The sequence below is a fragment of the Capricornis sumatraensis genome, chromosome 16, assembly GCF_032405125.1.
Source record: "Capricornis sumatraensis isolate serow.1 chromosome 16, serow.2, whole genome shotgun sequence".
In the NCBI taxonomy this organism is placed as follows: Eukaryota; Metazoa; Chordata; class Mammalia; order Artiodactyla; family Bovidae; genus Capricornis; species Capricornis sumatraensis.
Genome location: NC_091084.1, coordinates 24,376,373 through 24,485,772, shown reverse-complemented (window position 1 = coordinate 24,485,772; position 109,400 = coordinate 24,376,373). Strand labels below are relative to the sequence as shown.

Genomic DNA, 109,400 nt, shown 5'->3' with positions numbered 1-109,400 from the left:
AGATTACAACATAATGAATTATGACAAATGGATATGACTCATTGCCCTGAACTCTCTCCATCTTCTTTCTTACATGTCTATATCGACACAAACTCTTCTTTTACCTGGGCCACACCTCTTCAAGGTGAAACTACACAACACGTTATAACTCATTTATTAACCTTTTTTGCTATAATGAAAACTCCTAATTCTATAAAAACAGACAATGGCCCTGTCTATATTTCTAAACACTTCAAAAAACTTTTACAATCATTTTCTAGTAAACATATTACAGGTATTCCTTATAACCCACAAACACAAGATATAGTCAAACAACCACATCATCCACTAAAACTACAAAAAAAGAATTTTTTTTAAAGGGAGAATACACAGGAACACTACTATCTTCCTTATCTAAAACAGACTTTACTAGATTCCAACATAAGCTATTCTCTAAACCGATAACTGGTTCCAAATAGGAAAAGGAGTACGTCAAGGCTGTATATTGTCACCCTGCTTATTTAACTTATACTCAGAGTACATAATGAGAAACGCCGGGCTGGAAGAAGCACAAGTTGGAATCAAGATTGCCAGGAGAAATATCAATAACCTCATTTATGCAGATGACACCACCCTTATGGCAGAAAGTGAAGAGGAACTCAAAAGTCTCTTGATGAAAGTAAAAGAGGAGAGTGGAAAATTTGGCTTAAAGCTCAACATTCAGAAACTGAACATCATGGCATCTGGTCCCATCACTTCATGGCAAATAGATGGGGAAAAAGTGGAAACAGTATCAGACTTTATTTTTCTGGGCTCCAAAATCACTGTAGATGGTGGTTATGACCAACCTAGATAGCATATTGAAAAGCAGAGACATTACTTTGCCAACAAAAGTCCATCTAGTCAAGGCTGTGGTTTTTCCAGTAGTCATGTATGGATGTGAGAGTTGGACTGTGAAGAAGGCTGAGCACTGAAAAATTGATGCTTTTGAACTGTGGTGTTGGAGAAGACTCTTGAGAGTTCCTTGGACTGCAAGGAGATCCAACCAGTCCATTCTAAAGGAGATCAGTCCTGGGTGTTCTTTGGAAGGAATGATGCTGAAGCTGAAGCTCCAGTACTTTGGCCACCTCATGCGAAGAGTTGACTCATTGGAAAAGACTCTGATGCTGTGAGGGATTGGGGGCAGGAGGAGAAGGGGACGACCGAGGATGAGATGGCTGGGTGGCATCACTGACTCGATGGATGTGAGCCTGAGTGAACTCTGGGAGTTGGTGATGGACAGGGAGGCCTGGTGTGCTGCAATTCATGGCGTCGCAAAGAGTCGGACATGACTGAGTGACTGAACTGAACTGAACTGAAACCTATAACCATTGTTAATACAGCTTTATTTGTTTTAAATTTTTTAAATTTACCACAAGGAAATATCTCAACAAGACCAGAACATTTCGAGGAATCACAGGATGCCTCTCTTCCTCTGCCCATTTGGTATCAAAACAGGCTAACCAAACAATGGAAGTCTAGGAAACTAATCTTACAGAGAAAGGGGTATACTTGTATTTCTCCAGATGGATCCTACTGAGTCAGCTGGCTCCCTCTTTGGAAGATCCACCCCACCCCCACCCTACCCCCCCAGGGAACCACTGGCATTCAAGATAGAGAGGAAAAGGCGAAATTCCTGGAAAGAGGAAGTTCCGATACAAGCCATGGCAGCTTTAGAGATTTCCAAATAAAGCCACGCTCAACATCATCGACCTCATGATCTCCCTACTTGGAGACAGATAAAAACCCTTACTAATCAAGCTGAAAATCTGTTTTCTCAACAGGAAATGCCTCAAAATCCAGAAAATATTTTTGTCGCTATGCTTGCTTTGCTTGCTTTTGCTTCCCCCACTCAAGCTGACTTGATTAATTATACTTACTGGGCTTATATACCTAACCCCCCTTTTATTGCAGGTTATAATATGGACAGACATAAGACCAATCGTATCCACTAATGACTCAGTACATATGCCTCCTCCTTAGAGCCTGGAGGGGCCCTAATGCCCTGAGGAAGAAGGGAGACTAATTAATATTTCTGTAGGTTATGAAATCCTTCCTTTATGAATGGGCCCAGCAGAATTATGCATAAACGTTAGCCAACAAACTTGGGCTTTCATCCTGCCTCCAAAAAAGACTTTTGGACATTGCTTGGATTATTTACTGCCCTTTCTTTTTATGTGAACCATATCAACACTACTGAAACTCTAGGAAAAGGACAAGAAACATTATGCAAAGGGTTTATTTATAAGGATATTAAATATACTCCTGTTTGTTGAGACAGATGTCAAGCCAAATCAGGAAAATTAATGTTTGTGGCCAGTTATACCATTGTCAATTAGGGACCCCATGGTATATGGTTATCTGACTGTTCAGATGATATTAATAGTACTGTATGTGATTGTACTACTCAAGTAACATGGAAGACTACCAATACTACGGTGGACTTCTTGGCTGGCTTGACAATGGAATGGCACCTCATAGCCCTCGAATCGTCTTCAATAAATGGATTGGACCTGAACAATGGGACATTTGGAAATTTGCCATGAACACCAAAGAACTTGTAACTTGGACTGGATATTTCACAGGGACTAGTCATGGTTTTAGTCATTATTCCTTTCATTATAATCATTCATATTTCATACAAGCTTGTGTTCCCTTTCCTTTTGTTATAGCTATAGGGAACTTGTAATTTAATAAGATTTTATGTTCTGTGACTCGTATAGATTGCAAATTGTATACCTGTCTTAATTCCTCTGTTTCTTTGAAAAATGAATCCTTTTTGATTCTTTGATATCGATATAGTCTATGACTGCCAATAGATCTCCAACAACCCTGAGAAGAGGGTCCCCTGGCAGGACTTGCCTTCCAGTTACTTACTAAATTACTTCGGTGATCTAAACAATTCATTGGATATCTAATTCTTCACATTTTGGGATTAATCGCCATTTACACCACTGCTGCTGTTGCCAGCACTGCTCTACAAACCTCAATTCAAATACATAATTTTATCCAAAATTGGACCAAAGATGCTCATACTATGTGGACCACTCAGGCTCAGATAAATGAGAAAGTTCTAGATGAAATACAGGAAATAAAAATAGCCATCCAATGGGTTGGAGATCAATTAATAGATTAAAAAAAAAAAAGACTTTGCTAAAATGTGATTGGAATTCTACTCAGTTTTATATTACCCCTGTTTAGTTCAACTATAGTGCCTACAATTGGGAACAAATCAAATTTCATTTACAAGACTTACATGATAATGCTTCCTTAAATGTACTATCAGCCTTCTCTAAGAGTTTACCTTCTTCCAACTATCTGAAAACCTTAGCTGATCAGTTATCCGGGCTGGACCCTCAAAGATGGTTTCAAAACATTATACATAATATTGGATCTGGAGCTGTAACACTGATAATTATCCTGGTGGTTATATTTGCAGTATACCATGCCTTTCAACTAAAATTGTTCAAACTAAACAAACTCATTTGGTCAAGACCTTTTCCACTAAAGTATCTACAGTGACCCCCAATTATGAAAAAATAAAAAAGGGGGAATTGTCAAGGGATGTTCAATGCTAAGGAATCCAATTTGTTGCACTTTTCTTCCTTTGTGTGCCATTTCTCAAGGATTCTCTGTTCCTTATCAGTTCCTATTCTGGGAACAAGTAGAGCTGCATGCAGTTATCAGGACTGAGATCATGGGAAAGGGTACCTGCTTGGATTCCTTTCAGTAACTCCCTTCAGTGACTCTTTTCAGGGTCAGTGACCTTGTATGTATTAGACTATCCATTTTGTTGCAATTGATGGAATTTCATTCTTTGTAATAGCTGAGTAATCATTTTACTAAAGATATATAAGCCCACATTTCTGCTAATAAAATACCCTTGCTCCACTAGAGACCTGGGTCCCCCACATCCTTCTTTCTGTCTTCATTCTCTTCAGAGCATGGAAGCCTGCCGAGCTCACTTTCTCGCCCAGGCTTTCAAGACCTCCTTGAGAGGAAGCCCTGTGTCTTCGTGAGTGGTACAAGTCTTGTGCATGGGCTTTATTGGTTTTCCACATAACCTGAGAGATACTGCTGTCTCTCTCTCTCTCCTGTTCCCTCTTTCTTTTCATTGATTACGGTCCACCAGGCCCCAGTCTGTAAAGAAGACCACAATCCACCTCACTAGAACTGATTCAAATGTATTCTTTTTAATGGCTGAGTAATACTCCATTGTGTATATGTACCACAGCTTTCTTATCCATTCATCTGCTGATGGACATCTAGGTTGCTTCCTTGTCCTGGCTATTATAAACAGTGCTGAGATGAATATTGGGGTACACGTATCTCTTTCAGTTCTGGTTTCCTCAATGTGTATGCCCAGCAGCAGGATTGCTGGATCATATGGCAGTTCTATTTCCAGTTTTTTAAGGAATCTCCACACTGTTCTCCATAGTGGCTGTACTAGTTTGCATTCCCACCAATAGTGTAAGAGGGTTCCCTTTTCTCCACACCCTCTCCAGCATTTATTGCTTGTAGACTTTTGGATAGCAGCCATTCTGACTGGCATGAAATGGTACCTCATTGTGGTTTTGATTTGCATTTCTCTGATAATGAGTGATGTTAAGCACCTTTTCATATGTTTGTTAGTCATCTGTGTGTCTTCTTTGGAGAAATGTCTATTTAGTTCTTTGGCCCACTTTTTGATTGGGTCGTTTATTTTTCTGGAATTGAGCTGCAGGAGTTGCTTGTATATTTTTGAGATTAATTCTTTGTCCATTGCTTCATTTGCTATTATTTTCTCCCATTCTGAATGTGTCTTTTCACCTTGCTTGTAGTTCCCTTTGTTGTGCAGAAGCTTTTAATTTTAATTAGGTCACATTTGTTTATTTTTGCTTTTATTTCCAATATTCTGGGAGGTGGGTCATAGAGGATCCTGCTGTGATTTATGTCAGAGAGGGTTTGGCCTATGTTCTCCTCTAGTAGTTTTATAGTTTCTTGTTTTACATTTAGATCTTTAATCCATTTTCAGTTTATTTTTGTGTATGGTGTTAGAAAGTGTTCTAGTTTCATTCTTTTACAAGTGGTTGACCAGTTTTCCCAGCAACACTTGTTAAAGAGATTGTCTTTTCTCCATTATATATTCTTGCCTCCTTTGTTGAAGATAAGGTGTCCATAGGTGCGTGCATTTATCTCTGGGCTTTCTATTTTGTTCCATTGATCTATATTTCTGTCTTTGTGCCAGTACCATACTGTCTTGATGACTGTGGCTTTGTAGTAGAGACTGAAGTCAGGCAGGTTGATTCCTCCAGTTCCATTCTTCTTTCTCAAAATTGCTTTGGCTATTCGAGGTTTTTTGTATTTCCATACAAACTGTGAAATTATTTGTTCTAGTTCTGTGAAAAATACCGTTGCTAGCTTGATAGGTATTGCATTGAATCTATAGATTGATTTGGGTAGTATACTCATTTTCACTATATTGATTCTACCAATCCATGAAAATGGTATATTTCTCCATCTATTTGTGTCCATTCTAAAGGAGGTCAGTCCTGGGTGTTCTTTGGAAGGAATGATGCTAAAGCTGAAACTCCAGTACTTTGGCCACGTTATGTGAAGAGTTGACTCATTGGAAAAGACTCTGATGCTGTGAGGGATTGGGGGCAGGAGGAGAAGGGGACGACAGAGGATGAGATGGCTGGATGGCATCACCAACTCGATGGACGTGAGTTTGAGTAAACTCTGGTAGTTGGTGGTGGACAGGGAGGCCTGGCGTGCTGCAGTTCTTGGGCTCACAAAGGGTCAAACACGACTGAGCGACTGAACTGAAATTGTTTCTTGAGGTAAGCCTGTATTGCTATGAACCTTCCCCTTAGCACTGCTTTTACAGTGTACCATAGGTTTGGGGTTGTTGTGTTTTCAGTTCATTTCTCCGTCCATAGTTCATCAGGCACTCTATCTATCAGATCTAGTCCCTCAAATCTATTTCTCACTTCCACTGTATAATCATAAGGAATTTGAACCTTATTCCAGAAGTTTTCCTCTTAGCAATTGCTAACTACCCATTGGGGAGTTTTAAAACACTGATACCCAATTGTGATATAAGTGATCTGGGGTTGGCCCTGGGCGTTGAGATTTTTTAAAGTTCTCCAGGTGATTCAGTATCCAGCCTAGCTTGAGAACCACTGCTCTATGTTTTCCCTAGTTTAGCAACTAGGGTCTAGCCACCTTCTGAGGCAGTGGCTCCCAAACTCGAATGTACATAAGAAACACCTGTGAATATTGTTCAGTGTGGGATTCTGATTCAGGTGGTCTGGGAGGGCCTGGGGTTCTGTATTTCCAACAGTCTTCCAGGAGATGCTGCTGGTCCTGAAACCACACTTTGAATAGCAAGGTAATCTGACCAGCATACCTCCCACGTGGTGCTGAGTGTCCTTCAACCCAGGTTCCCCGCTGTGCTCAAGTGGCCAGGCAGATGCGCTGCCCACCCTACCCCTCCAACCATGTTGGTGTGTGACTCCATCCATTTGTGTGATACCTGAGAACCTAAACCTGAGCGACTTAGACCTGGGAAGTGCAAACAAGCCAGGGCCAGCCTCAGACAGTTCCCAGCAGAGCAACCTAGAGCCTGAGAAGTGTAGACCATGAAAGCACACACGCTGTGAGTGGGGGCAAACCCAGTGCAGCTGAAACACTGCGACCCTCCTGGTGGATGTCAACCATCCACAACCTCAAGAACTCTTGGATAGCAACGAAACCTGCTTGCAGTTTGGTAGAGGATGCCTCTCTGGGGCCACGATTGCCCCCTTCCGGCTCTGGTTGCCTCTGCCTGCCTGTCTCCGGCAGGGGATGCTCCTGTCCACAGCCGGCTAGCTCTGCTCAGTCCTTTGTTCTGTGAGTGGGCCTGGCAGTGTCTTAGGTTAGGGCTTTTCATGGGATCAGTTCAGTTCAGTTCAGTTGCTCAGTCGTGTCTGACTCTTTGCAACCCCATGAATTGAAGCACACCAGGCCTCCCTGTCCATCACCAACTCCCGGAGTTCACTCAAACTCACGTCCATCGTATCAGTGATGCCATCCAGCCATCTCATCCTCTGTTGTCCCTTTTTCCTCCTGCCCCCAATCCCTCCCAGCATCAGAGTTTTTCCAATGAGTCAACTCTTCACATGAGGTGGCCAAAGTACTGGAGTTTCAGCTTTAGCATCATTCCTTCCAAAGAACACCCAGGACTGATCTCCTTTAGAATGGACTGGTTGGATCCCCTTGCAGTCCAAGGGACTCTCAAGAGTCTTCTCCAACACCACAGTTCAAAAGCATCAATTCTTCGGTGCTCAGCTTTCTTCACAGTCCAACTCTCACATCCATACATGAGTACTGGAAAAACCATAGCCTTGACTAGACAGACCTTTGTTGGCAAAGTAATGTCTCTGCTTTTCAATATGCTATCTAGGTTGGTCATAACTTTCCTTCCAAGGAGTAAATGTCTTTTAATTTCATGGGTGCAATCACCATCTGCAGTGATTCTGGAGCCCAAAATAAAGTCTGACACTGTTTCCACTGTTTCCCCATCTATTTGCCATGAAGTGATGGGACCAGATGCCATGATCTTCGTTTTCTGAATGTTGAGCTTTAAGCCAACTTTTTCACTCTCCACTTTCACTTTCATAAAGAGGCTTTTGAGTTCCTCTTCACTTTCTGCCATAAGGGTGGTGTCATCTGCATATCTGAGGTTATTGATATTTCTCCCAGCAATCTTGATTCCAGCTTGTGCTTCTTCCAGCCCAGCGTTTCTCATGATGTACTCTGCATATAAGTTAAATAAGCAGGGTGACAATATACAGCCTTGACGTACTCCTTTTCCTATTTGGAACCAGTCTGTTGTTCCATGTCCAGTTCTAACTGTTGCTTCCTGATCTGCATACAGATTTCTCAAGAGGCAGGTGAGGTGGTCTGGTATTCCCATCTCTTTCAGAATTTTCCACAGTTTATTGTGATCCACACAGTCAAAGGCTTTGGCATAGTCAATAAAGCAGAAAGAGTTTTCTCTTTCTCTCTCTCTCTCTGGCTATCCCACAGTCTGGGTTGCTATCTCAGGTTAGTTCCCTCAGATTGCCCTCGGGGCATTCAGGCCCAGTCCTATCCTAAGCAATGCAGCCCACACCTCCCTGTCCAGCCCCTGCTTGCTAGTGATGGATGCAAGCGTCTAGGCTGCTTCTCTGCTTTACAAAGGCACATAATCTGTGGGTTTTATTTATTTATTTATTTACTTTTCCTCTGGGTTATGTTGCCCTCTGAGATTCAAATACTTGCCACAGACCCGCTGATGAGATTGATTCCTGGTATTTGGAAACTTCTCTCTTTTTTAAGACTCCCTTTGTGGGACAGATCTCCATCCCTACCTCTTTTGTCTCTCTTTTTATCTTTTATATTTTGTCCTACCTCCTTTCAAAAGAAATGGGCTGCCTTTCTGGGTGCCTGATGTCCTCTGCCAGCATTCAGAAGTTGTTTCGTGGAATTTGCTCAGTGTTCAAATGTTCTTTTGATGAATTTGTATGGTAGAAAGTGGTCTCCTTTTCCTATTCCTCTGTCATCTTAGGACAGCCCTCCACAGGATATAATTTAAAGGACAAAGGAAAAAAACCCACAACCAAGATTACTCCATCCAGCAAGATTCTCATTCAGATTCAAAGGAAAAATTAAAAGCTTTACAGACAAGCAAAGTTAAAGAGAATCCAGCTTTACAAAAAATACTAAAGGAAATTCTCTAGACAAGAAACACAAGAGAACAAAAAGGCCTACAAAAACAAGTCGAAAACAATAAAGTAAATGAACAACCAATCACAAGCACAGTAATCAAAACTGCAATTTAAAAAAAACCTCCCTGGGGGGGTTCAGGATTAGGAACTCATGTACACCTGTGGCGGATTCATGTCAATGTATGGCAAAACCAATACAGTATTGTAAAGTAAAATAAAGTAAAATTAAAAAAAAAAAAAAAAAAAAAACCTCCCAACAAACAAAAGCCCAGGGCCAGATGGCTTCACAGGCAAATTTTACCAAAAGTTTACAGAAGAGCTAACACCTACCTTACTCAAACTCTTTCAGAAAAGTGCAGGGGAAGGAAAACTCCCAAATGCATTCTATGCAGCTACCATCATCCTGATACCAAAACCAGAAAAAGATGCCACAAAAGAAAATTACATGCCAATATCACTGATGGAGAAGGAAATGGCAACCCACTCCAGTATTCTTGCCTGGAGAATCCTGTGGACAGAGGAGCCTGGTGGGCTGCTGTCCATGGGGTCGCACAGAGTCGAACATGACTGAAGCAACTTAGCATTCATGCATGTGAGCATTGGAGAAGGAAATGGCAACCCACTCCAGTATTCTTGCCCGGAGAATCCCAGGGACAGAGGAGCCTGGTGGGCTGCCGTCTATGGGGTCACACAGAGTCGGACATGACTGAAGCGACTTAGCAGCAGCATCACTGATGGACACAGATGCAAAAATCTTCAAAAAATTCTAGCAAACAGAATCCAACAACACATTAAAAGGATCATACAGAGGCAGTCCTAAGATGGCGGAGGACTAGGCCAGGGAGACCACTTTCTCCCCCACAAATTCATTGAAAGAACATTTGAACGCCAAGCAAATTCCACAAAACAACTTCTGAATGCTGGCAGAAGACATCAGGCACCCAGAAAGGCAGCCCATTGTCTTCGAAAGGAGGTAGGACAAAATATAAAAGATAAAAAGAGAGACAAAAGAAGTAGGGACAGAGATCCATCCCAGGAAGGGAGTCTTAAAAAAGGAGAAGTTTCCAAACACCAGGAAACACTCTCTCCAGCAGGTCTGCAGCGAGCCTTGGAATCTCAGAGGGCAAAATAACTGGAAGGAAAAAAATAAATAAATAAAACTCACAGATTATGTGCCTAACAGCAACTCCCAACAGAGCAGCAGCCCAGACACTCGCATCCCCCACTGGCTAGTGGGGGCAGGACAAGGAGGCGCGGGCTGCATTGCTTAGGGTAAGGACTGGGCCTGAATGCCCCGAGGGCAATCTGAGGGAACTAGCTTGAGATAGCAACCCAGACTGTGGAATAGCTATCCCGCGAGAAGCCCTAACCTAAGACACCTCCACTCTCACTCACAGAACAAAGGGCTGAGCAGAGCTACCTGGCTGTGGACCAGCCCATCCCCTGCCGGAGACAGGCAGGCAAGGGGAGCCAGAGCCAGAAGTGGGCAATCATGGCCCCAGAGAGGCATCCTACACCAAACTGCAAGCAAACTTTGTTGCTAACCAAGACTTCTTGGGATTCTCGATGGTCGACATCCACCGGAAGGGTCGCAGCCAGAGATCAGCTCCCCAAAAGAGACACATGGCACACCTGAGAAGGCGTGCCCATTGTACACCCAGAAAACCAAGCGGCTTGGACTGGGGAGGCGGTAAGTCGCAGACTTCAACTGAGGGCCACTGTGCTCCGACCTGGGATGGGCACAAAACACAGGCCCAACCAAGTCTGCGCCTTTGTGGAGTATCTGAGAACCTGAGCATGGGACTTAGACCTGGGAAGTGAATACAACCCAGGGCCTGCCTCAGACAGTTCCCAGCAGAGCAACCTAGAGCCTGAGAAGTGTAGACCATGAAAGCACACACACTGTGAGTGGGGGCAAACCCAGTGCAGCTGGAACACTGCAAGCACTTCCCAAACACGCCAGTGATATTTGTTTGCAGTCTTCCTCCCTCCCCACAGGACGAATGAACAAGTGAGCCTTAAAAAGTGACCACCATCGCCCCCTTGTGTCAGGGCAGAAATTAGACACTGAAGAGACTAGCAAACAGAAGAAGCTAAAATAAACAAGAGGGAACCGCTTTGGAAGTAACAGGTGCAACAGATGAAAACCCTGTAGTTAGCACTGACTAAATAGGAAGGGGCCTATAGGTCTTGAGAAGTACAAGCCAGATCAAGGAACTATCTATAAATGAACTGACCTGACACTCTGCAACAGATCCAGAGAAAATCCTAGATGTATTTTTACTATTATCATTTTTTTAATTTAAAAATTTTTTTATTTTTAAGTCCTGTATTACTCCTTTAATTTTCATTTTTATAATCTACTATTACCTTGAAAAAAAAAAGACCCTATTTTTAAAGCAAACTTCATATATATATATTTTTTTTTTTTAATTTGTGACTTTTTCTTTTTTTTTCAAATATTGTATTTTTGAGAATCTAACCTCTACTCTAGATTTTTAATATTTGCTTTTTGGTATTTGTTATCAACTTTGTACCTTTAAGAACCCAATCTTCAGTACCCATTTTTACTTGGGAGTGAGATCACTGGCCTGATTGCTCTCCCCCTTTTGACTCTCCTTTTTCTCCACCAGGTCACCTCTATCTCTCCCTTCCCCCTTTTCTTCTCTACTGAACTCTGAATCTCTTTGTGTGTTCCAGACTGTGGACAACACTTAGGGAACTGATTACTGACTGGATCTGTCTCTCTCCTTTTGATTTCCCCCTTAATTCTCCTGGTCACCTCTGTCTCCTTCCTCCTCTTCTCTTCTCTGTGTAACTCCGTGAACATCTCTGAGGGATGCAAAGTGTGGAGAGCACATAGGGAAGTGATTACTGGCTAGCTTGCTCTCTCCCCTTTTGATTCCTCCTCTTCTCCTCCTGGTCACCTCTATCTCCCTCCTCCCTCTTCTCTTCTCCATGTAACTCTGTGAACCTCTCTGGGTGTCCCTTACTGTGGAGAAACTTTTCATCATTAACCTAGATGTTTTATCATCAGTGCTGTATAGATGGAGAAGTCTTGAGGCTACTGTAAGAATAAGACTGAAAACCAGAGGCAGGAGGCTTAAGTCCAAATCCTGAGAACACCAGAGAACTCCTGACTCCAGGGAACATTAATTGATAAGAGCTCATGAAAAGCCTCCATACCTACACTGAAACCACTCAAGAGCCAACAAGTACCACCCAAGGGCCACCCAAGTACCACCCAAGAGCCAACAAGTTCTGGAGCAAGACATACCATGCAAATTCTCCAGCAACACAGGAACATAGCCCTGAGCTTCAATATACAGGCTGCCAAAGTCACACCAAACCCACTGACATTTCAAAACTCGCTACTGAACACTTCATTGCACTCCAGAGAGAAGAAATAGACCTCCAACCACCAGAACACCGACACAAGCTTCCCTAACCAGGAAACCTTGAAAAACCACTCGTCCAGCCCCAGCCACAGCGAGGAACCTCCACAATAAAGAGGAACCACAAACTGCCAGAATACGGAAAGGCCACCTCAAACACAGCAATATAAACAAGATAAAAAGGCAGAGAAATACTCAGCAGGTAAAGGAACAGGATAAATGGCCACCAAACCAAACAAAAGAGGAAGAGATAAGGAATCTACCTGATAAAGAATTCCAAATAATGATAGTGAAATAATCCCAAATCTTGAAAATAAATTGGAGTTACAGATAAATAGCCTGGAGACAAGGATCGAGACAATGCAAGAAAGGTTTAACAAGGACTTAGAAGAAATAAAAAAGAGTCGATATATAGTGAATAATGCAATAAATGAGATAAAAACACTCTGGAGGGAACCAACAGTAGAATAATGGAGGCAGAAGATAGGATAAGTGAGGTAGAAGATATAATTGTAGAAATAAATGAATCAGAGAGGAAAAAAGAAAAAGAAATGAAAGAAATGAGGACAACCTCAGAGACCTCTGGGTCAATGTTAAACACCCCAAAATTCGAATCATAGGAGTCCCAGAAGAAGATGACAAAAAGAAAGACCATGAGAAAATACTTGAGGAGATAATAGTTGAAAACTTACCTCAAATGGGAAAGGAAATAATCACCAAGTCCAAGAAACCCAGAGAGTCCCAAACAGGATAAACCCAAGGTGAAACACCCCAAGACACATATTAATCAAATTAACAAAGATCAAACACAAAGAACAAATATTAAAGGCAGAAGCGAAAAACAACAAATAATACACAAGGGGATTCCCATAAGGATAACAGCTGATCTTCCAATAGAAACTCTTCAGGCCAGAAGGGAATGGCAGAACATACTTAAAGTGATGAATGAGAAAAACCTACAGCCCAAATTACTGTACCCAGCAAGGATCTCATCCAAATATGAAGGAGAAATCAAAAGCTTTACAGACAAGCAAAAGCCGAGAGAATTCAGCACAACCAAACCAGCTCTCCAACAAATGCTAAAGGATCTTCTTTAGACAAGAAACACAGAAAGGGTATATAAACTCAAACCCAAAACAATAAAGTAAATGGCAATGGGATCATACTTATCAATAATTACCTTAAATGTAAATGGGCTGAATGCCCCAACCAAAAGACAAAGACTGGCTGAATGGATACAAAAACAAGATTCCTATATATGTTGTCTACAAGAGACCCACCTCAAAACAAGGGACACATAACAGACTGAAAGTGAAGGGCTGGAAAAAGATATTCCACACAAATAGAGACCAAAAGAAAGCAGGAGTAGAAATACTCATATCAGATAAAATAGACTTTAAAACAGACTGTGAAAAGAGACAAAGAAGGACACTACATAATGATCAAAGGATCAATCCAAGAAGAAGATGTAACAATTATAAATATATATGCACCCAACATAGGAGCACTGCAATATGTAAGGCAAATGCTAACAAGTATGAAAGGGGAAATTAACAATAACAAAGTAATAGTGGGAGACTTTACTACCCCACTCACACCTACGGATAGATCAACTAAACAGAAAATTAACAAGGAAACACAAACTTTAAATGATACATTTAGACCTAATTGATATCTATAGGACATTTCACCACAAAACAATGAATTTCGCCTTTTTCTCAAGCACACACAGAACCTTCTACAGGATAGATCATAGCCTGGGCCATAAATCTAGCCTTGATAAATTCAAAACAACTGAAATCATTCCAAGCATCTTTTCTGATCACAATGCAGTAAGATTAGATGTCAATTACAGGAGAAAAACTAAAAAAATTCCAACATATGGAGGCTGAACAACACGCCGCTGAATAACCAACAAATCACAGCAGAAATCAAAAAAGAAATCAAAATATGCACAGAAATGAATGAACATGAAAACACAACAACCCCAAACCTATGGCACACTGTAAAAGCAGTGCTGAGGTTCATAGCAATACAGGCATACCTCAAGAAACAAGAAAAAAGTCAAATAAATAACCTAACTCTACAACTAAAGCAACTAGAAAAGGAAGAAATGAAGAACCCCAGGGTTAGTAGAAGGAAAGAAATCTTAAAAATTAGGGCAGAAATAAATACAAAAGAAACAAAAGAGACCATAGCAAAAATCAATAAAGCCAAAAGCTGGTTCTTTGAGAAGATAAATAAAATTGACAAACCATTAGCCAGACTCATCAAAAAACAAGGGGAGAAAAACCAAATCAACAAAATTAGAAATCACAACAGACAACACAGAAATACAAAGGATCATGAGAGACTACTATCAGTAACTATATGCCAATAAAATGGACAACTTGGAAGAAATGGACAAATTCTTTGAAAAGTAAAACTTTCCAAAACTGAACCAGGAAGAAATAGAAAAACAGACCCATCACAAGCACGGAAATGGAAACTGAAATCAGAAATCAGAAAGCCTAGGACCAGACGGCTTCACAGCTGAATTCTACTGAAAATTTAGAGAAGAGCTAACACCTATCCTACTCAAACTCTTCCAGAAAATTGCAGAGGAAGGTAAACTTCCAAAATCATTCTATGAGGCCACCATCACCCTAATACCAAAACCTGACAAAGATACCACAAAAAAAGAAAACTACAGGCCAATATCACTGATGAACATAGATGCAAAAATCCTTAACAAAAGTCTAGCAAACAGAATCAACAACATATTCAAAAGATCATACATCATGACCAAGTGGGATTTATGCCAGGCATGCAAGGATTCTTCAATATCCACAAATCAATCAATGTAATACACCACATTAACAAATTGAAAGATAAAAACCATATGATTATCTCAATAGATGCAGAGAAAACCTTTGACAAAATTCAACATCCATTTATGATAAAAACCATTCCAGAAAGCAGGAATAGAAGGAACATACCTCAACATAATAAAAGCTATATATGACAAACCCACAGCAAACATTATCCTCAATAGTGAAAAACTGAAAGCATTTCCCCTGAAGTCAAGAACAAGACAAAGGGTGCCCACTCTCACCACTACTATTCAACATAGTTTTGGAAGTTTTGGCCACTGCCATCTGAGCAGAAAAAGAAATAAAAGGAATCCAGATTGGAAAGAAGTAAAACTGTCACTGTTTGCAGAAAACATGATCTTCTACGTAGAAAATCCTAAAGACTCCACCATAAAATTACTAGAGCTAATCAATGAATATAGTAAAGTTGCAGGATATAACATCAACACACAGAAATCCCTTGCATTCCTATACACTAACAATGAGAAAACAGAAAGAGAAATTAAGGAAACAATCCATTCACCATTGCAATGAAAGGAATAAAATACTTAGGAATATATCTACCTAAAGAAACAAAAGACCTATATATACAAAACTAGAAAAAACTGGTGAAAGAAATCAAATAGGACATAAATAGATGGCAAAATATACCATGTTCATAGATTTGAACAATCAATATAGTGAAAATGAATATACTACCCAAAGCAATCTATAGATTCAATGCAATACCTATCAAGCTAGCAACAGTATTTTTCACAGAACTAGAACAAATAATTTCACAATTTGTATGGAAATACAAAAAGAACCCAAATAGCCAAAGCAATTTTGAGAAAGAAGAATGGAACTGGAGGAATCAACCTGCCTGACTTCAGTCTCTACTACAAAGCCACAGTCATCAAGACAGCATGGCACAAAGACAGAAATATAGATCAATGGAACAAAATAGAAAGCCCAGAGATAAATCCACGCACCTATGGACACCTTATCTTCAACAAAGGAGGCAAGAATATATAATGGAGAAAAGACAATCTCTTTAACAAGTGTTGCTGGGAAAACTGGTCAACCACTTGTAAAAGAATGAAACTAGAACACTTTCTAACACCATACACAAAAATAAACTGAAAATGGATTAAAGATCTAAATGTAAAACAAGAAACTATAAAACTACTAGAGGAGAACATAGGCCAAACCCTCTCCGACATAAATCACAGCAGGATCCTCTATGACCCACCTCCCAGAATATTGGAAATAAAAGCAAAAATAAACAAATGTGACCTAATTAAAATTAAAAGCTTCTGCACAACAAAGAGAACTACAAGAAAGGTGAAAAGACAGCATTCAGAATGGAAGAAAATAATAGCAAATGAAGCAATGGACAAAGAATTAATCTCAAAAGTATACAAGCAACTCCTGCAGCTCAATTCCAGAAAAATAAACGACCCAATCAAAAAGTGGGCCAAAAAACTAAACAGACATTCTCCATAGAAGACATAAAGATAGCTAACAAACACATGAAAAGATGCTCAACATCACTCATTATCAGAGAAATGCAAATCAAGACCACAATGAGGTACCATTTCACGCCAGTCAGAATGGCTGCTATCCAAAAGTCTACAAGCAATAAATGCTTGAGAGGGTGTGAAGAAAAGGGAACCCTCTTACACTGTTGGTGGGAATGCAAACTAGTACAGCCACTATGGAGAACAGTGTGGAGATTCCTTAAAAAACTGGAAATAGAACTGCCTTATGACCCAGCAATCCCGCTGCTGGGCATACACACCAAAGAAACCAGAATTGAAAGAGACACATGTACCCCAATGTTCATCACAGCACTGTTTATAATAGCCAGGACATGGAAGCAACCTAGATGTCCATCAGCAGATGAATGGATAAGAAAGCTGTGGTACATATACACAATGGAGTATTACTCAGCCATTAAAAAGAATACATTTGAATCAGTTCTAATGAGGTGGATGAAATTGGAGCCTATTATACAGAGTGAAGTAAGTCAGAAAGAAAAACGCCAATACAGTACACTAACGCATATATATGGAATTTAGAAAGATGGTAATGATAACCCTGTATGCAAGACAGCAAAAGAGACACAGATGTATAGAACAGTCTTTTGGAATCTGTGGGAAAGGGCAAGGGCAGGATGATATGGGAGAATGGCATTGAAACATGTAAATTATCATATGTGAAATGTATCGCCCGTCTAGGTTTGCTGCATGATACAGAGTGCTCGGGGCTGGTGTACTGGGATTACCCAGAGGGATGGGATGGGGAGGGAGATAGGAGGGGGGTTCAGGATGGGGAACACATGTGCAACCATGGCAAATTCATGTCAATGTATGGCAAAACCAATACAATATTGTAAATTAAAAATAAATAAATAAAACTGAAAAAATAATAAAAGGATCATACATCATGATCAAGTGGGCTTAATCCCAGGGATGCAAGGATTCTTCAATATATGCAAATCAATCAATGTGATACACCATATTAACATATTGAAAGATAAAAATCATATGATCTTCTCAATAGAAGTAGAGAAAGTTTTTGAAAAAAATGCAACATCCATTAATGATAAAAACTCTCCAGAAAGTATGCATAATGCCACATATGACTAATGCACAGCAAACACTATTCTCAACTGTGAAACACTGAAAGCACGTCTCTAAGATCAAGAACAAGGCAAGGATGCCCACTCTCACCACTATTATTCAACACAGTTTTGGAAGTCCTAGCCACAGCAGCCCGAGAAGAAAAAGAAATAAAAGGAATCCAGATAGGAAAAGAAGTAAAACTCTGTTTGCTGATGATATGATACTATACATAGAAAACCCTAAAGATGCCACCAGAAAATTACTAGAACTAATCAATGAATATAGTAAAGTCACAGGATATAAAATTGATGCACAAAAATCCCTTGTACTCTTATACATTAACAATGAAAAACCAGAAAGAGATATTAAGGAATCAATCCCATTCACTATTGCAACAAAAACAAAACACTTAGGAATAATCCTACCTAAGGAGACATATGGATGTAAGAGTTGGACTGTGAAGAAAGCTGAGTGCCAAAGAATTGATGCTTTTGAACTGTGGTGCTGGAGAAGACTCTTGAGAGTCCCTTGAACTGAAAGGAGGTCCAACCAGTCCATCCTAAAAGATATCAGTCCTGGGTGTTCATTGGAAGGACTGATGCTAAAACTGAAACTCCAATACTTTGGCTACCTCATGCGAAGAGTTGACTTATTGGAAAGACCCTGATGCTGGGAGGGATTGGGGGGAGGAGAAGGGGAAGACAGAGGATGAGATGGCTGGACAGCATCACCGACTTGATGGACATGAGTTTGAGTGAACTCTGGGAGTTGGTGATGGACAGGGAGGCCTGGCATGCTGCAATTCACGGGGTCGCTAACAGTCAGACACGACTGAGTGACTGAACTGAACTGAAGGAGACAAAAGAGCTGTATATAAAAAACTATAAGACACTAATGAAAGAATTCAAAGATGACATAAACAGATGGAGAGGTATATCATGTTCTTGGATTGGAAGAATCAATAACATGAAAGTGACTATACTACCCAAAGCAATCTACAGATTCAATGCAATCGCTATCAAATTACCAATGATATTTTTTACAGAACTAGAACAAAAAAAAAAAATTCACAATCTGTATGGAAACACAAAAGATGCAAAATAGCCAAACTAATCCTGAGAAGGAAGAATGGAGCTGGTGGAATCAATCTTCCTGACTTCAGACTATGATACAAAGCTACAGTCATCAAGACAGCATGGTACTGACACAAAAAATTGAAATACAGACCAGTGGAACAAGACAGAAAGCCCAGAGATAAATCCACATACTTATGAGCAGCTTATCTTTGACACAGGAGGCAAGAATATACAATGGAGAAAAGACAGTCTCTTCAATAAGTAGTGCTGGGAAAACTTTGCAGGTATGAGTAAAAGAATGAGATTAGAACATTTCCTAACAACCATACACAAAAATAAACTCAACTGATTAAAGACCTAAATTGAAGGTCAGAAACTATAATGATATTAGAGGAAAACATAGACTGAACAATCTTTGACATAGATCACAAGATCCTCTATGATCCAACCCCTAGAGCAATGGAAATAAATACAAAAATTAACAAATTGGACCTAATGAAACTTAAAAGCTTTTGCACAGCAAAGGAAACTATAAACAAGGTGAAAAGACACCCTCAGAATGGGAGAAAATAATAGCAAATGAAACAACTGTCAAAGAGTTAATCTCCAAAATATGCAAACAAGCAGCTCATGCAGCTCAATACCGGAAAAACAAACAATCCAATCAAAGGGTGGGCAGAAGACCTAAACAGACATCTCTCTAGAAAAGACATACAGATGGCTAACAAACACATGAAAAGATGCTCAATATCACTCATTATTAGAGAAATGCAAATCAAAACTGCAATGAGGTATCACCTTATACAGATCAGAATGGTCATCATCAAAAAACTCACAAACAATTAATATTGAAGAGGACATAGAGAAAAGGGAACCCTCCTACACTGTTGGTACCCTTTCAGTGTTTTTCCCCTTTTCTCAGGTCTAAACCATCTAAATCTACACTGTTGGTCGGAATGCAAATTGATAAAGCCACTATGGAGAATAGTATGGAGATTCCTTAAAAAAAAAACTAGGAATAAGACTACCATATGACCTAATAATCCCATTACTGGGCATATACCCTGAGGAAACCATAACTGAAAAAGACACATGTACCCCAATGTTCATTGCAGTACTACTTACAATAGCTAGGACATGGAAGCAACCTAGATGTCCACTGACAGGTGAATGGATAAAATTGTGGTACCTATATACAATAGAATATTACTTTGCCATAAAAAGGAATGCTTTGGTCATCTGATGCAAAGAACCGACTCACTGGAAAAGACCCTGATGCTAGGAGCTAGAGAGTAGAAGGGGGCAACAGAGGATGAGATGGTTGGATGGCATCACAAACTCAATGGACATGAGTTTGAGCAAACTCTAGGAGATACTGAAGGAAAAGGAAGCCTGGTTTGCTGCAGTCCATGGGGTCACAAAGAGTCAGACATGACTTACTGAACTGAACAACATAAAAGTAAACAAATTTGAGTCAGTTCTAATGAGGTGGATGAACCTAGAGACTATTATACAGAGTGAAATAAGTCAGAAAGAGAAAAACAAACATTGCATATTAACACACATATATGGAATCTAGAAAGATGGTACTAATGAATCTATTTACAGGGCAGAAATGGAGAAGCATACATACAGAACAGACTTGTGGACACAGTGAGGGGAGAAGGTGTGACAAATTGAGAGAGTAGCATTGAAATGTACACATTACTATATGTAAAATTAGAGAGCCAGTGGGAATTTGCTCAATGATACAGGGAGCTCAAATTCTGCGTTCTGTGACAACCTAGAGAGGTGGGATGTGGGAGGGAGGTTCAAGAGGGAGGGGATATACGTATACCTATGGCTGATTCATGTTGATATACGGCAGAAGCCAACACAATATCATGAAACAATTTTCCTCCAATTAAAAATAAAAATTTTTAATTTAAAATTTGTAAAAATATTTATTACTCTATTCACTATATAACAAATACATTTAGCACATGGTCACATTGGTAACCACACTTACAAAATTTTACCCTTTCAGTGTTTTTCCCCTTTTCTCAGGTCTAAACCATTCCCCCTCCCTGTCCCATCACTTTAAGCAGCATTCAGGACTAACCTCCTCCACTAAGCTTTTCCAAACCTCACACCCCACAACAATCTTTCCCCATCTCTAAATTAATACCCATTTCATATTTGAAATCATTGAGATATAAAATCTAAGATGAGGCAGGAGCAACTTCAGAAAACATCTGTCCAACATTCATTTTGGAAAACTAAGGCTCTGAGGTGAAAGGGACAAAGCTGCATGATAACAGCACTCAGACTAGGACTCAAGGCTCAACATTTTCACATCACTCAATTCTGAAAATATTTACCGTATGTCCACTATGTATATGATATTGTAAAATTTCAGCAGTTTCTACCAAACACCATTCATTTAATCAACAAAAACTACTGTGTACTATTTACCAGATATTCTGCTTAATTTTGCCCACAAGTTATCAGGGTAGTGAAAAAAACAAAACAGTAAAGCTTCCCAGAACACACCTGCAATGCAGGAGACGGAGACATAGGCTTGAGCCCTAGATTGGGAAGACCCCTTGGAGAAGGAAGTGGCAACCCACTCCAGTAACTTTGCCTGGGAAATACCATGGACAGAGGAGCCTGGAGAGCTACAGCCATGGGGTCGCAGAGTCGGACATGACTTAGTAACTAGAGAACAAAGCAATAATTACAATATACTTTGATAAGGTCTCTGATAGCAGTTGTAGGGAGACTTAAAAAAATCTATATCCCATCTTTGAACATTCACTCATCTAGTCACTCACTCATTTACTAGACAGATAGAAGAGCAAGTAGGAGAAAAATGTTCTCTAGAAGCAACTCATGAACACAAAAACCTGGAGCGACGCTGTTACCAAAAGAAAGTTTTTTTAACATGATATCAAATCTGTATAATGTGGTATCAAAAAAGTATTGAAATGTATACACTATCTTTTTTTTTAAGTCTGTGCTTCAGTCAGACTGAGCATCAAACACTCAGTTTACTACTTATTTTGCTGAGTTAGTTTAGGCAAGTAGCTTAAAACTAATTCGTCTCAATTTTCTCATCTGTAAAATGGGAATAATGTAAAATGGGAATGGAATTTTTAAGAATTAAAAAATAAATTGCATTACCAAATTATTGTTACCCTGCCTGTCAAGTAATCTAAATGAAATATATGTAAGTAACATAAAAATTGTGCTGATAACTAAAAGACGTTCAAATTTGATCAAGTGGGCATCATATTACTGTCAAAGTTTATTGTAAAATTCATGCAGTTAAATTCTCCAAAATAAAAGTATACTACTTTGAAATTTTTTTTAGTGTACTAATCATGGCACAAGTCCTTTTACTCTTTTCAGGCAGCAACATTCTAAGAATCCATTGTGTACTAGTTGCTATGTGGAGAGAAAAATGAACCCTATATTTAAGGAACTTGGTTTTAAAATACAAATGAGAACACAAGTGAGAACTGTTCTTTGTGGGAAGAAAGCAAATATATTCTTGTAGATTTTGGCATGAAGAAAGATACCAGAGATGAATGCCACAAAAGCAGCTCAACTTGAAGCAGGTAAATTTAGTGATCAGAACAAAACAAGCTAGGAAGAACTTTCGTAAAGAGATGCTGTACAAAGTAACATATCCTTTTCATGCTGATTATCTTAACAAGGTCTAATACATGTTATTATTTTTCAGCCTTCTGAGTTTAAATTGTTCAGGTAGCCATAAGGTCTGAAAACAGACAAATATACATAAGCAGTTTATTTATCTTCTATGACATGATCAGTGTTCCTCACTAGCAGTTCATGGTTCAATAAGCAAATTTGCAATGAACACCATGCACTACCAAAAGGCACTGGCATCAGTCCCTGTACATTCATTTATAATGCATTGTCCCAGATGATTCAGGTCTAATTTTCACTGAATAAGCTTGCACCTTTTCTCCTTTGCCTTTTGCTTCTCTTCTTTTCTCAGCTATTTATAAGGCCTCCTCACACAACCATTTTGCCTTCTTGCATTTCTTTTCCTTGGGGATGGTTTTGATTATCACCTCCTGTGCAATGTCACAAACCTGTGTCCATAGTTCTTCAGGCACTCTATCAGATCTAATCCATCGAATCTATTTGTCACTGCCACCGTATAATCATAAGGGATTTGATTTAGGTCATACCTGAATGGCCTAGTGGTTTTCCCTACTTTCTGAATTTTGCAATAAGGAGTTCATGATCTGAGCCACAGTCAGCTTCTGGTCTTGTTTTGCTGACTGTATAGAGCTTCTCCACCTTTGCCTGCAAAAAATATAATCAATCTAATTTCAGTATTGACCATCTGGCCCTATCCATGTGTAGGGTCATCTCTTGTGTTGTTGGAAAAGGGTGTTCATTATAACTGGTGCATTCTCTTGGCAAAACTCTGTTAGCCTTTGCCCTGCTTCATTTTGTACCCCAAAGCCTAACTTGTCTATTATTCCAGGTATCTTGTAACCTCCTACTTTTGCACTCCAGTCCCCTATGATGAAAAGGACATCTTTTTTTGGTGTTAGTTTTAGAAGGTCTTCATGGAACCATTCAACTTCAGCTTCTTCAGCATTAGTGGTTGGGGCGTAGACTTGGATTATTGATATTGTAATGAATTTTGATATTGAATGGTTTGCCTTGGAAACGAACAGAGATCATTTTGTCATTTTTGAGACTGCACCCAAGTACTGTATTTCAGGCTCTTTTGTTGACTATGAGAGCTACTTCATTTCTTCTAAGGGATTCTTGTCCACAGTAGTAGATATAATGGTCATCTGAATTAAATTAGCCCACTAAAGTCCATTTTAGTTCACTGGATTCCTAAAATGCGATGTTCACTCTTGCCTGTCACTCTGTCACTCCTGTTTGACCACTTCTAATTTACTTTGATTCATGGACCTAACATTCCAGGTTCCTATGCAATACTGTTCTTTACAGCATTGGACTTTACTTTCACCACCAGACACATCTACAGCTGGGTATTGTTTCTGCTTTGGCTCAGCCTCTTCATTCCTTCTGGAGCTATTTCTCCACTCTTCTCCAGTAGCATACTGGGCACCCACCGAACTGGGGATTTCATCTTTCTGTGTCATATCTTTTTGCCTTTTCATACTGTTCATAGGGTTCTCAGGCAAGAATGCTGAAGTGGTTTGCCATTCCCTTTTCCAGTGGACCACGTTTAGCATATCCTAGAAGAAGTAATCAAGGCAGCTCAATCTACTAGAAATATTATGTAGTCTCTGTTTCCAGATTTTGTGGTCACTGGTATTTTTTTATAAGATTCACCTACTGTCAGTCTTAGAAACATTTTTGCCATTTATATTATACCAAGAAAAAAATGAATACTAAAAATGAGATAATGAAAAAAAAAAGATTTCTTTTGCTTCCAAATGATTCTACATCAGAACATTTTGCTGAAGTGATTTTCATCTACAGATGAAAGACTCTTTAAATGATACTCAGAATACATTACAAACTCGGTTTTAAATTAGATTTGAGTCTAGAACAGGACTCACTCACAATGATTCCAGAACACAAGGTGGAAGTACAGCAGTTAGGTGACGACTTCTTAACTGTTCAAGGGGATAAAGATCTTCTTCAAACATGGATGGAAATTAATCTCTGAGAGTTATTCTCCTTTATAGACTACAATATTATTGTCGGTTTCATATACTTTTACTTTATAAAGAACTCCCACAGGAAGAAATTTCTGGAGGTTTTCCCAGATATATACAGCTACATTTTCTGTTGTGCTGGAGAAGAAAAGGAAAGAAGATCAAAAGACAAAAAAGCGAAACTTCATGTTTAATATTTACAGAGAATAAAAATTCTAGTTTTAAAAGATATCATTACACTAAAAAAAAAGTCACACAATAATCAAGTAAAATGTTAAAATAAATTCTTCTTTCCTACTGTTGATATAAAGTAAAACAGTCACCCACCTTACAATGTCTGCAAAATATGGCACATCTAGATCCAGATTCTTATGATCAAGGGGCTTCATAATCGCTTCCTATGGACAAAACAAAGGAAAAATATCACTGATTCCATTTATCAATCATACTTCAAAGTGTCCTACCTTTGCCTCTAAATCTTCTTACCTTATCATCTCATCACTAGCTCAGTACTTGCAAGAACTTTGTGTCTTACAAAACAATCTCAGAAAGTTTAAAATAAACTTTATAAAATAAAAAAAGGCCTAGCTCTCCATAATGGCTGGATATCCTCATTACTGAATGCAGAGGTAAAAAAACAAAAAATAGAGAATTCACTGGTTCTTTCTCATAACAAGCCTCTGTGATTCAGAATTTAGTTTAACACTTCTTGAATTCTGTCCAAAATGTTACCACAAATACTTTTCTCTAACAGTCTCACCTTCAGCACAATGCCACAATATAGTTAGGACACATCTTCAATAAGTACTATATTTTATAAAGCAGATTAAGACTGAAATTATGTAAGGTGTTCTGAGTTTCTGCCATAAGGAATAATTTAACAATGATCCTAGGCTCTTAGAAAGAAAACTAAAAACATGTAAAGACTGGCTTCTTAATACTTATATATATTATACACAGCATTTTTCTTTGTCAATGGCAAGAATTGTAATTGCCTTATTCTTTGTAAACTTTCCCTGGTGGCTTGGATGGTAAAAGCGTCTGCTTGCAATGTGGGAAAACCTGGGTTCAATCCCTGGGTCAGGAAGATCTCCTGGAGAAGCAAATGGCAACCCACTCCAGTACTCTTGCCTGGAAAATTCCATGGATCGAGGAGCCTGGTAGGCTACAGTCCATGGGGTCGCAAAGAATTGGACACAACTGAGTGACTTCTTTCACTTCACTTTTTGTATTACTTTTAGCTATTGTAAAAAACCTAAGTAATCTTAAAAAATTAATAAACTAGTGAATATAACAAAAAAATAGACTCACAGATGAAGAAAACTAGTGGTTACCAGTGGGGAGAGAGAAGGGAGGAAGGGTATAAAAGGGTAGAGGATTAAGAGGTATGAACTATTACATATAAAATAAGCTGTAAGGACATACTGTACAACATGAGGAATACAGCCAATATTTTATAATGACTATCAATGGAGTATAACCTTTAAAAATTGTCAACCACTATACTATACACCCATAACATATAATATTATACATCAACTGTACTTCAATTAAAAAAAAAGATTTGTGGAACAATCTAAATTTCCATATGGTATGGTTCTAAGAAAGGTACCTTAATAATAACAATAACAATCATCTTCTGAGAAAAATCAGAATCATATAAAAAGAGTAAGTCCTAAACCAAACAAACTTTAAAATAAATGATATCCGCATGGATATCAAGAAAATAAATCCTTGTTTAATCTTTGTTTCAGCTGAAACCTGTTCAGATCCCAACTTTTCCACTGAGACCTCTTCTACAGGCCTCTTTCTAATTTGTCTCTGTATGTCATAAGCCACTTTTACTAACGCAAAAGTAAAGTATGTGGTATGCAGCATCCTTCAGGTACAGAAAGATGGGAAAAAAGTGCAGAGAATTTCTCCTCTGGTATTTCGCTGTATGCCTGCCTAGGGTGTTTCTTATAAACCTTCATGTATATATATTTATGTCACTAGTGTTTGCAAGAACTTTGTCTTTATAGCTTTCCTAAAGTACTTTGAGCACAGCACTGTTTGCTCACCCATTCATTCTCCCATTCATTTATTCAACCAACACTCATTTAACACTTAGTGTTCTTTACCTGCTATAAAGTCATGTGAGCACACGGTGGCTAAGAGTTATGTCTCATTCATCATTGGATTCCTAGTGCTCAGCTCAAAGACTGATGCAAAGCAGGCAAACTTGTTAAATATATGGAAGATAAGCAACATGACAGAAGTAATAATTACTCATAATAACATTTTTAATTAAACAAATGTCCAATTTTAAAATAAAAGTAAGGAGCAAAGTTAAAGCAAAACAAACAGGTGAAATGATGGTATAATAAAAACAAAGCTGGATGAAATCTAATTCTCAACTTTGCAAAGGATTAATTACAGGACTGAGGGCAAGTAGGGGAGGTTAACTATTCAGTATCTCTCGACCTCAGTCAAAGGAAGGAAGAAGCTGGCATGGATAACCTCTGTAGTCTCTTACAATCCAAGAATTCTGTAACGATATAAGCAGTAAGTCTTTTACTGAAAACCTTCTTTTTTGTTATCCCTAACATCAACTGCCCCAGTGAGTTTATAATAAAGCTAGAGTGAATAAAACAGGATAGTATTAAAATCTGTGATTAAAGATGTAAGGAAAATTCACCGATTTCAGGAATAGAAAGCTTCAAGGATAAGGCTGTGTCCTGAAAGCAGGGAAGAATTTGTTAAACAGAGGAAATCAGGATATATCAACAAAGAAGACAAGATGAGCACACCACATTCATTCCTATCATTGTAATACAACCATGACTAATTTCCATTCAGTCATCCCAACACCTTTAGAGAACACTGAGAGAAGCTCCTCCAACTATTAATACTATCCCATTCCCACACCCAATTCCACTTGCCAGGTCACAGAACCTCTGATGATACTTGGCTGGGGAAGTGAAAAGGGGGCCATCAAATATTACATTCAGAAGACAGCACAAAATAGCATCCAGCATGCCATTACCTCCATATACTCTTTGAGGTCAGTCAAATTCATGACCATTCCTGTAACAGGATCAACCTAAAGAATAAACAAAGGTGAGTATTACTATAGTACGCTCTTCATATTTTAATCTCTGGTAAATTATTAAAGACTGCAACATGTGCAGAAACTGGTCCCACATTGCCTTCATCCCCGAGACAATTCATCTCAGCATGGAAACACCAAGTACTCGAGGCTCCCTTTCCACTGCACTGCCCTTCTACCTGTCCACATACAGCACATGACGGATGATGCTTTGGGAGAGGAAAGGCCAGAAATGGCAGCAGCTCACCGTACACAAAGACCAACAGTGAAGCAACACAAATCTTAACAGAATTTTTCAACACAGAATCCATCACTTTGGCTGACAGAGGGCCCAGCAATCTGCACAAACCACAGACATGTTCAGCACGTACCTCTCCATGTACTGTCACCACAACTATGGGGAAGAAAACAAAATCAAAAACCAACATGACTTTCAACAGATTAACATCCAAACACAAGTTAGCAACATAAATTAGGTGTTAGATCTCTGCTCTACAAAGCTGTATTTCCCCACCCCTGGCCCCGGCCACAATGTCTGTTCTTTTGGTTAAGATCTTTTTATCAACTAATGCAATTCGACCATGGCAGAGGAACGTAAGGATGCTTAGCCAAGGCCAAACAGGGTATAAATTTTGCTTATGATGTACTTGGAAGGAATCTCTACTTCAAGATGATGCTTAATCACTGCCTATAAAAGTAGAAAATGTACAGGAAGAAATCCAGCTACACACTGAGCTGCTCCTACCTTCTTGAGCAAGCAAACTATTACCGGGCCTAAAATTATTCTCTCTCTACTTATAGAAATGTAAACACAGTATATAGCAATGATTTGTAGATTAACAAGTACTTTTGAAAAAATGTATACCTGTGGCCAATTCATATTGATGTAGGGCAAAAACCATCATAACGTTGGAAAGTAATTCTTCTCCCATTAAAATTAATTAATTTTTAAAAAGTGAAATGTCTGAAAGATCTTGATGATGAGAATGCTTTGCAAATTAATGACTTTTTACATATTTCTTTCAGCTTCATAGAAACACCATTAGGTATAAGTGAGCAAACAGAATGAGAGATACAGATCAAGTAAGAGACAGTAACTACACGTGAAAGCCCAATATTCTGACATCTTTTCTGGTCTTTTTACTCCACCATATCATTTGCTGTGATACTCTATGGCTTACACAGCTATTTTTTTTATATCATCTGTATTTCAATAAACAAGTCTCTTGTCCTTGCATAAATTAATTACCTCCTTAGAACGCTGCTGGCAAAGTTTTAGACCCAACTTATTTTCCTGTCATACAGCACATCTTGAGCCAATACTCTCTTTTTGTCAGTCATTACTTACACAGTGAATACAATCTAATTTTATCATTGACCTCAGCAATACCTAATTAGAAGAAAACATGGTGCCAAAGGAATGTCATGTACTTGAAGGCCAAGGAAAAAAATTTTTAAACCATTCTGTTTTCAACTGTAACTTAAGATACATCCAACTAAAGCAACAGATCTTTTCATTTTGAACTTTCATTTACTTTCGCATTCAAGACTCAAAGCGTTCATGCTCTGTCCATAAAGTTTCATATTCATTAAGACCATAGTTGCTCAACAGTCATTCATTATTATTGAAAGGGCTAAAATTACACCAGTTTTTCTCTCACCTTTGTAATTGTGCCCATGGCCATTTGGGTTGTTGCACTTCCCAAATAATTTCAAGTTTTCTTCATTACTAAGAACTTTGCTGACCAAAAAAAAAAAAAAAAATCAACATGACACAAGTTTTGATACCTTCTCTGTTCCCTACACTTAGTTTTCTCTAGCCTTTGAAAAACTTCACAACTTATTATTCTTTAGCTCATCATATAGAGTCATAAATCCATTTGATTTCATTACTTAATTTTATGTCAGGAACCACAATGTGTCCCCTAATTAGACAAACATACCATACAAATTAGCATAAATAAATTCAACATCCTTGTTCCACAGGAAGACTTCAAAAGCTGATCTGCTGAAGACCCTTCCATTTTTCAACTCAACATTTACTGAATACAGTAAGTCCCCTACATATAAAGAGTACCAGTTTGAGAATGTGTTCGTAAGCCCAAAGTTTGCTAAGGTACCCAACTAACATAAATCAGCTATATAGTTCTGTACTGTAATAGGTTTAGAAGACTTTTCATACAAATAATATATAAAAAACAAACAAAAAGTAAAACATCTGTAATCTTACAGTACAATACCTTGAAAAGTACAGTAGTGTAGTACAACAGCTGGCATATAGGGTCTAGCATCAAGTAAACAGGCAAAAAGTGCTAGTGACTGGAGGAGGTCAGTCGTGTCTGACTCTGTGACCCCATGGACTGCAGCACACCAGGCCTCCCTGTCCCTCACCAACTCTCGGAGTTTACTCAAACTCATGCCCATGGAGTTGGTGATGCCATCCAACCATCTCATCCTCTGTCGTCCCCTTCTCCTCCTGCCTTCAATCTTTCCTAGCATTAGGGTCTTTTCAAATGAGTTAGTTCTTCGCATCAGGTGGCCAAAGTACTGGAGTTTCAGCTTCAGCATCAGTCCTTCCAATGAATATTCAGGACTGATTTCCTTAGAGGAGGTGGAAAATGGTAGAGCTGAAGGATCGTCAACAATAGGAGACAAAGAGCAAGCTGCAACTTCACTCATGCCCGATATTGATGGCACAGGTTCTGGTTCCTTGCTGGAACCAGATGTGTGTTCGCACCTTTGAAAAGTACACTCCTTGAATGTTTGTATAATGGGGACTTACTGCACCTACTACATGGGATGTAGTAGGGATGGGATGGGATGAATGAAGCAATGGTACACAGTAACTTAAATAAAAAAGAAGATGGTTATCCTCAAGTAGCTTGAAATCTTATTCCTCCTGGTTTGGGGGCAAATGGATATACATGTATGTATGGCTGAATCCCTTCACTGTTCACCTGAAACTACAACACTGTTAATCAACTATAACCCAACAGAAAATAAGTTTTTCAAAAATCTGAATAAAAAACTCATTCCTCCTAAAAAACAATTACATGACCAAGTACATCTCTTTAAAATCTTACTTTACTTCTCCTCAACTATTGCCTACTGATAACCCCACCAATCCATTGAGGGGTATTCAAACCCGGGTAAACTTTAAAATTACAATACTCAGGTATTGTTCCAGGCAGAGAACCATTTTCTTAATAGATTTTTGTGCCTAACCTGTCCAGTCAACCGTGCACCTTCAATGAGGCCTTACCACTCTCATACGTTTGAGCTTCCTAATAACCCCTTTCTTTTTGAGATTCTATTACTTTCCTTTCTCCTGCTCACCTACTTCTTAGAGTGCTACTGTTCACAAAGTTTTTGCACAAAATTATCTCACTGTACCTGCCACAAAACTGACCAGTTTGTACATTCCAAACAGAAAACTGTGACAGGTCTTAGTCAGTGCTGCATCCCTGTTGCCTGGCACCAAGATCTAATAACAAATACCGGTCCAGTGGATTAATGGATGGGTGAATCCTGTTAGGTAGAAATTATTATCTTCATCTTGCTGCTAAGTCACTTCAGTCGTGACCGACTCTGTGCGACCCCATAGACGGCAGCCCACCAGGCTCCCCTGTCCCTGGGATTCTCCAGGCAAGAACACTGGAGTGGGTTGCCATTTCCTTCTCCAGTGCATGAAAGTGAAGTCGCTCAGTCGTGTCCGACTCTTAGCGACCCCATGGTATACACCAAGAAACACATGCTCAGACAGCTGAGCTTGCTAATGAGTGGCAACACCCTCCACAAAATCAACTCTCTTGAGTGCAGTCTAGCAGTCTGAGTACTCTGCGTTCAAAACCCCAACTGTGCTTCTCACTCTCGGGAAAGTGAACATCCAGGTTCATTTTCTGTTCAGTAACAAGTGAACAAATCTCGCCCTGCAGTAGCGATATTAGCGAGGAAAGATGCCGCTTTTGATACATTATAGTAGCTAACATGTATCGAGTGTTTCGGGCTTCCCAGGTGGTACTAGTGGTAAAGAATCTCCTGCCAATACAGCAGACCCAGGTTCAAGCCCTGCCTGGGTCGGGAAGATCCCCTGGAGACGGGCAACGCAACCCACTCTAGTACTCTTGCCTGGAAAATCCCCATGGACAGAGGAGCCTGGCGGGCTACAGTCCATGGGATCGCAGAGTCGGACACGACGGAAGCGACTTAGCACGCTCTGCCTGTTTACGATGTGCCTGGCACTGAGTAACCTGAGCGAATTTAACTCTTTTGAACATCAGAGACACCGGGAACCGGGTCAACTCCAGTCGCCACTGCTGTGACGCCAACAACAAAGCCTGGCGGCCGAAAGAGGCCGCGGCGCGCACCCAGCCTTTCATCCGCCGCAGCCCCGCTCCTCCCACACCCGGGCCCTCGCCCCGGGGCTCCACGGCCCTGTCCCCACCACCTGTGGAGGGCGAACCCCACCTGTGGAGGCGGTGGGTCGCGCTGAAGGAGACGAGGCGGGACACTCGCGCCCGCCGGCGAGGGCCCGACCCTGCCCCGTTCATGGCTCTGCAAGCCCACGGCCCGCCGGGCGTCCCCAACCCTCGGCCCGCCGCCAGCCTGGGATGGGCGGAGCCCCCCTCCGCGGCGGCGCAACGCGGCGGGCGCCCGGCAGACGCTCTCTCTGCCTCTCGCTGAGGCTGGGCTCCCTCTGCCGGCCGGAGGCCGTTAATAGACGTCCCTTGTGCGTGCCAAGTCCCTTCAGTCTGGTCCGACTCTGCGACACCGTGGACCTTAGCTTGCCAGGCTCCTCTGTCCATGGGATTCTCCAGGCAAGGATACTGGAGTGGGTTGCCATGCCCTCTTCCGGGGGATCTTCCTCACTCAGGGATCAAACCGGCCTCTTTTATGTCTCCTGCATTGACAAATGGGTTCTTTACCATTTTACCACTAGCGCCACCTGGGAAGCCCTAACCGAGGTCCCTTACCATCCTCATCTCTTGGAAGAGCAAGCACTCAGAGAGGTGGGAGTGCCTCAGAGCGATAGAATAAGGTGGTTGGGGGCTTAGTGTCCTTCTTTGTTACTTCTGCTCAATGAGGTCCTTCCCAATCTCTTCTAGAAAGCCCTGGGTTACAGTAGAAACCGCCAGTTGCTGCTTATTCTGAGATGAGTCCCAGGGCCAGCCTAAATATAGTTTAAAGGGAGCAAAATTTGAAAGTGGGGTATCACGCGGCTTTCAGAAATACTAGCTTTGGACTATTTGTAACTATTGTCTCATAAAGGAGACCGCTCAAGCTGTCTCTATCATCCACATGCATGCATGGAGACACTTATCACTCTAGGTTGCCACAATGCAAGCACATTCGCTTGAGAAACACGCACACATTAGCAATTCTCTGTCCATTGTAGACATCTCCAGAGTGAAAAGATGTTGCTTTCTTGCGTTTAAAAGATCTTGTTTCCTTGCATCTGCTCAAACTACTTACAGGTCCCAGTATGCACCAGGTCATGTCTTTCCTCCATTCTTTCGTTAAATAGTTACCAATGGTACCCTACTCCAGTACTCTTGCCTGGAAAATCCCATGGACGGAGGAGCCTGGTGGGCTGCCGTCCATGGACGGTAGGCTGCAGTCCATGGGGTCGCTGAGAGTTGGACATGACTGAGCGACTTTACTTTCACTTTTCACTTTCATGCATTGGAGAAGGAAATGGCAACCCACTCCAGTGTTCTTGCCTGGAGAATCCCAGGGACAGCGGAGCCTGGTGGGCTGCCGTCTATGGGGTCGCACAGAGTTGGACACAACTGAAGCGACTTAGCAGCAGCAGCAGCATTAAATAGTTATATACTGTGAATGGCACTGTCCCAGGCACTGGAAAGGATGGATAAAATCATGGACGTGGCAGAAATTAAAGCCCCAGTGATGGTTTCTCTCAAATGCCTCCTGACTCCAGCTATATATGCTTTGTTCTGTATTAAAGTATTAATATGCAGCAAATATTCCTCACACATTTTCAAATATTTTTCTCCTTTCCCCCATTGGGTTGGAAATAAAATAACTTTAAATAATTAAAACCAGAGATTTTTGAGATAGAGATTCACATTCTAGTTCAGTCCTCTCACTTTACAAATAAGAAAACACAGACCCGGATAAGTGAATTATTTATCCAAGATCACTTATAATATAAATGTTTCCCAGGCATTGACTGCATGGGAGATAAACACTCTAACCTCTAGCACTTCACTTGTTCTGAATACAGTTTAAGGAATCAAAACAAAAGGTAAAACGGTAGAAAGAATTTCTGAGAAGTTGCTTTACTTATTTGCTTTAGTAAAATATGTCACGGTATTTGCAGAGTTCTTGCTCTATTTTATCAAAGCTAATTCTATATGAAGACACTCACCAGATTCACCCTCAAATTCACAAGCCCCTGTGGTGAATTTCTACTGTATTCAAATACAATAATGAATTTGTATTCATCCTGTTACAAATCGAATTGTGTCCTCTTCAAAGTTAAATGTGTTGACGTTTCAACCCTCAGTACCTCAGAATATAGCTTTATTTGAAAATAGTCTGCAGAAGCAAAAAGGCCACTAGGGTGCACCCTAATCCCTTTTCCCTTCACTTGGATACCACATACTTCTTTCCCTGAGTCTTTGGACACTGGCCAGTTACAAGTTGAGCTTATGGAAAGGAAGAGGCCAGCCTAGGCTTTGAGCCTCAGTCATGCCCTTCTGTGCTTAGTCACTGCAGCCCGCCAGGCTCCTCTGTCCATAGGATTTTCCAGGCAAGAATACTGGAATGGGTTGCCATGCCCTCCTCCAGAGGATCTTCCCAACCCAGGGTTAAACCCAGGTCTCCCGCACTGCAGACAAATTCTTTACCATCTGAGACACCAGGGAAGCCCAAGAATACTGGAGCAGGTAGCCTATCCCTTCTCCAGGGGATCTTCCTGACCAAGGAATCGAATCGGGGTCTCCTGCCTTGCAGGTGGATGCTTCTCCAGCTAAGCTACCAGGAAAGCCCCAAGACTAAGTCATATACTCATTCAATTTCCAAAACTTTGTGCACTGGTTTACCAGCCATACACACGTAGATTGTAAAATGTTGTTGATCCTGTTTTGTCTTCTCCTTTGAGAAATGTGCTGATGGCAGGGCCAAGGCAGAATCCAGGCATCTTTGGATCAAAGCCTTATTTTTATACTGCTAATCTTCATATGTTTGATATTCACTCTTTGTGTAGTAGGACAGAATAAAGGTTTATAAACAGAAGAAAGGCATGATCAGATATATCTATGTATCTCCCAGATGTCAGCTGTGGTCTTCTTCACCCTTCAGATCCAAATAAGATCTAGATAAAACTTCCATGTTTTGTCTGGGGGGATACAACACCTTTTCAAAGACTCCTATGAATAGCCAGGGGTTTATGTTCTTTTGGTTATCTCGGCCCCTACGCTCCCACACCTGTTGTATTAAGTTCTGTTTGGGCATCTTCTTGCCATTCTCTACCTACTGCTGTCTTCCTGTATCTCACCAATCCAGACACGAAACTCCAACATGTGGCATTTGTATCTATGCAACTCTCTGCTAAAGTGAATAGGGTTTGTGATGTTTATAATAACCCTCAAGGAAAACTGAGATGAAACTATGTTGGTCCAGGACTGTACAGTGAGCCTAATGAGTTCACACTGCCCCAGACTACATGTTTGCGGGAGAGCGGGGTTTCCTCCAGCAACAGTCAGTATGCACAAGGAGCATGCGCAGTTTAACTGGCCTGGGCTTGGAGTATAACTGAAGGAAAAAAGAACAAGGCATTTGAGCCTATGGTTTAAGTGACAGATCTAGACTGATCTGGGCTGTTGGTAAAAACTGCTGGGGTTTAGAAATGCAAAGATTATACGGTCTCTAGTGCCACCTGTTGCCCAACTAAATGAAGAACTATTCCGTTCAGTTCAGTCGCTCGGTTGTGTCCCAGACTCTTTGCGACCTCATGAATCGCAGCACGCCAGGCCTCCCTGTCCATCACCAACTCCCGGAGTTCATTCAGACTCACGTCCATCGAGTCAGTGATACCATCCAGCCATCTCATCCTCTGTCGTCCCCTTCTCCTCCTGCCCCCAATCCCTCCCAACATCAGACTCTTTTCCAATGAGTCAACTCTTCGCATGAGGTGTCTAAGTACTGGAGTTTCAGCTTCAGCATCATTCCTACCAAAGAAATCCCAGGGCTGATCTCCTTCAGAATGGACTGGTTGGATCTCCTTGCAGTCCAAGGGACTCTCAAGAGTCTTCTCCAACACCACAGTTCAAAAGCATCAATTCTTCGGCGCTCAGCTTTCTTCACAGTCCAACTCTTACATCCATATATGACCACTGGAAAAACCATAGCCTTGACTAGACGAAACTTTGTTGGCAAAGTAATGTTTCTGCTTTTAAATATGCTATCTAGATTGGTCATAACTTTCCTTCCAAGGAGTAAGCGTCTTTTAATTTCATGGCTGCAATCACCATCTGCAGTGATTTTGGAGCCCCCAAAAATAAAGTCTGACGCTGTTTCCACTGTCTCCCCATCTATTTGCCATGAAGTGATGGGACCGGATGCCATGATCTTCATTTTCTTAATGTGGAGCTTTAAGCCAACTTTTTCACTCTCCACTTTCACTTTCATCAAGAGGCTTTTGAGTTCCTCTTCACTTTCTGCGATAAGGGTGGTGTCATCTGTATATCTGAGGTTATTGATATTTCTCCCAGCACTCTTGATTCCAGCTTGTGCTTCTCCAGCCCAGCGTTTCTCATGATGTACTCTGCATAGAAGTTAAATAAGCAGGGTGACAGTATACAGCCTTGACGTACTCCTTTTCCTATTTGGAACCAGTTTGTTGTTCCATGTCCAGTTCTAACTGTTGCTTCCTGACCTGCATACAGGTTTCTCAAGAGGCAGGTCAGGTGGTCTGGTATTCCCATCTCTTTCAGAATTTTCCACAGTTGATTGTGATCCACACAGTCAAAGGCTTTGGCATAGTCAATAGAGCAGAAATAGATGTTTTTCTGGAACTCTCTTGCTTTTTCAATGATCCAGCGGATGTTGGCAATTTGATCTCTGGTTCCTCTGCCTTTTCTAAAACCAGCTTGAACATCTGGAAGTAAGAACTATTAGGTTGGTACAAAAGTAATTGAGGTTTTGCACTGGCTGAACTTTGCCTTTTGATATTGGAATACATTCTTGAATAAATGTGGTCTATGTTATGTATCATTTTAATGCACATTTCTTGCTTTATTGTTTTTGCTTATGACTTATTACTTGTTTATTTTATATGTATTTTAGACTAGGGAAATGATGTTACACAAAAGGTAAATTCAAATGAATTTTTTATTCAAGTTCAAAATGGGCAGTGAAGCAGCAGTGATAACTTGCAACATCAATAACACATTTGGCCCTGGAACTGCTAACGAACATACAGTGCAGTGGCAGTTCAAGAAGTTTTGCAATGGAGACAAGAGACTCAAAGATGAGGAGCATAGTAGCTGGCCATCGGAAGTTGACGATAACAACTTGAGAGCAATCAACAAAGCTGATCCTCTTGAAACTACACGAGAAGTTGCTGAAGACCTCAGTGTCGACCATTCTACAGTTGTTTGGCATTTGAAGCAAATTGGAAAGGTGAAAAAGCTCAATAAGTGGGTGCCTCATGAGCTGACCAGAAATTTTTTAAAATTTCATTTTGAAGTATAGTCTTCTCTTATTCTGTGCAACAAGAAACCATTTCTTTTTTTTTTTTTTTATTAAATTTTAAAATCTTTAATTCTTACATGTGTTCCCAAACATGAAACCCCCTCCCACCTCCCTCCCCATAACATCTCAGTGGGTGATCCCCATGCACCAGCCCCAATCATGCTGTATCCTGCGTCAGACATAGACTGGCTATTCAATTCTGACATGATAGTATACATGATAGAATGCCATTCTCCCAAATCATCCCGCCCTCTCCCTCTCTCTCTGAGTCCAAAAGTCCGTTATACACAGCTGTGTCTTTTTTCCTGTCTTGCATACAGGGTCATCATTGCCATCTTTCTAAATTCCATATATATGTGTTAGTATACTGTATTGGTGTTTTTCTTTCTGGCTTACTTCACTCTGTATAATCGGCTCCAGTTTCATCCATCTCATCAGAACTGATTCAAATGAATTCTTTTTAACGGCTGAGTAATACTCCATCGTGTATATGTACCAAAGCTTCCTTATCCATTCATCTGCTGATGGACATCTAGGTTGTTTCCATGTCCTGGCTATTATAAACAGTGCTGCGATGAACATTGGGGTACATGTGTCTCTTTCAATTCTGGTTTCCTCGGTGTGTATACCCAGCAGTGGGATTGCTGGGTCATAAGGTAGTTCTATTTGCAATTTTTTAAGGAATCTCCACACTGTTCTCCATAGTGGCTGTACTAGTTTGCATTCCCACCAACAGTGTAGGAGGGTTCCCTTTTCTCCACACCCTCTCCAGCATTTGTTGCTTGCAGATTTTTGGATCGCAGCCATTCTGACTGGTGTGAAGTGGTACCTCATTGTGGTTTTGATTTGCATTTCTCTGATAATGAGTGATGTTGAGCATCTTTTCATGTGTTTGTTAGCCATCCGTATGTCTTCTTTGGAGAAATGTCTATTTAGTTCTTTGGCCCTGGGCCATAAATCTAAACTTGATAAATTCAAAAAAATCGAAATCATTCCAAGCATCTTTTCTGACCATAATGCATTAAGATTAGATCTCAATTACAGGAGAAAAACTACTAAAAATTCCAACATATGGAGGTTGAACAACACACTTCTGAATAACCAACAAATCACAGAAGAAATCAAAAAAGAAATCAAAATATGCATAGAAACTAATGAAAATGAAAACACAACAACCCAAAACCTGTGGGACACTATAAAAGCAGTGCTAAGAGGAAAGTTCATAGCAATACAGGCATACCTCAAGAAACAAGAAAAAAGTCAAATAAATAACCTAACTCTACAACTAAAGCAACTAGAAAAGGAAGAATTGGAGAACCCCAGAGTTAGTAGAAGGAAAGAAATCTTAAAAATTAGGGCAGAAATAAATGCTAAAGAAACAAAAGAGACCATAGCAAAAATCAACAAGGCCAAAAGCTGGTTCTTTGAAAGGATAAATAAAATTGACAAACCACTAGCCAGACTCATCAAGAAGCAAAGAGAGAAAAATCAAATCAATAAAATTAGAAATGAAAATGGAGAGATCACAACAGACGACACAGAAATACAAAAGATCATAAGAGACTACTATCAGCAGTTGTATGCCAATAAAATGGACAATGTGGAAGAAATGGACAAATTCTTAGAAAAGTACAATTTTCCAAAACTGAACCAGGAAGAAATAGAAAATCTTAACAGACCCATCACCAGCACGGAAATTGAAACTGTAATCAGAAATCTTCCAGCAAACAAAAGCCCAGGTCCAGACGGCTTCACAGCTGAATTCTACCAAAAATTTCGAGAAGAGCTAACACCTATCCTACTCAAACTCTTCCAGAAAATTGCAGAGGAAGGTAAACTTCCAAACTCATTCTATGAGGCCACCATCACCCTAATACCAAAACCTGACAAAGATGTCACAAAAAAAGAAAACTACAGGCCAATATCACTGATGAACATAGATGCAAAAATCCTCAACAAAATTCTAGCAATCAGAATCCAACAACATATTAAAAAGATCATACACCATGACCAAGTGGGCTTTATCCCAGGGATGCAAGGATTCTTCAATATCCGCAAATCAATCAATGTAATTCACCACATTAACAAATTGAAAAATAAAAACCATATGATTATCTCAATAGATGCAGAGAAGGCCTTTGACAAAATTCAACATCCATTTATGATAAAAACTCTCCAGAAAGCAGGAATAGAAGGAACATACCTCAACATAATAAAAGCTATATATGACAAACCCACAGCAAACATTATCCTTAATGGTGAAAAATTGAAAGCATTTCCCCTAAAGTCAGGAACAAGACAAGGGTGTCCACTTTCACCGCTACTATTCAACATAGTTCTGGAAGTTTTGGCCACAGCAATCAGAGCAGAAAAAGAAATAAAAGGAATCCAAATTGGAAAAGAAGAAGTAAAACTCTCACTGTTTGCAGATGACATGATCCTCTACATGGAAAACCCTAAAGACTCCACCAGAAAATTACTAGAGCTCATCAATGAATATAGTAAAGTTGCAGGATATAAAATCAACACACAGAAATCCCTTGCATTCCTATACACTAATAATGAGAAAGTAGAAAAAGAAATTAAGGAAACAATTCCATTCACCATTGCAACAAAAAGAATAAAATACTTAGGAATATATCTACCCAAAGAAACTAAAGACCTATATATAGAAAACTATAAAACACTGATGAAAGAAATCAAAGAGGACACTAATAGATGGAGAAATATACCATGTTCATGGATTGGAAGAATCAATATAGTGAAAATGAGTATACTACCCAAAGCAATTTACAAATTCAACGCAATCCCTATCAAGCTCCCAGCCATATTTTTCACAGAACTAGAACAAATAATTTCAAGATTTGTATGGAAATACAAAAAACCTCGAATAGCCAAAGCAATCTTGAGAAAGAAGAATGGAACTGGAGGAATCAACTTGCCTGACTTCAGGCTCTACTACAAAGCCACAGTCATCAAAACAGTATGGTACTGGCACAAAGACAGACATATAGATCAATGGAACAAAATAGAAAGCCCAGAGATAAATCCACACACATATGGACACCTTATCTTTGACAAAGGAGGCAAGAATATACAATGGAGTAAAGACAATCTCTTTAACAAGTGGTGCTGGGAAAACTGGTCAACCACTTGTAAAAGAATGAAACTAGATCACTTTCTAACACCACACACAAAAATAAACTCAAAATGGATTAAAGATCTAAATGTAAGACCAGAAACTATAAAACTCCTAGAGGAGAATATAGGCAAAACACTCTCCGACATAAATCACAGCAGGATCCTCTATGATCCACCTCCCAGAATTCTGGAAATAAAAGCAAAAATAAACAAATGGGATCTAATTAAAATTAAAAGCTTCTGCACAACAAAGGAAACTATAAGCAAGGTGAAAAGACAGCCTTCTGAATGGGAGAAAATAATAGCAAATGAAGCAACTGACAAACAACTAATCTCAAAAATATGCAAGCAACTTATGCAGCTCAATTCCAGAAAAATAAACGACCCAATCAAAAAATGGGCCAAAGAACTAAAAGAAACCATTTCTCAATCAGATAGTGACTTGCAATGAAAAGTGGATTTTATACAACAATACACGGTGACCAGCTCAGTGGCTGGACCAAGAAGAAACTCCAAAGCACTTCCCAAAGCCAAGTTCAGTCAGTTCAGTTCAGTTGCTCAGTCGTGTTCGACTCTTTGCGACCCCATGAACCGCAGCACGCCAGGCCTCCCTGTCCATCACCAACTCCCAGAGTCAACCCAAACCCATGTCCATCTAACCCAAACCCAAACTTGCACCAGAAAAAGGTCATGGTCACTGTTTGATGGTCTGCTGCCTGTCTGACCCACTACAGCTTTCTGAATCCCAGTGAAACCATTACATCTGAGAGTATGCTCAGCAAATCAATGAGTTGCATTGAAAACTGCAAGGTCTGCAGCCAGTATCAGTCAACAGGAAGGGCCGAATTCTCTGTGACAACGCCAGACCGCAGGTCACAAAACCAATGCTTCAAAAGTTGAATGAATTGGGCTTTGAAGTTTTGCCTTATCCACCATATTCATCCGACCTCTTGCCAATCAACTACCACTTCTTCAAGCATTTCGACAACTTTTTCCAAGGAAAACACTTCTACAACCAGCAGGAGGCAGAAAATGATTTCCAAGAATTCACTGAATCCTGCAGCATGGATTTTAACACTTATTTCTCATTGGTAAAAATGTGTTAATTGTAATGGTTCCTATTTTGATTAATAAAGATGTGTTGAGCCTAGTTATAATGATTTAAAATTTATGGTCTGACACTGCAATTACTTTTGTACCAACCTAAGACCAACTTTTCATGAATCTCTGAAGAACCAGACACCTGAAGATTAGGGAAAATGCCTGATTTTAACAACATCTCTCAAAACAACAGCCTCCCAAGCCTGAGCTGGGGGCAGGATAGGAGGTGGTAGTGGGTGGTTCAACTGCAGTGGCATCTGCTGTGGGCAGCAGAAAAGTAGGTATTTTAGAAGGAGCATGCAAGCATGACATCCTCTGTGACTACTTAGAAGCAACAGGTAAACTGTGATGGAAAAAAAGGCAGAGATTTTTCAGATCTATATTCACATTTTACTAGCTATATTTATTTTTATTTCTTCTTCCAAGTATGAGAACCTCTGTTACCCATCTATCTGGTGGTGGCAATTTTTAGTTTTTGATCCAGGTCTAGTTTTTCTTTCGTGTATCTTTATTACCCATAAGATATTTCCAGTAAATATAAATTTAAAACTCTCTTCAAAAGTTGTATCAATGCTTAAGGTTTTCAAAGAAGATCCCTTGTTGGGGTCCTTTAATGGACTGGGACCTGGTGGTCCGGAGGCAACGATAAGAAAGTGAAAGAGAGAAAAAGGCTGATACTCCCTGGTTTACGCAGAAAACCAATAAAGTCCTTGACACAGGACTTGCGTCTCTCACAAAGGCACCGGGCACCCTCTCGAGGAGGGGTGAAGGCATAGGGTGCCTTCTTGAGAGAGTCTCAGAAGCCTGGGAAGGAGAGTGAGCAAGACGGGTCTCTGTGCTCCAAGGAATCAGCCGGAGAGAGAGAGAGAAAGAAAGAAAGAAAGAAAGACATAGGGACCCAATCTCTAATGGAGCAAAGGTGCTTTAATGATTTTTCTTTGAGTATATATAGTCTGTAGTACAAGAAATTTCTTTAGTCAATGATAAAGATCAGAAAACCAAATGTACAGTAACCGTTACCAAGGGACAATGATGGTCACAAGGTCAGGAGACAGTCCATATCTCAAGAAAGGGGATTGAGACTGAGCGGTTTTGTTGTAAAGAGAATGTTTACTAAAGATTTAAACCTGTATCACACAATGACCCCAATTCCTGGGAGCAGTGTGCTGTTCTGCTTAAAAAGAAACGAAGGACTTGTGAGAAACAGCACGTAGGAATCCTTCTGTTAAACATTCCCTGACAATCCCTAAGAAAATATAACACCATAATTATCTCATGAATTCAATTTTTAACAGAAATTTTAAAAGTAGATGTCTACTATTTGGAAGGTAAGGTACACTTTTGCTCTCTCTTACATAGCAAGCACATTCGTTCATGCGTAGTTCACAGAGCTTGTGGCCATTCCATCAGATGGTCACGAAGGTGCCGTGGAACCCATACGGCATTTGCACAGGCACTTCGGCTCGGCCCAGTTCTTCAAAGTTCTTGGCATCCAAGACAAGGAGAAAATTTCTTTCATTCTAGAAAAGGAAAGACAATACTGAAAATTCTCTTTGTTCCTATCAGAAATCTGTTTCCTCTAGTGGGCTGTAAAATTCCTAAGGGAGAGACCATCTTTCTCATCTTTATATCTATTCCCAGCACTGGGCACAGTGGCTTGCTGATTCATTCACTAAGTGTTTGCAGAATGATGAACTGAACAAAAAAAAAGGAAATTACAGCTGAAGAAGTTCATATCTAGAGCAAAGAAATTACATTTATATCTATCACCTTCATTGAATCTCTTTGGGTTTAAGGATCTTCCTACCTGCCCCTCTTCCATCTCCTACGAGATATAAAAATTCTTTCTCCCAAAATAAAATGTCTCCATTTTGTGTTATTCTGGAGCTGTTCAAAAGGTAGCATTGCAAGGCAGATTGAGATTTGCCCTGGTCTAATTACAGGAGTGGCAAATATACTGCATGAAGACTAAGTTCTAAGCCCATGGCTGACATCACTAACTGATCACACTTTTCTCACCAAAACCTTAAAAAGCATCACAATCCTATACCTCAGTTCAGTTCAGTTCAGTTCAGTTGCTCAGTCGTGTCCGACTCTTTGTGACCCCATGAATCGCAGCAAGCCAGGCCTCCCTGTCCATCACCAACTCCCAGAGTTCACTCAGACTCACGTCCATCGAGTCACTGATGCCATCCAGCCATCTCATCCTCTGTCATCCCCTTATCCTCCTGCCCCCAATCCCTCCCAGCATCAGAGTCTTTTCCAATGAGTCAACTCTTCACATGAGGTGGCCAAAGTACTGGAGTTTCAGCTTTAGCATCATTCCTTCCAAAGAAATCCCAGGGCTGATCTCCTTCAGAATGGATTGGTTGGATCGCCTTGCAGTCCAAGGGACTCTCAAGAGTCTTCTCCAACACCACAGTTCAAAAGCATCAGTTCTTCGGTGCTCAGCCTTCTTCACAGTCCAACTCTCACATCCATACATGACCACAGGAAAAACCATAGCCTTGACTAGACGGACCTTAGTCGGCAAAGTAATGTCTCTGCTTTTGATCCTATACCTAGGCAGCTACTTATAAATGATCAAAGTTGGAACTCAGAGTGAATCTATCAGCCACAAGGCTTCTCTAGACAAGAAATTAGATATCAAGATTATTGAGACATTAAGTCGGAGGCTATCACATTAGATTTTGGGGTCTCTCAATTAAAACTGGCAGCACAGAGGGTGGTATAAAATATTGAACTAGAATTCAGAAGATTGGGATTTCAATACTGGCTTTACAACTATAAGATTTGATGCAAGTCTCTTTCAACTTCCTTAAGTTACAAATTCAACATGTGTAAAATGATACCCACAAAGCTGTTTTGATGACTAAATAAGATAATATGTATGAAAGTAGTTTGTAAATAAATTCCTATCCAAATGTAAATTATTATGATTCTACAAGTAGAATTTTAAAACTGTAATACAGTACTAAATATGATAAAAGGGTATCTAAATAATAAAGAGAGAAACGGGAGAAGGTGTCAAACTGGAATAAAAATGAATGATCAACAGCATCACTAAATATAACCCTCAAAAGGCCCAGTGCTACTTTTCTTTCTGTCTAGTGGTGGAAACACATTTACCTGGTTAGGGGTGATCACCACAGAAAGAATGACCCCATCATCTTCTTTATTGGCTCCCGGTACTGGAACAAAAACAGGTTCTGAGGGATAAAAGCCATCTTCTCTCCAAACCTGTAAGTCCCCAAAAAAGTATTTGATAGAAGACTGGTTATGAGCTGGAAGTGTTCGATAGCTTTTGTCAGCCCCAGCATGAATTTGGCTGCCAATACAACAGTCCAACAGTGGAAGAATCAGGCTTACTGAACTGAATGTAGGAGAGGGAGCCTTTGCAGTGGCAAATTCCATCATCATCAAACACAATTTGTATAGTTATAATTTCCCATCAACCGGAAATAGATGTGTCCCATGATTTCTCTCAAAATACCATCAAGCGTAGAATTATTTTTCTGGGCTTGTGGTTCATTTAGATTCCCTAGAGGGAACATACCCCTAATCCCATGGTTCTCAGATTTAACAGAAGTAAGTGGCTGCCCATTTGAGCAACATGGATGGACCTAGAGATTGTCATACTGAGTGCAGTAAGTCAGAGAGAGGAGAAATATCATTTGACATTCCTTGTATGTGGAATCTAAAAAGAAATTATACAAATGAACTTATTTATGAAGCAGAAACAGACTCACAGACTTAGAGAACAAACATGATTGCTAGGAAAAGAATATGGGGAAAGGATAGTCAGGATGTTTGGGATTGACAGGTGCACACTGCTACAATTAAAATGGACAACCAACAAGGTCCTAATGTTAGTACAAGAAACTCTGCTCAATGTTAGGTGGCAGGCTGGATGGGAGGGGAACTTAAGAGAGAATGGATACATGTATATGTATGGCTGAGTCCCCTTGCTGTCCTCCTGAAACTATCACAACATTGTTAATGGGCTATATTCCAATATAAAATAAAAAGTCTTTTTTTTAAAAAAAGTAAGTAGCTGCTTAACTATTTTAAAATCTCAAGATCTACCTTAAACAAAACAGGAATTAATTCAAAGGGCAGAACAGGTCTTTAAAGAGTTCAGAAAAGGAAGCGGAATTTCATTACCGTCAGCGTCTTGTTCACCACGTCAACCTTGATCAGAGAATCACCCACCAAATGCTGAAAGCCACAGCCATAGAAGAACTGATACTTTTTGCCACTGAATTGGCCATAGTTGATCTGGGGAAATTCAATACCTCCTTCCTCTTCTAGGGCCTCAGGACATAGATTTTCATAAGAGCACCAAATCTAAGAGAGGGCACAAAAGAACTGATTGCTTAATTCTTACTTTCTTCAGGTCAGTGTGGGGGCTAACACTATATAAAAGTTTATGACAGGGCTTGAGAACTGAGGTTCTACATCATTTTTTAAAATATTGTTTCTCTTTTCATCATACGTAAGAACACATAAAAGATTATTGGGTTTTGTGACTAAGTTGTCAAATGGCATAGGAGGTGGACATGGGCTTTTATTTTACTAGAGCTGAGACACTGATAGCTATATAGTGATATGTAAGCACAAACCCTCTAAAATGTGGGGATGGTCAGTGCCAATCTTAAATACTTAGACAAGGCACGACACTTTGAAAGCTGTATAAACCTTTTTCAAAACACAAAAGGGATAGGAAAACACAAAAGTGAAGTGAAGTTGCTCAGTTGTGTCCGACTCTTAGCAACCCCATGGACTGCAGCCCACCAGGCTCCTCCATCCATGGGATTTTCCAGGCAAGAGTACTGGAGTGGGGAAAACACAAAAGGGATAGGTAAACACAGTGCTCACTCCCACCTAGAATTCTGCAGCTCTTTTGCAAGCCATGCTCCATGATCCTACCCTGCTCAGCTGAATGTTATGAAACTTACTAGGCACCAAACATTGTGGAGAACAGCCACACTACAAAGCCACACTACTTTATTAGTGAATAAAGAAACACTGCTGAGGGTCAAAGTCTTAGGCTAATATCCATTCATAGCATACCTTTCCATCAGCCTGTTTCACAGCACTGGCTGAAGAATAGCGCAACGGGCTGAGGTTCTCTCCCTCAGGGGCATTCAAATTGACATGTAAGGGCAAAACAAACCTTCGAGGGGAAAATCTGGCTATTGAATTATAGACCTGTTTAGGAGAGAGAAGTAAACAGATGAGAAAACTGTCATGCATAGAATAACAGCACATCCCAATAATTGAGATCCAGCCAACATTATTGGCATTTCTAAGTAACTGCATAAACAATCATTTTCATTCATTCATTTACTCATCAAATATCAGTTGAGTACCTTCTCTAGACCAAGCATTGTTTTAGACACTGGGAATACAAAACAGTTTCTGGACTTATATTCTAGTGGAGGAAGAATGGTAATAGATAAGAAATAAAATATATGCTACTTATGTAGTATCAAATAAATAATGATTACACAGCTGAAGTCAGATAATGATAAGCACCATTAAGAAACACACTGAAGGGTGAGGGACTAGAGAGTAAAATGGGTGCTTCCTTCCTCAGGTTTGGTCTTTCTCTATGGGGCTCTGGAACTTCAGTGATTGATATTACTCATGTAGGGCTATATGCATATGTGCTGATCCCCAACACTCTGGGCAACCAGCTTGGGTGTTCTTCCCTGGCAGGCAGCATTTCACACATGTCACAATCAGTTGCTGGAGCAATTAGGCAAGTCCTAGGAGAGGGCTCTTGGAAGCATGCCCCTGGTTTCCTCTAAACTTCATCCCATATATCTTTCCTTTCTGTTGATTTTTCTGGGACCTATGAGCCCTCCTAATGAATCATCAAAACAAAGAATGGTTTTGGGGACCCCTCAACACAGCCGCTCTGCAGAGATGATGTTTAAGCAGGAGACCCTGATAAAATAAGTGTCTTTTCTGACAGTAAGAATGGTTTAAGCACATCTTCCTCTCTGGAAATACTCTAAGATGGGGAATAAACTGTATCATTTTATCCTATATACCTAGTCCATATTATCTCCGTATCATGCAGAACTGTTTTCAATACTCCTACTAAGTAAAGCTTTAGTGTTGTTTTTAGGCTTCATAAAGAATTAGCTTTGAGGACTCTCCTGGTGGTCCAGTGGCTAGTAATCCATGCTCCCAAAGCAAGAGTTCCAGGTTTGATACCTGGTCAGGGAACTATAGCCCACATGCCACACTAAGAGTTCACATGCCACAACTAAAGATCATGCATGCTACAATGAAGATCAAAGACCCCACATGCCACAACTAAGACCTAGTGCTGCCAAATAAATAATTTTAAAAAGAATTAGCTTAAAAAATTTACTTTTAAATTTATTTTAACTTGTTTGGTCTTTTGCAAAACCAAAGGTGAACAAAAAGAGAGTTCCAATAGTGGTGAGTTAGGCAGCATGGATCAACCATTTCATTGATAACAGATAGAAAAGCTGGACAAATTGTTTAAAACAGCTGTTTGAAGGTACTGGTGAGCTAAAAAGCCAACAAAAAACAATAGAGCATAGATTTGAAAAGAAAAGGAAACTCACAGATAGAAACTACATATTGGGGGCAAATTTCCACTAAGGACATCAGCTACTTTTAAGAAGAGGCAGTTGAAAGGCTAAGAAAAAAGAAACATATTCTTATTAAACTTTTTCATTTTGAGATTATTGCAGACCCATATGCAGCTGTAAGAAACAATACAGATAAACAATTGATTTTAAAATGGGCAAAGGACATTTCACCTAGACATTTCACCAAGATATACAAATGGTGAATAAATATAGGAAAAGATGCTGAACACTATTAGTCATTGGGAAATGCAAATCAAAATGGCAATGAGATAATACTTCACACTCATTAGGATGGTTATTATCAAGAAAAAAAAAAAGAGAAACCACAAGTGTTTGTGGTTTGAGAATGTAAGAAAGTGGAACATTTGTACATTGCTGGTGGGAATGTAAAATGGTGCATTTGCTATTAAAAACAATTTGGCAGTTCCTCAAACAGTTAGATATAGAATTATCATATGATCCAGCAATTCCCTTCTAGGTATATGCCAAAAAGAATTGAAAACAAGGACTCACACACATACTTGTACAGCAATGTTCATAACAGCATTATTCATAATAGCCGAAAGCTGAAAACAACCCACACATCCCTGAACAGATGAATAAACAAAATGAGTATATACATACAAGGAATATTATTAAACCTCTTAAAGGAATGAGATTCTGATACATGCTACAGCATGAGTGACCCATGAAAAGATTATGATAAATTAAGTAAGCCAGACCCAAAAGAAGAAATAGTATATGATTCCATTTATATGAGGTACATAAAATAGACAAATTTATAGAAACAGAAAGTAGGGTAAAGGCTACCACAACCTTGGGAGACGGAGGCTATAGGGAGCTGTTATTTAATGGGTACAGAGCCTCTACCTAGGATCAAGAAAAAGTTCTGAAAATGAACACCAATGCTGGTTGCACAACATTGTTACTACATTTAATGTCACTGAATTATACACATAAAATTGTCAAATGGTAAATTTTGTGTTATGTATATTTTACCACACAAAAAAGAAACGATGAAGAGAGGTCTCACATATCCTTCATGAAATCTCAACAATGATTTCTTTCATAACTACACTACAATATCACAACGAGGAAACTTACATGGATATAATCCACCAACATTATTCAGATTTTATTCATTTAACATGCATTCACTTATGTGTGCTTGTGTGTGTAAATTTTATCATATGTAAACTTATATGATCACCACCACACTCAAGATACAGAACAGTTCTATCACTACCAGGGTCCTTCATGTTTCGCTTTTATAAGGATATTGCCAAAACAACTCCCTCATCACTTGACCCTAATGAGAAGAGATTTTGATAGTTTTGAAAAGCTAGAGGGACAAGAAGGGAATGTCTTGATAAACCTCTAGCTCTTTTGGTCAGGACCCCTTAAGCTGTACCTAGAAGTAAGAATAAACAAAAAGAGTCCAGCTCTTGCAGCAACTGTGTCATGTTTCAAAGTATCTCAATCTTTATAACTAGATTAAGAATATCTGCAATTGATAATGTACCTTAGCCATCTGCCAGAAACAAATGAAAATCTTCTCTGAAGGAAGATAACAGAATATTCTCCAAATATTCCTCCTAAAATTTTTCAAACACAATATTCTGTGTATAATAAAACTTAGTCAGCACTTAAGAAGACAGCAAAGTATAATTTAAAAAAAAAAGATAAGCAACAGATTATAGAAATGCAGGGGATCCATATAATAGAGTTATCAAACTTTAACTATTCTGAATACATTGGAGGAAATTATTTTAAATTGGGGTTATAGCAGAGAATCATGAATTATAAAAGAGAAGGTAATCAAAGTTCTAGAAGTGTAAAAAGCAATGAGTTTAAGACCATAGTGCCTAGTTTTAAGAGCAGGATACATACAGCTGAAGAAAGAAAGTTTGAATGGTAAGATAAGAAGAAAATATCCAAAGCAAGATACTTAGAGAGAGCAAAGGATGGAAGATACTAAAAAAGAACATAAGCAACAGAGAGCTAGAGTAAAAAGGGGTATCATACGTGTACTCTAGTCCCAGAAAGAAAAGAGAGAAAAGATTTATTAGATGCGATATTTGAAAAAATAATGGGTGAAATTTTTCAAAGCTAATGAAAGACATCAAACCATAGATTCAAAAATACTTAAGAAAATAAAGCAAAAGGAAATCATATTGAAAAATATCCTAGTACTAACTTCAGAAAATCAGAGAAAATCTTTGGGGGGTAATGGATCAACTTCAAAGGAGCAAAGCTTTTAACTGACAACTGATTTCTCAACAGAAATCAGAAGACAATAAAATATCTTTACAGTGTTGAAAGAAAATAAAAACCTAGATTCTTTATCCAATGAAAACATCTTTCAAGAAAGAAAGTATAGTAAAGACATTTTTCTGACAAACAGAAATAGAGATTTCATCACCATATCAGCATATCAAACTAAAGAAGATAGTAAAAGATGTTCTTCAGTCAGAAAGACAATGATACCACATGGACACTCAGAGAGGCAAGAAGGAATTAAGAGCAAGAGAAGGTACTGATATAGGTAAATGGGTATTTTGGTAATTACGTTTACATAAAACAACATTGATAATAATGCTTTACAGGGGTTAATATAAAGAGAGAATTAAAATATATAATGAACAGTAACATATAAATCAGGAATGTAATAAATGGAGTTAAAGTGTTCCAGACTCCCTCCATTGTCTGGAAAGAATTAAAAGAACAAATTTATCAATATAATATACTGTGCTAAATCAGCAAAGAAAACTATACACAAGGTCAAAAGACAACCCTCAGAATGGGAGAAAATAATAGCAAATGAAACAATTAACAAAGGCTTAATCTCCAAGATACACAAGCAGTTCATGCAACTCAATACCAAAAAAACAAACAACTCAATCAAAAAATGGGCAAAAGACCTAAACAGGCATTTCTCAAAAGCAAACAGATGGCGAATAACACATGAAAAGATGCTCAACATCATTCATTATTAGAGAAATGCAAATCAAAACTACAATGAGATATCACTTCACACCAGAGGGCAGAGAGAAGAAGCGAGAAGAACCAAAATCCCACAGCAGCTAGAATCACAGCAGAATCACAGCAGCTAGAATGAAAACCACATTATACAAAGTTAATCAAAATAAAAAAGCAGAGGGTTATGTCCCAGATGAATGGACAAGATAAAACCCCACAGAAACAACTAAATGAAGTGGAGATGGGCAAACTTTCAGAAAAAAAAATTCAGAATAATGCTAGTTAAAATGATCCAGGATCTCAGAAAAAGAACAGAGAAGATGCAAGAAATGTTTACCAAAGACCTAGAGGAACTAAAGATCAAACAAACAGAGATGAACAATACACTAGAAGAAATCAATAGCAGAATAACTGAAACAGAAGAAAGGATAAGTGACCTGGAAGACAGAATGGTGGAAATCACTGCCACAAAACAGAAAATTGAAAAAAAGAAGACAGCCTAAGAGACCTCTAGGACATTAAATGCACTAACATTTGAGTTAGAGGGGTACCAGAAAGAGAAAAGAGAGAGAAAGGACTCAAGAAAATATTTGAAGAGATAAAAGCTGAGAACTTCCCTTACATGGGAAAGGAAGTAGTCAACCAAGTCCAGAAAGTACAGAGAGTTCCAGGCAGGATAACCCTCAGGAGGAATTCACTGAGACACACAGTAATTGAACTGACAAAAAAGACAAAGATAAAATGTTAAAGGCAACAAAGGAAGAACGACAAATAACATACAAGGGCACTCCCATCAGGTTATCAACTGATTTCTCAAATCTGGCTTGTGGAAAGAAATTCTACAAGCCAGAAGGAGATGGCATGGTATATCGAGAGTGATGAAAGCGAAGAACCTACAACCAAGTGTACTCTAGCCAGCAAGACTCTCACTCAGATTTGATGTAGAAATGACAAGCAAAAGTTAAGAGAATTCAGCACCACCAAACCAACTTTACAACAAATGCTATAGAAACTTCTCTCGGCAGGAAACATAAGAGAAGGAAAAGACCTACAAAAAATAAATTCAAAACAATTAAGAAACTGGTAATAGGAGCATATATATCAATAATCACCTTCAATGTAAATAGATTACAGGCACCAACTGGCTGGGCAGATGAAAATGTGTGCATGTATGCACTTCTACTGACCACATCACTCTAGTTAACCCCTCAAATTCCATGTAATTATTTTATATTGTTCAGTTCAGATCAGTTCAGTTACTCAGTCGTGTCCGACTCTTTGCAACCCCATGAACCACAGCACGCCAGGGCTCCCTGTCCATTACCAATTCTCAGAGTCCACTCAAACCCATGTCCATTGTGTCAGTGATGCCATCCAATCGTTTCATCCTCGGTCATCCCCTTCTCCTCCTGCCCTCAATCTTTCCCAGCATCACGGTCTTTTCAAATGAGTCAGCTCTTGCATCAGGTGGCCGAAGTACTGGAGTTTCAGCTTCAACATCAGTCCTTCCAATGAGCACCCAGGACTAATCTCCTGTAGGATGGACTGGCTGGATCTCCTTGTAGTCCAAGGGACTCTCAAGAGTCTTCTCCAACACCATAGTTCAAAAGCATCATTTTTCAGCACTCAGCTGTCTTTACAGTCCAACTCTCACATCTGGAAAAACCATACTACTGGGTTTTCACTACTGGAAAAACCATAGCCTTGACTAGACGGACCTTTGTTGGCAAAGTAATGTCTCTGATTTTAATACGCTGTCTAATTGGTCACAAATTTCCTTCCAAGGAGCAAGCGTCTTTTAATTTCATGGCTGCAATCACCATCTGCAGTGATTTTGGAGCCCAGGAAAATAAAATGTGACACTGTTTCCACTGTTTCCCCATCTATTTCTCATGAAGTGATGAGACCAGATGCCATGATCTTCGTTTTCTGAATGTTGAGCTTTAAGCCAACTTTTTCACTCTCCTCTTTCACTTTCATCAAGAGGCTCTTTAATTCTTTTTCATTTTCTGCCATAAGGGTAGTGTCATCTGTATATCTGAGGTTATTGATTTCTTCTGGCAATCTTGATTCCAGCTTGTGCTTCTCCAGCCCAGCGTTTCTCATGATGTAGTCTGCATAGAAGTTAAATAAGCAGGGTGACAGTATACAGCCTTGACGTACTCCTTTTCCTATTTGGAACCAGTTTGTTGTTCCATGTCCAGTTCTAACTGTTGCTTCCTGACCTGCATACAGGTTTCTCAAGAGGCAGGTCAGGTGGTCTGGTATTCCCATCTCTTTCAGAATTTTCCACAGTATATTGTGATCCACTCAGTCAAAGGCTTTGGCATAGTCAATAAAGCAGAAATAGATGTTTTTCTGGAACTCTCTTGCTTTTTCCATGATCCAGTGGATGTTGGCAATCTGATCTCTGCTTCCTCTGCCTTTTCTAAAACCAGCCTGAACATCTGGAATTTCATGGTTCACATATTGCTGAAGCCTGGCTTGGAGAATTTTGAGCATTACTTTACTAGCGTGTGAGATGAGTGCAATTGTGCAGTAGTTTGAGCATTCTTTGGCATTCCCTTTCTTTGGGATTGGAATGAAAACTGTCTTCCAGTCCTGTGGCCACTGCTGAGTTTTCCAAATTTGCTGACATATTGAGTGCAGCACTTTCACAGCATCATCTTTTAGGATTTCAAATAGGTCAACTGGACTTCCATCGCCTCCACTAGCTTTGTTCGTAGTGATGCTTCCTAAGGCCCACCTGACTTCACATTCCAGGATGCCCAGCTCTAGGTGAGTGTGAGTGATCACACCTTCATGATTATCTGGGTCGTGAAGGTCTTTTCTGTACAGTTCTTCTGTGTACTCTTACCACCTCTTCTTAATATCTTCTGCTTCTGTGAGGTCCATACAATTTCTGTCCTTTATTAAGCCCATCTTTGCATGAAATGTTTCTTTGATATCTCTAATTTTCTTGAAGAGGTCTCTAGTCTTTCCCATTCTATTGTTTTCCTCTATTTCTTTGCATTGATCACTTAGCAAGTCTTTCTTATTCTTGCTGTTATTTGGAACTCTGCATTCAGACAGGTATATCTTTCCTTTTCTCTTTTGCCTTTCACTTCTCTTCTTTTCTCAACTATTTGTAAGGCCTCCTCAGACAGCTATTTTGCTATTTTGCATTTCTTTTTCTTGAGGATGGTCTTGCTCCCTGTCTCCTGTACAATGTCACGAACCTCCGTCCATATTCATCAGGCACTCTATCAGATCTAGTCCCTTAAATCTATTTCTCACTTTCACTTTATAGTCATAAGGGATTTGATTTAAGTCATACCTGAATGGTCTAGTGGTTTTCCCTACTTTCTTCAATTTAAGTCTGAATTTGACAATAAGGAGTTCATGATCTGAGCCACAGTCAGCTCCTTGTCTTGTTTTTGCTGACCGTATAGAGCTTCTCCATCTTTGGCTACAAAGGATATAATCAGTCTGATTTCAATGTTGACCATCTGGTGATGTCCATGTGTAGAGTCTTCTCCTGTGTTGCTGGAAGAGGGTGTTTGCTGTGACCAGTGCATTCTCTTGGCAGAACTCTATTAGCCTTTGCTCTGCTTCATTCTGTACTCCAAGGCCAAATTTGCCTGTTACTCCTGGTGTTTCTTGACTTCCTACTTTTGCATTCCAGTCCTCTATAATGAAAAGGACATCTTTTGGGGGTGTTAGTTCTAGCAGGTTTATATTGTTTGGTTAATCATATTTCCATTATGGCTTGTAATTATAATTATCTTTTATTCTTTTGGTCTGGCTATTGTTTGTGAAAACTGATAACATCTTTTCCATTATGTAACTATTATTTGTTTAATACCATTGTATCATGATTGGTCAACAGAAAATAATAGGATTCCATAATACTGAAACTACCATTTAATAGAAAAACTTGTAATCACTTTTTAAAATCCAGATGCAAAATCTTGGAAGTTTTTGAAAAATACAAATACCCAAGTGTTGTTTCTCTCTCCAAAGCTCCAGATATGATTCTAATGAGCAGCCATGTTTAAAAACAACTGGACTATATGATGATCTTTTACGTTTATCTAGTTTGTTTCACTTTTCTATTTCACATTCAGTGCTCCCATTTCATTTAGTTTGTTTTCCTACTTCTCCATCTCTCTCCTTCTGTTGTTCTTTTTCAAACCTTTATCTAGTGTAGTATAAAAGCTTTTGTGTACATATATATATACACACATATATTTATAAAGGTTTGTATATATATATGCAGACATATATATGTATAAGATAATATATATATATTAGAAAACATGAATTTTGGTCTAGCTAAAAAATTTATGACATCTTGATTCCACTGGTAAATGATAGATTTATCATTTATATTTGTTCAATACTTTGATACAGTTCCATTCATTCTAGCATCTGGTATTACTGCTAAAAGTCTAGAAAACTTATTATCTTAGTGATTTTAAAACTTTTGAATGAGGTTTAAACTTCAAATGCAATTCTAAGAAAATAAAGAAATATTATGTTGTAAAAAAAAAAAAACAGGAGATTAGCATATGATAGACAGCAAACTGCCAATGTTTGTTGGATCATAAAGAAAGCAAGGGAATTCCAGAAAACATCTACTTCTGCTTCATCAACTATGCAGAAGCCTTTGACTGTATGGATCACAACAAACTGTGGAAAATTCTTAAGAGTTGCGAATACCAGATCACCTTGCCTGTCTCCTGAGAAATATGTATGTGGGTCAAGAAGTAACAGCTAAAATTGGACATGGGACAATGGACTGGTTCAAAATTGGGAAAGGATTATGTCAGGGATGTATACTGTCACCTTGTTCACTTAACTTCTATTCAGAGCACATCATGAGAAATACCAGACTGAATGAATTAAAAGCTGGAATCAAGATTTCCAGGAGAAATATCAACAACCTCAGTTATGCAGATGATACCACTCTAACAGCAGAAAGTGAAGAGAAACTAAAGAGCTTCTTGATGAGGTTGAAAGAGGAGAGTGAAAAAGCTGGCTTAGGACTCAACATTCAAAGAACTAAGATCATTGCATTACTTCAAGGCACGTAGAAGGGGGAAAAGTGCAAACAGTGACAGCTTTTATTTTCTTGGGATCCAAAATCATTGCTGATGGTGATTGTAGTCTGAAATTTAAAAAAGCTTGCTCCTTGGAAGGAAAGCTATGACAAATCCAGACAGTGTATTAAAAAGCAAAGATATCACTTTGCTGACAAAGGTCCATATAGTTAAAGCTATGGTTTTTCCAGTAGTCGTGTAAATATGAGAGGTGGACCATAAAGAAGGCTGAGCACAGAACTGATGTTTTTGAATTGTGATACTGGAGAAGACTCTTGAGAGTCCTTTGGACTGCAAGGAGATCAAACCAGTCAATCCTAAAGGAAATCAATCCTAAATATTCATTGGAAGGACTGATGCTGAAGCTGAGCTCCAATGCTTTGACCACCTGATGAGAAAAAGCCAACTCATTGGAAAAGACCTTGATACTGGGAAATACTGAGAGCAAAAGGAGGAGAGGGAAGCAGGGGATGAGATGGTTAGATAGCAACACCGACTCAGTCAACATGGATTTGAGCAAACTCCAGGAGATAGTGAAGGAAAAGGGAAGCCTGGCATGTCGCAGCCCACGGAATCACAAAGAGTTGGACACAACTTAGCAACTGAACAACAACAACAGTTAATAACTAAAGTATAATTTTGTTCAAATTTCACAAAATGTTATGCTAGTGTCCATTGTTTGTTTTTATACCTTACTCAAGACTCCACACTGTATTTAATTGCACTGAGCAGCTTCAGCTGCAAGCAACAAATTCTGATAAATTCTCTTTTCGTTTTTATGCTGTTACAAATATTTTCTAATTTTCCTTGTTATGACTTCTTAGATACACCCATCATTTAAAAGTATACATTTAATTTCCAAATACATGGCATTTTAAAAGTATCTTTGATATTGATTTCTCATTTTGATATTAATTCCTCATTTAAATACTTTCTTCTCTGCCATCACCCTCTGTGTTTTTTCAGTCTTTTAATTTTATTGAGGCTTTCAACGACTAAGTAAAAGTTCTCTCTTGGGAAATGTCACACTGCACTTGAAAATATGTGGGTTATCTTCAAATAGCTTTTGATATTTATTTCCAGTATAACAGTGATAAGAGAACAGATTCTGTATGATTTCAGTAACTTTAGACAACAAAATTCTTGCACCTTGTTTTATGTCCCTGGATACGTTCCAGTGTCTCCTGGTTTATAGTCTATGGGTACTTGAACAGAATAGAATTGAATTGAACCTGTTGCCTAGTGTTGTGTGAAAATCTTAACTATGTTGAGGTGGTTCATGCTGCTCTTCAGGTCTACTGTATCATCCCACTTTTCTCTCTGGTCATTCTATTAATTTTTGAGAGTTTGATATTGAAACTCCAACTAACAATCTTAATTTATCTACTTAAAAAGATAATTGTAATATATAGTGGGAGTATATTGTAACTTGTTCTGTATTTTCCAAGTCTCTTGTAAATGTGTTATCATACTTTCATAACTTAAAAAATAAAAAAAGAAAGAAGATATACAGATAGCCAAGAGACGCATGAAACAATGCTCAACATCACTAATTATTAGAGAAATACAAATTAAAACTACAATGAGATATCACCTCACACCACTCTAAATGGCCATCATCAAAAAGACTATAAACAAGAAATTCTGGACAAGGTGTGGAGAAAAGGGAGCCCTCCGATGCTGTTGGTGGGAATGTAAATTGGTATAGACACTATGGAGAATGGTGTAGAAGTTCCTTAAAAAAACAAAACTAGAGCTACCATATGATCTTGCAATCCCTGGGAATATATCCAGAAGAAGAAAAAAAAAAAAGACACAGTCAGTCCAAAAGGATACATGCATTCCAATGTTCATTACAGCACTGTTTACAATACAAATTAAAGCCAAGACATGAAGTATGAAAGCATTAGTCACTCAGTTGTGTCTGACTCTTTGCAATCCTATGGACTATAGCCTGCCAGGCTCCTCTGTAAAGGAATTCTCCAGGCAAGAATACTGGAGTGGGTAGCCATTCCCTTCTCCAGGGGATATTCCCGACCCAGAGATCAAACTTGGGTCTCCTGCAATGCAGGAAGATTCTTTACCGTCTGAGCCATCAGAGAAGCCCCAGCCAAGACATTGAAGCAACCTAAATGTCCATCAACAGAAGAATGGATAAAGAAGATGTGTAACATATATGCAATGGAATATTACTCAGCCATTAAAAAGAATGAAATAATACCATTTGTAGCAACATGGATAGAGATTATCATACTAAGTGAAGTAAATCAGATAAAGCGAATATCACAAGATAATACTTGTATGTGGAATCTAAAAAATATGATACAAATGAACTTATTTACGAAACAAAAACAGACTCACAGACATAGAAAACAAACTTATGGTTTACAAGGGGCTTGCAAGTGGCACTAGTGGTAGAGAACCTGCCAGTCAATGCAGGAGACATAAGAGATGCAGGTTTGATCCCTCGGTCCAGAAGATCCTCTGGAGGAGAGCATGACAACCGACTCCAGTATTCATGGACAGAGGAGTCTGGCGGTCTATAGTCCATGGGTTTGCAGAGTCAGACATCACTGAAGCAATTAGCATTCATGGTTTACCAAGGAGAAAGATGGTAGAGGGGATAAACTGGGAGTTTGAGATTGACATATACAGACTACCATATTTAAAACAGATAACCAACAAGGACCTACTAAATAGCATAGGGAACCCTGCTCAATATTGTTTAATAACCTAAATAGGAAAAGATTTTTAAAAAGATAGATATATGTAAAAGAAACTGATTTTGCCACTGAGCCCCGGCTGGTAACAGCTTATCATGCCTTTCAACCAAAAGAAAGTTCAGGTGGAAAGGAGAGAGAGAGAGAAATAAAGTGGAACAAATGGCTAATTATGATATGCTAAAAAATGAAGTCCAGAAAGAGAATATAAATATATATAGATTCTTAATTTTTAGAATTAAAAATTCTTCTAGAAGATAACATAAAATATTTCTATGACTTTGTCATAGGAAGATGTCCAAAACAGGATTCACAATGTATTACTCATAAAGGAAAATACTGATATACTGGACCACGTCTGTTTATTGAAAGGTACCATTAAGACAATCTGATAAAGGTATCTATAAAAATACCTGCAGCAATTTCATACTTAGTGGTGATTTATTAAACATTTTCCAAATGAGGTGGGAAAATAATTACTGCTATCAGCACTTCTTTTCAAGTTGAAGTCTTAGCTAGTACAGTAAGAAAAGAAGAATAAAATAAGATGCATAAGAATTGGAAAGAAAGAAATAAAACTGTCATCATTTTCAGATAATATGAGTGAATATGTAGAAAATCCAAAGTAATTTACAGATCAAAATAAGTGAATTTAGCAATCTAAATCTCTAAATATGAGATCAATATACAAAATCAACTTCATTTCTACATATCGTCAAAAACAAAATGAAAGTTTTAAAGATAACATTTACAACAGTTTCAAAACATTCTAACTGCCTAATGATAACTTTAACTAAAGATATGTAATCTCCTCACACTGAAAACTATAATACTTCAAGAAATTTTAAAAGATTCAGGACTTTCCTGGTGGTACAATGGGCAAGAATCTGCCTGTGACTGCAAGGGATACAGTTTCAATCCCTGATTCAGGAAGATTCCACATGCTGAGGAGCAACTAAAGTCAGGGCACCACAACTTCTGAGCCTGTGCACCACAGCTACTAAAGCCTGCGCTCTCTAGGGCCTGTGAGCCATAATTACTGAGCCCATGAGCCCCGACTACTGAAGCCTATGTGCCCAGAACCCATGCCCTGCAACAAGAGAAGCCACTGCAATGAGAAGCCAGTGCCCCACAATGAAGAGTAGCCCCTGCTCACTGCAATTAGAGAAAGCCCAGAAGATCCAGCACAGCCAAATAAATAAAAAGAATAAATTTTGTTAATGTAAAGGTAACTTTTAAAAAGATATTTTAAAAGATTAAAATAAATGGAGAGATATTCTCTGTTCATGAGTTGGAAGACTCAATATTTCTCATTATTGTAAAGATGTCAGTTATGTCCAAATTAATCTATACAGATCATACAATATGATCCCAACTATGGATTTTTTTGGTTTGTTTGCTTGTTTGCTTTTACAAAAACTAATAAGTTGATTCTAAAACTTATGGAAATGCAAAAGGCCAACAAAAACTGAGGTAATCTTTACATAGAAAGGAGCTAAAGGCCTTATACTGTATATATCAAGATATCAAGACCTACCATACAGGTATAATAACATAAGTAAGCTAAGTAAATGTAAGTAAACCTTAAAAGTAATGTTTTTAAAAAATAAAACTACTATAGCAGAAAACAATTTTCATTACACAATCCAAGGAAAAATTCTGCCTTAGATTGATTATCAGGAAAAAATGAATCCCTTCAAGCTGAGGAACTAAGACATTTTCTTTTATCGAAGGATTAATATTATAGTTTTCCTTTGCTTACCATTTTACTATCCCTTCTAAGAAATATAAGCATGTTTAGTGCTCAAGAGTAATAAGGAACTAATCACAAGTGTTTCAAAACATATTTCTTGGTTTTCTTTAATATAAGTTTTATTTATTAAGCATTAAGTACATATTTCAAATTATTTTGAAGTATTAAATAAATAAATTACAAACTTGTGTCTTCAATGATTTAAAACCATTCTCCCTCTTTATTTGCCAAAAAGGCAAGAGAAATTGCAAATTTCAAGCCCAAAGCCAGAACTTGGCTAGACCAAAATTATTTTGACCACTCTTGACAAATCAGAGAATTCTACCTGATCAAGCTCTTTCCCAGTTTTCCTAAGATTCTGTAGTTGGTAGACTTCTAAAATTCTTCCATCATCCTGACAGCACAAATCAATGACAACACAGCCCTGGTCCTCAAAGGCATTGATTTGGTGAAAAGTAATAAAAGGTTTACTGAAGTACATTCCTGGAAGAAGCTGCAGGAACACAGACAATGAGAAAGAGATATTTTATTTCCTTTAGGGTACAGATCCACAAAGTTCAAATTAAGATTTCTTTCCCTTTAAGTAATAGGCCTGGTAGGTATAAAAACCAGAATTTGGAATGTAGAAGCAAATATGTTTTGATTTAAAATCATCTCATCTCATATTAATCAATAAACTGAAGCTATTTGATATAGATCAATCAACTGATTTAACTAACTTCACAGTTCTCATGAAATATGGCCCAATATTTTGAAGAAAAAATAAATCCTAAACTCTTTAGTACATGGTTAAATAGAAAATACTTGTATTAAAAAGTTTATGATAAATTAAGTGACTAATTCTCTGGAAAATGCTCTCATTACTAACCTGGGATTTTTTTGGTAATGAAATTATATGCGGGACTACAGTAAATTTGGGATACTATTTCTTTAAGGGGTTAAAAAGTAGACAAATATAATAATGCTATTTATCAGGCATCTATAGAAAGATATTTAACCGATACACTTTGGACTTTGGTGATATTATCATACTTGTATATCAAAATGTCATAAAAGCAACTAATAAAAATATAATTGCAAAAGTTACAGAAGATGTCTGCATGAACAATATTCTCTTTGGCAAATATTATTATACAGAAAAATCCATGCTAACATGCTAAGAGGATTTCCTAGACGTCATTTTTATTGTCAATTCATTTTGTAATTGAATCAGATAATTTAAAGGATAAAACCATTTCCTATAATTTTCTGATATGCAAAATTCACTGTATTAATTAAAAATAAATAGCTAGCCCTCCTTATGGAAGAAGACAATATCCTTTAATTAAGAGTGGCTTATGTAAAAAATACCCAAAATCAGTGATATGGAAATTTGCCTTCACGTCTAATCATTCACAGTCAAAATTCTCTACCTGACCAGTATGCTTATCCACCACATGAAACCGTGTATTATACTGGGGTTCCCAGCTTATTCCATCTGAAAAGGGCTTTCCTCGAATTTTAGAAGAGATGATTCTCCACAAATTCATCTTTAGAGGCTGTTCAATGAAGATGATGTAGTTCCTTGTCATTCCTAAAATGGTTCAAGTAAATAATAAAATGTTATTTGGCAAAATAGAGATGTCTGAAATGCAACAGTTATGGGGACTTGTCAGAACAGTTGGACATATTACTGCTGACCTAAACAAATGCCAATCAGAAATAATTCTTCATCATTTCTCAGCTTTGCTATATATATTTTCTGTTCCTACATAAAAACAGGAACTTTTATACACAATGGAGTATTACTCAGCCATTAAAAAGAATACATTTGAATCGGTTTTAATGAGGTGGATGAAACTGGAGCCTATTATATAGAGTGAAGTAACCCAGAAAGAAAAACACCAATACAGTATACTAACGCATATATATGGAATTTAGAAAGATGGTAACGATAACCCTGATGTGAGATAGCAAAAGAGACACAGATGTACAGAACAGTCTTTTGGACTCTGGGAGAGGGAGAGGGGTTGATTTGGGAGAATGGCATTGAAACATGTATAATATCATATATGAAACGAATCGCCAGTCCAGGTTCGATGTATGATACAGGATGCTTAGGGCTGGTGCACTGGGATGACCCAGAGGGATGGTACGGGGAGGGAGGTGGGAAGGGGATTCAGGATGGGGAACACGTGTATACCCGTGTCCATTTTTTATGGTTAAATTCTTTTTTTTTTAATTAAGATTTTATTTTTTGGAGCAATTTTAGGCTCAAACCAAAACCAAGGGGAAAGTACAGAGAATTCCCACATACCGCAGATTCATGTTGATGTATGACAAAACCAATACAATATTGTAAAGTAATTAACCTCCAATTAAAATAAATAAATTTTTAAAAAGGAAGAAAAAAAAGAAATAAAGTCATAGGTCCCAGGGGAAAAAAAAAAAAACAGGAACTTCTTAGAATAGCTTGGGTTGAATGCCCTCAACTTGCATATTTTAATCTTTTTCTTTCTTCCTTTTCAAATTGTTTTGGTTTAGGAAGCATTATATTAAATTGTCATTTATGATCTAGAGCTTCATTCCTTAATCCTTTTGCTATTTACACTGGAGGTAAGGATCCAGGAGCAGATTGGCTATAATAGTTTACAATGCAAAAAATAAACATTCTGTAAAAAAGCTGAAGCAATCTATGTGGAATATGAATTTCCCTCCCCAAAAATATTAACATGATTATTATTTGTGGTCTTTAAAATCACCTAAAATACTGAATTCTGTCCATTTTTTACGGTTAATTCTTTTTTTTTATTAAGATTTTTTTTTTGGAGCAATTTTAGGCTCAAAACAAAACCAAGGAGAAAGTACAGAGAATTCCCATATACCACCATCCCCATACACTCTAAGCTCCCACTTTATCAATTTCCTCCACCAGAGTGGTCCATTTATTATAGCTGATGCATCTACATTGACACATCATAATCACCCAAAGCCCATAGCTTCTATTGTGGAAACACGCATAAAGGTATATTTTTCCTTTGTATTTATTCAATGACAAACAACACAATACAAAACAAACCAAAGAGATAATTTCTATGACTAGGGGTTATTCATTGTTTCATCCTGGAGCAGGGGGCTGGAGGGAGAGGCTGTTCTTCATAGAGAACTTAAGTGGAATTATAGTTGGGTGACTAAATCTCAGCCTATTTCTCCCTGACTCAATGTGCTGGGAAGGAACTGATAACTTCCTAAACTGACAGCTGTTTCCTAGAGCAGTCAATTAATGAAAAACTTGTTAACAACTTTTTCATAACTGCTTGTATTAAAATATCTCTTCCATCAGTCAGTTGGCTAGGGTAAGCGATACATGACTAAACAGAATGAACTTAATTCACATCAAAACACAACCTTGGTCTCTTATCACCATACTCTGATAAACTATATTAACACACTATTTTCCAAAACTAGTTCCCCTGCAACAGTGATATTAAGGCAGGTCCCATTAAATTTTGCCTTATTTATGAGCTCACCAAAGCTGTGGTAGTAAGAAGGTCTCATCCCCTCCTCAGAAGCAATAGAACATATCACCTGGGCTCCATGGATTGTCTCCCCAAGGTCAGATTTTTCTGGAGGAACCCGAATAACATTATAGCAGGAACCTGGAAAATGGAAAGTCCTATCTTAACTGTTTTACATGCATTTGAAGAATAAAAGATAGCCCTTGTATTTGTAGACTAGGCAAAAGCAATTAAAAGATTTATGCAATATGTATGACACATATATTTCATAAGGGGTTATTTCAAAGACATGGATATAAAAAATATATTAACTTTATAAACAGTATTAGCTAAGGTTTTGAAACATCATACACAAAGTAACCAACCAACAGCTATTGTATTTTAATATTCACAAACGGTTCCCTTCTAGCTCTCTGAAGATGAACTCAATCCCAGCTTCACAGGAAAAGATAGGATAGCAGCCAGGAATATCTTCAAATTCTATTTGTCCATCTCCTCACTCCCCAGTTCCAAAAACTACAGTGTCCATTTGTACTTATGTCCAACTTCTTCCTTTCAGTCTTCTAGACGCTTGGGGTCACTTTGGGTCCCCTCTCCTCCCATCTTATCAACATTCACTCATGCAATTATTCATCTGACTATTATTACTTCCTCAATAATCAACTCAGGTACCCACTCCTTAAGCAGACTTTCCCCTCCAAAGATATTTGTTGCCCCTCCTTTATGCTCTGATTATATTCTACACTGTCATAGTACTTATCTCATTTACTATAATTTTCTGTGTATTTATCTGTTTCCTAGTAGACTAGGCTCTTCTGGAGCAGGAACTATGTCTGACACATCTTTGCATCCTCAGTACCAAACACTGACCTGTAGGTAAACTATAAAAAACTATTGTTGGATTGACTAAGAACATATGTTTGTTAAATAACTCAGTGAATGAACAAATACTGAGATCATATTGAATTATCTTTCTGGTGTTAGAAGTGCCAGCGTAGGTCCTGAAGAACCTGTAACTTATAGAATTTCACAATCTCTTCACCTCTTTTGAAACAGGATAACCATCCAGTTCCCTACTCATTTATCAGCAGCTCCTTGAGCAATAAGTCACTTCAGTCATGTCTGACTCTTTGCAACCCTATGAACCATAGCCCACCAGGTTACTCTGTCCATGGGATTTTCTAGGCAAGAATACTGGGGTGGGTTGCCATTTCCTCCTCTAGGAGATCTTCCTGACCCAGGGATCCAATCTGCATCTCTTAAGTCTCCTGCATTGGCAGGAGGCTTCTTTACTACTAGCACCACCTGGGAAGCCCTGACTGAGTGTCAACTATATTCCAGGCACTCTTCTAAGAGTCCTAAGTAGCATATTCTAGACACCTGTGTACAGCAAAATAGTGTACAAAATAGACAAAAGGCTCTTCTTTTATAAAACTCAAATTTTAAAAAAAATCAAACAATAAGTAAAAATATAATGCATCAGATGAGAACTATAATGAGGAGTAAACAAGGGAATGGGAATTTGAAGTGAGTGTATAAGGATGTGGGCTGCTACTATTTGCAACTTAAATTATGGTGGTCTGGGAAGGCTTCACTAAGAAGGTGGCATTTGAGTCAAGACCTGAAGGGAGTGAGGAAGAGAGCCTTGAGGATATCTGGAAGAAATGCATTTCAGGTGATGAAAGTGAAAGTAGCTCAGCTGTGTCCAACTCTTTGCGATCCCATGGTCTATACAGTCCATGGAATTCTCCAGGCCAGAACAGTGGAGTGGGTAGCCTTTCCCTTCTCCAGGGGATCTTCCCAACCCAGGGATCAAATCCAGGTCTCCTGCATTGCAGGCAGATTCTTTACCAGCTGAGCCACAAGGGAAGCCCAAGAATACTGGAATAGGTAGCCTATCCCTTCTCCAGGGGATCTTCCTGACCCAGGAATCCAACTGGGGTCTCCTGCATTGCAGGCGGATTCTTTACCAAGAGCTATGAGGTGAGAAGAGCAAATGCAAAGATTCTCAGCCAAGAATAAGTTTGGAGTATTCAAATAACTGCAGTGAGGGCAGTGTTGCCCTGCCCATAGGAAGCAGAGAGAAAATTCTAGATGAGGTGGGGTAGGTTAAAGGGATAACTGGCTGATATACTGAGAATAAACTGAAGTCAGGTAAAGGGAGGAAGCAAGGAGACTGGTTAAGAAGCTATTACAATAATTCAAGTGAGAAATAATGGTGGCCCAACCAGAGTTGGGGCAGTGGAGGTGATATGACATAGCTGGATTTTTGATATATTTTGAAGGCATTGCTGAAATTACTTTTTGACCCATTAGATGTGGATGTGAGAGAGGAATAAAACATGATTCCAAAGTTATCATCTTAAGCAAGTAGAATGACAGAGTTACCCGAAACTGAGATGGGGAAGATTTTAAGCAGAGAAATTTAGGGAGAAAGATCAAAAGTTTGGTTTTAAAAAATTGATTTTGTAACCTCTATTAGACATCCTAGTAAAAACACTGTGTAAGCAACTAGTGTGGAGGTCTAGGTTAGGATACTATATGTTTTGAGAAACAATTATAAATAAAACATCATGCTTTATATAGTGATGAGTTATAAAAGAAATGAAAGATAAACTCTACAGTTCCAATACTACCATCTCCATCTCCATCTACGGTAAGCGTCTATCTAAGAGATTGCATTATTTTAAATTAGTACTTAAAACTACCTAGATTAAATGTTTAGAGGATTTCTGTTACTTTTAGAAGGGCTTTTTGAAAATATCTGGAAAAGTGAAAAAAATTAAAAGCTTTTTATTTTGTAAAGGTAGAAATTACTAGCAAGCACTTTATTTACCAAAAAAAAAAATCACTAAATGTCCCCCAAACACATATAGTTTAGTTGATCTCTCTGCAGCTACACATACATTTGTGTTCTAGTTCAAAAACTCCTCACTGAACCAAATAATCAAGTAAGAAAAAAGAAGTAAATCCAGTTTTACTTGAGATTAGAGTATCAAGAGAAGAATTTCCTATCTCAGCAATTGGATTAAATGACGATTACTCAATTTACTAAATTTGAACACTACAAGTTGATGAACTGTCCTAACTGTAAGTCTTGAAGGTATGTACAAGGCAGACAGACACCCAGGAAACACACAGGAGAGGACTAAATGCCCAGAGAAATGATTTGCTCAATACTTTGTGTCTAACTCTGGGAGACACCTCAGGACTTTGCATAAACATCAAATTGAGGCACAATAACAAGTACAACTCATAATGACTGGTGCAAGGTTTCTCAGAGACTCATAGGCCATTTGCACCAAAATCACCTGGAGATCTTGTTAAAATGCATCAAGATAAGGAGTAAAGGGTTGGTTACAATGCAGATTCTTAGCCCCTTTTCAAGTATGCTGAACCAGAATATCTGAAGATGAAGCCCACTGAATGCTAGAAAGCATTCCAGATGGCTTTGGGGTGTTCTAAAGGCTAAGAATCACTGATCTAATGAGGATTTATTTTAGAAAAATAAATAAAAATGGTTAAACAGTATTTCTTATATTATGGACTATATACAAAGTTATCTATAACTCTTCGCAACTCCATAGACTATAGCCCACCAGCCTCCTCTCTGTCCATGAAATTCTTCAGGTAAGAACACTGGAGTGGGCTGTTGCTGTTGTTCAGTCACTAAGTCGTGTCCAGCTCTTTGCTACATGGACTACAGCACACCAGGCTTCGTTGTCCTTCACTATCTCCTGGAGTTTGCTCAAACTCATGTCCATTGAGTCGGTGATGCCATCCAATCATTTCACCCTCTGTTTCCCCCTTCTCCTCCTGCCCTCAATCTTTCCCAGGATCAGGGTCTTTTCCAATGAGTCAGCTCTTTGCATCAGGTGGCCAAAGTTCTGGAGCTTCATCTTCAGCATCAGTCATTCAAATGAATAGGATTTATTTCCTTTAGGAGTGACTGGTTTGATCTCCTGCTGCCCAAGACTCTCAAGAGTCTTCTCCAGTACCAAAATTCGAAAGCATCAATTCTTTGGCACTCAGCCTTCTTTATGGTGCAACTCTTACATCTGTACCTGATGAATGGAATGGATAGCCATTCTCTTCTCCAGGGGATCTTCCCAACCCAGGGACTGAACCTGGGTCTCCTGCATTGCAGGCAGATTCTTTACTGTCTGAGCCACCAGGGAAGCCTCACTTGGTTATTAGAGTTAATTTTTTAAGAAATGAATTTTTAATGATCAAAAAAATTGAATGGACCAAAAAAAAAAAAAAAAAAGCTGAGTCAGTTTACCCACTTGCTTAAAGATTTTACCTAAAAAGATGTTTGATGTTTCCTATAACAGATTTGAAAAATACATCCCTACCTGAGGTCAGGTAACAAAGAGCAGAGATGGCTGGATGATGAAGTTTCCAGGGTATCCTATATCTTCTTGAGCCAGTAAAAAAACAAACCTGAAGTCTCCATGTTCACATATACTTATATGTATAAATATGGAGAGGTAGAGATGAACAACCCAAAAAGCCAATTCCTTACATTAACCTATTCAAAAGTTAACCTATACAAAGGATTCATAGGTTATAAATGATAGATTGACAGCTAAGATAGACAGTCAGAAACTTCTAATACTTGTACTTACACATTCCTTTCCAAACAGAGGGAGATGCATATTCGAGTATAAGATAATGAATTTGCATGCCCTGAGAGAATCCTCTGTACTCAGTGATATATAATTATTAAGATGATCTAACAAAATGACTAATAGCAAGCTTTTTCTCTGTTATTCAGGCTTGCTGCCAAGCCTGGTATTAGACACTTGAGGCTTGCTTAGGCAAGCATCTTAAATCTTCTCAAGGTTCACTGCCCTCATCTATAAAATGGGAGTAATAATACCTTTCTTAATGCCATCAATGGACCTAGAGATTATCAAACGAAGCGAAGTAAGACAGAGAAAGCCAAATATCATATGATATCATTTGTATGGGAATCTAAGATATGATACAAATGAACTTATTTACAAAACAGAAATAGACTCAGACATTGAAAACAAACTTATGGTTGCCAAAGGGGAAATGGGTGGGGGATAAATTAGGAGTATGGGATTAGCAAATACAAACTGTATATAAAATAGATACACAACAAGGTCCTGCTGTAAAGCACAGGGAACTATGTTCAATATCTTGCAGTAAACCATAATGGAAAAGAATATGGGAAACTAACACAACGTTGTCAATCAACTATACCTCAATTAAAAAAATAAAAATAATTGTACCTTTCTCAGAGATTTGTTATAGGATTAAATGAGAAACTATAAGGGAAAAAATGGTTAACACCAGCACACACTAGTTACTCTATAAATGTTAGCTATCATTATTAGCCATTAGAACCTTCTGAAACAGACTAACAGACAGCTAGGAAAGTACACAGATGAACAGGAAGGGGATGTGATGTAAGTAGCTGCAAATGCAACCAAACTTTAACCTTAACTTACTTTGTAGGGTATTACTCCCATGGTAAAAATAAATTTCTCTCTATGTAACCTACAGTGTACCTTCTCTTTATCTCTTTGCTGTACCATTCTAAATTTCTTATAGTATGGTACCTCTTAAAAATTCAAGTTTGAGAAATATATACTGAAAATCCCTACAATGCATGTGAGCCAAAAAGCATAATGGAACATAAAAATGTGAGTCATGATGAAAAGATCAAATAGAAAATCAGCTTCTAAGTATATACACAAAAAGACCAGAGAACATAATAATAAATTACATATTTTAAGTTCAGAAATTCAATTTCAGAGATTTCTTTCTGAAATTTTCAAATGAGTTTCATATAAGTTAACATCTTAGCTGTAATGGAAATCTGGGAAGACAGTTAACTCCCAATTATTTTTTCAAAGACTCCCACCCCGATGTTACCATGTTTCCCATAGGAGTTCCCCATGTTGTATGTTGTTCCATCTGGATCATAATGAGGATGTGCAGTTGCTCCATTCACCGCGATAAATTTTCTCCAGTTAACCTGAAAATTTAAGACCATTCAGAGGCTTAAAATACATGGGTAGGTCTCTATTTAGATGCATAGACAGTAGGGATGTATCAAATACTTTTAAAATAAGATATAAAAATTATAGTTTAAGCCCTGATGTCTCACTTCTGTGAAATCAAAATTATTTTTCCTACTAAAGAAAAAGAAACTAAGAACAAACAACAAGAAAACCAAACAAAATCCCTCCTACCACCACCACCAAGAAAAGCACAAAAATGATTATCCAGATCACAAGAAAGTTCAAAAGGATAAGGATTAAAATTCTGGCCCCAAATTTTATTTTGCTTTAAATTAATGTATAACATGAAGGCAGTATGTGTTAGTCGCTCAGTCGTGTCTGACTCTTTGCAACCCCATGGACTGTAGCCCACCAGGCTCCTCTGTCCATGGAATTTTCCAGGCAAGAATACTGGAGTGGGTTGCCATTTCCTTCTCCAGGGCAGTATGGATCTAGGTAATCTCCAGTCCAATTCTACCTATAGCTAAGCAGAAAATGAAATGACAAGAATAAATCTGTACTATGCTATGTCTCCTTTGCCCTAGCCTTCAGACAGTTGGACTAAGGAAGAAATCTAGAATTATATTTAAGGACAACCAACACCGCAGGCCATTCTAATGATGACAGAGGGTACATAATGACCTGAATCAGTGGGTAACTTTGATTTTGTTTAAGAATACAATTTTTTCTTCTGATAATAACTACTCTAAAAAGTATTTGAATGGAGAGAAATTTTAGGGTCTATTATATTTTAACCTATATTTTACCTTTTCTGTTTTTTCCAGGGTTTCAATGTCCACTTTATTCATAAAGTTGGTTTCCGTACTAAGGTAGTAATCACCCTTGTACTGCACAAAGTTGACATTGGTGTTGTCAGTAATTGCTGAAATCAAACCCCAAAGTTATTTAAACACCACAGCTTACTACTATGGCAGATCCTAAAGCACACAATCAAGGGAGAAAGCAGTTGAAACATCCTCTCATATCAAAATAAATATCAAGATCCATACTTATAAAAAAAGATTGACATATGTCATAATAAGTTAAAGAATCATCCCTGTTACCTGAAAATTCTGGGCATAATAAAGGGTGCTTACCAGGCTTTTCAAATTTTGACATGAAACGTTCAAAAACATTCTTGCATGGGTCAGGGAGAGCCAGTGTACCAAATTCTGAGATCACAATTCGATCACGATCACTGTTGGCCTTATATGCATCACTCTGTAGAAACTTGCTCCTATATGTCACTGTGCCCTTCTCCATCTTGAACTGGTGAAGTAAAGCCATTCCATCAAACCAGTGATTGTACCTTGGTAGGAGCAAAAATAGAAAAGTATTAGGAAGAAAAACATGGGGTCAAAATGAGTGATTTCAAACACAGAGATAAGGGATGGGTTATCTCTGTGGGATGGGTTCCTAGCACCACCTGATTAGTCAAAGAACTGGAAATTGAGGGATGACAGATTTTGAGTATATCCTGGAGTAAAACAATGAAAGACCAACTGGCATTCTCTTGATCCTAACCCCTTATCACTAACCTCATACATCAGAGGGCTGCAGGAAAGCCCTAAGCTGTTGACTTCTAAGATAATTGTATCTTTACCCTATAGCCAAGATAATAGCATATGGAATGCTTGATATTTCTCAAATTAAAATGGATTTCAAAATTTTTAGACATACTTATCTTCATATCTTTTATGTATTATATTTTCTGTTTATTTAAATTTTTTGTCAAATTTATCAAAACTATGCTAAAGTAAGCAAATAAGATGAATGTCCTTAGTGGATAATCACTTTTGTTCATATTTCAGTTCAGTTCAGTTCAGTCGCTCAGTTGTGTCCGACTCTTTGCGACCCCATGAATCGCAGCACGCCAGGCCTCCCTGTCCATCACCAACTCCCAGAGTTCACTCAGATTCACGTCCATCAAGTCAGTGATGCCATCCAGCCATCTCATCCTCTGTCATCCCCTTCTCCTCCTGCCTCCAGTCCCTCCCAGCATCAAAGTCTCTTCCAATGAGTCAACTCTTCGCATGAGGTGGCCAAAGTACTGGAGTTTCAGCTTTAGCAGCATTCCTTCCAAAGAACACCAAGGGCTGATCTCCTTCAGAATGGACTGGTTGGATCTCCTTGCAGTCCAAGGGACTCTCAAGAGTCTTCTCCATATTATCACACTACAAATGATGTATCTAAATGATGGAACATTAAAATACTGTAAGGAAAATTTTTCACTTTACTTTTTGAAGGGTTTAACATTAGTCTTTTCTCTCGTATGCTTGACCAATTGAATGTTTAATGTCTTCAGCATGTAAAAGGAAGCAAAAATGCTTGGTCTTATCTTAAAGGCTTGTCTTAAAAGGTTATTGTCTTGAAAGCAGGGATGCAAGTAGATATATGTACACCCATCTTATAGCAGCATTATTTACAATAACCAAAAGGTAGAAACAACCTAAGCATCCATCAGCTGAAGAATGGGATAAACAAAATTTAACATATAATGGAATATTATTCAGCCTTAAAAAGGAGAGAAATTCTGTCACATGCTATAACATGGTGAAATAAGCCAGTCACAAAAAGACAAATACTATACAATAGCACTTAAATGAGATATCTTAAGTCATCAAACTCATAGAAACATGAAGTAGAATGGTGATTACCAGGGGCTCAGCAGAGGGGGAAATAGGGAGCTATTGTTTAATGAGTATAGAGTTTCAGTTTTTCAAGATGAAAAAGTTCTGAAGATCTGTTTCACAACACTAACCTGTACATTTAAATACGGCTGAGATAGTGAATTTTATTTTTCATCACAAATTGTGTTAAACTGCAAGAAATAAGAAAGTTTTTATAAAACGCCCTCTTTACATATTGATTTAAGATGCCATCTTTATCATAAACTCAATTTCTGTAAGTTCTTGGCTCCATTTCTGGGTTTTTTATTCTATATGACTTGCCCGTTTGTCCATTAATATATTGGTATCATAATATTTTAATTACATTTCAATATTTAATTAAAATAATATAAAATTATATTTTAACATCTGATAAGGCTAGTCTCCAGTCCATGGGGCTGCAAAGTGTCAGACATGACTGAGTGACCAGACAATAACAACAAGGCTAGTCTCCACCCCTCAGACAATTTTCTTTTTTAGTGTTTTCTTGACTACTCTTGTATATTTATTTTTCCACATGAACCTTCATATTCATTCATCTAATTTCCTTTTAAAATTAGAATTTTTATTAAGGTTGTATTAAATTTAAAAATTGACTTAGGGAGAACTGACATCTTTATGATATTGAACCATCCATCCTACTCAAAGAACAGAGGACCCAAGAGAACAAGATGGTGGAGGAGTAGGTGGATGTGGAGTACATCTCTCCATGGAACATCAGGAATATACCTTCAGACACAGAAGCGCATGCAGAATGCAGAACACCAGCTGAGAGCAGACAGGAATACCTGACCAGAGGTGAAGAATGTATAGAATCACGCAAAACTCAGCAGGACAAGGAACTAGGGGGAAAAGCAGGAGTGTTAGTAGGACTGGATCTGCCCTCAGTGGGTGGGAGAACTGAAGCAGGGGCCCAATCCCCACATCAAGGCGATTGTCTGAGTCAGAGGAGAAACATTTAAGGCTGAGAGTGAAACAGCTGATCTGCAGCAGCCTAAATAGAATGAGGACCAGACAGTCTTTGCTGCAGCCATACATACCCTGGACAGGGACACAGGTCCCCTGGAAGGCACAGTGGTTGGGAGCTGGCGTTTGGGGACTGTGGAGCAATCCCAGGGCAAAGGCTGCTGTTGATTGCAGAAAGATGGATTGAGGGGATGTGAGGAAGGAGGTTATGGTGGGAAATGCCTGTGGAGGAAAGCCAGGCAGCCATGGAAGCAAGGCAATACCGCTGAGTCACGCATAGCGGGTGGAGCCATCACCATAGCCTCTCTCTCCCCACACACCAGCACCTGAACAATAGAGAGGCTGGCCCATAAAACGCCTGAGGCACTGAACTACAGAGCAGGACTCCACCCAGGATGTTCCTTTAAGTGACTGATGTGCAGATCTACAGGGTAGGACCCCGCCTAAGGTGCCCCTTTAAGTGCCTGACATGCTGATCTACAGAGGAGGATCCCAGCCAGGAGGCACCTCCATGTGCCTGATGTGCTGAACAACAGAGAAGGACTCCAGGCAAGGGAGCCCTCAAAGTACCTGAACAGGCAGAGCTATGGAGAAAGACTAGCCAAACAGGCCTTCAATTGCCAGCTACAAGAGGCTGGAAAAAAGACTCTGAGAGGACCATAACTTCTGCAGCAAAGGCAGTCTGTCCTTGCATACTTGGCACTGCCAGGGTCCCCGCAAGCCAAGCAGTTGCGCCACCTTCACACTCAACTCTCACTGGGGCAGAGCTGCAACAAGCAAGACATATCTTGCGTCTATGGGCACAGGTAGTGTCTGACTCTTTGCAGCCCTGTAGACTGTGGCCTGCCAGGCTTCTCTGTCAGGGACAGAGGGTCTCCAGGCAAGAATACTGGAGCATATTGGCCAATACTGGTTGCCACACCCTTCTAGAGCACTATTTCCTGCTGCCCTAGCTGCCAACTCCCCTGAGAACCTGGTGCTGCCAGAACACCTGTGACCCAAGCAGCTGCACCACATCCACCCCTGGCCCTCACAGGAGCAAACCCAGTCCTCTAGGGCAGCCTCAGGAGCAAACCCCAGTGGACAACCCACATGCAGAGGTGGAAATAAAACCACAATTGAAACCTAGGGGCAGAGTGGCTAAGGAAGAAGACACAAAGCCTTCCCACCAAGCTGTACAAGCTGCAGATTAAATCCACAAGATCAACTAGCCAGACTCTGTGTCTATGAAATATATAAAAGGTCATTGAAAGTTCCCACAAAAGAAAATGTACTAGTTCTGATAGCTGTGAACACTGGAGGCAAGAACACACAGGAGTCGGGCCAGATTAGAATCTGAGCTGCCCCCACAGCAGGCCCAGAGATCAGCACAGTGTTGGAGGGCATCCTAGGAAGGTGAGGTGAACTGTGACTCCCAGTGAGGGAAAGGACTCTGACAGCAGTGATTCAAGAAAAACATTTATTATTCTTTGACTTTTCTGTAGATTCTTTGTATTTTTTCTTTTTTTTTTTTTTCTTTTTCCCCCCTCTGTTGTAGCTGTCAATTTTATTGGCACTATGAAATCTAATTAAGCTTTTGAGCTTTTCCTTTTCCCCCTCAGTCACATTTTTTATTGTTGTTATAAACCTCTGCCTCTACGTTGGGCTTTTGCAGTTCTGTGGAGTTTCCCTTTTTTTCTCTCTCTCTTTCTTTAATTTTAATTTTTTAAACCTATTATTTTTTTACACTTATTCCTTTGTTTGCTTTTCCTACTGTTCTTTTCCCCTTGCAGTTAATCCTTAATGTATATGAATCTTCTTTATCTACCTCTATTTAACTTTGCATATCTATTCTTTCTTTCTTTCCTTTCCTCTCAACATACTTGTTAGTTTTTTTTCCTTGCTTTATTCCCGAATTGGCACCTTCTTTAGTTTTGCTTTCCAGTTTGTGCTTTGGTTAGTTTTGTTCTGGTAGATGTAATTTTTCATTTCCTTTGTTCACCGAGTCAATCTATTGTACTTTACTTTTGTAGGACTGCTTGATTTTGCTTATGGGTATATATGAATATGGGTATATTCAGTCACACTTTTTATTGTTCTTATAAACCTCTGGCTCTATGTTGGGCTTTTGCAGTTCTGTGGGGTTTTCCATTTTTCTTTCTTCTTCTGTTTTTTTTTCTTTTATCTTTTTTATAATTTTAATTTTTAAAAACATATCATATTTTTTCTACATTTATTCCTTTGTCTGCCTTTCCTACTGTTCTTTTCCCCTTGCAGTTAAATTTTAACATATATAAATCTTCATCTACCTCTATTTAACTTTGCATATCTATTCTTTCTTTCTTCCCTTTCCTTTCAACATGTTTCTTAGTTTTGTTTTCATTGCTTTATTCCCCATTTGACACCTTGCTTAATTTTGTTTTTCAGTTTGAACTTTAGTTAGTTTTGTTCTTAACTGGTAAATAAAATTTTTTATTTCCTTTGTTTTCCAGGTCAATCTATTATACTTTATTTTTCTTGGACTGTTTTGACTTTGCTTCTAGGTGTATATGTATATGTGTATACTCCATTATTTAATTATTATTTCCCTGATTTTATAACTGTCATTTGTCTGGGGTTCATCTTTGGTTTCTCATTTTTGGATATTTGTTTTACTCTCACTTAATGCCATAACAAACCACTTGTGGAATCTTCATTCTTGACCAGAGATTAAGCCTTGAGCCTTTGGAGTGGGAGCACTAATTCCAAGACCCTAGACTACCAGAGAACTAACCCTAGTAGTGTCAGATAGTGAGAAATCACACAAAGGAATCCAACTGAATACAAGACCAGGCATCACACAACCCCCAGTAGCACCCTGTGCAGGACACTTCATCTAAAGAACAAACAAAACAAAAATACAAACCCAAACATCAGCAGACAGGATTATCACCTCACTCAGCCTTGCCCATCAGAGGAAAAACAAACAAACAAAAACTCAGCACAAATCTCACCCCACAGGAAGCTTACAAAAACCACTGGACCAATCTTAGGAGGGCAGAAACCAAAAGGAAGAAAGAATTCAATCTTGAATCCTGGGAAAAGGAGACCTCAAACACAATAAGTTAAAATATAATAATGAAAATGCAGAGAAATGCTACACAAATGAAGGAACAAACTAGAAACACAGAAGTCCAAATAAATGAAGAGGAAATAGGCAAACTACCTGAAAAAGAATTCAGAATAATGATAGTAAAGATGATCAAAAACCTTGAAAACAAAATGGAGAAAATGTAAGAATCAATTAACAAAGACCTAGAAGAATTAAAGAATAAACATACAGAGACAAACAACACAATTACTGAAATTAAAAATACTCTGGAAAAATCAAAGCAGAACATCTGAAGCAGAAGAATGAATCAGTGAGCTGGAAGATAAAATGATGTAAATAACTTCTGAAGAGCAGAATATAGTAGAAAAAAGGAAAAGAACTGGGGATAGTCTCAGAGACCTCCAGGACAATATCAAACGCACCAACAGTTGAATTATAGGGGTCCCAGAAGAAGAAGAGAAAAAGAAAGGGTAGGAGAAAATTCTTGAAGAGACTATAGTTGAAAATTTCCCCAGCATGGAAAGGGAAATAGTCAGTCAAGTCCAAGAGGCACAAAGAGTCCATACAGGATAAACCCAAGGAGAAACACACCAAGATACACACTAATCAAACTACCAAAGACTAAACACAAAAACAGAATATTAGAAGAATCAAGGGAGAAGTAACATACAGGGAAACCCCATATGCTTAACATCTTTCAGCAGAAACTCTGCAGGCCAGAAGGGAGTGGCAGGATATATTTAAAGTGCTGAAAGGGAAAAATATACAACCAAGATTACGGTACCCGGCAAGGATCTCATTCAAAATTGATGGAGAAATAAAAGCTTCTCAGACAAGCAAAAGTTAAGAGAATTCAGTACCACCAAACCAGCTTTACAACAAATGTTAAAGGGACTTACACAGTCAAAAAATACAAGAGAAGAAAAAAAAAATCTACAAAACCAACCCCAAACAATTAAGAAAATGGCAATAAGTGAAAGTGAAGTTGCTCAGTCATGTCCGACTCTTTGCGACCTGGTGGACTGTAGCCCACCAGGCTCCTCCATCCATGGGATTCTCAAGGCAAGAATACTGGAGTGGGTTGCCATTGCCTTCTCCAGGGGATCTTCCCAACCCAGGGATCGAACCCAGGTCTCCCGCAGTGCAGGCAGATGCTTTAACCTCTGAGCCACCAGGGAAGCCAAAATCAACCCCAAACAATTAAGAAAATGGCAATAAGAACATATATATCAATAATTACCTTAAATGTAAACAGATTAAATGCTCCAACCAAAAGACACAGACTAGCTGAATGAATACAAAAACAAGACCCATATTTATGCTGTCTACAAGAAACCCACTTCAGACCTCAAGACACATATAGACAGAAAGTGAGAGGATGGAAAAATATATTCCATGCAAGTGGGAAGCAAAAGAAAGCTGGAGTAGCAATCCTCATATCAGACTAAATAGACCTTAAAATAAAGAAGATTACAAGAGATAAGGAAGGACACTACGTAATGATCAAGGGATCAATCCATGAGGAAGACATAACAATTGTAAATATCTATACACCCAACATAGGAGCACCTCAGTACATAAGACAAACATTAACAGATACAAAAGGAGAAATTCACAGTAACACAGTAATAGTAGGAGACTTTAACACCTCACTCACACCAATGGACAGATCATCAAAACAGAAAATTAATAAGGAGATACAAGTCCTAAATGATATATTAGATGACATTGATCTCATTGATTTCTTCAGGACAGTCTCCATCCAAATGCAGAAGAATACACCTTCTTCTAAAGTGCACATGGAACATTCTCCAGAATACACCACATCTTTGGTCATATATCAAACCTCAGTAAATTTAAGAAAATTGAAATCATATCTAGCATCTTCTTCAACTACAACACTATAAGACTAGATATCAATTACAAGAAAAAAACTAAGAAACACAAACACATGATTAAACAACACATTTCTAAATAACCAACAGGTTACTGAAGAAATCAAAAGGGAAATCAAAGACTTTCTAGAAACAAATGACCACGAAAACATGACAACTCAAAATCTATGGGGTACAGCAAAAGGAGTTCTAAGAGGGAAGCTTATAGCAATACATTCCTAACTCAAGAAATAAGAAAAATTGAAACTTTACAAGGAAAACACCTAAACTTTGTTTAGAAAAAACAACCTAACTTTATACCAAAAACAAATGGAAAAAAAAGACCCCAAAATTAGTAGAAGGAAAGAAATCACAAATATTGGAGCAGAAATAAGTGAAAAAGAAATGAAAGAAACAATAGTAAAAATTAATAAAACTAAAAGCTGGTTCTTTGAGAAGATAAACAAAATTAACAAACCTTTAGCCAGACTCATTAAGAAAAAAAGAGAGAAGAATCAAATCAACAAAATTAGAAATGAAAAAGGAGAGGTTACAACAGATAATGCAGAAATACAAAGGATTATAAGAGACTATTATGAACAACTATATGGCATAAAATGGATAACTTGGAAGAAATGGACAGATTCTTAGTTCAATCTTCCAAGACTGAACCAGGAAGAAGCAGAAATTATAAACCACCCAACTACAAGCACTGAAATTGAAGCTGTGACCTAAAATCTCCCCAAAAACAAAAGGCCAGGCTTCACAGGAGAATTCTATCAAACATTTAGAGAAGAGCTAATGTCTAGCCTTCTAAAACTCTTTCAAAAAATTGCAGAGGAAGGAACACTTCCAAACTCATTCTACAAGGCCACCATCATCCTGATACCAAAACCAGACAAAGACAACACAAAAAAAGAAACTACAGGCCAACATCACTGATGAAGATAGATACAAAACTCCTCAACAAAATTTTAGCAAACAGAATTCAGCAACACATCAAAAAGCTCACCATGATCACGTTGGACTTATTCCAGGAATGCAAGGATTTTTTAATATATGCAAAACAATCAGTGTGATACACCATATTAACAAATTGAAAGATAAAAACCATATGATCATCTCAATAGATGCAGAAAAAGTTTTTGACAAAATTAAGCACCCATTTATGATTAAAATGCTTCAAAAAATGGGCATGGAAGGAACCTACCTCAACATAGTAAAGGCCATATATGATAAGCCTACAGTAAACATTATTCTCAATGGTGGAAAAACTGAAAGCATTCCCCCTAAGATCAGGAACAAGACAAGGATGTCCACTTTCATCACTATTATTCAACAAAGTTCTGGAAGTCCTAGCTACAGCAATCAGAGAAGAAAAAGAAATAAAAGGAATCCAGATCAGAAAAGGAGAAGTAAAGCTCTCACTGTTTGCAGATCACATGATACTGTACATAGAAAACCCTAAAGATAATATCAAAAAATTACTAGAGCCAATCAATGAATTTAGCAAAGTTGCAGGATACAAAATCAATACACAGAAATCACTTGCATTTCTATATACTAACAATGAAAAATCAGAAAGAGAAATTAAGGAATCAATCCCATTCACCAGTGCAACAAAAAGAATTAAATATCTAGGAATAAACTTACCTAAGCAGACAAAAGGAAGAAGCAATACTGTGAAAATGACTGTATTACCAAATGCAATCTACAGATTCAATGCAATCTCTATCAAATTACCGATGGCATTTTTCATAGAACTAGAACAAAAAATTTCACAATTCATATGGAAACACAGAAGATCCCAAATACCCAAAGCACTCTTGAGAAAGAAGAATGAAGCTGAAAGAATCAACTGTCCTGACTTCAGATTATACTGCAAAGCTACAGTCATCAAGACAGTATGGTACGGGCAGAAAAACAGAAATATAGGCCAATGGAACAAGATGGAAAGGCCAGAAATAAACCCATGCACCTATGGGTACCTTATTTTTGACAAAGGAGGCAAGAATATACAATGGGGAAAAGACAATAAATGGTGCTGGGAAAACAGGACAGCTACATGTAAAAGAATGAAATTAGAATACTTCCTAACACGATATACAAAGATAAACTCAAAATGGATTAAAGACCTAAATGTAAAACCAGAAACTATAAAACTCTTAGAGGAAAACATAGGCAGAACATTCAATGACCTAAATCAAAGAAAGATCCTCTATGACCCACCTCCTGGAGTAACGGAAATAAAAACAAATGTAAACAAGTGGAACCTGATTTAACTTAAAAGCTTTTGCATAGCAAAGGAAACTATAAGCAAGATGAAAAGACAATCCTCAGAATGGGAGAAAATAATAGCAGGTGAAACAACTGACGAAGGATTGATTTCCAAAATATACAAGCAACTCGTACAACTCAATGCCAGAAAAACAGACAACTCAATCAAAAAGTGGGAAAAAGACCTAAACAGACATATCTCCAAAGAGAAATGGCCATACAGATGGCTAACAAACACATGAAAAGATGCTCAACATCACTCATTATTCAGTTCAGTTCAGTTCAATCACTCAGTCGTGTCTGACTCTGCAACCCCATGAATCGCAGCACGCCAGGCCTCCCTGTCCATCACCAACTCCCGGAGTTCACTCAGACTCATGTCCATTGAGTCAGTGATGCCATCCAGCCATCTCATTCTCTGTGGTCCCCTTCTCCTCCTGCCCCCAATCCCTCCCAGCATCAGAGTCTTTTCCAATGAGTCAACTCTTTGCATGAGGTGGCCAAAGTACTGGAGTTTCAGCTTTAGCAGCATTCCTTCCAAAGAACACCAAGGGCTGATCTCCTTTAGAATGGACTGGTTGGATCTCCTTGCAGTCCAAGGGACTCTCAAGAGTCTTCTCCAACACCACAGTTCAAAAGCATCAATTCTTCGGCGCTCAGCTTTCTTCACAGTCCAACTCTCACATCCATACATGACCACAGGAAAAACCATAGCCTTGACTAGATGGACCTTTGTTGGCAAAGTAATGTCTCTGCTTTTGAATATGCTATCTAGGTTGGTCATAACTTTTCTTCCAAGGAGTAAGCATCTTTTAATTTCATGGGTGCAATCACCATCTGCAGTGATTTTGGAGCCCCCAGAAATAAAGTCTGACACTGTTTTCACTGTTTCCCCATCTATTTGCCATGAAGTGATGGGATCAGATGCCATGATCTTTGTTTTCAGAATGTTGAGCTTTAAGCCAACTTTTTCACTCTCCACTTTCACTTTCATCTAGAGGCTTTTGAGTTCTTCTTCACTTCCTGCCATAAGGGTGGTATCATCTGCATATCTGAGGTTATTGATGTAACCTTTATTGATATAACTTCTTTATCCATTCATTTGTCAATGGACATCTAGGTTGCTTCCATGCTCTAGCTATTGTAAATAGTGCTGCAATGAACAATGGGATACATGTGTCTTTTTCAATTTTGGATTCCTCAGGGTATATGCCTAGGAGTGGGATTGCTGGGTCATGTGGTGGTTTTATTCCTAGTTTTTTAAGGACTCTCCATACCAGCTTCCACAGTGGCTGTATCAATTTACATTTCCACCAACAGTGCAAGAACATGGAAGCAACCTAGATGTCCATCGACAGATGAATGGATAAAGAAGCTGTGGTACATATACACAATGGAACATTACTCAGCCATAAAAAGAAACGCATTTGAGTCAGTTCTGATGAGGTAGATGAAACTCGTATCTATATACAGAGTGAAGTGAGTCAGAAAAAGAAACATAAATATCATATTCTAACACATATATACAGAATCTAGAAAAATGGTACTGAAGAATTTCTTTGCAGGACTTCAGTGGAGAAACAGACATAGAGAACAGACTTATGGGCATGGAGAGAGTGGAGGAGAGGGTGAGATGTGTGGAAAGAGTAACATTGAAACTTACATTACCATATGTAAAATAGATAGCCAACGAGAATTTGCTGTATGGCTCAGGAAACTCACACAAGGGCTCTGTATCAATCTAGAGGGGTGGGATGGGGTGAAGGACGGGAGGGAGTTTCAAAAGGGAGGGGATATATGTAGTGTTTTCCAATTAGTTGTACTGGCTTTAGGACTAAGATGAAAATATATCAATTTATATATGTGTATGTATATACATATGTGTATATAATATATGTGTGCATGGCTTCCCAGGTTGCACAGTGGTAAAGAATCTGCCTGCCAATGCAGGAGATGCAGGAAATGTGGGTTCAATCTCTGGGTCAAGAAGATCCTCTAGAGTAGGAAATGGCACCTTACTCCAATAGTCTTGCCTATAGAACCCCATGGACAGAAGAGTGTGGTAGGCTACAGTCCTTGGGGTCACAGAGAGTCAGATATGACTGAGCATGCACAGACATGATTATTTTTCCATGAATCTATTAATATGGTGAATTACAAAATGGATTTCCAAATTATAAACCTATCATGCATTCTTGGCATTAATCCTACCTGATCATAGTGAATTATGCTTTTAATGTAATGTTGGATTCTGTTTCTTAAGAAAATATTTATTAGCATTCTATTAGTACTATATATTTTGTACTTTTTCATGGATATTCATAAATAATAGGAATAATTGTTTTATTTTTTGTATCAACTTTGTCATGTGTAGATACCAATATTAGACTTGCTTCATAAAAAGAAGTAGGAAACTTCCCTGCATTTTCAAGTCTCTAAATTAATCTTACATCTGCTGTAAGTAAGATGGCAGAGTAGAGGGATGTACACTCATCTTCTCCTGTGAGAACACCAAAATCACAGCTAGCTGCTGAACAACCATCGACGGGAGAATGTTGGATCTCAACAAAGAAAGATACCCTGAATCCAAGGGCAAAGGAGAAGCCCCAATAACACAGTAGGAGAGGTGCAATCACGTTTAAAATGAAATCTCAGATCTGCCAGAGAAAATCAGAGAGGACAAACAAAACTTTGCACACCAGGATGAAAGGAAAGAAGCAGGGATCCCCACAAGAGACCGAGCCAGACCTGTCTTTGAGGGTTTGAGTGTCTCCTGTGAAGGCACGGGTCAGCAGTGACCTGCTGCAGGGACAGCGGCTCCGGCTGCAGCAGCCCTGGGAGGCATGGTATGTGGCATGAGTCCTCTTGGAGGAGGTTGCCATTAGCCCCACCATAGAGCCACTGAGCAGATGACACACAGACTGGAGAATAGTTATACCAAAGAAGTTCTAGCACTGTAGCAAAAGTTCCAGGGCCCAAAATAGATTTCCCAACCTGGGGATCCAGCGAAAGGACTGAGAACCCCCAGCGAATTTGACTGTGAAGACCAGTGGGATTTGATTACAGAACTTCCAAAAGACTGGGGAAACAGACTCTTGGAGGGCACAACAAAACCTTGTGCACACAAGGATCCAGGAGAAAGGAGAAGTGACCCCACAAGAGACTGAGCCAGAATTTCCAGTGAGCATCTGGGAGTCTCCAACAGAGGCATGGCGACAATGCCCTGCCACATGGTCAGGGGCACTGAATCCAACAGTCCTGGGAGCAACTGCATGCTGGCATAAGTCTATTTGAAGGAGGTCTCCATTATTGCCATTACCCTTATCACAGTTTGACCTCAGGCCAAACTACAGGGAGGGAACACAGCCTCAGCCATCAGCAGAAAGCCGGATTAAAGATTTACTGAACATGGTCCTGCCCACCAGAGCAAAACCAGTTTTAACCACAGCCAGTCACTAATGGCACCCCACTCCAGTACTCCTGCCTGGAAAATCCCATGGACAGAGGAGCCTGGAAGGCTGCAGTCCATGGGGTCTCTGAGGGTCGGACCCGACTGAGCGACTTCACTTTCACTTTTCACTTTCATGCATTGGAGAAGGAAATGGCAACCCACTCCAGTATTCTTGCCTAGAGAATCCCAGGGACAGGGGAGCCTGGCGGGCTGCCATCTATGGGGTCACACAGAGTCGGACACGACTGAAGTGACTTAGCAGCAGCAGTCACTCCCAAGAGGAAGCCTCCACAAGCCTCTTATCCTCATCCATCAGAGGGCAGATAGAATGAAAATGAAAATTACAGAAACTAACCAAACTGTTCACATGGAGCACAACCTTGTCTAACTCAGTGAAACTATGAGCCAGGCCATGTAGGGCCACTCAAGACAGATGGGTATTGATGGAGAGTTCTGACAAAACATGGTCCACTGGAGTAGGGAATGGCAAATCACTTCAGCATTCTTACCTTGAGAACCCCTTGAACAGTATGCAAAAAGATATGAAATGGAAAGATGAACCCCCCAGGTGAGTACGTGTCCAACATGCTACTGGACAAGAGCAGAGAAGTAGCTCCAAAAGGAATGAAGAAGCTGAGCAAAAGCAGAAATAAAGCCCAGCTGTGGATGTGTCTGGTGGTGAAAGTAAAGTCCAATGCTGTAAAGAACAGTATTGCATAGGAACCTGGAATGTTAGGTCCATGAATCAAGGTAAATTGGAAGCGGCAAGAGTGAACATTGACATTTTAGGGATATGTGAACTACCATGGACCAGAATGGGCAAATTTAATTCAGATGACCATTATATCTGCTACTGTGGGCAAGAATCTCTTAGAAGGAATGGAGCAGCCCTCATAGTCAACAATAGAGTCCAAAATGCAGTACTTGGGTACAGTCTCAAAAACAACAGCATGATCTCTGTCCTTTTCCAAGGCAAACCACTCAATATCACAGTAATCCAAGTTTATGCCCCAACCACAAATGCTGAAGAAGCTGAAGTTGAATGGTTCTATGAAGACCTACAAGACCTTCTAGAACTAATACCAAAAATAGACGTCCTTTCCATCACAGGGGACTGGAATGCAAAAGTAAGAAGTCAAGAGATACCTGGAGTGACAGGCAAATTTGGCCTTGGAATACAAAATGAAGCAGGGCCAAACTAACAGACTCTTGCCGAGAGAATGCACTGGTCATAGCAAACTCCCTCTCCAACAACACAAGAGATGACTCTACACATGGACATCACCATATTGTTAATACTGAAATCAGACTGACTATATTCTTTGCAGTGGAAGATGAAGAAGCTCTATACAGTCAGCAAAAACAATATTGGGAGCTGACCATGGCTCAGATCATGAACTCCTTACTGCAAAATTCAGACTTAAATTGAAGAAAGTAGAGAAAACTACTAGGCCATTCAGATATGACCTAAATCAAATCCCTTATGATTATACAGTGGAAGTGACAAATAAATTCAAGGGATTAGATTTGATAGAGTGCCTGAAGAACTATGGACACAGGTTCGTAACATTGCACAGGAGGTGGTGATCAAAACCATTTCACATGCTAGCAAAGTAATGCTCAAAATTCTCCAACAGTACATTAACTGAGAACTTCCAGATGTTCAAGCTGGATTTAGAAAAGGCAGAGGAAACAGATCAAATTGCCAACATCTGTTGGATCATAGAAAAAGCAAGAGAATTCCAGAAAAACATCTACTTCTGCTTCATTGACTATTCTAAACCCTTTGACTGTGTGGACAAACAACAAATTGAATAATTCTTGAAGAGACGGGAATACTAGACCATCCTACCTGTCTCCTGGGAAACCTGTGCAGCCCAAGAAGCAAAAGTTAGAAACAGACATGGAACAACAAATTGGTTCAAAACTGGGAAAGGAGTACTTCAAGGCTATATATTTGTCACCCTGCTTATTTAACTTCTATGCAGAGTACATCATGCGAAATGCCAGGCTGGATAAAGCACAAGGTGGAATCAAGATTTCCAGGAAAAATATCAATAACCTCAGACATGCAGATGACACCACCCTTATGACAGAAAGCAAAGAGGAACTAAGCCTCTTGGTGAAAGTGAAAGAGGAGAATGAAAAATCTAGCTTAAAACTCGCATTCAAAAAGCTAGGATCATGGCATCTGATCCCATCCCTTCATGTCAAATAGATGGGGAAACAATGGAAACAGTGAAAGACTTTATTTTCTTGGCTCCAAAATCACTGCAAATGGTGACTGCAGCCATGAAATTAAAAGGCACTTACTCCTTGGAAGAAAAGCTATGACAAACCTAGACAGCATATTAAAAAGCAGAGATATTACTTCACCGACAAAGGTCTGTATAATCAAAGCTATGATTTTGCCAGTAGTCATGTATGGATATGAGAGTTGGATCATAAAAAAAGCTAAGCGGCGAAGAATTGATGCTTTTGAATTGTGGTGTTGGAGAAAACTCTTGGGAGTCCCATGGACTGCAAGGAGGTCAAACCAGTCAATCCTAAAGGAAATCAATCCTGAATATTAATTAGAAGGACTGATGCTGAAGCTGAAACTCCAATAATTCAACCATCTTATGCAAAGAGCTGACTCATTAGAAAAGACCCTGATGTTGGAAAAGATTGAAGGCAGGAGGAGAAGGTGATGACAGAGGATGAGATGATTGGATTGTATCACTGACTCAATGGACATGAGTTTGAGTAGACTCTGGGTGATGAAGGACAGGGAAGCCTGGCATGCTGCAGTCCATGCGGTTGCAAAGAGTTGGACATGACTGAGCAACTGAACAAAAATAATCTATAAAGCACTGAAACTATCTGATATTCAAAAGTTTGGTAGAATTTCTTGTGAAATAATCGAGGCCTAGTGCTTTTTTTAAGAGGCAGTTAGTTACTCAATAAGTTTCTTGTTTACTTCTACAAAAACTGGTATCTTTAAACTTTCTACCTCTGTCAAGTTTGGTAATCTGTATTTCCCCAGGAAATTATTCATTTCCTTGAGGTTTTCAAGCATATTTCCATAGAGGCCCACAAAGTCTTTTATAATATTTTATCTATTTAGTGACTTCTTTTTCATTGTCATTTCTTTTTTTTTTTTTTTTGCCTGCAACATACAACTTGTGGGATCTTAGTTCCCTGACCAGGGATCACACTGGTGCCTCCTGCATGGAGTCTAACCACTGGACTGCCAGAGAATTCCTTCATTGTCATTTCTTATTTTGTGCATTTGGGCTTTCTCCCTTATTTCCTTGATAACATTAACTAGTAGTTTCTCACCAAGTTTTGGTAATTTTTTTCAAAAAACATTAAAAACAAAATAGTTTCAATAATTATTGTTTTTCCAGTCTAAATCCCAATAAAATCATGATACATAGAGCCAAACCTATACTCTGGGTATAAACTCAGACACTCAGCTTCCTCATTTATTTATATTTTTTTCTTTCCTTCTTATTTTTCTTTGTTACCACCTCATATCGTTGACTCACACTGAGCTGTCAAGCAAACCCCTAATTTTTGGCACGTTCTGCTATTAAGCCAATCTCTTCCATGCTTATTCTTATAATAACTGAGTTTCTTGACCCAAATTACTTTTAGATAATTAACCTGTTAGATTCCATCTCACAAGATCCTTCTTGACTCTGTCATTCTAGGTGTTTATTTAGTCAAATCAACCGTTTCTTGAGTCCTTGCTATCTGAAAGGCATTGTCCAACCCCAGAAATTATAGGCATATAAATAACTATCATGATGTGTGTGTGTGTTCAATCACATCTGATTCTTTGCAACCCCATGGGCTGTAGCCCTCCAGGCTCTTCTGTTCTTGGGATTTACCAGGCAAGAATACTGGAATAGGTTGTCATTTCCTAGTTCAGGGGAATCTTCCCAACCCAGGGATAGACCCACATCTTGTGAGTCTCCTGGATTGGCAGCCAGATTCTTCACCACTAACACCACCTGGGAAGTATACAATGATTACTGCAACAATGGAAAAGTGTTTGTTTTTTTTTTTAAAAAAAAAAAAAAAACTATCTATGCATAGGAGGAACAACAGAATGGAAGGATGTGGCTATCAGAGAAAAGTCAAAAGAGAAGAATATGATTCTTTAAGGATGTTTGCCAGGTGGAGAAGAGTAAAAAGGCATCTTAGGATTAGGTGATTAAAAGAAAAAAAAAAGGAAGAACCTGAAGGTATACGGTATCTTGAAGAAGCAGCCAGTTAACAAATTAGTATTAGCCATTAGTGGCAGGTGATGATGATGGAGAAATATTTCAGCTTCAACAGGAAATCATGGAGTTTAGGAACAGGAAAGTGAAACAGTGAAACTTGTATCTTAGAAAGGTCACTCTAGTGTAAGTGAACACACTAGAATATGGGACAGAAAGACGAACAATCAGGTAATAATTCAAGTGACAGAAGATGAAAGCTTAAAATGAAACAGTACAATGAGAAAAGGACAAACTGCAGAAATAAGTCAGAGATGACTGTCATGAGTTAGGTAGTAAGAAAGAGAGAGAGTCCAAAAAATCACACCTGAATGGATAGTGACTCTTTAACTGAGATGGAGAATACAGGAAGAGCAAATATTGGGAGAAAAGCAAGCAGTTCAGTTTTGAACAAGAGTCTGAGCCATTTGCAAATCATCAGAGTAGAGATGTGTCACAGTCAGCTGGCAAAATACAGGTTTAAGATACAAGAGATGGGTGTGGTGTGGAAGAGAGATCTTTGAGAGTACCTGTGTGTGACACGAATAGGGATGGCTCTAGAATAACACCACCACCTGCTGAGAACTTACTGTGTGTCGGGTGCTGTGCTGGGCACATCACCAGGACATAAAAATATATTTATGAAAAGATATGTATGTACATAATGTGTATATACAGTTGATCCTTGAACAACATAATTTTATATAAAATATATATATTTATGAAATATATACTTGTGAAATCAAATATCAGACCTGACAGAGACAATCAGAGGGTACAAACAAAAACTTGTGTGCACGAGGATAAAGGGAAAGGAACAGTGACCCCCATAAGAGACTGAGCCAGACCTGCCTTTGAGTGTTTCAGTGTCTCCTGTGGAGGACTGGGTCAGCAGTGACCTGCCGTGGGCACAGTGGCTCTGGCTGCAGCAGCCCTAGGAGGCGCAGCGAGTGGCATAAGTCCTCATGGAGGAAGTCGCCATTAGCCCCACTTAGAGCTACTGAGCAGATGACACACAACCTGGAGAACAATTATACCAAAGAAATTCTCGCACTGTTGCAAAAGTTCTAGGACCCAAAACAGATTTCCCAACCTGGGGATCCGACAAAAGGACTGAAAACCCCCAGGAAAACAGACTCTTGGAGGGCACAACAAAAACTTGTGTGCACCAGGACCTAGGAGAAAGGAGCAGTGACCCCACAAGGGACTGAGCCAGAATTGCTGGTGAGCGTCTGTGAGTCTCTGGTGGAGGTGTGGGTTAACAGCGACCGGCTGCGGGGTCAGGGGCACTGAATACAACAGCCCTGGGAGCAACTGCGGGCCGACATATGTCCTTTTGAAGGAGGTCCCCGTTACTGCCATTACCCTTACCACAGTTTGGCCTCAGACCAAACTACAGGGAGGTAATACAAACTACAACCCCACTCATCAGCAGAAAACTGGATAAAAAATTTACTGAGCATGGCCCTGCGTACCAGAGCAAGAACCACATCTAGTCCCTCCTATCAGGAAGGTTCCACAAGCCTCATCCTCATCCATCAGAGGGCAGACAGAATGAAAGTCAAAATTACAGAAAACTAACCAAATTGTTCACATGGATCACAACCTTATCTAACTCATGAAACTATGAGCCACGCCATATATGTCAAGCCTGTATTTTTGTCCCCTGCTTATTTAACTTCTATGCAGAGTACATCATGTGAAATGCTGGGCTGGATGAAGCACAAGCTGAAACCAAGATTGCTGTGAGAAATATCAATAACCTCAGATATGCAGATGACACCACCGTTATGGCAGAAAGCAAAGAAGAACTAAAGAGCCTCTTGATAAAAGTGAAAGAAGAGAGTGAAAAAGTTGGTTTAAAACTCAACATTCAGAAAACTAAGATCATGGCATCTGGACCCATCATTTCATGGCAAATATATGGGGAAACAATGGAAACTGAAAGACTTTATTTTCTTGGGCTCCAAAATCACTGCAGATGGTGACTGCAGCCAAGAAATTAAAAGACACTTGCTCCTTGGGAGAAAAGTTATGACCAACCTAGACAACGTATTAAAAAGCAGAGACATTACTTTGCCAACAAAGGTCCATCTAGTCAAAGCTATGGTTTTTCCTGTAGTCATGCATGGATGTGAGAGTAAGACTATAAAGAAAGCTGAGTGCCAAAGAATTGATGCTTTTGAGCTGTGGTGTTGGAGAAGACTCTTGAGAGTCTCTTGGACAGCAAGGAGATACAACCAGTCCATCTTAACGGAAATATTTAATCCTGAATATTCATCGGAAGGACTGACGTTGAAGCTGAAACTCCAATACTTTGGCCACCTGATGCAAAGAGCTGACTCATTTGAAAAGACCCTGATGCTGGGAAAGATTGAGGGCAGGAGGAGAAGGGGACGACAGAGGATGAGATGGTTGGATGACATCACCAACTCAATGGACATGGGTTTGGGTGGACTCCAGGAGTTGGTGATGGACAGAGAAGCCTGGCATGCTGCAGTTCATAGGGTCACAAAGAGTCTGACACGACTGAGCTACCGAACTGAACTGAACTGAATGTAGGCCCACCCAAGACAGACTGTCTTGATGGAGAGTTCTGCAAAATATGTCCACAGTAGAAGGGAATGGCAAACCACTTCAGCATTCTTGCCTTGAGAACCCCATATACAGTATGCAAAGGCAAAAAGATATGACACAGAAAGATGAACTCCCCAGGTTGGTAAGTGCCCAATATGTAACTGGAGAAGAGTGGAGGAATAGCTCCAAAAGGAATGAAGAAGCTGAGCAAAAGCAGAAACAATGCCCAGCTGTGGATGTGTCTGGTGGTGAAAGTAAGCCCAATGTTGTAAAGAACAATATTGCATAGAAACCTGGAATGTTAGGTCCATGAATCAAGGTAAATTGGAAGTGGTCAAACAGGAGATGGTAAGAGTGAACATTGACATTTTAGGAATATGTGAACTACCATGGACCAGAATGGGCAAATTTAATTCAGATGACCATTATATCTGCTACTGTGGGCAAGAATCCCTTAGAAGAGATGGAGTAGGCCTCATAGTCAACAAAAGAGTCTGAAATGCAGTACTTGGGTGCAATCTCAAAAACGACAGAATGATCTTGGTTCATTTCCAAGGCAAACCATTCAATATCACAGTAATCCAAGTCTATACGCCAACCACTAATGCTGAAGAAGTGGAAACCAAATGGTTCTATGAAGATCTACAAGACATTCTAGAACTAACACCAAAAAAAAAAAGATGTCCTTTCCATCACAGGAGACTGGAATGTCAAAGCAAGAAGTCAAGGGAAACCTGGAGTGGCAGGCAAATTTGGCCTTGGAGTACAACATGAAGCATGGCAAAAACTAACAGACTTTTGCCAAGAGAACACACTGATCATAGCAAACACCCTCCTCCAACAACAGAAGAGACAGCTCTACACATGGACATCACCAGATGGTCAATACCAAAATCAGATTGATTATATTCTTTGCAGTCAAAAATGGAGAAGCTCTATACAGTCAGAAAAAACAAGACCTGGAGCTGAATGTGGCTCACATCATGAACTCCTTATTGCAAACTTCAGACTTAAATTGAAGAAAGGAGGGAAAACCACTAGTCCCTAAGGTATAACCTAAATCCAATCCCTTATTATATAGTGGTAGTAGGAAATGGATTCAAGGGATTAGATCTGATAGAGTGCGTGAAGAACTATGGATGGAGGTTTGTGACATTGTTCAAGAGGCAGGGATCAAAACCATCCTCAAAAAAAACGAAATGCAAAATGGCAAAATGGTCGTCTGAGAAGGCGCTACAAATAGCTGAGAAAAGAAGAGAAGCAAAAGGTAAAGGAGAAAATGAAAAATATATCCATCTGAATGCAGAGTTCCAAAGAATAGAAAGGAGAGATAAGAAAACCTTCCTCGGTGATCAATGCAAAGAAATAGAGGAAAATAACAAAGTGTTAAAGACTAGAGATCTCTTCAGGAAAATTAGAGATACCAAAGGAATATGAGTTTCCCTTGTGGCTCAGATAGTAAAGAATCTGCCTGCAATGTGGGAGACCTGGGTTTGATCCCTGGGTTGGGAAGATCCCCTGGAGAAGGGAAAGAATACCCACTCCAGTATTCGGGCCTGGAGAATTTCATGGACTCTATAGTCCATGGGGTCCCAAAGAGTTAGACACAACTGAGCAACTTTCACTTCAGTTCAGTTGACATCAAGGGAATATTTCATACAAAGATGGGCAAAATAAGACAGAGGTGGTATGGACTTAAAAGACACAGAAGACATTATGAAGAAGTGGCAAGGATACATAGAAGAACTGTACAAAAAAGATCTTAATGACCCAGATAACCACAATGGTGTGATCACTCACCTAGAACCAAACATTTGGAGAGTGAAGTCAAGTGGGCCTTAGGAGGCATCACTATGAACAAAGCTAGTGGAGGTGATGGAATTCCAGCTGAGCTATTTCAAATCCTAAAAGAAAGTGCTGCACTCAATATGCCAGCAAATTTGGAAAACTCAGCAGTGGCTACAGGACTGGAAAAAGTCAGTTTTCATTCCAATTCCAAAGAAAGGCAATGCCAAAGAATGTTCAAATATTGCACAATTGTACTCATTTCACATGCTAGCAAAGTAATGCTCAAAATTTTCCAAGCTAGGCTTCAACAGTACATGAATCAAGAACTTCCAGATGTTCAAGCTAGATTTAGAAGAGGCAGAGGAAACAGAGATCAAATTGCCAACATCCGTTGAATCATAGGCAAAGGAAGAGAATTCCAAGAAAACATTTACTTCTGCTTCATTGACTATTCTAAATCCTTTGACTGTGTGGTTCACAACAAACTGTGGAAAATTCTTGAAGCAATGAGAATACCAGACCACCTTACCTGCCTCCTGAGAAACCTGTATATAGGTCAAGAAGCAACAGTTAGAACTGGACATGGAACAATGGACTGGTTCAAAATTGGGAAAGAAGTACTTTAAGGCTGTATATTGTCACCCTGCTTATTTAACTTCTATGCAGAGTACATCATGTGAAATGCTGGCCTGGATAAAGCACAAGCTGGAATCAAGATTGCCTGGAGAAGTATCAATAACCCCCTATAGGCAGATGATATCACCCTTATGGCAAAAAGTGAACAGGAACTAAAAGCCTCTTGATGAAGGCGAAAGAAGAGAGTGAAAAACCTGGCTTAAAACTCAATATTCAAAAAATAAACATCATGGCATCCAGTCCCATCACTTCATGGCAAATAGATGGGGAAACAATGGAAGTGGGGATAGACTTCATTTTCTTGGGCTCCAAAATCACTGCAGATGGTGACTATAGCCATGAAAACAAAAGATGCTTGATTCTTGGAAGAAAAGCTATGACCAACCTAGACAGAGAATTGCTTTGCCAACAAAGGTTCTCCTAGTCATAGCTATAGTTTTTTTGCAGTAGCCGTGTTTGCTTGTGAGAGTTGGACCATAAGGAAAACTTAGCACTGAAGAATTGATGCTTTTGAACTGTGGTGCTGGAGAAGACTCTTGAGAGTCCCTTGGACTGCAAGGAAATCAAACCAGTCCATTCTAAAGGAAATGAACCCTGAATATTCACTGGAAGGATGGATGCTGAAGCTGAAGCTCCAATACTTTGGCCACCTAGTGCAAAAAGCCAGCTCATTTGAAAAGACCCTGGTGTTGGGAAAGATTGAAGGCAGGAGGTGAAGGGGACGACAGAGGATGAGATGGTTGGATGGCATCACTGACTCACTGCTCCCAGAGATGGTAAAGGACAGGGAAGCCTGGCATGCTGCAGTCCATTGGGTCACAAAAGTTGTACATGACTGAGTGTACAAACAACATAATTATTAAACAACAGTAATACTTATGAAATATGTATATATACATATATATAATGTATAATATGTATATATACATATATATAATGTGTGTGTATATATATACAGTTGACCCTTGAACAACATAAGTTTATTCAGTATGGATCCAGTTATACAGATTTTTGCTGACAAAGGTCTATATAGCAAAGCTACGGTTTTTCCAGTAGTGTTGTATGGATGTGAGAGTTGGACCATAAAAAAAGCTGAGCACTGAAGAATTGATGCTTTTGAACTGCGGTGTTGGAGAAAATTCTTGAGAGTCCATTGGAGATCAAACCAGTCAATCTTAATGGAAATCATTCCTGAATATTCATTGAAAGGACTGATGCTGAAGCTGAAGCTCCAATACTTTGGAAGAGCTGACTCATTGACCCTGATGGTGGGTAAGATTGAAGGCAGGAGGAGAAGGGGACGACAGAGGATGAGATGGTTGGGTAGTATCACCGACTCAATTGACATGAGTTTGAGGAAGCCCTGGGCGTTGGTGATGAACAGGGAAGCCTGGCAAGCTGTAGTTCATGAGGTCACAAAGAGTCAGACATGACTGAGTGACTAAACTGAACTGGACTGAAATACTGTAATAAACTATACAGTCTGCAGTTGGTTGTTAAAAACCCACAGATGTGAAGGAACCATGGGTACAAAAGGCTGACTATAAGTTGTAGACAGTTTTCCACTATGCAGAGGTTTGGCACGCCTAACCCCTGTGTTGTTCAAGGGTCAAATATATAAATATTTATTCCACTGACCCAACGTTGATTACAGATGTGGAACTACTATCACCACAGTATAGATGTGGAAACCAAGGTTCACAGCAAAAACAAATCAAGGTCACAGGACAGGCAAGTGGCAGAACAAAGATCTCAGTCCAGTGCTGACTCCACATCCTGGAACCTACAAAAAGTAAGGTGAACTAGAAGTTACTTCTCATGAAAGGGAATGGGGAAAGAGGGCATTTGAAGGGAAAGAAGAGAAAGAAAATGCACTTCAGTGTTCATTCCTGTCAGCCATTGAGTGAAGCCCTTTATATGCATTATCTCCTTGAATCCTCATACTCAGTCATTAAAATCAGTATTATTAGTCCCATTTTTCATATGGGAAAACTTGCTCAAGATTATGGTGCTGATAAGTGGAGAACATGGAATCTGAACCCACTCCATCTTACTCTAAAGAATATACTATTTCTACTATAGCAGAGAAATCACACAATGAAAGAAAAGGAAGGAATACTCAGGTCAGAGGCTGGGGTACATCAACACTGAAGGGACAAGTGAAGCAAAGTGAGCAGCAAAAAATTATTTTAGAGCATACAATCAGAGGGACAGGAGAAGAATCAGGAAAGTGTTATGTGGGAGTCTAGGGCCAGAGAATGTTAGGGCATTGACAAGAAGGTCAAATGTTGTAGAAAAGTAGACTGAGAACTGGAAAACCCATTTCATTTAACACTTACTAGGCTTTGGTGGCCTTTTTGAGAACTGATCCCACCTCCCTGGTGGCTCAGCAGTAAAAGAAACCACCTGCAAGGTAGGAGCCACAGGACAAGCAGGTTTGATCCATGGGTCAGGAAGATCCCTTGGAGGAGGGCATGAAAAAACACTCCAGTAATCTTACCTGGAGAATCCCATGGACAGAGGAGCCTGGCGGGCTACAGACCATAGGGTCACAAAGAGTCAGACATGACTGAAGTAACAGCACATATGCACGCACTGTACCATGGTGGGATGAAAAGTCCGATGGACGTGAACTGAAAAGACCTCAGGAAGCAGGAAAATAGAAACAATGAGGGGAGGAGAGAGGGTATTAGTTGGAGAAGAAGGTGCGAAGGAATGAGGGGATTTCAGGGTGAGAGGACACTTGCAGGCTGACATGGGGGATTAGCGAAGGAGAAACAATTACAAAGGGCAGGCAGGAATGATGCGGTGAGGTTTCAGAGGAGGGGAAGAGGCCTCTTCCTGCTGTGATGATGAAAGGCAGGAGTAACTCTCTGGGGAACTAGGGAGGTAAGGAAGAGGGCAGTTCAAGGAGCTCAAATCCCATTGTCCCTCTATCCATAATGAAGTGGGCAGGTGTGTCTGTTGACAGTCAAGGGGACAGGGAGAGTGAAGGAAGTTTCGGGAAAGCGACCCCATGGGAAGCTGGAAAGAGCTAAAGGTTTCCTGGCAGCACCAAGGACTCAGATGGCACTGGAAATCATAGTTCTGTAACCGAATCAGTCTGTTAGGTTATGTGATTTCCTCTAGAAATGCTTAGCAGGCCTGGACACTGAGCAGAGGAAACCAGAAATAGGCTAATGTAGGACCAGAAATGGACAGAGGCAGGTAGCTCACCAGGGCAAAGATAGAGAGGATGGTGGCAGTAAGAGTGTATTTGAAGGAATCTATAGAAATCTATAGATCATGGAATCTATACCAGGAAGAAGAAACTAAAGGAAAGCTGATAAACTGAAAAGATGGAGAAGAGCAAGACGAGAACATGAAGCAATTAAAGATAAGTTTCACAGGAATGGAGGGGTGTGGAAATCGGGGTTTTAAGAACAGAGTAGAGTTTCAGAGTTCAAGGTTTCAGGGGTAGACAATTATGTGGAATAAGCTTCAGATACGGCCTGGATAACCAAGCAGAGCTATTCTTGTCCATAGGTTAAGAGTCACGTTTACTTCAGGTCTCCACCACTGCCTTTAAACCTAAGTTGGGATCTCAAGATGGTGGAGTAGAAGGACATTCATTCACCCCTTATTGTGAGAGCACCAGAATCACAACTGACTTGTAAGCAACCATCAGTAGAAAAATGCTGGAGCCTACCAAAAAAGATACCCTCCACACAAAGACAGAAGTGAAGCCACCGTGAAGCAGTAGGGAGGGCACAACTTGATAGAATCAATCTCATACCCACAGGGTGTGTGACCCACAAACTGGAAAACAGTCATACCACAGAAGTTCTCCCACTGGAGGGAAGGTTCTGAGCCCTGAGTCCAGCAATGGGAAGAGAAGTCACCAGAGAGTCCGACTTTGAAGGCCAGTGGGATTTGATTGCAGGACTACCACAGGACTGGAGGAAACAGAAACTCCACTCTTGAAGGGCACATGCAAATTCTTAAGTGCACCAGGACCCATGGGAAAACAAGCAGTGATCCCACAAGAGACTGGGCCAGACCTATCTGCTAGTACTGGAGGGTCTCCTGCAGAGGTGGCAGAGCATGTAACTGTGGGAACAAAGACACTGGCAGCAGTAGTTCTGGGAAGTGCTCATTGGCATGAGCCCTCTTGAAGGCCTCTGTTACCTAAGAGAATTCAGCATCAGCTTTGCAACAAATACTGAAGGACCAGCTTTGCAACAATTGCGAAAGTAACTCCCCTAGGCAGGGAAGAGATCAGCAACTTAAAACACCTTTGTCACATATAGATTGCTATACCAAAACCTCATGGGAATAGCAAACCCAAAAACTACAACAGATACACACACAGAAAAAGCCACCCAAACACAACACTAAAAATGGTCATCAAACCACAAGAGAAGAGAAGAAAAAAGACCTACAAAACAAACCCAAAACAATTAAGAAAATGGCACATACATATCAATAGTAGGAGCACACATATCAATAATTACTTGAAATGTAGATGGATTAAATGCTCCAACCAATCCTTCAGTACTAAGAGGAAAATTTATAGCAATACAATCTTACCTCAGGAAACAAGAAAAATCCCAAATAAACAACCTAACTTTACACCTAAAGAAAGAAGAACAAACAAAACTAAGTAGAAGGAAAGAAATCATAAAGCTCAAAGCATAAATAAATGAAATATAAACAAGGAAAACAATAGCAAAGATCAATGAAACTAAAAGCTGGTGTTTTGAAAACATGAACAAAACTGATAAACCTTTAACCAGATTCATCAAGACAAAAAGAGAGAGGACTCAAGTCAATAAAATTAGAAATGGAAAAAGAGAAGTTAAACTGAAACCACAGAAACACAAAGGATCATAAGAGACTACTACTGTATGCCAATACAACTGTATGCCAATAAAATGGACAATATGGAAGAAATGAACAAATTCCTAGAAAGGTACAATCTCCCAAGACTGAACCAGGAAGAAATAGAAAATATGAACAGGCCAATCATAAGCACTGAAGTTGAAATTGTGATTAAAAACTCCCAACAAGAAAGAAAAAAAAACTCCCAACAAACAAAAGTCCAGGACCTGAATGGCTTCACAGGCAAATTCTACAAATCGTTTAGAGAAGAGCTAACACCTGTTCTTCTGAAATTGTTCCCAAAAATTGCAGAGGAAAGAAAACTCCCAAACTCATTCTATAGGGCCACTCCAGTATTCTTGCCTGGAGAATCCCAGGGATGGGGGAGCCTGGTGGGCTGCCATCTATGGGGTCGCATAGAGTCGGACACGACTGAAGCGACTTAGCAGCAGCAGCAACAGCAGCCAAAGCAACCGTGGGAAAGAAAAATAAAGCTGGAGGAATCAGGCTTCCTGGTTTCAGATTATACTTCAAAGCTATAGTCATCAAAACTGTATAGTATTGGCACAAAAATAGAAATATGATCAATGGAACAGGACAGAAAGCTAAGAAATAGATCCACTCACCTCTTGTCAATTAATCTACAGCAAAGGAGGCAAGACTATACAATGGTGGAAAGATAGTCCCTTAAATAAATGGTGCTGAGAAAACTGGACAGCTACATGTAAAAAATGAAATTAGAACATTCTCTAACACTATACACAAAAATAAGCTCAAAATGGGTTAAAGATCTAAATGTGAGCTCAAATCCTATAAAACCCTTAGAGGAAAACATAGGCAGAACACTCTGTGACATAAATTATATCAATATTTTTTTCAATCCATCTCCCAGAGTCATGGAAATAAAAACAAAAATAAACAAATGAGACCAAATTAAATGTTTTTGCACAGCAAATGAAACCATAAATAACATAAAAAGACAACCCACAGATTCAGAAAAAATATTTGTAAGTTATGTGACCAGCATGGGATTAGTCTCCAAAATTTACAAACAGCTCATTCAGCTTAATATCATCAAAACAAACAACCCAATCAAAAACTGAGCAGAATACATAAACAGATGTTTCTCCAAAGAAGACAAACAGATGGCCAAGAAGCACATGAAAAGATATTCAACCTCACTAATTATTAGTAGTGAATAGTGAAGTCGCTCAGTTGTGTCTGACTCTTTGCAACCCCGTGGACTGTAGCCTACCAGGCTTCTCCATCCATGGGATTCTCCAGGCAAGAATACTGGAGTGGGTTACCATTTCCTTCTCCAGGGAATTATTAGAGAAATACAAATCAAAATCACAATGAGATACCCCCTCACACCAGTCAAAATGGCCATCATCAAAAAGACTACAAACAAGAAATTCTAGACAGAGTGTGGAGAAAAGGGAGCCCTTCTATACTGTTTGTAGAAATATAAATTGATACAGCCACTATGGAAAACAGTATGGAGGTTCCCTAAAAAACTAAAAATACAGCTACCATATGACCCAGCAATCCTTTCTGGGCATATGTCCAAAGAAAAACATGGTCCAAAATGATAGCTGCACCCCAGTGTTCACTGTAGCACTGTTTACAATAGCCAAGATGTGGAAGTAACCTAAATGTCCATCAATAAGTGAATGGATTAAGAGGTGTGGCACATATATATAGTGAAATATTACTCAGCTATTAAAAAGAATGAAATAATGCCATCTGCAGCAATATGGATGACACACACCAAGATTGTCATACTAAGTGAAGTAACTCAGAAATATCTATGTATCATTTATATATGGAATCTAAAAAGAAATTATACAAAACAACCTATTTACAAAGCAGAAACAGATTTACAGATTTAGAGAAGGAACTCATGGTTACCCAGGGAAAGTGTGAGTGGGAAGGATAGTTAGGGAGTTTGAGATTGACATGTACAAACCGCTATGTTTAAAATGGATAACCAACAAGGACCTACTGTATAGCACAGGGAACTCTGCTCACTATTATGTAACAACCTAAATGGAAAAAGAATTTGGAAAAGAACATACACATGTACAGAGTCTTCCCTGGAAGCTCAGTGGTAAAGAATCCTCCTGCAAGGCAGGAGATGCAGGAGACATGGGTTCAATCCCTGGGTCAGGAAGATCCCCTGGAGTAGGAAATGGCCACCCACTCCAGTATTCTTGCCTGGGAAACCCCATGGACAGAGGAGCCTGGTGGACTATAGTCCATGGGGTTGCAAAGAGTGGGACATGACTTAGTGACTAAACACCACCACTTAAATGTATATATCTAACTGAATCACTTTGCTGTACATCTGAAACTATCACAATTTTGTCAATCAGCTGTACTCCAAAATAAAATAAAAAGTCTAAAAACAAAGAAATGCCCCCAAATATTTGCAAGTAAATTCTATTGAAAAGAAATATATGAAAGAGACTTGGGTATCCATAAAAAAGAAAGCTGTATATTATGATAACTGATAATGCCTTTTATATATTAAAAAAAAAGGAAACATTCTCCCATGAAAATCAATCAATCAATCAAAGTTGGGAGCTAATCACTAAACTAAGCCTCAGTTTTTTATCTCTTAATTTGAAGATATCTGTATTTCTCACCCAGGGGTCAGGCAAGATCTTGTTCTTGCTATATATGCCTAATGCTGGCTCTGAAAAATATTGATTTGAAGGCAATATAGACACTTACAAGGACCAACCAACCACACCCACTTTCCTTCCCCCACAAAGATCTTTCTGCTGCTTACAACTGACTAGAGCCGCTTCTGCAGCAGATGAAATACCATGTGCTTTTTTTAAGAGGCTGTTTTCCTTTGGAGGTGGACTGGTACTTTTATTTTTATTTTTCCTCCTCCTCCTCCTTTATGCTTCATGATCTTTTTTTCAAGTTATAAATTTCATGAAATCCAGATAAAAATAGGGAAAATAATTACTTCTCTGTTAGGGCTTAAGGGGGCAGGGGTGATCCATAGACCAGTAATTTTCTTTCTCTCTACCTCCAAATCAGCCCTCTACCCTCCCAGTCCCCCAACCACTGCCCTAAGCATTTAAAATAATTTCTCAAGGGCTTCTTGCCTCAGCTGGTTGGAGAGGGATAGGGTAGTAGAAGAACACTGCATTTTGTTTCCTTCTAGCACTGTCATCTTAGAAGTCTAATACTCAGTGAAGACAAGATGCAACTGATTCAGAAAATTAAACTATCTGAGTTATTAAGAAATATATCTTAAACATGCCCTAATTCTTGATTTGTTTCTAACAACAGGTGGAGAAGCACAGTATGGCCATGACCAGATTCCCACCAGGCCCACAGGAATAAGACTAATAGAAGGTAGAACAGGTGGCGGCCAAGCTTGGGGAAAGGGAGAATGAGGAGTTACTGTTTAATGGATGCAGGGTTTCAGTTTTGCAGGATGAAAAGTAGATGGATGGTGGTGATAATTGCACATCAGTGTGGATGTCCTTAATGCTACTGAACTGTACAATCAAAAATAGTTGGCAAATTTTAGATGGTAAATGTTATGTATATTTTATCACATTTTTTAAAAAGTTTCCTGGAATATCATCCACCCATTAAAAGTAAGTCATTCACATCCATCATTTAAAAGTGGACATGTAATTTCCAAATAAAAGGCAAGTCTTTGATTTTAATTTCTCATTTTTATATTAATTTCTCATTTAAAGGCTTTCTTCGCTTCAGTCACCCTCTGTGTTTTTTTCAGCCTTTTAGCTTTATTAAGGCTTTCAATGACTAAGTCAAAGATTCATGAAATGTCACATTGCACTTGAAAATATGTGGGTTATTTTCAAGTATCTTTTGATATTGATTTCCAACATAATTCCACAGTGATGAGAACAGACTCTATATCATTTCAGTTCCTTTAGATCATGAAATTTTTGTGTCTTGTTTTATGTCCCTGGATATGTTCCAGTGTCTCCTGGTTCATAGTCCATGGAAACTTGAATGGAATTTGTATCCTGCTACTGTGTGAAAATTGTATAAATCTTAATTATGCTGAACTTGTTCATAGTGCTTTTCAGGTCTACTGTATCTTCCATTTTTCTGTCTATTCATTCTATTAATTTTTGAGAGCTTGATATGAAACTCCAACTAAAAATCTTTATCTATTTAAAAAAATAATTGTAAGATATAGTGGAACTAAATGTAACTTTGTTCTGTATTTTCCAAGTCTCCTATAAATGTGTTATCATATGTTCATAATTTTAAAAATAAAAAATTAAACATAAATAAATACAAGAAAGTTTTTAAATAAAGGTTAAATTTAGATAGTCACCAAAAAAGTAAATCATTCAGATTTGTAGCAACACAGATAAAAAGCCTTAAGATAGTATAAAATTTTTAAAATAAGGACAAAAAATTCAGTTAATATCTAAAATATATATTTTTTAAAACTCATACAACTCAATAGCAAAAAAACACATAAACCTATTTTTAAAATAGGCCAAAGATCTGAATAGACATTTTACAAAAAAGACATTCAGATGGTCAACAGATATATGAACAGATGCTCAACATCACTAATCATTAGGGAAATGAAAATCAAAACTACAGTGACATACCACACCACACCTGTTAAAATGGTTACTATCAAAAAGACAAGAAATAACAAGTGTTGGGGAGGATGTGGAGAAAAGAGAACACTTACATATTGATGGTGAAAACATAAATTAGTATAGCCAATACCAAAGCCACAAAAAATAGACGATCCTCATAAAATTAAAAACAGAACTACCATATGATCCACTGCATATTAATCCAAAGAAATAAAAAACACTAGCTCATACAAGATGCATGCACCCTCATGTTTACTGCAGCATTATTTATAATAGCTGAGATATGGAAACAACCTAAATGCCCACGGATGGACGAATGGACAAAGAAGATGTATCAATAACCTCAGATATGCAGATGACACCACCCTTATGGAAGAAAGTGAAGAGAAACTCAAAAGCCTCTTGATGAAAGTGAAAGCGGAGAGTGAAAAAGTTGGCCTACAGCTCAACATTCAGAAAACGAAGATCATGGCATCCAGTCCCATCACTTCATGGGAAATAGATGGGAAAACAGTGGAAACAGTGTCAGACTTTATTTCTGGGAGCTCCAAAATCACTGCAGATGGTGACTGCAGCCATGAAATTAAAGACACTTACTCCTTGGAAGAAAAGTTATGACCAACCTAGATAGCATATTCAAAAGCAGAGACATTACTTTGCCAACAAAGGTCCGTCTAGTCAAGGCTATGGTTTTTCCTGTGGTCATGTACGGATGTGAGAGTTGGACTGTGAAGAAGGCTGAGCGCCGAAGAATTAATGCTTTTGAACTGTGGTGTTGGAGAAGACTCTTGAGAGTCCCTTGGACTGAAAGGAGATCCAACCAGTCCATTCTGAAGGAGATCAGCCCTGGGACTTCTTTGGAAGGAATGATGCTAAAGCTGAAACTCCAGTACTTTGGCCACCTCATGCGAAGAGTTGACTCATTGGAAAAGACTCTGATGCTGGGAGGGATTGGGGGCAGGAGGAGAAGGGAACGACAGAGAATGAGATGGCTGGATGGCATTACCGACTCAATGGACATGAGTCTGAGTGAACTCCGGGAGTTGGTGATGGACAGGGAGGCCTGGCGTGCTGCGATTCATGGGGTTGCAAAGAGTCAGACACGACTGAGCGACTGAAGTGAACTGAACTGAATTGAATATATATAAATACACACACACACAATGGAATACTACTCTACCATAAAACAGAAGAAAATGTTGCCATTTTTAACATGAGTAGTTTGAGGGCATTATCCTAAGTTAAATAAGCCAGACATATGATTTCACTTATATGTAGAACCTTAAAGGTTAAAAAGAAAGAAAGAAAAACAAGCTCACAGACAGTTAAATAAGTCAGACATATGATTTCACTTATATGTAGAATCTTAAAGATTAAAAAGAAATAAAGAAAAACAAGCTCACAGACATAGAGAATAAGTTGGTGGTTGAAAGAGACTGGTTATTGCAAGAGGTAAATGGGATGAAAATTTATTTCCAGTTATAGAATAAATAAGGGATGTAAAGTACAGAGTCAGATTATAGTTAATAAAACTGTATTGCATATTTGAAAGTTGCTAACAGTAAATCTTTGGCCTCCCAGGTGGCTCTAGTGATAAAGAACCTGCCTGCAAATAGAGGAGACATAAGAGAAGCATGTTCGATCCCTGGGTCAGGAAGATCCCCTGGAGGAGGGCATGGCAACCCACTCCAGTATCTTGCCTGGAAAATCCCATGGACAGAGGAACCTGGTGGGCTGCAGTCCATAGGGTCACAAAAAGTCAGGCACAATTGAAGCAACTTAGCACGCAGCACGTACAACAGTAAATCTTAAAACTTCTCATCATAAGAAAAACAAATTTTTATTAACATGTATGGTTAGGAATGTTAACTAGACTTGTGATGATAATTTCACAATATATACAAATATTGAATCATTATGTTGTACACCTGAAACTAACATGTCAATTATACCTCACTAAAAACTTTTTTCACATGATTGTAATTATTTAAAACAAATCTATAGAGATGGGGGAAAGATCAGCAGGAAATATTTCAAAGTGCTAACAGAGGATGTGGTACACACTTTTCCTTCACTTGGTTTTATATTTCAAAAAGTTTAATACAGGTAAAAACTTTCACAATGAAAAAAAATGTTTCTAAAATTTTTAAATGTTTAAAGCAAAGTAGATTTCTTCCCGACCACAATGGTTTCTCCACATCACTTCATGTCCCTAGTAGTCACACAGAGAAATGATACACCAATGAGTTGCTGGGCTTCTCATTTACTTACATATATATATTGAGTGCTACTTAACTACAGAGCACTATCCTAGATACTAGAGATACGGGTTGATCAAGAAAAGGTCCCTGCCATCATGAAACTGCCATCTAGAGAAACACAGCTAATAAGTAAACAAGCAAAAATATACTAGCTATTGATAATGCAGATAATTAAAATAAATAATATAAAAAACAGCACCTTTAGATTGGGAGATCAGGGAAAGCTCAAAAGATGTGAAATTTCAGCTGATATCTGAATGACAAGAATCAGACTTGGGAAGGGAGATAAGCCAGCCAATGCCAAGACCTTGAGCAAAAATAAACATTCCTGGTTTGAGGAACCAAAAGAGCCAGTGTGTCTGGGGAGTACTGGGTAAGAGAGTGGTATGAAGTGAAGACATTGCCCCTTCCTCCAGGAACTTGTAATGAAACAGAGCTCAGTAGTCATACAGATAGTTTCTGACACTTCTATTTTAAACTTTCAGATGACTTAAAATTTATAACAGTCTGCAAAGCAGAAGTCAGGACTTCTAAAGAAGAATTAAAATCTCCATTTTTTTTTCCCTGTAAGCTATAGTTTCCTTAGCTGTGATCAAAGGGATTGTGTAGCAATGTTAGCTTCTGAGAGGAAGCAGATATCATGCACATTACATAGAAAGAGCCCATGCTAAGAAAACTAAACTGTTCTCCAAAATCAACGCTTACTTATCCTTCCCAAACTCGAATTTCCCAGGTCCAACACGAAGTAGATAGCCATTGAGCCACTCAGGAAAATGTCCCTGGACTCGAGCTGAGACAACCTGCAGAGTCTCTTCCACCGTGGTTAGAAGCGGTGCAATGCATGGAAGAGTCTTCCCCTGACTAAAGATCACTGTTTTCTGATGAGTCTGTTCCATGTACTTCTTCAAAACTGTGAAGAGGAAATCAAAAAAACAAAAATTGTATCAGTCTTCTATAAACATGCCTGTTTCTCCATAGACAGTCTCATCTACTGGTAAGGAAAATGTAAACCTATCACCAAATACAGTCTCTAAATTCGTCTCCTTCCTTATTTTCAGCCCATCAACTCTTCAGTTCTCCACTTGTGAACCGCAATCCTTTTTGTGTTCCTGCAGTACAAATCTGCTTAATTAACTCAGGACTTTAATTACCATTGCTATCATTTCTCATAGTTGAACAATGCAGGCCTTTTCACAAGACTGAATCTACATGTTAACCACAGATGTGCTAATAGCTACATCTCATTGTTTAGTAAAAAATGCCCAGGACTTCCCTGGCAGTCTAGTGGTTAATGAAGACTTTGAGCTTTCACTGCAGGGGTATGGTTTTGATCCCTGTTGGGGAACTAAAATCCCCACATGCCACACAGCTTAAAAAATTAAATAAAGAAATATAAATAACCACCATTTGATATTATTACAATTACATTAATCTCAGTACTTTTGACAGACTAGAATGTGATTCTAAATATTTCACAGGATTTATGTGAATTTAATAGGATCTGAAACTTAATTTCTTCTATTTTAATGGTATACACATGAACGTACATGGCATTTCCTAGGAAAGAGCCGTTATAAATTAAATAATGCACTGATACCTGTTCTGAAATTACCTCAAATTCAAAAGCCACAAAAATTTATTTTAAAATAGAGAGCTGAAAATTGTCCCTATTATTTCATATGTATTCAGTGTTCACAGGCAGTATTGCCTAACACAGAGGGATGGTCAAGTACATAACTAATTGGATACTATAAGATAATCTTTCATTTTAAATCATAAAACTAACAGTGATATAGAAGTCTAAACTAGAAAAACATAGGTATACTAGTCTTTTAGTAAAATATTTTACAACATTGTATCTATTATCCCACTTCTTTAAAATCTTGCAAAAATTCAGTTTAGAGCACTTGAGACCTTCTCAGAGATGTAGGCTCAAAGCACATGCATACTAAGTTGTGTCCAACTCTTTGCAACCCTATGGACTGTAGCCTGCCAGGCTCCTTTGTCCACGGGATTCTCCACGCAAGAACACTAGAGTAGGTGCCATTTCCCTCTCCAGGGGACCTTCCCAACCCGGGGATAGAACCCCACATCTCTTACATCTTCCGCATTGGCAGGCGGGTTCTTTGCCATTAGCGCCATCTGGGAAGCCCTGTAAGTAACCAATTCTGTCAAATCAAACTATTTCCCAAAGAAAATTCACTTTCACCCTAAATGTCCTTCCCACTAGTCTATCCCTAAGGAAGTTTTATCTGTTGTTCAAAGTCTATCTCAAATGCTACTCCCTTTAAGAGGCAGCATGGTGTAATACTTAGAAGTGTTACATAGAGTTTTTAAAGAAGTCCGTCAGAATGCAAATAGTAAAATCAAACATTTACATTAGAAGATGTAGCAGTGACTTTTAGTTGAGAAAGTCCTAAGTTAAGTCGCTCAGTTGTGTCTGACTCTTTGTGACCCCCTGAACTGTAGCCCACCAGGCTTCTCCGTCCATGGGATTCTCCAGGCAAGAATACTGGAGCGGGTTGCCATTTCCTTCTCCAGGGGATCTTCCCGACCCAGGGATCGAACCCAGGTTTCCTGCATTGCAGGCAGACGCTTTAACCTCTGAGCTACCAGGGAAGGTTCCAAGAGAAAGTCCTAAATAGTGAATATTTTTGCTTTCTTGAAGAATACCAGGGGCTTCTGAAGTTTCCCAGTCTGTGTGGAACAGATTCAGGCAGCAACACTGCAGAGGTGGGAGTTAAAGGAGAGTGAGTCAGGATTTGTTAACTTGTTGTCAGGCAAACAGCCTTTCTGTTTGTAGATTTTATGCAACATACAGGGGCGAGATTCAGGGTTTAGAAATTCTCTTGGATCTGCAATAGGAAAAATATTCACTATTTAGGACTTTCTCATAGTGAATAGTGAATATTTTTCCTATTGCAGATCCAAGAGAATTTCTAAACCCTGAATCCCACCCCTGTATGTTGCATAAAATCTACAAACAGAAAGGCTGTTTGCCTGACAAGTTAACAAATCCTGACTTAACTCTCCTTTAACTCCCACCTCTGCAGTGTTGCTGCCTGAATCTGTTCCACACAGACTGGGAAACTTCAGAAGCCCCTGGTATTCTTCAAGAAAGAGGCACAGAGTCCTAAGTTCAGGAAAAGGAGAGAGAGGAGAAGGAAGGGGCAAATCCCCTACCTGGGATCCGGCGTAATATCATAGAAAGGAAATCAACTGCAATGGTAGAAAAGCTGCTGACTGAACGTAGAAAAAGTTGAGGAAACATTTTTGTGTTGAGTTCTGCAGCAGCAGATCCTGTGATTCCTAAATCCTCATGCTGACTAACAGTCAAAAACTCACTTCCTGGGCTGTCCTTGGCTCACTGACAGAATAGGAAGGGGTGGGGTTGGGGATTGAGAGGTGGGGCTTCAAAACATGTACAATCTCTCTTAGTCTCATTTTCAGGACTAGTATCCCTACAACCTGTTTATGATAAGTTGCTGCTTGAAATACTGAAATTGGACCACCAATAGTGGTCTCCCTCTCTAAACTTTCCTCTTTCAAATCTGTCCACTGATTAAATCAGTTGACCCAGGGTATCAATTTCATTGTGCCACTCCTTCCCTCTGAATGATTCAGATTTCCTTTACAGAATAAAGTCCAAGTTTAGTCTGACAACAAGACTCTACAATCTGGCCACAATCTACATTTCATCCTTTGTCTTTCTGCCCTTCTAACATTTCATCTTTCGTTTCCTATTCACTTAATTTACAGAACATCCTCAGCAATGTAATATGAATAAAGCCCTGTGAAGGTATACCCTTAAAAATGAATAACCATACATCATTTTATTAATATAACAAATATTTCTGAGCTCCAATCTAATACTGTGCTACAAGTTGAGAACAGATTCTATCCTGCTCTCCAGCAATATAGATGATACACTATTCCCTTTTGTGAATTCTCAGTCCAGTAAAATGATTTGCCAAGTGTTTTTATTCTTCTGTGCCTTTAAACAAACTTTTCCCTGCCTGAAA

General features: G+C 39.0%; 2 protein-coding genes across 4 annotated transcripts; both read right to left on the bottom strand.

Annotated features, from left to right (window-relative positions):
- Positions 1-21,875: 21,875 nt before the first annotated feature.
- On the bottom strand, positions 21,876-32,016 carry PTS (6-pyruvoyltetrahydropterin synthase). The gene is made up of 6 exons (XM_068988717.1): positions 31,895-32,016; positions 29,089-29,168; positions 27,799-27,821; positions 27,365-27,421; positions 24,667-24,737; positions 21,876-24,477 (listed from the first exon to the last, which is right to left on the bottom strand). The coding sequence occupies exons 1-6, from the start codon at positions 31,975-31,977 to the stop codon at positions 24,354-24,356; spliced, it is 438 nt and encodes a 145-aa protein (XP_068844818.1). The 5' UTR covers positions 31,978-32,016; the 3' UTR covers positions 21,876-24,353.
- A 10,302-nt stretch (positions 32,017-42,318) lies between these two features.
- BCO2 (beta-carotene oxygenase 2) lies at positions 42,319-108,680 on the bottom strand. 3 transcript variants are annotated; one of them, XM_068988592.1, is made up of 12 exons: positions 108,562-108,680; positions 106,084-106,288; positions 71,148-71,392; positions 70,851-70,966; positions 69,956-70,058; positions 64,061-64,189; positions 61,964-62,124; positions 60,877-61,044; positions 46,460-46,597; positions 45,551-45,733; positions 44,516-44,626; positions 42,319-42,906 (listed from the first exon to the last, which is right to left on the bottom strand). In XM_068988592.1, exons 1-12 carry the CDS (start codon positions 108,647-108,649, stop codon positions 42,793-42,795), a joined length of 1,761 nt encoding a protein of 586 aa, XP_068844693.1. In that variant the 5' UTR covers positions 108,650-108,680; the 3' UTR covers positions 42,319-42,792. The 3 variants fall into 3 exon arrangements, with proteins under 3 accessions (XP_068844693.1, XP_068844694.1, XP_068844695.1); XM_068988593.1 differs by having other exon boundaries at positions 71,181-71,392; XM_068988594.1 differs by lacking the exons at positions 69,956-70,058; positions 70,851-70,966.
- Positions 108,681-109,400: the final 720 nt, after the last annotated feature.

What these genes read in the sequence shown, in the direction of transcription:
- BCO2 (XM_068988592.1), bottom strand. Translation starts at nt 108,649, where the DNA reads ATGTTTCCTCAACTTTTTCTACGTTCAGTCAGCAGCTTTTCTACCATT. An exon ending in TGAAACAGGCTGATGGAAAG is followed by an intron (nt 45,734 to 46,459) that starts GTATGCTATGAA and finishes GCCCTCTCTTAG; the next exon opens with ATTTGGTGCTCTTATGAAAA. An exon ending in TGGTGAACAAGACGCTGACG is followed by an intron (nt 44,627 to 45,550) that starts GTAATGAAATTC and finishes GGGGACTTACAG; the next exon opens with GTTTGGAGAGAAGATGGCTT.
- PTS (XM_068988717.1), bottom strand. Translation starts at nt 31,977, where the DNA reads ATGAACGGGGCAGGGTCGGGCCCTCGCCGGCGGGCGCGAGTGTCCCGC. An exon ending in TGGTGACAGTACATGGAGAG is followed by an intron (nt 27,422 to 27,798) that starts GTACGTGCTGAA and finishes TTTATTCTTTAG; the next exon opens with GTTGATCCTGTTACAGGAAT. An exon ending in TATTTTGCAGACATTGTAAG is followed by an intron (nt 24,478 to 24,666) that starts GTGGGTGACTGT and finishes TTTCTTCTCCAG; the next exon opens with CACAACAGAAAATGTAGCTG.